The sequence below is a fragment of the Pezoporus occidentalis genome, unplaced genomic scaffold (assembly GCF_034315485.1).
Source record: "Pezoporus occidentalis ecotype Australia unplaced genomic scaffold, CSIRO_AGI_Poc_V1 ctg53, whole genome shotgun sequence".
In the NCBI taxonomy this organism is placed as follows: domain Eukaryota; kingdom Metazoa; phylum Chordata; class Aves; order Psittaciformes; family Psittacidae; genus Pezoporus; species Pezoporus occidentalis.
In genome coordinates this window covers 2,697,175-2,841,353 of record NW_026915866.1, presented here as the reverse complement: position 1 = coordinate 2,841,353, position 144,179 = coordinate 2,697,175, and the positions used below count along the sequence as shown (strand labels likewise).

General features: G+C 40.4%; 2 protein-coding genes across 3 annotated transcripts in view; one reads left to right on the top strand and one right to left on the bottom strand.

Moving 5' to 3' along the window:
- MMRN1 (multimerin 1) overlaps positions 1–46,487 on the bottom strand; it is a 47,083-nt gene extending 596 nt beyond the window's left edge. The window contains exons 1-8 of the mRNA XM_062637608.1: positions 45,832–46,487; positions 29,539–29,658; positions 27,661–27,767; positions 19,519–19,611; positions 15,664–15,837; positions 8,794–10,770; positions 2,225–2,371; positions 1–1,101 (exon numbers count right to left, since the gene is read on the bottom strand). The exon at positions 1–1,101 is cut by the window's left edge and continues 596 nt beyond it. Of these exons, the coding sequence (XP_062493592.1) occupies positions 680–1,101; positions 2,225–2,371; positions 8,794–10,770; positions 15,664–15,837; positions 19,519–19,611; positions 27,661–27,767; positions 29,539–29,658; positions 45,832–46,355 (3,564 nt within the window). The 5' untranslated portion in view covers positions 46,356–46,487 and the 3' untranslated portion in view covers positions 1–679. The remainder of the gene's footprint in view (positions 1,102–2,224; positions 2,372–8,793; positions 10,771–15,663; positions 15,838–19,518; positions 19,612–27,660; positions 27,768–29,538; positions 29,659–45,831) is intronic.
- A 26,520-nt stretch (positions 46,488–73,007) lies between these two features.
- Positions 73,008–142,024, top strand: SNCA (synuclein alpha). 2 transcript variants are annotated; one of them, XM_062637605.1, is made up of 6 exons: positions 73,028–73,315; positions 75,175–75,320; positions 81,146–81,187; positions 90,609–90,754; positions 140,335–140,424; positions 141,399–142,024. In XM_062637605.1, exons 2-6 carry the CDS (start codon positions 75,200–75,202, stop codon positions 141,429–141,431), a joined length of 432 nt encoding a protein of 143 aa, XP_062493589.1. In that variant the 5' UTR covers positions 73,028–73,315; positions 75,175–75,199; the 3' UTR covers positions 141,432–142,024. The 2 variants fall into 2 exon arrangements, with proteins under 2 accessions (XP_062493591.1, XP_062493589.1); XM_062637607.1 differs by lacking the exons at positions 140,335–140,424; positions 141,399–142,024 and adding an exon at positions 92,187–92,421 and having other exon boundaries at positions 73,008–73,315.
- Positions 142,025–144,179: the final 2,155 nt, after the last annotated feature.

The following is a 144,179-nucleotide window of genomic DNA, read 5'->3' as shown; positions in this document are numbered from 1 at the left end:
TAATCTGTATCAACACACAGCTTCTAAGTGTTCCCTCTTGTTTTTTCTGCTAGATAAAAAAACAGTTTGTTATTATACATTAAAATTACATTAAAAATCATGAATCAATTAAACACTAACATCTCAGGGTATGAATTCTGTATTATATTCAATCTATGATTCTATGTGGTAAATAGTGTCAGGCAAAATGAAAAATGAATATATTTTTTCCAAACAGAATATATATATATATGATTATCACTTGATACAATGAGCTAAGCAGTTAACCAGCATCACAGCCACCAGAATCTACCCATCATCTTTGGTATGCACTCAGGTTAAAAAGGAATAATCAAAACCAGCTATGATTTGTCTTGAGAACTGATTCTCAGCAACCTTGTGTTGTTTTTTTTTTTTTTATGCAATGTGAATGTAGAACATTGTCCTGGGTTAGATTAGTGCTTCCCAGCCACGTTTTTATAAAGAAAATGCTTATTTTTTAAACCCGTCTCCAACCTGTGGACTCCCTAGATGTGAAAATGACCACAACCAAGCAACTTCTTGGACAATTAGCACTTTAAACATCATCACATTGGTTACTTTGAGAAACTTATGGCTGTTAAAGAACAAAGTATTTAAAGGCAAAGGTAAATTCACATGCAGGTTGTTTCATTTGATGGTGTTTACATTTATGGCAGACTTAGGTACGATACAACAAGTAACCACTAAAGGTAGTCACGGGTGGATACTTGGCTGGTATAGAGCCAGTTGCCAGTCTGAGCCAGACTTCTTGACCATAATTTAACTCTAATAAAGCATTTCCAGTAATTACTCTGTCAGTGTACTTGTTACTATTAACATTTTCAGCCTGAAAAGTGAGTTTGTCTATTCCATCAATGACCAGGTAGCCAGAGGCACGTGGACTAAATGATTCAATGGTATATTCAAAAACATAGACCCCCAGATATGGAACGTGGAACTTCCCAGTTGCTGGGGCAAATGAGGCTCCATAGTTGACATCCAGATTGTTAAATCTGATGGGTCCTGGAGTCGTCATTCCATATGTATGAGAGGCAAAAAAAGCCACCATAGGTGCGTATCTGTATGATCCTTTTGAAAAATCTGGAAAAGAATAAAGAAAAATTTCAAGTAATGTATAAAGGTAACTTGGACCAGCCAGAAGATCAAAAGCAGCTTTTCTGAAGTCACATCACCCAGTAGCTTGAGCAACTGAAACATCATATTTCTGCATAAACACAAAGTTGCTCTGTATTGTATAAAAAGTAGTTTTCTTCACAATTAGTGCTAGGTGGATCGACAAAAGAATAATTTTAGCAACAGCAAGGGAACTTTATGTTTGTCTATACTATGTTATCATTAAGGAAGCTACTATTTTTCTTTACTTTCTTTCCTCCACCCCTTCCTCCTGAAGTTTTTCCCACCCCAGGATCTCTTTCATTGTTCCTATGTGTGCTGAAGCCAAGAATTTTCTCCACAAATCATATGTAGACACTAAAGAGGTTTAGCACTCCTGATGTTAAATGAGGAAATAAGTATAAGCTTTTCTCCTCAAGCTGAGCCTGCACACTATGATTCCCTGCCAGTGTACAAATGATTTTATTCACTATTCATATGCTGTCATGAGTAAGAATCAGTCAAATAGCTGCTAAAAGCTGCATAAAATTCACATTCCACGTGGCCTGGATGTAAATTATTTATTTGTTTTCTAGATTGAATAAGCACAGTTTCCACTTTTCTTTTTTGAAATATCTTTCAAAGGCTGCACCCTTGGCTGATGAAAATCAGAGGCATGCCTAAAATGACTTCTTGAGGCCATAGTCCCATGCATCATCGTAGCTACATGTATTTATACAGCATTTATGGCCGTACTGAAGCTAGTATGCCCCAGTGATGTGATTTTACCTCCCCCTTTGAATTTCATGATACCATGTTCAAATACATCTATTGCACACTCTCCCACTCTGTGCAATTCACCAGGGAGCTTTCCAGGTATTATGACTGGTCCCAGTCCAATTTAATCCCATCATCTGGTCATATTAAAGAAAGAGATCACAAGTCACCCATGGGGATTGATGTCTTCAGCACCAAAACACAGGACACTACTACTTGAGTTGGTACTCATTAAAGTGAAATTGAGACCTTTGACCAGCAAATGCTCTCTAATTAGGCCCTGAGGCAGAGGCCTGTACTGCTAGCATATTGTGCTACTAAATTCTGTACTTGCCGACACTCAGAGAATTGTCGTTCACCAGCTTCATGCTGCAGTTGGCTCCTCCAAAGGGGTGGCGACAAGCACAAATAAAGCTCTGTCTGTCATTGATACAGGTTCCTCCATTCTGGCATGGGGAGCTGACACAAGCTGAGTACTGCCCTGTGATAGAGAGGGAGGAAAAGCAACAACCTCAGCTGCAATGTCATTACAGTGACACTTCCCAAGATTTCAGCATTTTGGAAAGCCTCTTTGTCAACTCATAAAACCAGTGGGATTTTTGCTCTGTGAAGGCCAACTTCACAGCTTGTCCAGGCACTTCAGATCATTTGCTAGCCTCCCTCTTTGCCTGAACACAGGGTACCCTCAGACAGCCTCCAGGACATAGCTATATAATTACATACCTATCTAATCATATACCTGGATATACCTTCAAGATATACCTATAGCCTCTAAGAATTACCTAGAAATGCTGAGGTCTGCTCATCTCAGAAGGTCAAGTACACATAATAAGATGAAAGATATTACGTATACAGATCACACCCAGCTGATACGGAGAAATGTCAGTCCAGTGCTGCTAAGCTCTGAGACAGTGACTACTGAGTGTAATTGCACAATGTGTTGTCATAGCAGTTGGAGGGGAAGAACATTCAAGCCATGTTAAAAATTAAACATTCCTATGAAAAATTCTGAGCATAGAGCATTCCCATATATTTTAGAAAGTCATATATTTTTGAAAACAAACCTTTTCTTTCTCAGGAACTACCATCAGACCTCTGGAAATAATACTCCACACAGATTTACCAGTGATGGTAAATCTAGATTGGTAGGTGGGAACTGAAAAGCCTTTTATAAAAGGGTCTACTTATTGCCAGGGAAATGTTGACATGGATCTTCACATAGATACCTCAGTAATGCCTATAGTTATCTTCAGATTCCCTTCCAGACATTTCACAGAATCCTGCATTAAAGCAAACTATGTCTATGAGAAATTTCATTTCAGCAAGCAGAATGCTAAAGCACATTGTACAGTGACACTTAAATTTGCACTGATGGAGCATATGGACTTAAAGAAATCCAATAATTTTTTTCACAGAAAATAATATCCATCCCATAATGCCTGAAATAAAGCAATTTAGGACTGTGATGACTGGGGTCACAGTAGAGGCAACTGGACATGAAGAAATAATGTTTTTCTTCTCAGATAATAGTTTCACTGCACACTTAATTGACCTTATTTTTCACTCATGTTTACCAAGCATCCACAACATTTCTGTCATATTTACCAAGCATCCACATGTTTACCAAGTGTGAAAGGAAAGCATAAATGGCAGGAAAACAGCTGATTTTGCTGACTGTATCATATTCCCAAAATACAAAAGCTTTGTCTAAGAACAGGGCAGACTGTTGGCTAATTGGCCTAGGCTTATCATAACAAGAAGTAAACCTAAGAAACAGGAAAAAGACCACAAAAAGGAAACGATAACGAGATTGAGACTAGTGTTTTAACAGTCTGCTGAGGGATAAGTTTGGCTGAACTCAATCTCGGAGTTAAATCAAATTCAGACATAGCTTTACCTACAAGAAATTAACCCTTCCATTGCAGCATTGCTTAACAGCAGCTGGGGAGTGTTCTCCATTTGCTAAAACTAGGAGAAGCTGGAAGGGGGTTTGTACAAGAGTTTTCAGAGTTAAGAGGCAAATGCCTTTGCTCTCCACTGAGAAGGTAATCTCTGTGTAACTTCCATGTAATCTTACAATAGTATGTTCTTGCTGTCATTTCTGGCTATGGTTGCCCCTCTGCCCAGTATTTTTGTTTTCCTTCTCCGTCCTGAAGGGCATCCTGAGACACTATGTGCTTATTTTCTGCTTGGGGTAAAGATGCCAAGAGGTTCAGATTAGGAAAGAATTTCCTACTATAGTGCATATCCTATTTTCAATTAATCTTCACAACTTAGTATTGTAGATGAGTAAAAGAGAGATACTTTATAAATTAAATTTGCTTAAATTGCAGCTATTAATAGCACAGAATAAACTGAATGCAGCTGCTATTTATTCTCTGTATGGCAGGACTGAGCAGAGCCAGTTAATGCTGAGTTTTGCTACTCCTTGAGAGGGCAAGCAGCCAGAAGCTCTTTTGGGAAATACACTGCTGTACAAATAGATCTTCAACCAAATAAAGAAGCTCTGTCAGTATCTACAGGGGTGTTGTTTAGAAGCAAATCAAATATTCAGAAATTTAATGGTCTCTTTATGGAAAGAAGTGATTCCAGTGGCTCAATTTGGAAATGTCTGAACAGGAAGTAACTTGCCAACATTTTTCAATATTTAGTTATCTGTAACCATCTTTCAGGAAGCCCTGGGAGACTGGAGTAGCCTGGAAGCCTGCTAACCATAGGCTCACACAGGGTCAGACGGGTTGTCAGCCTACAATTATTAATCACCTCTGGCTTCGTGCTCTCAAGTCTGACAGTGATGAAAGTGATGTGCTTCCCCAATAGCCTAGATGCAAGGAGTGCCAGGGAGCAGTGGGAGAGAGGCAGCCCCACTGGGGCTGGTGCCTGGGAACTGAGGGTGACAGTAGTGCTGGTGCCTCACCTGGAGTGGTGACAAGCAAAGCATAGCAGATCGATTGTGGTAACCAGGGTTAGTCACAGTCCAGCAAGAATGAAAAGGCCTGGGAGACTGGCTTGAGCTGATCCCAGGCCCATAGGCAGGGTGTGCAGTCTCAGGGCTAGGTCAGTATGCCCAGGGCAAGTAAGGCTGTCAGTACATTTGGGACTCTGAGAGGGAATTCAGTTATAAGTGCTGTGCAGGGTGTTTACGGTACAAAAAAGTGCCACATGGATAGTGGCTGAGCCATGTCATTTGCCAGTTCCCACAGGACCTCTCATCCTATAGACACATCTCATAAGGACTCATGGACCTTCATGTGCACCTTCAGGTTCCTTAGATAGTCTTAAACCTGATCTCCTACAGGTGGTGCTGCATTCTCCCATTCCCCAGCTTTGCCTTTTCAGTGTGCCTAGAGCATTTGCCAGTGAAGACCAAGGCAAATGTCCTGGGTAACCAGGTCTTCTGTTTCCTTCTGGAGAGAGCCCGCATTTTCTCTGGTCTTCTTTTTATCCACATACCTACAGAAGCTTTTCTTGTTGCCCTTGATATCCCTGGGCAGATACCCAGGACTTTGGGTTTTCTAACCTGACCTCTGGCTGCTCAATTTCTCCATATTCCTCCTAGGCTACCTGCCCTTGCTTCCACCAACTGTAGGCTTCCATTTTGTATTTGAGCTTGCCCAGGAGCTCCTTATTCATCCATAAAGGCCTCCTGGCATTCTTGCCTGACCTCCTCTGTCACATAGAGCTTGCAAGAGGTGATCCTTGAATATTAACCAGCTTTCTTGGGTTCCTCTTCTTTCAGGTCTTTATCCCATGGTACTGTACCAAGCAGATCCCTGAAGAGGCCAAAGTCCACTCTCCCAAAGCTTGCTACACACCCTTCTCACTGCCCTAAGGACCTTGAACTCCACCATTTCATGGTCATCACCAGCCCCCCCATGTTGGTGAGAACCAGTATAGCCCCTCTTCTTGCTGGCTCTTTTGTCATACCACCAACACTTTCCAGGAACTTCCTGGATTACTTATGCCCTGCTGTGTTGTCCCTCCAACAGATATCGATGTGGTTCAAGTCCACCATGAGGACCAGGGCTTGTGAGTGTGAGGCTGCTCCTATCTGTCTCTACAGTGCCTCATCTACTCTTGTCTTCCTGGTCAGGCAGCCTGTAACAGACCCCCACTATAATGTCACCTTTCCCTGCACATCCGTTAATCCTGTCCCATACACTCTTAGGCAGTTCCTCATCCATCCCCAGGTGGAGCTTCATGAACATAACATGTTATTACATACTACATACATAAATATAACATAGCTGCAACGGCAGTTATTCATGTTGATGGGAAATCTGAATAAAAGCAAACCACAACTAGTACAAGACAGGCAACAAGAGACTGCATTCACCTTTGCATGGCAGCCTCTAGATTCTCTTGAGAACAGGCACAGCACTAAATGGCAATGTGAAAATGGAACTGAGCAAAGCTGCCCTCATGCTGCATCACACATTTCTGCAGCAGAACAGTTCACTGGAAGGTAAGAACAGACATAATCCATATCCAAGACTAATAAAAATCTTACTGTATATTGTTTCTTTAAAAGCTGTCACCTCCCCCTTTTCAAATGCTTGAATCTGTCTTAAGACCATCATTTTCTTATTCACCCCAGGTTGCAAATACAGCTCAGTATCAGGAAAAGTGTTAGATTTTCTGTCCCTCACACACATATTGTAGCCTTCAGCTGATACACACCTTTTTTTTTAATCCATTCCACAATATGGGAAGTCTCCAAACCTGTATGTCCCTTCATATGGAATGCAAACTTGCATTCTTTCCCCTTGATTTCAAATAACTACTAAGTATTACTTCAGGGCCAAATCCTGAACACATTAAAGCCAAAGCAAATCCCAATCTATTACATCAGGATCAAATATTGAACATACTGGAATCAATGAGAATTTTCATTCACCTTTTTCTAGAATTTTGTTCTAATTGTTTTTAATTGAAAAAGACAATCTAAGATCAAATACATTTTATAATTAGCCAGTTACGCCTTGGGGCTTCTTCTAGAAACTTTAGTAGAATAAGCACATATCTCCGGATGAGCTCCTGGAACTTGAGAGAAAAAGCTTTCCTTGAGAAGTAAAATATATCCAGGCTGATGATTGATACTTGTTAATTAGAATAATGATCTTTCTTACTTCTTTAACTTACAGTAATGTAACGTATGAATTTGCTAGGCGTGAAATATCACTGAGTGCAAAAGCTCATTACTGATGAAAAAGTCTGCATAAACATTGCTATGTAGAAATGTTGCTTAAAAACAGGGCTTTTCAACATCTGCACTTTCTGTAAGAGTAAGCATACTTCCAGTGTTATCAAGTGGGTATTTATTAAAATTCAGCATGAAATAAATAATAAATAGGAAATATATTAATTCAATAATGTGGAGTAAAAGAACAGAGCAGGTGGCAGCTTCCTGTGCTCCAGGCAGGTAGCACTAGTGACATTTTCCAATAAAGTAGAAGACTCCGGAAAGATTAAAGGCATCATATTTCATTTCCCCTTAATTTTAATTGTGATCAAGGGTTTTGAATTTCCATCCTGTGCAGTGGCACAAACAGGCAGAAAACAGAAATGACTGAAAAATAATTGCTATTTCTAATATCAAAATATTCAAGTTAATTTATAATAAGAATTTGGGAAATCTTGGTGTGACTGCCTGTTGGAATAGCTGTCTGTCCTCTGTTAACTGAAATGAGAACCAAGGACTGAAATCCTTCAATAGGGATGGCTTTCAGCAGAAGTCAAGCTACTCACGGGACTGGGACTTCATAAAGGATCCTTTCAACTGATCACTGAAAAGTGCCTGTACCTAAGACAGAAGGAGATGAGGGAAGAAAATGGGGAGAAGAGGCGTGAAGAGGGAAAAGGAGATTGCCCATGGTCTTATCATATGAACAACAGTGGTAGCTCTTACTGCTCCTACATCTGCTCATAACATGGTGCAAATATAGTTCCAGAAATGTTTGTAAGTTTAAGAATACTTTACAGAAAATAGTTAGATACAGGTCTTCAAAAGTATCTGGACATCTCTCTACCATTTAGGATCTGTCTCACTTATTCTAATGTGAATTAGAGTCCTTCGAGGATTTCTAGAAACTTAATCACTCATCATTTTCTGTATTTTTCCAGAAATTATATTTCTATAAAATATTAGCTTACATTACTGGTTTTCACTCATCTGATTCCAAAATTCATAATTCCATTACTATTTCTGTGAATTCACCCACATGAATTCATTTCATATGATGTTTGAATTGAAGTTCAGAAGCAAATCTCACTCAAAACATCTTTTTTTAAGAATGGCAGCTCCTACTCAGCTGAGATGTTCTCTGGATGGACTTGAGTCAAACCTACTTTATTGTCTGGCCTCCTGATTCTGCAAGAACACACTGTTGTAACTGCACTAGTAATCTCAATGGATTACTGAAGGAGTCGTCAAAAGCCTCATTTCAGTGATTTGGTGTATTCACTTGCCTCAGGTTTTTTATATGCTTCGTCCCCACTGACACTGCAAAGTACTGACACAACTCCAGATTACTCTCCCAGCTTGCATGTTTTTTTACTGAAATTGCTAATTGAGATGCAGGCACAAAATTCTTGTAGTTTAGAGTTTGTCTAAATTGACAGTTATGTTTGAAAGGTCAGGTACTCAGCTGAGTGTGTGTGCATGCACATGTATCTTAAACTGATCAGATGTGAATTTCTTAAGGAAAATTAAATGGAGCTTCTAGATGTCTTAGTGCATCATCTTTTATAAGCAAGAGACTAGAGTAACCTCAAGTTCCTCTGAAACTCTCTTTTGCACTTTTTATTCACCTTCAGTCAAGATCTGCCACTTCAGTTCATCACAACGGTTACATAGGCCTTTATTACAAAGACTCTAATTTTTAGTACAGTAAAATGCATTACCTGGATCTATAGTATTATCCGTATTTCTCTGACTTCGGCTTGCCAGGCTCATGGTAACATTTGTTGCTCCTTTTTTCACTGGGACTGGTTTCTTCATAACTGGTTTCACCTGCTTCTGAAGTTTGGTGATGTTGTTCATAGCATTTGCAACTGATATGTCAACATGCTGGGTTAAATTTGTCAAAATAGCTCCTGCTCTTATTTCAAGCACAGATTCAATGAGCTCTCTGAGGCCTCTATGCAGGAGGGGGATATCTGGCTGAGCAAGTTTAATTAGCACAGGTATACTCGCATTCACTTTATGGATGCTGCTGTTAGTATCATGACACAGCCCCCAGGCCTCGTGAGCAGTCTTGTTCAGAAGTGGAATGATGTTTGAGAAGCGGATTGACTTGGCTTCCAGGGCCTTGATCCTGGAACTCAGTGTCTGGAGCTGAAGTGAGACCACTTGCTCTTTCTCTGTTGAGGCTGCTTTGGGTTTTTTCAGCAACGCACAGTTGTTTGACAAAAACTTGGAAATTTTTGACTCTACATTCAGAAGGCGAACCTCATGGTCCTTTGATTCCTCCACAGAATCAAGCAGCTTTTCTTCCAGGTGGCTGATATCTTGTTGTTGATTGTCCACTTTTAATGATGTATCATTTAAAATATAGAAAAGTCTTCTGAAATTGTGGAGGATAACTTTGTCAGACTCCTCATATGGAAGATCAGAAAGGGATGGTGCTACTTGTAAAGAAAATTCATACTTCTTGCCAACAAGCAGCATCCGGAGGGATTCATTCAACTGTTGAAATTGGGGAATGAAAGCCAGGAGGCTGTCCAGTTTCTCAGCTCTGCCACAGCAGACTTCAGTCTCATTTCTTAGAGCATGTAGCGTATCTTTCAGTACATAGTTATCTTGAATAGAATCAATAGCACTGTTTATCACTATCATGGTCTTGTTTAATCCTTCTTCTATTTCCATGGAGCATTCATTAATATGACTTTCAAACAGTTCCTGATAAGCCTGAGATTCATTTTTAAGTCCTTCCTGAGTTTTGGAAAGCTCCTTAATTGCAGAACTCATTCTGTTAACAACAGCAGTGAGGTTTTCAAGCTTCTTGTTGATTTCTTCAGCTTGAATTTGTTGTTCATACTCTGAAGTCAGACTAAAAGGTATCCCTTGTTCAATCAAAGGTTGGAGAATCTCCATATCATAACACAAATCATTAATTTGCTCATTCATTTTGTCCATCTTATTGTCCAATGGAAGAACCAGGTCAGAGAGACTTTTGTTTAGGATAAGCACATTCTCTTGAGCTGCTGTCAGCTGCATTTGGAAATCCCTCCTGCTCTCTGACAACATGTCATCACAGACCCCCAGAACAGAGTCTTTCTGATTTTGTAGTGCAACACTGAGATTGCTGATCTTGCTATCTTGGACTCTTAAGTCATCATAGATCTGCAGCACCATCATTCCTTGTTTCTTTACTTTCTCATGCAAAGTGAACATGTACTCTGTAACATTGTACTCCATGACTTTATCTGAAGGGATGTTTTGGCTTGAAAACTGTTCAACTGATAACAGTTGTTCATGAGCATCTTTCATTTCAGTAAGAGTCCTATTTAAAGATTCATAATAAATGACACTTCTTGACTGTTGATGCTCCAAGTTATCCTCCAAGGTTTTCTGCTTTTCCTGTAAAGCTTTTATAGGTTTGTCACAAGTGAGGGTCAGTTCCTCTTTCATCTGCACTATATGATTCTTTAGCTCCAGAATATCAAGCTTTGTTGGCCCATTTTCTTTCTCCTGAACAAATTTTTGCTGGGTTTCATTCAGATGCTTGGCTAATCCCTTTGTGTTTTCAAGATCATCTGACAAACTAGATATCGTCTTGAAAATCTGAGCCATGCTTTCTTGCATTTCACCTTGAATTCCTTTAAAGTGCTCTCTGACAATGTCTTTGACTAATTCATTAATATTTCTGGATTTGAAACCTTTGGGAAAAAGAAGAAATAGGGAAACAATCAAACCAATTATAGTAATATCTAAATTTTTTTCTACAATGTGAGTAAGCACAGTGCTTTACTGAAGAGATACACACACATCCCTGCCCCTATTTACCGATCCATAGAGCAAAATTTAAAGCTGACAAATGCAGAGAATGGATAACAGTATTCAAAGACTCATCCCTGTTTCTCCAAGATCAATGGCAGTTTTGCTATTATTTTGAAAGGGCAAACTCAGACTCTGCATGTGGTATCTCCTAGTTGAGCTGTTTCTGAACACTGAAATGGGGAGTTCTGTGTGCTTTTGTGGCTTGCTCATGAGAAAATGATGTATCTTTTCTCCACTGGGAAAGTAAGGAAAAAACCACTTGCTTTATCAAGGTTATGGTCAAGAAGTGAAAGAAGAGATTACCTTCCTAATGTATGTGCTAAGTGGTCATACAACATGCTATAGTAAGAAAGAAGCAAATAAAAAGAATAGCCTTACTAAATATCTAAAGTTAGCAACAAGACAACTGCTGCAAAAGGCAGACATTTTGAAGGTACACATCTTTAGTTAGTCTTGCATACTAACTCTTTAACTAGGAATACTCCTAGGAATACCGATCCTGAAAAGCACTGGGCAGAGGTGAACATGTGGAAATTCTGCTCCTGTGAATAACAACCCATCTAAGGCTATATAGGAGATGTATTTTGATAAGACAGTCATAAAACAGTGTTCATCAAGAGTGTTGCCACACTTCTCAGTTAATTAGAGCAGTAGTTCCTCTCTGGTATGAAATTAGACGTGTGGTTTTGATTTGTTTTTCAAAGGTAGCCCCTATGTCCAGCTAAAACATTTTTTTCATGTTTTTTCTAAAGCCTATGAACACTTTCAGCCAGATCTTGTTATAACGGCTAAACCCTTCAGCCTCTACAATGCCTCCATGACCACCTGTTCTCCAATTAAAGCTGTATTGGTAAAGGTAGAAATTCTCTGTTGCCCTCCTCTATTTTCCTCTCAATTACATCCATACCCTGGATTTTATTGTTTCATCTCTAAAACACCAAGGCATGTTTTGAAACCTTATTTTAAAATACATTCTCAGGAAGAGCTGCAAAACGGAAGGAAATCAGACCCATGAAACCCAGCACAACTTTGGGCTCCAAGGGTGCAAAAGGATTCCAAATAAAACTGGTTTTGTTCAGGAAGCTACAGAGAAGCCCAGTCCTACTTCTGCTCAGGAGATCCATGTGAATTGTGTGTTTCCAGCTGGAAACAGATAAACTAGTTGATTATAATTGCTTTTTATGAATTATGAGTCTCAGTCTTCATTATTTCTGGTAAAACGGACAGTAAACCCCCATGATCCCTGAGGGGTAAATCTGTCACTTTTTCAGATGGTGGTGTTTTTTTTTCAAGGCAGGATTTAACAGGCAGGTGCAGTAAGTTTGCTAGCCTAGAAAAGAGCCACTTCAGAAATATAGCATGAAGTTTCCTAAGCAATAAACTCAACTACTGTCAACTGTGGTCACAGATGCCACAGCAATTTTTGCACAAAATATAAACAAAATAAAGAAGAGATAATAATGAGATTGCCTTTATTTCACTTTTTACAACCTCAACAGCAAGCGAATACCTGGACAGATGTATACGCATGAACATGCACACTTTGCACAAAGAGCTTTGTCAGTGAACTTCAGTGAAGGAAAAACAGTAAGAAAAGATACCTGAGAATAACGATGTCCTGGCAGCTGAAAGGAAGAACCAAGATATGAATGCAGAGTAAAATAACTGACATGTAGAGAAACCATTGTAACTGATGACTATGACTTGGTCGGGTTGCTTTATGATGCTGAAAAATGTTCTGTGCTTTAAAAGACACTAACAGCTGTGAAGAAAAGTTCAATGGCTTTGGAAAGAAACAACGTTACTCTACACCTTCTGTGGGGAATTAATTAAATTTTTCCATCTCAGCAACACATCTTGATAACAGACCATCCTGCTGCAAGAGGTCTTTCACAGGATCTATATTAGTATTTTCTTCCTGTGACAGTCAAGAAACTGCCATTCTTGCTCTCTCACATTCCTACTCTATTTAGTAGATTCACATCTGGAACATAGCTCAGCTTTGTTTTTTTGGTTTTGTTATCAAGAGAGTGGAACTTGATAAAACAGACAGATTTGGGTTTCTCTCCCTTACTTACTGGCTAGGACTCTAGGTATGTGGTAAGCAAGTGGTATTCCAAAGTTCACTAGGGCCTGTGGGAGCATGCCCTTCCACAGAACGACCTGATCCAAACTTCTGCTGTAGGTGACAATTGGGTATATTCTTAAGCTTGAGCTGAGAATTTGTGAATGTAACTCAATTTCTCTGTTGCTCATTTTGAAATAGAAAGGTCCAAATTACCTATGAACATTACAGATCTCTTGCACTTTCTATTAGATTATAAATTTTAATTTTAACTCTCTGGCTGAAATCCAAAGTGTGTAATTACTCTGTGTCAACATATACTCCCTTTGTAGATTCAATTATTTGAAGAATAATGTGCAAAATAAATGTATGTACACAGGAGACTGAGTTAAGGTCATATATCCAGCCGTAAATGACATTTCTGACTTGGGAGTGATTAACACTCCATTGTTGAGTTCATTTTCAAAGGAGTGTATATTTTAATAATGAAGGGGAAAGAAGTCTATAAAAGGGCTTGATGTGGAGTGAAAGGAGGAAGAAAGACTAGAGAGAAGTAAGCAGAGTTTACTAAATTAAAAGGAAACATCAAACTATTTTCTCTAAGTAAAAAGTAGGAACAGTCTCCGGAGTACCGAAGACCATTTTTAAAAATGCAGGTTTCACTAATCCAATTAGGGGATCATATCAGTTACTTCATTGAGTGTGGCTCTGTATAAACAGTTGACAGGTTTGTAGGACCGAAGTCTATTTACAGAAGAAACCAAGAAATAAAAACTTTGTAAATGGTACTGAATTTTTTGTTCAGAAAAACAGACCTCACTCCTAACAAACCCTGATACAAAGCTGGGCAGCCATAAGAATTTCTGTGGTAAGAAAACTGATTAAAGGATATGAGTAAAGGACCTGGGCACCATGGTAAGAAAATGGAAAAGCAGGGGAGGTAGGAAGAAGTCTGAATAGTATGAAGCAACTACAGACTTAACTGTGATTCAAAAACATGTTGCTTCAGGATGGCAGTGGTAGTGGGGAAAGTTGTTTTTTCCTTCAGGTGAACTCCTAAGAGTAATTTTTAGCAAGTCTGATATTCCTATACTGCACATCTGTACCAGGTTAGAGGACACCATGAAAACTTTGTCCAGCTCCTGCTACTATAGGATGCTCTTTGCCCACTTGGAGTATGACTGACTGATATTCCCTGGACAGAAACTGCAGTTGCCCTTTGACATTACACATACAAGCCAAGAGAAACTCTAACCTTGCTCTCTCTCTCCTCCTCACCTCATTCCTGCTGTTTACCTGTATACAAGCCAAGAATACCTTCTATTGGAGGACTCACAATTTGAGTCAAGGAAAGTACTTGATAGCTGTATTTTCATTAGTAATTTGATTAGGAGATAGATGGAGAACATAAATCAAAAAAGGGCCAGCAGCTGGAGATTTCATCTAAGCAGGTATAATATATATCGTTGTAAATAAAACCAATAAAAGCTTGAAACACATTTGCAGAGAACTGAAATAACAGGGTCTTTTGTACTGCATGTTTTAATTAGAACTTGGACCCTTAAAAATAGAAAGGCAATGAAGAAGCAGAAGTACAGGATGCAGCAAAAGAATGGTCTTGGAACAGAATGGAAATGACAGCTAGAACAAGTGGAATATAAAAAAGAATGAAGAGAAAGCAGAAGGGAAATGTGAAATATTCAAAGACAAATTAAGTGTATGCCCAAGGGTCAAGAATGCCATCTAGCAATATGTGGAGAGGTGAAAGCAGGTCATCTACGTGAGAAATGGGATCAATTTGATCCAGGGTACAAGAGGGCCATCTAGCATGTGGCACAAGCAACTCAGAGGACTGAACATAGAAGAAATAGGACCACACTTGGTAAATTTGAGGGATATACAAAAGCACTTAATGTTTGATTTATTTTTATTTCAATGTAAGAAGCTCCAGTTCCCTCATTTCATTCTCAAACAATAGGAAGTTTTCTGGATTCTAAAGTGCATAATACAAACAGTTTGGGGAAAAATTCTGAAACATGAGAAAAATACTGTATATTAAGGAAATGAAAGCATCAGTCTCAATCTGATTGTTAAGCACCATTTGTAATTGGGAAACAAACAGCTGCAGGATTCACAAAGAATGAATGTATAATTCTAATAGTGAGAGTTTGCCCAGCCTCCTGATCCCTGTCCATGTCTCTCATCTACCACAGAAGAGTACAGATGTTTATCAAAGGTAGCTTAATATGATCAGAGGCAAATTATTCAGCTGGATGTTTACAATGTTATAGATACAACAACCACAGAATCCCTTATACATTTCCCCTGCATATGTGAATTATGTATTAGAGAATATTACTTAGACTTGATAGCAAAGCAAATAGTACATCCTTTAGCAGCTGCCATATAAACAAAAAACAAAGATAAGAATATTTGCAGAAGCTCTAAGTAAATGAAAATGTCTCGATTGTGGCTTAAGTTATCACGTAGATGATGCAGTGCCCAAGAATGTAAATTCTTTGTTACTACAAAAGACACCATAACAAATGTCAAAATAAACAAATCCCTCCACCATGGTATGAAACTAAGAGAATTCTTCCCATAAATGTTGAGCAATAGAACAGGATAGTTTATGAATATTTTTAGCATTTGTTTTTTCCTGACACCTTTAACTTCGTGAATTATTACATTAATTTATTTTTCTTACCTTTCAGAAAAGACTGCAAGTCTCTGCCCTTATCTTCATTGATTTTGCCTTCCAGAGAAGAAAGCATTTTGCTCACATCATTCATCGCAGCAGCAATGCTGTCAACCTTCTTCTGTAGAAAAGTCAGTTTCATCTCCTGGCTGCTAATCCTCTCATTCATTTTTTGTGTAAGTGCTTGGTCAGAGAACAAGATGAGAATAAAAAAATCCCAAACCTTTAAAACACTTGCAGGGAGAAAGTATAATTGACTTGACACACATTAGCTGGAAGTGGGGTGAAAAGTCTCTGAATTTTTAGTCTTGAGTGAATAATCTTGATTTTTGTCATGTATCGTACATTAGTGACATTCAGAAGCACAGCAGTAACTAATTACTGAAGCATCTGTATCCATTATAAAGTATTTGTAATTCTCCAAGAGCATTTTGAATGGTTAGCATATTTTAATCAGCATAATGCCATTTTTCCTCCACCTAGTACCCTACAGTATATTCAGTTAGTCTATCTCCTTTAGCACAATCACAAAAACCTTGATTTTTACTTACAATTTATAACATAACTTGATGAATTTGTAAGGCTTGTGTTTGAAGGAAAACATATTTTCAGCATAGGGGTCACAATAAGGGCTTGTTCAACACAGGAACAAAACAGCTAAGAGATAAATGACTAGAATAATCATTCGTTTGCCATTCAGAAAAGATGCTCAACCTGTGAAGTCAAGTTTGTTTTAAAACCTGCCCAAATTGATCCTGACACTTGTAGTCCCTTCAGGTACAAAAAGGTCTGGTTTTAAGACAGGCACCCTTTTAAGATAGGTAGTGATGATGATGGCCTTGGTCCTGCAAATTAGGACTCCATATGACTTCAGGTAGCCATCTGAGTTTGACAGCTGACAGGAATGGGACTTAGTCTGTGATTTTCAGAAGATGCTGGATCAAAATAAAATGCTTCAATTACTGTAAGCAAAATTACAAAATCTCTTTACTTCCTAAAAATTCAGCCTAAGTGGCTTACCTTAGACACATGATATATTACCCTACATGATCAAGGACATACTATTGCTTAATAAACTGCTAGGCAAGATATTCTTTAGCAGTGCATACAAAAAATTTACAGTATATTTACAATAAAACAGCAATAGTATTGCTATTGATCTTGTGTCATTTTTGATTATGGCATCAGTGTCTATTCCCACGGCAGTGAACAGTTTTAACCAGGACTCATGTGCAAGCACAGGAGTGTAAAAACTACAAAAAAAAAAAAAAGAAAAGAAAAAGAAAAAGCAAGTTATATGTAAAAGAAGATATTCTTCTGACCTGACTTTTATTCTTCAGAATTCTAGTATGTAACAAATACATGTATCATATCTAACTCAACACATTTGGGAAAACCCTGAAAATTTACTGAATGCACGGCTCAGTGCAGATGAAGCATGCTGAACACCAGTGAGAATGCCCTCCTGTAAAGGCATGTTGAAATTCATACGTGGTAAAAGCTGGCGAATAAGGCTGGCTGGTTTAGATTAGAATATTAGTACCTTCAGCTGTTTACTTTGCCCATCATGTCTACTTATACAGATACAAAATTGTGTTCGTAACTCAACCGCCTAGTTTAAAGTGTGGCAATTCTCCCCAGTGGCAATGTGGAGACAAGCCATTGTAATATCTTTTTTGTCTGAATACTCTTCATCATAATACTGCTCTGTCACAAGCAGACACACCTGGACACTTCTGCTCCTGTTTGAATTGTTTTTATGAGAAAGTGATTTGAATTCTTTACTGGCTCATGCATAGTCACCCAAACTGATAACCAACCTGCCAGGTGCAATGCTTTCTTCAGTTCAGTTTCTGTCAGTCAAACTACACAGATGAACCTGAAAGTGAGGTTTATAAGTAGCATAGCTGCATAGTAGGAGCTGGAATTTGGCTTTTAGAGTCCTGGTAGCTGCTGATAGAATGACAGACCAGGGCTGTCAGTCCTGACACTGGGCTCAAGTCGTGTTCACAGGGTTCACAGCCAGAACAGGTATTTTTCCTTCTGAACTGACCCCATTTGATTTAAAAAGAACTGAAAAGCAATTAACATGGAGCTCTCCTCCTCCCTCCCCACATATATGGACATAAACAGATAAATGTGTACTGTCTCCATAAAACCCTGTGGCAGTCTCAATTCTGACATCCTGTTCTCCCAGCATGTGTGAATATCCCAGCACCAGAACACTATATTGACAACTGTAACACACATACCTAGGAACATAACTCTTCTTATTATATGGTTCCATAAAATGTTTTTGAATATAGGCCAACTGCATGAGTGACAATTACACCATGGTGTGTAACAGCTGATGATTACACAAAAAGCCAGTGTAGACATTCATAATCGAAACATCGACAGATTCAAGAGAAAAGAGAAGTATTAAGAAAGTTCAAGGAACATGCTTCCTTTACACTATCTTTCACATCTTGTCCAGCTGCTGGCTCCTTTCCCATGTAAACTACAGGCTCAATCAACAGGGTATACAGAATCCTGTCAAATAACTTGCATTTAATTTGCCACCAAAAATATACCTGACAAATGCAGCTCACTCTCTGTTGGGGGTTATATCACTGTTGGCAGTTCACCAAGTACAGACTTTCCAAATAATTCTGCATTACCAATATTTCTATACCCTCAAAGGCATACACATCTCCAGGTGGTACAAACTGGAACATAGTATAGGTTGACAACTACTTGCCTACCTCTAAATCATGGATACCTTTTCATAGTTCCTTTTAGTGAACACTTAATATTTAAATTCATGGTTAATTGGAATGGTCTGATAAACCATGATTGTTTCTGCTCCCAGTTTAGTGAGTGTGCAGACACACCTGGCATTAATAAAATTCCATTTCCATGAATACTTATGCAGACAACTATGAAATTAATTTTCTGGAACATTTGTGCCAGTAAACTTTAAATCATACAAATGGTAATGGAAAATAAATACAAAGGGAAGTGAGCACACTCAACAGTTCTAGAGACTAAGAGGTGAAGAAGCTTTTCATGCAGCAGCCACCTAAGGTAACTTCTCAACACAGATCACTGTTTGAATAAAAGCATTATTGTTACCAACCAGATCTTACAATGCTGAGGTCTGTACATACCCTTGCAAGAAAACACTGATGTGTTCCAAATCCTCACAGTCTAGATAGGCTGAAGTAAACACAATAGTGAGCAAATAAAAAGTGTAATAAGAAACAGTCCCAAACATCTGTATAAAGCTATAATCTGCCCTTGTGCTGTTTAGCTATTTGATCATCCTAGATAGAGTAGCTTAAAACACACCTAAGCTGCCCTTGCTAATGTTTGAAGCACAACTGTAATAGCTCTGAATAAAGCACCACTTTTTGTAATATGTAAACAACAATCACATATTCAGATAATATAGTTAATGTCACTACATTTACTTTTATGCCTAATGCTGGTCTATGCTACTCCTAGATTTGATTTGGGTTTGGTTTGGGTTTTTTTCTGTTTGGTTTTGGGTTTTTTTGTTTGGTTATTTTGGTTTTTTTTTTCCAGTATTCTCTCTTTTACTCTAATATAATAGTTTAAATATTTCTATGCAGAATGACTTTCCTGGGTTTTCATTAGTCACAAGACACTCTATAAATGCTAAGTTACTGGTACCTTTACATTCAGTTTCTTCTGCCTGTCTTTACCAGAGAAACATACCACTGAACCATGACTAGAAATTCTAACAGTTCATTCAGGTCCCTTCAGCACACAGGGATTTTTCCCAAATTGTTTTTGCAGTGACCTTAGTGAGTCATGTGGTCAGTGATTGGGTTAGATGTGATAGTAATTATAACAGCTGACCTGGCCCATTGGGGTCCTGAGGAGGTCCTGGTGTTCTCTCACTGACAGTTCTGCTGCTTTCAGCCTGGTTGCTGTGTATAAGTGATTGTTGTTCTTGAGCCAAAAGAGGGAAAAAAAGGAAAGGATGTGAGTGAAACACTGAACATGACAATCACGATTCCACAACAGTTGCTTTCTCTCTCTATTCTGTAACAACTTTATCAAAGCCTAATAATTTGCAGTGATTCTTATTATCTGCTTAGTCCGTCTATAAGAGAGGGTTGGTATTAACATTAAAGTGTCAAAACTTGCTCTATAATGAACAGAATTTTGCAATATCCAGGGCTAAAAAATCCTACAGAAGTATTTTAGATCAATATAACAATAGTACAAAAGCAAAACAGTGATTGCCAGCTGTAAAATTAATTATTACTTTTTTATAGCAACAGAATTAGGTGTATTGAAACTGCTGATTTTTTTAACAGATTACACAAATCTTTGACCATATATATCTTCCTACAAAGGCAACGGGGATATTACATTGTTTCAGCACCTAGAAAACAGAAACATTTCAAAACCTCACCAAATTCCAACAAATATCACCTGAGATTTGCAACTGGTACATGCATTTAAAAACTTTATAAGGGGAGTAAGTTTTTAAATATTTCCTCTGGTTGTAACAGAAGGGATTTGCTGAGCTTACTTTACATCTCAGCCCAAAGATTCCAAGGCAATTTGCAAAAAGGTACAGTACCATTATTATTATTTCAATATAACAGTTGGGAAAACTGAGGCTCAGAAAAATACCTTCACTCACAAAAAGTAGGGAACAATTGATAGGATAGCTGGAACTGAACTGAGATTTCCACCTTCCTGACTTACTTTTCCAGCCATTAGGCTTAATTGCATTGCCTTTGATTTCATTATTGTTAAAGGAAAAAAAAAAGCACCCCCCAAAAAAACACAAAAAAAAACCATATGCACAAAGTAGACTGTACATTTTCTACTGTAAATTCAGACCAATTTTTATATGCTTGCTCAGTTCATGAAGCATTTTGAAGTGAATGTTGTTCCAGTTGGAACACATCTAAGGAAATGCCATTCGTGTGATTTTCAGTCTTTAGTACAGTACAAGCAGAATAACTTTGGTATGGTGACATTATTTTCCAATTCAAATATTAAGACTAGTTTGGCCATAATGTGAGTTTCCAAGGAAACAGAATGAAACACTGAATCAAGAAATTCCCTTTGTTTCATCAGCTTCTTAGCAGTATATATGGAGATCAATAGATTACACTTAAAGGTGCTGTAAGGTGGTTTATGTTGCAAATTAAGGGGGGGGGGGGGAGTAACAGCACACAAACTCAAAGGAAAGGTCACTAAATTTATGGACTGAAAATTTCACAGAATTTATTTAAATCAACTGATAAATATAAAATCCTCAAATAGCTATTATTTCAGTAGCTTCAGTTATCCTTCTGTGGCATGGTTATTGACAGGAGTTAAATACTTGCATTCAGCCCAATTCATTACACAGGATTTATCAGATGGTGATGTGATGATATAATCTATGACAAGGGAGTCAGTTACTTGCATGTGATAAGGACCAGCAAATCGATGTTCTTTTATTCTTTCATTTACCGATCTTTCTGTTGCTCTAAATGTATTCACTACCACTGTTAGTGCTACAGGCATCAGGGTTTTTTATACTATCCATCTTATCTCTCATCCTCCCTATTAAATCAATTGCCCCACTCACAACTTCACCTTGTGGAATACCTGAAAACCTTAGTTTTAGTCACTTAAGGATTTTCAATGATATATATATTTATGGCTGTGTGCTTGTTTTACTAATGGTTTAAACTGTTCAGATAACTTAATCTCTGCAAGATCCAGGATACAGTATCACTCTGTTGGAGCACACCAGTAATGGAGCAAGCCAAGAGTGCATTATGCCACTTCTAAAAGAGGCAAGAAGAGTAACCAGTGATACATACACACAGAATTCCTACAAGACAATAAAGCATATTGTACAGTTATTAAATGTCATCACTGTAAAGGAAAGGTACTTAGGCAGCATTAGAAATTCAGGGGTTTCATTTGTGAAGCAAATTCAGGAGAGTCACCAGCAATATAGCTTCTACTATATCATTCTTCTAGTGTGCCTCAGTCTGTTTCCAAAGGAAGTGCTCTGACACATCATATGGTGATTAAGTCTTAGGTACTGCTTGGTCCCTCAGCTGAGATTCCCCATCCTAGATGCTGAAGAGCAGCAGATGTGATGGGAGCACCAGACTGAAACTCTAATATATGTATGCTTTAGGGTAGCAATAGTCATAAAATTATTTGCATGAGACCTTTTAAAAACTGGATATTCTATGTTCATTTTAAGCTAATAAGAAAATATAAAACAAAAATTAGACTACTAGACCCACCTTATAGGTGCCATTTACAGTAACAAAGCAACATCATCAACAACAAAAAGAAGCAGCAATTCAAAGTGCTGAGCAATGAGTTCTCCCAGTTTTACCACGAGCTTTGGGGTCTTCAGCACTTCTGGGTATCAGGTAATTCACACAGGAATTTAATATTAGGCTCCTATTACTGAATATATTGGCCTAGATGTATAATTTATTGACCCATGTATTTTTAAACATAGAATGCAAAATGATTTCAGAAAATATAAAAAAAAAAAAATGGAAATTGGATCTTTTTTTCTCAATATATTTTTGATGAAGCAGGAGTAGTTGAAGGGGGATGCCTGTGGGGGATTTGGTAGTTTCCTACCGTTCCCTGTGTTTCAAGGGGTACTGCTACATTTTGTGTCTGCGGCTCACCCCAAGCAGAGGGTAGTACTCACTCCTGTGTGGAATATTTTACAGCCATCTGCTGGAGAAATGACATCACTACCATGAGAGAGAATTCAGTGCTAGCAATGGCTATGGCATTGTCAGCAACTGAGAACCAGCTGTTTGCTCTAAACCACAGCCAAGGCAGATGGAAATGAATTCATACACGTTAAGTCACCTCAGCCTCAGTCTACAGAAAAGCTGAATTCGAATACAGCATGATCTATATTTGAAGATGCATCTTCCAGTTCTTGAAATCATTTTTAACATGATATAGTGTTAAGAGAACACATGTAGATGAGCAGACTGGATTTCTTACCTTCAGACATTACTACATGCACATTATTTTAATTTTTCATCCTTAAGATGGAGAAAATGAAGCTGTGTTTAATAAAAATGACATAATGAACTTTTCAACTCAGAAATTATAAACCCTTTCATCTTAGCAGTTTTGCTCCCATTTAGGCATTTGGTATTCCCAAATCAAAACAATGATGTTTTATTTGTTAAATAATCCATACTGCGCTGCTTCATGAGACCTGTAAGAAATTATGTCTGTATTTTTCCCTTCTTAAAAAGTTTCATTGTCCATGCTGGACTAGGATCCATTTCTTATCTAATTTGGTCATGTGTTGCTGCATAGGAGGTAAAGTTAGAAACAGTGATCTGAACATGTGTCTTCCCAGAGGCTCCTTTGTCTCACTCACTACTACATTACCTTGAGAAGCATCTATAGCCAAGCAGTTACAATGAGGCTACCCAATATAGTTTACAGATGTCTTGTAATAACTATCAGATGGTGACAAGTGTTTCTTCCTGCCTAGACTGTCAGACTGAAATAGTTATGTATGATTTCACTTGGTTTGAGAGAGAAGTTCAACCAAAAGGCATTTCGAACTAGCATTTCCTACAAGCAAACAACATCACACTCAAAGTGCCTTCCCAGGGTCTAAACCATATTGTCAGAATTCCCCAGTTCTCTTGGCACCCTTCGATAAGAGTTCTGTTGTTGAGAAGATGAAGTGCAGAGAGGCCAAGTGGAGAGCACAGAGCCTCTGGAGAGCCCCAGACAGAGCTTACAACGTCTCTCCCCCTGTGTCGTGGTTTAAACCCAGTCAGGTAATTCGTTCGCTCACTTCCCCCCCTTTCTTGCCCTCCCCCTGCTCCCGGAGGGACGGAGAGGAGAATCGAAAAGAATGCAACTCCCACGGGTTGAGATAAGAACAGTTTAGTAACTAAGGTATAACACAAATCACTACTGCTACCACCAATGATAATAATGATAAAGGAAATAACAAGGGAAGAGAATACATCATCTCACCACCAGCCGACCAATAACTCGCCCCCCAGGCCCAACCAAGCTCCGACCGATACCTCCTCCAACCCTGCAGTCTCCCAGCCCTTCCGGCTAACTCCCAGTTACATCCTGGGCATGACGTGCTGTGGTATGGAATACCTCTTTGGTCAGTTTGGGTCAGGTGTCCTGTCTCTGCTTCCTCCTGGCTTCCCCTCCTCCCTGGCAGAGCATAAGTCTCACAAAGTCCTTGGCCAAACCAAAACATCGCTATCAGCTCTGTTCCCGAGCTGAAAGTCAAAACACTGCACTGCACCAGCTACCAAGAAGGGGAAAAAATGACTGCTACTGCTGAACCCAGGACATTATCCACCCCTTATTCCATACCATTCACGTCATGCTCAGATCCCACATTTTCAATATACCATCACTCTTATCTCGGTGCACTCTTATCTTAGTGCATGGACCAGTCCCTATAAAGCTGCTGTGTCCATCTGGTCCATGATGTCAGGCTCCATCTCTTGTAACAGTCTTTCAGAGCAGGAGAGACTGTGTGCAGTGTTCACACTCGTGAATAACCTGGGCAATAGTGTCCATTGCTAAGTCCACCCCTCGATCATGAGTCCATCTCTATGTTGCACCTCTGCTCTGATGGCCTGAAGTGCCATGGGCCCACCAGGCTCAAAATAATTCACTGTCCCCTTCAGCAGTTTCTGCAGCTTGCTGCTGGGGACTCCATACAGCTGCCTTCCATCTCCGATGCTTCCAAAGCACTGGAGGGGCCCAGTGGACTAGATACTTGCCCATACTGTCCCACACACCCTGCCACTCCTGGCTGTCCAGCCTTGGAGAAAACCTTTTGGTCCCCCTATATCCTTGTCTAACCCCAGACAATGACTCTGCTTAACTTTTGAGATCAGACAAAATGGTTGTGGGTAGAACACAGCCTGTGTGTGTGCCAACATGCTGATCCCCATCACAATCAGCAGGCAGGTCCCAAGGATACCCAAAGGCCATTCAAAACCTTCAGAACTCTCAGTTGATGCTGCTGTACTTGTCACTGGGGCTGCTGTAGCTGCTGTACTTGTCGGCTCTCCCACCGCCACCTTGTCTTTTCCCGAGTCCAGCTCTTCCTCCTCTGCCTTGCTGGGAAATGCTGCGTGGTCTCCTGCATCCTCCTGGGGGTCGGCGGGCGGCTTCCGGGAAACGCTCTCGGCCGTCGCGGGGCTGGGCTCGGCCGCGGGGCTCGGCTCGGCCGCGAGGCTCGGCTCGGCCGCGGGGCTCGGCTCGGCCGCGGGGCTGGGCTCGGCCGCGGGGCTGGGCTCGGCCGCGGGGCTCGGCTCCTCCGCGGGGCTCGGCTCCTCCGCCGCCTTCTCCCGCTGCTCGGCAGCCGCCTCCTTCCTCTCCTCGACCGCCCCGACCTCCTCCACCGGCAGCCGTCCCCTCGCGGCCTCCGGCCCCGCTCCCGCCGCCGCTTGGTCCCCGGGGCCGGTCTCCCGGGCCGCTTCGGCTGCCGCCGGCTGCCGGGGCCGCTCCCCCTCGGCTCCCCGCAGCCTCACGAAGATGGAGAGTAGGGTGAGGGCCAGGACGGTGAAGAGCAGCCGGACGGCCAGGTACAAGTCCACGGCCACGTCCGTCCCGCCCTGCTGCTGGAGCCCGCCCGTATTACAAGCCATTGCCATAAAGCACAGTGAGACAAGAACCTTAGCCCAGGCCCCATACTTGATAAACACTATCACAGCAAATACCGGCTCTACGTAAGTTACAACATTCTGAAGCTGTGAGATCAAGCGAAACAACTCTGAGAGCCAATAAATCGTCATTGTGGTGAGTGACTATTAATCCAGTCAAATCTGTCGTTATCTCAACCCTTCGTGCCCCACGTTGGGCGCCAAAAATAACTGTCGTGGTTTAAACCCAGTCAGGTAATTCGTTCGCTCACTTCCCCCCCTTTCTTGCCCTCCCCCTGCTCCCGGAGGGACGGAGAGGAGAATCGAAAAGAATGCAACTCCCACGGGTTGAGATAAGAACAGTTTAGTAACTAAGGTATAACACAAATCACTACTGCTACCACCAATGATAATAATGATAAAGGAAATAACAAGGGAAGAGAATACATCATCTCACCACCAGCCGACCAATAACTCGCCCCCCAGGCCCAACCAAGCTCCGACCGATACCTCCTCCAACCCTGCAGTCTCCCAGCCCTTCCGGCTAACTCCCAGTTACATCCTGGGCATGACGTGCTGTGGTATGGAATACCTCTTTGGTCAGTTTGGGTCAGGTGTCCTGTCTCTGCTTCCTCCTGGCTTCCCCTCCTCCCTGGCAGAGCATGAGGCTCACAAAGTCCTTGGCCAAACCAAAACATCGCTATCAGCTCTGTTCCCGAGCTGAAAGTCAAAACACTGCACTGCACCAGCTACCAAGAAGGGGAAAAAATGACTGCTACTGCTGAACCCAGGACACCCTGTTGTTCTAGAAATGAAGTGCCTGAAGACAAGACTAGGGCTCCCAGCTGCTCAAGTCCATTAGCTGATGTCCCTTCATGGGAATTGAATAATACAGCAGGGCTTGTGCTGGTGGTCTGCTCCTCATGGGAGGCATGATTCCAGAAGCAGGGAAGAAGAGCCTTTCTGACATAACACCTTTCATCCCAATCTTTTTAAGCACTTCTACAAGCATTAATTAATTAAATATCCCAGTGCCCCTGTGAGATAAGTGTCATCTCAATTTTCTAGATGGGTAAACTTGCGTATGCAGATTATAAGTGGCTTTCCCAAATTATTCAGCAAGACAGAAGAGGTTTGAAAACAGAACCCAGGAGATGTAATTTCAAGCCTGCTTCTGTAACACTTGACAACATTTTCCTTTATTCTTATTTTTATGCAGATGCCACTACAAATCGAGTTATACAGCTTTTTTTCCTGGTCAATGCTTCCCTGTTTTGATGCCATTTCAATTTTATCAGCTGTAGCCTCCCCCTTCAATAAGCATTTTTAAATCTATTTTTGCTAATGTTTACATTTTTTAAAAGCAAACCTTTAAAACACCTGATCCATGCTCACTGGACGGCCTTGCTGACTGTGTCCTGCGTTAATATCTGACTCCACGCTCAGCTGCACAGAAGAGAATTCTGTGCCTGCTGTGGTTCTGGCTCTTCAGTATTGAAATTTCTCTCCTGGACGTGAATAACAGTGATTTCTCTTCATTCCTCTACATTAATTTTTAATCACAGCCTCTACTTTACCACTGCTGATTGAATTCCCTACCACATCTAATGGCCTTTCTTGTAATATTCATTCATTTAAAATATATATGCTGAAGCCATATCTTATTTTTCAAGGCCTGCTTGTTTAAGGCCAGCAGCAAAGAAATAGCTATTATACAGACATTAAACTACAGTACACTGCCATACGTTTGATCACCAGGGCAGACGTAAAACGCTCTGTCAAAAAAGGGCACAATTTTACAGGGATTGTGTAATACCTAGTAAAATTCAGTTACTGTTAAAATGAACAAAGAAAGTCCTACTCGATTCAGAGGGAAACAATGTTGATATGTTATCATACTGAAAATATATTCTTAGAACCTGAAAGCCAAAAGAGTCACAGTGCTGAAGATGAATTTTACAGCAAGCATTCAATAGAGGACCTGGATTTAATATCTCCATCACTGCAATATTCAGTAACTAAAAGGTCAAAAGTAGAAACACCAAACACACTGTATGCAAGTTCCATATTAGCAAAACAGAATAGGACTGAAGATTTTGAGAAAAACTTATTTAGAGTTGTATTTAGAGTGGAAGAAAGGAAAGGACATTCTGCTTAGCTACTCTGGAAATTCATGTGCAGGGAAGAGTCAAAATCCCAAGCATTTTAATTTACTGTGCATCTCTCCTGATTTTAAATTAACAGGAGAGACTGTAATGATTTTCAGCAGAGATATTTGCTCACAAGTCAGACTGCACTCTTTTTTCTTTTGTTGAAGTAACAAGTTTCAAATTCTTATAGCTCTACATACCTTTGGATTGGCAGCTTTGCCCACTATACCCAGGACAGCACTTCCACTCTAGTGATGTTACTATTTTATGTTTGATTCTGTAGGCTTGGTGTGTTGTTGTCTGGGACCTGCAGAACAAGAACATTTTAAACCTACTTTAGGTGACCAAACTTAAACTTTAGGTGACTACAAGGAGTTGTAGGATACCTGTATCAATTGCATTATGTTATCTTACATGTCAAGCATATCCTTTTGCTAACTGCTTGAAACTAAAAGTGAAGCCTGACTAGGGTTTGGTGTTTCAACAGCAATCACAATTTTAATATTGCAGCCTTCAGACCATCTGCATAGATGTAAAAGGAACCTGATGTCTTTCTAGTGCTGTCAGACTTCTTTCCTGAATATCTGATTCAGGAATCAAATAACGCTTTTTATGGAAGATATTACAATTAATATCTGCTAAACTGGACAGAATGAGTCAAAATACAGTTGTGATATATTGTTTTCTTTGAAATCACTGAAAAAAAAACAATCACAATGAATTTATACCACGCCAGTTAACATTTAGTGTACACTGGAAGCCTTCCATTTTGATTATTTTAACCAAGATTATACAAACATTAATCCAATAAAGCGTGTTTCCACTCAAAGCTGAAAGCACTCAAAGCACTAGCTTTGCCTCTGAGAAATGGCTTTTTCAGCAGCAAGAACTCAAAAAACATTAAGATGAACTAAAATCAACAGAGTTCTCAGTTATTTTGCTGTATGCATGGTCTTATTTTATGATCAAACTATCTTATTCTGCATTAGCATAATCCATTCCTGAATGCATTTATAAGAACAAATAAGTGACCATGAAAGGAGTTAATCAGGAATAATGATTTCAAAAATAACTCTCCATGCAGAGAAGACTCAGAAATTTATATAGGAGAAATGTATTTACAGGAACAGTACAAGGAGCTAATTTTCATACAAAAAAAAAAAAAACAAGAACTTGGAGTTATTGCAAATCTTCTGGATCAAATCAGAAAATAAAAAAAAAAAGGCAAACTTTCAACCATAGGGTCCATTCCATAGTTTTGAAATACAACTGATTTTATTTCAGAGTTACCAAATCCTAAGGATACTCTATTCCCAGTTTCACCTCAAAACTTTAGGCATGTGCTACCATACCATCTAGAGGACAATTCTTAGAATAGTCAAACTGATTTGTAAGAGGTTTTTGAAATATTTCAAGGGCAAAACATACTAGAATCTCTGTTCTGTTGTGCTGGTTTGGATTGCCATTTTCTAGGCACAGGCACTGAAACCCAATTTCACTTACTACTGAAATGTGAAGTTTGAAGTATACAATGGGGCACCCAAACCACAAAGGACAATCTGAATATGTTTAGTAGAGACATTATTTACAACTTGTATCCAGGCCAATTACTTTTTCTAGGTTCACTGCGTAACCAAATCTGTGACAGAAATAAGCATCCAGCACAAAGATAATAAAAATACTTATGCCTCTTAGGGGAAGCCTTTTGCTCCAACAGAGCAGAAGCTTGGAAAACTGCACAGAAAGGATTTCCTTGCCTATATGCACTTTAAAGCTTTGTACATGTGCACCTTCCTTTGCAGTACTCTGAAAGAGTGGAGCAGGCTTACTTGAAAACTTTGAACTGATCAGAGGGTGACAGAGTAAAGGCATGCCATGTCATGAGCTTTTACACTTGCTATAGGGACAATTCATGAGCTTTTATACTTGCTATAAGGACATGTGAAGATGAGTCCTGGAAACATGCTAATATGATCCCATCTGTTTTCATTTTCATTTCTGAAGTTATGGCTGAATTCTGCATTATGCAGCTGGCAATAACAAACTTGCAAGTTCTACTTCTTCCTAGTTCTACACACCTTTGAGCACACGATCCAATACACCAAGTCCAAGGCTTTGCTCTGCCTGATGAGAAGGTTTCCAGGTTGTCCACTACCACTGTAGGTACGAGTCTGGTATGGACATAAGCACACCAGTTTCTGAAAGACAGAGAAGACAAATATAATTAAAAGTACAAACAACATTTTCCACACTAAGATGAGATGTAATACTTACAGGGGAAATTTAAACCCGTAATTTAGGGATCAGTCCAAGTTCCAAACATTAAGTTCGGTTTCATGCTGCCAACATAGTCTTGGGCCATTAGTCTTTGTGCTTCAGCTACCTCTTAACAACAAAGGAAATAGACAATCTTTTCTCCATCTCTACATATATTTATATCGCAATCTAATTTTTTCTTGGAGCACCAAGTACAAAGAAGCTCTTCTAGACTGCAGCAATGACAAGCCTCAAAACACATCTATATTTCAGGTTACAGAAACTGTTTATCTAGAATTCAAAGGATTGTTTAGTAACTTTTTTAGCCACCCATAACTTTCACTTCATGGACAGACACTTCTACTTTTCCTCCCTTTGCTCAGCATGAGAACAGGTAGACTGTGTTTTGCAGTGCACTTTGAGATCAAAGCCACACATGGCAATAATGTGCCATAGTTCACGCTGGCTGTGCCACTGGCTATTGATTCAGAGAAGGAAGTCATATATTAAAGCATCAAACTTTTGACCACTGCAACACAGGATGTAGGAGCTGGTGACTGCAAGGCCAGGTTTGCAAGAAAGGACTCTACGGAGGTTGCAAGAAATGGCAAACTGCTAAACTGTATTTTGAAACCAGAGAACTTATTAAAAGCTACAGTAGAGAACAGAAATCAAGTACAGATTATAAACTGAATAATGGCTCAGGAGAGATTTGTACAGAGAAATTATGCCACAGAAATCTATTAGCATTCTCTGAATCAGAAGCAGGTAGATAGAGGGGTGATTTTCAGAGGTTTTTGGCTAGGTCACTCAGCAAATGCTATTAGAGGGAAAAAAAGCAATATGTCACATAGCAAGAGGATAGACCTGGTATAGGTAAATAAGGCATAAATCAGAGAGGTGAAAGACCAGCTAGCTTTCTCAAGAAAGAGTTTATCAGCAGAATCCCATATGTATATGTGATAGACATTATATTAAGACATTAATGAGTAAGTGAATAGGGAGATAACAATCATTTTGTGTACTCAACCAAAAGCTGATCTTGAAGAATTGCAAAAATCTCATGATGCTGAATTTCCACTTTTTTTTTTTTCTGTCAGAACAGGGTCTTATAATGCAGAGTCAGACACAAACAAAGCCTTATACATACAGTATGACTACCTAAATTAACTATAATCAGGAAAAAGAGCTTGGAATCATTGTGATTAGCTCTTTGAATATGCCAATTTAGTAGCAAGCATGAACTAAACAAGTGAATCAACTGCATGAAATTATTAGGCAAGGACTAGAGGACAAACAGAAATCACCACCGTTTCAGTACATTGACTCCTTGTTGCTGTATATGAGTTTATGATTAGTCTACAGTTTAAGTACAGAATTCAGTTTCATTACTACATCCTAAAGAGGTGAAAAGAAAAGTGAAAATAGAAGATGAAGAACAGGAGGTATGGTAAGTCATTCATTATTTGGTCTATATTACTATGACAAAAAGGCATCAAACCAAAGTAGATTTAAAGGGAAAAAAAAAAAAAAAGACTCAGGGTAGTGCTTCCACCAACATAAATTGTGCCATATTTGGAAGTTTGGGAAGCCAAAGTGGATTTTTAAAAGCAGTTAAAGGATTTCATGAAAGAGCATGCAATTAAGGTGCTATTGGTTTGCTGATGTTTTAAAAATATAAAGTTGTATCTATAACCACTGTCTCAGGAAGTCCCCCCATGCAGACTGGATGGCATCCTGAAGAAATTATTGCATTTCTGCTGGTGGAACAAATGTCTGTTTGGTCTAGTAGTGATTTTCTTTTCCTATCTTAGTACAGCCTTTCTTAGGGTCATACATTATTCTCTTGTCAATGCTGAAACAGATTTCATTTTTCACTTGGCAAGTTAGTGACAAAACATTTCAGTTACAGAGACAGTAAACTCTGAAGTATTTCCACGCCAATATTAGCGTATGAGAACTTCACGTTCTTCTTCTCAGGTCACGTTTTGCTGCTAAACTTTGCTTCCAGTTGTAGTAGTTTTGTTAGTGTTCCATAATCCAGTAAGGAAACAGACATTCACCTCTGAAATCAGTAACTTACTATGGGCTCCTTACAGTAGAAATCAAAATACAATTAATACCAGATTAGTTCCACTTACTTATGTGGCATTAATACAGATTTACACTGCTTCAAACAAGAACAGTACAAAACACAAAATAGTACCAGCATCTATCCTTAAGTGATTGGTTTTGTCTACTGCGATCTTACCAGTGCACTCACATTAAATTCAGCTATGCCTTACTTGGAGAATGATGCCTGAGAAAACAGCAGGATAAGCTAGGAAGATGCTAAGACCAACAAGTTGAACCTCTCAGTATTTCTGCTGCTAGCACTGTGCTGCTCCCTCACACAACACGTATCTTTTAATTGATTAATAACATGTTCCATATAAAATAGGATTTTGTTGAGTCTCTTTGATCTGATTTTCCCCATTCAGTCTCCACTTCCTTGAGAGTTTTCATAAGGACAATATTTCTTTTTTAATTGGGTATAAAAAGGCTGTGCTTTTGCTTGACATTTCCTCTGTGTTTGGTCTCTAGCTATAGGCTTTTGTCTGTGTCTACAAATTAGAGACTCCATGAACAAATATTTGCCAAAAATTAAACGCAACTCTCAAGCATAAGATTAAAGATTAATCACTCTTCTCACTACCTCTCTTGAAGCCAAAAGCAACTCTGTGCAAGTCTGAGACACATAAAATTGGCAGAATAAAAAGACTTAAGACTTCTGAGTTTTGCAGACAAATAGCAAAGTTACTTACACCATCCCCCTAGTTGGGACACATAGATTGTTGACAGTCTTATGTGTCATACAGAGACTAGCAGGGGTAACTAAGTAAGAGTGGTATTTACAGCTAAACTGTAAACAGTCAGAGGGTGAGAAAGAGATTGTAACTCCATCCTTTCCAGCACACCTCTGCAGCACCAAGTGAGACAGGCATCCCCTCTTGCCAAGCATTCAGTAGGTGCAAGACATAGCAGGACACTTAACTCCCTCACAAGCACAACCAGAAAGATAGTGCTCCCATGGAGCTTCCTCTCTGAGGATCAGGGAACAGAAAGACCAGGGTTTCTCTCTAATAGAAGGAGCAACACAACCAACCACATGAGCTAACACTGACCTCATCAGCAACATACAGTACAGCATCAAAGACAGGCAAGCAGCTGTAAATGACAGAAGCAGATCAAGTAGCAGTCCAGCAATTACCAAACAAAGACTAGCTAACAAACCAACTCCAAGAGGACTGCTAGTGACAAAGGCCTTATATAAAGAGAACATTCTTAAGCCTGTGCTTAAATGAAGCCCTGGCCCAAGAGCATGTGTGGAGGTTTCAGGCAAGGTTGTTTAGGATTAGGAGGACTTGTTGGTTTGCTCAGGGCATTATCACTGAGCTTGCTCAGTGCATGAGGGTTCTGTATATTCACATCCAAGATTAAAAACTACTTTTTTCTTGGAAATGCAGCACAAGGATTAAAATAAATAATCTTTTAGCCTGTAAATGGGATGCTAAATGTTTCTTAGCAAATGCAGGAAGTGATGCTGGGCTAGACTGGCAGCGGTCTATTAAGGAGTAGCTCTAAGCTTGGTGGTTTGCTAATGGTTTAAACTCAGGACAAATAAATTCCTGAATAACTCCTAGCAATTAACTCATGGCATATCAGGTCTGATCAGAAGACATCTGAAGTGATAATACCACCTCAGGCAGTTTGCAGTACCACACCTCTTTTACTGCTGCACATTATCTGAAAAGAGAAGACCTGAGGGCTAACACCTTGGGCAGCTGAGTGCTAAGCTTACCACCCCTGCAAATAAAGAATGCAAATACAGGAGTCAGATTTTAAAATCTGGGCTACAACAAGCAGAAATTAGGTTAGGACTTGAGTTTGTGGCTCCCTAGCCTGCATTCTACCCTCGCGTGCAGGCCTGACAGCTCGCTGGAGAAAGGGGCAAAGCAGAAGACATATAACAGTGCTGTCAGTGACAACCTGCTCTGCAGCACACATTGTCGGGGTAGAACTTTTGGTAATTGAAGGACATTTTACATCTGAGCAAATGTGGTCAATGTGAAGATAAAACAGTGAAAACAGGCATAAAATGCAGTCGTAAAATACATGAAAGCCCTGGAATTGAGAGTCCAGTAAATAAATAAATAAATAAATCACTCTTTAATATTGACAATACCAATCCACTATTTATCATTATTATTCAGGGTGGCTAGCTTCAAGGAAACAGCTGCTGGAACTTGCACCTTCGGACATGCCCTTCAAAGGAAAACAGGGTACAATACATCCCAAATGTATCCATTAAGGACTGCTCTTAGTTTTTAAAGGTAGTCTGAACTCAACCGCTAGTCTCTATCAAAAATTTAACTCAGCTTTAGCAGACTGTTTCTATTTAAAGTATTTAACTCATTCTTAAGCTGCATGAGTGCAATGTCTGAAGCTGTGGTTTTTGCATGGCCCAACAATCTTTGATCAGGTTAAATTGGAGGAAATATTCATAGCAAAAGTGCCCCTGGTGTGACTCACAATTAGGTTTATGCCACCAATGAAATAAGCTCATTAAGAGATGTTAAGAATGTAAACATAATTTTGAAATCAAATTGTCTGAAAAAAATGTAGATTTGAAAATAGAAGATGAAGCATGGCAGAAGAACCATGACAGGCTGTGTTAATGCAAAGGCAGAACAGAAGACAATTGATTTGCATAACAGGACTTTAAACCTGAAAATCCTCTTTACCCTCCATGGTATCATATATTCCAGAGCAGCAACACAGGCTTTTAACATGCAGGTTTTGTTGAGAGCTGCAGGAGCAGGCATTTCTTTTCCATTGAAACTGATTTCAATCAGAAAAGCCGTATTTAAAAACAAAACAAAATCCTCACAACATACAACAGGAATGCAGCCTGGAGAGAATGGTGCAAGACCACAACTGGCACAAAGCCCATGTGACAGATTTCATCCTCCTCTTGCATATGTTGGCCAGGAAAACTCACTGGTAGCAAGGTGTGGGAGAGTACACTGAGTCCTGAGGCTTTTGAAACAGCTTTTTTGAAACAGCTTTTTTGAAACAGCAAACTGCATTTGCAGCAGTGTTTCCAGCTCAAACCAAAACACCGCTATCCAAACTCTCCATCAAGTGTGGCTGGACCATATCTGAGAAGTAGGGCAGAGTACGAAGAACAGCATTTTTTTCTTTCACAGCCAATAAGCATGTCTAGTCTGCAGCTTTGGCAGGCCTGAGTCCTCTGGGGTTTAAAGCCATTGTAAATTCAAAGTGCTGAGCAGCTAATGGGCCACAGAGCCTGCCCACACACCTGGAGCCAAGCACCCACATCTGGCACGGTATTAGTGGGACCCAGACAGTGACCTTAAGCCTGTCTTTAGCTTTTGGGAACCTACATGTCACATACGGCTTATGCAGATTTTACGTCAATACCCTCTCCAATAGGGTCCTTTCCAACCCCAGCTATCCTACGATTCTATGATTCTTCTCATACTGGAGTGTTTTTTTTTTTCACAGAGGAAACATTCCCATGAGCATTTCTTCATTTCCACAGTTGCCCAGGAAAATAGAAAGGATGCAGCCTGGAGGTAACTGTGAAACAGAAGTAGCTTTGGGGCAATTTTAAGTAAGGACTGCCTGCACTGGGTCCATGGCAGAAAACCAGTGCCCAGTCTACGTGAGTATGCACCAATAATACGTGTGTTTCCCTCAACTGGAAAAAAACCCACCTTATTTCTGATATGGTAAGGCAGATTACTGTAGTTTTTCCCTGTGCTCAGCTGAATCATCCTCAGTGATTTCCACCAGCCTCATGATATGGAAATACATATACATGTATATATATATGGAATATGGTGTTAATTACTGTGCAACATCTTGCAACTTCAAAGGATGTGATTCCCTGCAAAATGCAACTTCCCATCAACAAAATGAAATCATGTGGCCTACAGAAACCTGTCCCGTGGCGTACAGCTATTAGATGAATAGTAGGCAATGCCTCAAGCAGTAGTTACTGACTTATTTTTGTTTAAGATATTGTAAGAAGCAAATCTGTTTCTTAATTTACTGTGCAGCTTTCTGAAGACAGGCCTGACTTTATATGGTGAAAAATAATGCCACTTTCATTAGCTGTATGAGCACGTGCTCTTAGGTGTATCCCTGCCTCATGATTCCCTAACAGCTGAGAGCCCTTAAACTCATATTCCATCTTTGCTTCGCTGGCATGTTGCCGGCACTCCTAAACCCCTCGCCTAATTCGCAATTAGCAGGGCAATTAACAGAACTAATGCTGTCTTTGGTGGCGGCCTGGGTGCCTTGTCTGAGCCGCCCGCCCCACCCACACAGCTGGCAGCGGGTCGTTCCCTCCCGCCCCGCGGGCTGCCAGCACCATGCGGGAACCACCGCCACTACCCGCTGCTGCTGGTGCCGGCAGCTGGCGCCTGGTTAAGACCACCCATGGACCCACAGCGGTACGGGGCAACGCCGGCTGCCAAGAGGAGACGGCGGCGGGCGGCGCGGTGAGGGCTGAGGCGGAGCGCTGCCAAGTAGAGCCAGCAGGTGGCGGTCGTGGCCCGCTGAGGTGGAAAGCTGCTGGAGGCTGTTTACGCGCCTCTAACTCCGCGGCGACGGTGGGTCGTGGGGCGTCCACGGTTCTGTCACGACAGCCGCCCCGCTCACGGCTGCTGAGGGGGCCGGTCTGTGTAAATTCGGGTACAGGTACATCGATTCGTGTGGCTCACCAGCACCAGCGCTCGGGGAGAGCCCCGCTGCCTTCGGGGCTCCCAGGGGGTGCTAAGGGAGAACAGGAGGCATGCAGGAAGGAGGGCAGCAAAATATAACCATAAATTCGTTTTACTCCGAAGAAACAGCGCTGTGGCTGCTTGCTGGGCAAGTTGTCTGGTCTGTGACAGGACTGTTACGAATACATTTGTGGTCAGTGGAAATACTTCTGTTTAACTGCAGCAGGCTTTGAACCAGTCCTCTTGCCGCTGCGGTACCCAATGCTGCTGAAAAGCAAAGTGCAATTTACACTAGCACCAAAAAATTATAACTTCCTTAGGGTGAGAGGGTGAGTGAGACTGCAAGGACTCCTTCCACAGCACATTCCCACTGTAAACTGTTTGGATATATCACAGACTCATAGGATGGTTTGGGTTGGAAGGGATCTTACAAATCATCCAGTTCCAACCCTCTCTGCCATGGGCAGGGACACCTTCCACTAGACCAGGTTGCTCCAAGCCCCATCCATCCTGGCCTTGAACACTGCCAGGGATGGGGCATCCACAGCTTCTCTGGGCAACCTGTGCCAGCACCTCACCACCCTCACAGGGAATTAAAATACATTGCCAAAGAAAAAAAAACACAAAGCAACCCTGACAAAAACTGCCAGCTGCAGATTATCAGGTATACATGTACACACTTGCTTCCACTTGCTTGTAGGAGGTCCTCAGACCACTTCACAGGAACACCAGTGGCAGTCAGACCACAAAGGGTGTAGATTTTGTTTCACCCCTTTCATATTATATCTGAAAATCAGTTAGTTTTATCCATGAGTAAATTAAATTACCTGGCTTTTAATAGAAATGCTATTGAATCAGCGCAGCTGAACATCACTGAATCATGAAAATGAAATTACTGTGTTGCTGAAGGAGTACAAAAGGACCCAGAGCTGCACCTGTTGCTGAAGTCCATGCACAGCTTACTGGTTGTGCCTCTTCACATTGTATGCAGTTTGTTCATACTTCACAGAATAGTTTCTGAAATACCAATCTCAATTCTACGCCCATTTACATTTTGTATTGTCCTTTACACCTCAGCAGAGGTTGTGTAGAAAGATGCTACAAGCAGCTGAATCCTTTTGAGGAGAGGCTGAGAGGCTTATTCAGGCTGGAGAAGGGAGGACACCTAACATCAGTTCCCCAAAGGCTATGAAGAAGTTGGAGCTAGGCTATTCCCAGCAGTACACGGCAGGAGGATGAGACAACAGACCCATATTGAAACAAGAGAGGCTCAGCCTAAGTATGAGAAACTTCTTCCCCATGGGGACACCCAGGCACTGGAGCAGGGCCCAGACAACCAGCCCAGAGCATGGAGCTCAGTACCTGGCTGCATCAAACACCAAGCAACCTGGTCTGATCTTGGACTTGGACTTGCAGTGAGTAGGAGGTTGGACCAGTGACCTCCAGAGGTCCCTTGCAACCTGAGTGATTCTATGGTTCTGTGAACCTATGATCTGTGCTTGTATTTCTGTCTCCTTTGGGTGATATGGTTGTTCTTCTGAATACAGTCAGTTACATGCATTCAAATGTAAAAACATATAACGACATGGTATGGAAGCAATCCATTTTTTTCTTTCTTATGAAGTTAGGATCTTTCCCAGTCTGAAACACCATTACACAAGGATCAGAGTATCAGCCCTGAATTTTGTTTGTATAAAAGTACATTGCTGTGATATATTTTCAATTTTCTTTAAAGCACGTGCCAAGTTTGGATAATGAAAGATAATATTAGTTGACATAATGTAAACACTTAGATTATAAGGATAGCAAGAACCTTCACAGGGTTTTATTGCTACTGCAAGGGAGACGTTGTGGTTTCAACAACTTCCTTTGAACTCCACTAGGTGACTACAGAGACCTCACCTTTTTGATACTAGTGATATAGTAAATTCTGTATCTTTAATTGAACATCAGTCATCTTTCAAAAAAAAAAGCTCTAGTTCAAAGAGAAATTATAAACCTGAACCAAAATCAGTTAATTTTTTTAGGTTCACTGCCTAAATCTCAGCTGAAATAATTCAGTACTCACTAGGGACAGACCACAAACCAATCAGATTGGAAAACCTGTTCTGCATGCTGTTTGGAATGGAAAACCCAGACAGGCTCTGAAAAATACTTTTGATACGTAATACAGTATGTGATTGTAAAATATGTTATAGGATATGTTTTTTAGCCCTGAGAAACAGCTGACTTGTTGACACTGAAGTATCAGATGGAGGGAATTGTACTATTTGTTTAATTGTTTTTTTTTCAGGACTCAGGGTCCTGACATTTTGTCCTGACCATTACAAAACACAAATTCTGTTCTTGTTGTTCATTTCCTTTTTTTGTACATACAGTGCTGAAGTCTTGGACTGTGAACAGCCTCTTTGTCTCAAGTTTTTACTTACTGTTGTGATCAGTTGTATATCCTATCTTGAGCTGCAAAAACTAATTCACAATTTCCACTTACCTAACACTTCACCAATCTATTTTAACATATAAGAAGTTGTCTTGTTTTGAACCAGATCAGCTCTTTCAGACCTTATCTCCCTGTCTGTGTTGAGAGCCCTCCAAAATAATCAAACTTGCCTACAGCTGGAAGTTAGACTTTTGAGAAGATATGCATAATCTGCTTTGAGAATCATCCAGTAAAACACATTTGAAAACCCAGACAAACTGCTCTTTAAAAGGGTAATAATTCTGCATTTTTCCCTTTGGAATATACATTTATTTTCCATCACCTGACTGACCCAGAGTAGAAAATGCATCAAGGTAATTCTGGGCTAGCTTACTGGCAGTGCTTCTCAGATGACCTTCAGTGGTACTTGTTTTCACTGGTTTCTTATTCCTTTAAGTAATCTACAGATAAGGATATTGTACTATGTTAGTGATGGCTTCTCTACTTTGAGAAATAACAAAAAAGAAAGCCTTTATAAGTGACAAAAGGAAAGTGTCAGTTTTCTAAAATGTCAGTTATATTAAGATTTGTAAGAATGCATATTTTCTGGGCAGACTTGAGCTGATGGTTCTGGTGTACTTTAAATGAAAGGCTGTAAAGGGTTGAATGCAGTGGCTGGGAGGCAAATCCTAACACTGTCCAGTTACGGTAATCCTAAACTATGCAGAGGGCTGAAGAGACATTAATAGGGATGGAAAACACTCTGTTCCTATTCCTTGTTCCCATGGCAGATGAAAAAAAAAGCGCAAGAGCAAAGGTGTGAACATCAATGCAATATTTAGTGTGATGAGAGATGAATGGAAGCCTTTATTACCATCATTAAAAAAATTCAGAAGTCATCCGTACGGTAGTGCCTGATCACAGAAAACCTAAATGACCAGAATCTGAGGAGGCTAAGAGGAAAAGATGTTGGGCTTTTTACCTTTTATGAGTACTTTGTGAGTGTCTCAGAAGCAGCCTGGGTGGTGATGTGATTTTTCTTTTCTTTGCATTGCTGTTTCCTGTGCTACTGAAAAGAGTCGGTCATGACTCTGCCAAGCATCAGTGCTGAAAGGTAGTCTCAGACAACCAGAACTTTGGATTTTGCTATTTCCTGAATTTTTGCCTGGTTTTCAGAAATTATTAGTTTATCACCTACAGTACAGTATTGTAGGACATTTTTTTACCTTTCTTCTCCCCCTGAAAGACAAAACATCCTACCCATCCCTCTGGGAGGCAGCTCAAGCTGGGTAAAGCATCTCCAGCAATGACTCCTTCCCACCTCAGTACTGGAACCTCTTGAAAAGTGACCACCGCCTTGGAGCAAACATATCCTTTAATTCATTCTGTGCATGGGACAACAGCAGTGGAAAAGATTTCTGCAATACATAGGGTATAATAGCACTAATATAAACAAAAAGTATGAATTGCATGGACCTTTTTTCAGCTCTTGCCCTATACCAGTACTGCTGCTGTACAGTGTGCTGTAGTACCTCATGTGTATGATGCAATAAGGTGTTTTGCTACTTCACACCAGCAGTCTCAGATGTTAATTGTTTCACTTCTGTGCTCAGCAAAAGACAGCGACAATCTCTAAATACTTGCATTAAAATTCTCTTTACAGTAAAATTTTCTTGATACTGGGCCACATGCATCATTATGGAACTGCATAATTATGTCCATTGCCCCATTTATTCTGTGAATGAAATAGTAATAAAGTAGTGAATACCAGCACTTGGCTGAATGATTTGTTTTTTTTAGGACTGCAGCGGGAGTAATGTTGCATTCAGCATGTGTAGGAAAACTAGATTATGGACTTGCAGCCCACATCATAACTTCATTCAAGATGCTGCTGGATAAGAGGGGTTCATTTCAGAGGTCTTCTGCGTGGCTGGAATACAACATTGTGAGGGTAAAGCAAGCACTGCTTGTCAAACATCCTCTGACACTTAGCCACCAAGGCAACCTAAGTACCAGTATAAGAGGTTCCTCCTTCCAGGTCATAGTGAACATACCTAATGAGGCAGAAACCTAAGCCATGTATGATTGTATTTATTGTAAATGCACAGTGATGCAAAAATCTTAAGAAATCAATTCAAGAATTGTTCTCCGCTCCATTAAAAAGTGACATGATGAAAAGAGAATGTGAACCTTGCATTAACTAGGCAGTTAAATCAGGTTTCTATGTATGTTGTGCATTTGAGCCATCTACTGAGCTTGCCCATTCATTTTAATTTGTCAGTACAATAGAAATTCTACCAAGCTGATATAAGGAAAAGCAATTTCTAGGGAGAAATGCAGAGGTCTTGTCATAAGAATGAAATATTTCAGCACTCCTAGCACATGTGACAGCTGAGGAAATCTGTCCCTGGTGCTGGCTTTAGCGAACCTTTCTGTGCTTAGTGATAAAATACCATCACTTCACCACTACCCAAAGTAATGGCAGAGGAAGTCTATGAAGACCCTCAGTGGATTCATGATAACTGGAGAATGTGCAGTATACACATACTAAGAGAAAAGACTAATGCAGAGCCATCCAACAATGCAGAAATAGTGTGGGTAATTTACAGCCTGAATGAATGTGTCACGCATTCAGGAGCTGCCTTGAATAGTAATTAATAACATTGGGTTCAATGAAAGGATGAGTGTGCTAGTCTCAGGACTCTGCCTCAGACTTCCACCATATCACCACTGTTATTTAAGATGCTTTATACAGTGAAATACTGCAATTGCCTCTCTCCACAGGCAAAAAGCCCCATATCTCACATAAAGTCAATTGAAAAGAATGTATCACCTGTTCTCTTATTCGACACCAATTGGTGCTCACATTTAATGTCTCTGGAACTTTGGAAAATCTCTTTCTCTACTGCTGAAGCACAGCTCTGTTTTTTCAGCATTTCTTCATTCATTGATATGGATAGCATGAAAATTTGAAGATTGGCAGAAATGAAAGGAGAAAGATACTTGTTTGTGGAGACATAAGCTTACATTTCAAAGCTTAAGTCAAAGTCATTACTAGAGGTGAAGAAAGGAGTTTTCCTTCAGCTGAGGCCATTCCACATATGCTTCCTATAAAGTTTCCTTACCATTTTGAAAGCTTGGGTACCGGACCTCCCAGAAGTGGGGATGCCTCACCAGTGAAACTACTCTTCTGAAATACTTAGAGAGCAGGAAACTACAGAACCTATAAATTGTGTCCTCCTGTACCTATTCTAAGGATAAGTATAAACTTGTTCCACTTCACTGCAAAAGAACAGGATTTCATTGTGTTTTCATTCCAGCAAAGAATAAGGAAGAGTTTAGTGGTTTTAGAGATAAGGATATGCCCAATATTTTAGCACTTAAAATATGACACTGGGATGTGATACAGAGAGGCTCAAAGTTAAGTTTTATTAACAGCAGAATTTTTAATCTGCCTTTAGCCCTACTGACTGTACTCCTGCCTGTTGCAGTATGCCTCTGCCCTCAGAAGTTCTGCTGGAATCTGAAAAGCCAGCCTGAGATGGGTTTTTAAAATAAAGTCATAGTCTTTTGCAAATATGGTTCTGTTTCAGTAGGGAAAAAAAATATTAATTTATTCTGGCAGTCCTAATAGTGCATTTCTTTCAATAGAATTAAATGGAATCTTGTCAGGACCCTGATGGCACTTGTGGGTTTTATTCAACCTGACCAGCCTGACCTGAGGTCTCCACACATATACCCTGCCCATGGGCTCAAAGGCCTCACTAAAGTTCACCCCAGGACTGCATTCTCCCTGTGCCAGTCCTGACCTGCAGGCTGACATCCTGGACTAACTTTGACCTTGCCCTATCACTATGGACTTGCCCAGTGATCACTGGAATGTGATATATCCTGGTCACCATCACCAGATGATCAGTGATCCTGACTCACTGATTTGCCTTCCCAGCTTGATCTTGGCACTGCAGCCCTACTGTGCCTGTCAATTTGGGCTCTGGGGTGATGCTAGCTCCCCTACCTTGCTGTGTCCTGCCTGCCACACTGGGTGGTTGTCAGAAATATTCTTCAGGTGCAGGCTTTGAAAATCCATTAAATCTTCCTAAATCATGCTCTTACGGCATTTTAACGGGGATTTTGCAAAAATAGAGTGAATCAGAACTTTTTTCCTACTCTGGTTCTAGTATGGACATGATATGTGTATATAATATTGTCCTCAGATAATCTAGGGTGGCAATAGCAAAAGAATTATCTTGTAATTAAGCCAGTAAGGCACACATCCTCCTTCAGAAAGGGGCATTTGTGTAGTTAAGCTTGTACAATGAGCACATACTGTATCTTGTGGGCAATCTCATAGCCCTGGAGACTGTCCAACAAAGTAGATTCATTGCTATTTTAAAAACTATAAATATATTGAAAAACAAATGCTCATTTTTATTTTGTTTTCCTTCCTCTTGTCTCTCCTTGACTTCTTCCTATTGTTCCTTTTATATGGAGCCTTGTAACATCACCATTTCTGCACATATGTTAACACAATGGGTTGCCATAAAGGTTTACAGAGTCATGCAGTTCCTAAAAGGTCATTCAAAAAATTCAGGTTGGAATACAAACTATAACCAAAGGGTTGCTCTAATTCAAAGTCAATTCAAAAAGCAAATTGTGTTTCCAAATTTCTTCAGAGGTAGTGCCCTTTACAACTACGAAATCTGCTATTGAGTCATTCATGCTCAGCTCAGGCATTAAATGAGTAAACCTTGAAGAAACCCGTATGTCTTTATTGGAAGTTTTACAGCATCTCTTTCAGTTTATTTGCAATCAAAATGCTTTTCTCTTTTTTTTTTTTATGAAAATCTATGCTAGAAATGGATTTAGGTTGTGGTCAATAACATCTGCACATAATAAATAAAAATGTTTGTGTTCTTCTGCATAGTTTTCAGCAGCAGCTTGCCAGGTGTTTCACAGCAGTGACTGGTAACACTGAGCACACTAGTCTTGGTGATTTTTCATGAGTTCACTGAAAAAAAAATCAGTCACAAGCATCTGTATTATTAATCCAGGTCTAATTCATAGGGAAGGTGGGACAGAATAGTTAAATGACTTATATCACAGTCTAGGTCAATGGCAAAACTGGAAGAAAAGCTCAAAACACCTTAGATGATTGTATAAGCACTTTTATGCAGTAGGAAGACAAGACTTGCAACAGAAGAATCTTGATGTGTAAAGGATCAAGCCACACCTAGAACTGTAGGCATTTGCTACAGAGAGGCTACGTGGCCCAGCAGTTTGTGAAAGGACTGGGGGTTCAGCATTCTGTTCTATGCTGGGGTTTCATGTAGCTAGACATTCCTGTAACTTTGATGAAAAAGAAGTCTTTATGTGTGTTGCACAGCAGGTTGCTCCTCATCCACTTATGAAGTACAGTGCTAGCCAATACAAGTTTTGCTTATTTTGCCTCTCTGCAGTTCCAACCACATCCTGTTATGATAAATAAAATATGAGACCTTGTTCACCAGAGACTAATTTTTTGCTTTCTTTATAGTTATATCTTATGTAAAAGGTGGAAACAATATCTGCCTATTCGCAGAGTTTTCTGAAGATTAATTTCACTGAAACACTATTCTTGAAAAAAGCTGAGAAAGCCAAAGGCTCTAAGGTTGACATATGTTAGGACCTATTTTAATGGAGATGCAGTTATCAGCTCCCACATGCAAAGACAACTCATTTAACTCAGGTTAACTAAGACACTCTGCCAAACACCATAGTAAGGTGTGGTAACAGGTAACATTTACAGCTGGAGGAGCGTGCTAGGAAAGCCCTCTGGGAAACACAGCTCCTTGCTGGTGTATCTCTTCCAAGCAGTGTCAAAGGACTCCTTTCCTTTGGGTCTTTGTGCATTATTTCACATACGCATGATCCAAACCATGCTCAGGCCAAGGGGAATATTTTCTTTGAGTTGAAGGAACATTAGCTCTCGGCCACACACAGCAAGATAATTGTAGGAGTATTTCAAGGGGGTGATTTATTCTCTTGTGTGAATTTAGGCAGAAGTGTTTTTCCTCCTTTGGATGCTAGCATTTGGACAAATACCATCAAAATAAGAAATCTATAATCTGAAAGCCCACTCTCTGTAAATACTATGGAAAACAACCAGTCTTTTGTATCTTCAATTTTCTACCGGTATCTGAATATGCATCAGCAATTAAGTGAACCTTGCAACATCTCCAAAGACATATCAACGTCCCCATTGAGAATTGAAGACACTGGGGAACAAAGAAAATAAATGAGTGTTCCAGAGCTATAAAACTAGACAGTACAATCTGATACACTCTGTTACATATAGCTATTATGTACTAAGTTACACAATTCTGAATGCACATCCACCTGCAACTCCACTTTTCATAAGCTTTTATCACAGAATAAGATGTTTCAAATTGTCAGACATGGATGCATTTAGTACACTTATTTGCTTGTATTTTTAATTTGGTGGGAAGGTTTACAAACACCATAATTTTTAACAGATTTAAAATGAAAAAGTGCATTTGTAATTTTTTGCTCACAAGAAATTACAAAAAAAACCCGCCACCAAACAACAAAAGTTTACTGTGCATAAAACAGGGAGGCATCTATTGTCGTCCTTTCCTACCCATATATGATAATGACTTTCCTGTTGGTTTTGAGATAACTACCCTGAGGAATAAAATATTGCAGCACTTATTCTGTTACAAAGATATGTTTTTGACTGAGTAAATACTGCAGGTCTAGTCCCTTGCTTGTTTCAGATGGTCTTTGATTCAGAAAACAATTTTGCTGAAATTACTAGGACTCCTGCCAGTTATCTCACAGGGGACAGGAAAATAACCATTCCTAAGCAGTATATAAGAGAAAAGAAAAAAACATGAAAATTCCCTTACTTTCCCCTGGTAGTTTCAAAGCCGGATGCTTTGGAGTTGACGTCCCGCTGAGTGCTGGTGATACCAGTGCTGTGGGATGACTGCTTGAGAGATCTTCTCCCCATAACTGTATCCTGGCTTGTAGTGACCTCTTGCTGAAAAGAGACCTCTCTAGCATTGCTTTGTAGAGATGTCCCTTTGCTGCTAGATGAGCTTCCCATCTTATCTTTGTCAGAGTCACCATCACTGTGTCCATTTAACAGGCTTTCAGGGGTAGAGGTTGAAGGATTAGATTTCTTCACTGCTTCCATTCCAAGAGTCTTGCCAGAAGATGCAAAAGGAGGTCCCTGTGAGGCACTCGCTTCAGCAGCTTGGATCTCAGAATGGTGTGACCCCACAGTTGTGGATGGAGAGGGAGTCAAGTCTGAGTGACTTGTCTGTGTTTCATGACTCTGGCCTGTTGTCCATACCTTTCCTGGAGTATTAAATCCAATGCTGCCACTCTGTAAGTGCAATAGCAGCAGCAAGAAGATTGTTGCCTTCATTCTGCTGGTTTGTAAAAGCTCTAAGTTATCTCACATTTATTTCCCCAGCAAGAAATCCTGTGGCTTCTCCCTCCTCCTAAGCTGCTGCTCATACAGTGAGCCTACCAAAAGGATGCTCTGACAGGCTTTATTTTTGTAGAAAGGAAACAGGTTTTGGTGTTTCAAACTGACTGAGGAAGCCTGGTTTCCTGTTTCTGTGGATTTCTCTGCAACCTGTGACCCTTTAGAGAGTGGGAGCCTGGCAGCCTTTGTGGGAGGAAAAAAAGAAGTTTCTGCAGAAGGCACAGGATAAAGATTAATGGTACAATAGAAATGTGGAAAAATAAGTACTGCAAAGTAATCCTGAGGGATAAAAACTGAAATTATTAGGTAATTTTCCTTTCATATGTTTGTGTACAGAGAACAGAAGTGACTTGTCACATGTGCCCTTTGGATAGTTTGTACTTAGGACCTTGTTATTGAAAAAGTTGGCAAGGCTGGTATGTTACATAAAGCTGAAAGTTTGCTGTGTCTTCTGTTTTTGTTTGAATGCTTAAGCACAGTTCTGCCAGAAGTGGGGAGATGATGTGGAAGAGGTTCATGCTGTATTCATCGTTGTACCACAAGCCTTTGAATGTAGTAATTTACCTACAGGCCATTGGTGATTTATGCCTCATCCTATTTCTATAATTCATGCTATGATGTGTATGAACTATTTCTGTAGCATTACCCACAGGTGCTTGGTGTCATTTCAGATTAGGGTACAGTAAACACCCATGTGAGTCCTGCTGAGGTGGCGTATGATCTATGGAAGGCACGTGCCCTTCTGGGGCAGGATACTTGAGGGCATTTCAAATGATGTTAAATGCTTACATAGGGGCAACTAAATCCCAGCCTATGTCCCAGTTGACTGTAACTGGAGTTTAAAACACCTAGTTCACATACAGATCTATATTTATGGACCACTACATTGATATCTTTAAATCTGCTAGGTGAATCACACCCATGGACAAGACTGAAAGGAATATCCTGAAACACTGAGTCCATTCCTTCCCTTCTGTTGCATACTTTGCCAATTAATTAATTACAATTATTATTATTCTAAAATAATATTAATTGCAGCCTAAACATAGTATTGGTAATTTTACATGCAGAAAAGATTTTAGGAGGTGAATACTCAGTATAAAGAGTAAAGACATTTTTTTACACCAGAAGGATAGATGAATACTGAAGCTGGTTACACAGAGAGGTTGTGGGATCTCCATGCCCGGATATTCAAAACTCAACTAGACAAAAACCTGAGAAATATGATCTAGACCCTTCTTTGAGTTGGGTTTTGGGCCAGATGACCTTTGGATGTCCTTTCCAATCTATAATACTCTATAATATGAAATTATGCTTAGTAGTTGCAAGGTTGAATACTGCAGTTGGAGATGAGGAGAAGGAATCTTTCCACCTCTACTGCCATTCTCCAGCTCTCTTGAGACTAAGAAAAGTTAGTTTCTTGTTGAAGGAAAAGAAAGGGAAAAGAAAATTGCTGAAGAAAATGTGTAGAGAAATGTAACATGACATTTTGAAGTAGGGACAAAGCAGTAACAGAATAGACCTGTCAGGAACTGGAAAGATCTGAGAGGGTATCACCAATCTGTTCAGAAAGCCTCTAGTCCCTGACAAGTGCTGTACTAAGGACTAGGGACAATGCATTTATGAAAGCAACCTCACACACCTGGAAACAGAACAGTATCTTCTGGGCATGCTTCATATTATTTGAGGAATAGAAAAGAAGAACCACCAACCAAACAAGCATGGAGATAAACCACTAGTTCTTATTACAGTCAAGTAAATCCCTGACATGTCTGTTCCTATTTTGAGAGATTTGGATAACAGCACCTTGTTTTCAGCTTCCAGGTGATAGTCTGGCCTTTAATACCATGCTAAAGGGTTAGGTTTTCCATTTGCTATGATTTTGTTTTTCTGTTTTATTGTCTCAGTAAAGTGTAGGTTTCTACTATGCAAGTAAAACAGATGCAATTTTGTGATACCTGTTAGAAAATAAATGCAGTTGTGCTTCCTTTTGGAGACCTTATTTCCCCTTTCTTTTTGTTATTCATTGAGAAAATCTGTAAATGTTCTTTAATTGTAGGACACAGGAGAAAGTCTGATGAGCAATCTCATTTAAAAGCTTTAATATAAGCTATTTCATGTGAGTGCTTCTCTTTTTGAGCTCTATACTTGAGATTTTGAATTAATACCTTTACCTGAATTAGCATTTGCCATCCTATATATTTAGAAATCACAAAGAAAAATGAGAGGTAAATTAGTGTTGACCATATTTGCAAATTAAATGAAAGATGGCTTTAAAAATGGAAAATTACAGCAGCTGGATACTGGGTTTATTTATGGAGTCAGAGTGCCTTATAACAAACAAAGCTTTGATTCTGCTTTGAATTTCTCCAGTGCAACTGTTAATTCTGTCCCTAAAGTCAGGGAAGCCACTGCCGATTTCCACCAGTGCAGAGAAAAGCAGTGTAAAAGAGTCTGGCTTTTGATGGTTGGTAGATTTCATTACAACAGTGTTTATTTCCCTGTCTGAATACTCCAAAATGAAAATTTAATCTTAATTGTTTATGATTTTATTACTACATGTCTGGGCTGTTGATTAAAAGATAAAATGTTTTGAAGCTGTTTTTATCTAGCAAAACAATTTTGGGACTGTAAGAAACTCAGGATATCCATTTTCAGATTGCTCCTTGCTGCATCTGAATCCGAAGCTCAATCTAGATCATGTTTCAGCATTAGCTCATATCCAAGTGCTGCTTGTCTCAGGGCAAATTATACCTAGGGAAAGATAAGCACTTGGATGCATTTAGTGAAACTTAGGTAGAAGTGGGTTGAAAATTATCCTGAAAACTCCCGCTTAACATGCTGTTTACTCCCTTATGCATACATCCATAGGTGCCACATTTTTTGTATTACTGTGCCTCAGTGTTACTGAAATCCCTGCATGTTGGGCTGGCCACATGGGCTTTTATTGTAAAATTTAAAAGTTGACCGTGAAGCAGAAGCTGAATCTCAAGTTCCCAGTCTAGTGCCCATCCTGGAGTCTACACTCATGCTTGCTGTTACACACATGTTCTTTCACCCAGTGAGTCTTAAGTTTTATGTATGGTGGCACATTCAGCAGGGGGCATGGAGAGTCTCCCATGAGAGCACAGAATGGTAAAAGAAGCAGTTTCCTGGGAGGTGGAAGTGGAGTCTTCAAGATGCAACTGCACCCTTGGGGGGCATTGAAATCAGGCTACATTGCATAAAAGAGCTGTACCCTTCTCCTCGCATAAAAGTTATCCTATTTGGTACAGTGGAGGAAAGAGCAGTATTTATTTTCAGGGTCACAGCTGTGGCTCTCCAAATCGGGAAAGCACCTTACTGAAGCCTAAGTAAGCTGACTAAAGGCTGGGATTTTAGAAACTCTTGTATATTTAACATCTGCTAATGGCACACATGCAACACTTTTGACTTCAGACAAATTCCTGCTCATCCCATTGAACAACTTGAACAATCTTCGGGGACTTTCAGCTTTCCCTAAGCACTGTAAAGGGAGCATCTGGTTTGATCTCTTCTGCAGTTATCTGGCTGCACAGCTACTTTGGCAGGGCTACTGTTGATTCTCCAGATTATTTAATAGCTTTTATAACCTCACCTTGGCTACACAGCCATAGTCTGTGTCACAGCCCTCTATCATCCTCACTCTTTGGGGTTTACCGGTAGTAAAGCTTTCCCCAGTCTTAGAGAGTTCAAATCCATAGGGATTAGACACCCCAGAACTATCCATGCAAGGACTGCACAGACAGATCATCTTCTCTACCTATGCCAGCGGCTACAACAACAGCTGTAAAATGCTGCCTAGATCATGGGCTGTGTGCCTGCTGAGCACCTACTGTCACAAGTGGTATGATAAAAAAATAAGAGTTATTGAATAGCATTTTATGCCACTGGCATGCCTACTGCTGGGAGAGTTTGGCTTTCCCTTGCCCCAGATGAAATAAATTTGTATTTGTGGTAAGTTCTCACATTGCTTGCAGTGCCTCTTGGTACCAGCTAAGTTGGTGCAGTGAAAAAGCCACTTTGCTTTCTTCTGTCAGGTGTGATAGGGCAGCACTAAAGAAATGAAAGTAAGCACATCAGGATTGGGAAGAAAAAATCACTTCTGTAGTCACTCTGCAATAATGCAGAAAATTCTCATCAGGTTATATGAAGAGCTGTAATACCCCATTGTATCTCTTGTTCTTGTCATAATGTTTCTCCTGTAAGCTCCAAGAGCATATTGAAGGTTTCTGAGCAATTCTGAAATACCATATTTTTTAATTTTGATTTATTTTTATTTTTTTTTACTTAGCAGCTCATATCCAATGTATATGGCTGGTTAGCATGAATTAAAAGCACGCAATAGGTACAGGTTATATCCATTGTGTACTTAGACAAAATTATTTCTCCAGAAAAGTCATTCCTGGAAATTCAAACTGTATATCTAAATTAAGATTCAGTGAATCAATCAGATTTCTTTAGGTTTGCTTTGATTGCATAATACAGACCACTCTGTCCATCTCAAAAAATAACTCCCCTGAATCTCACTTTACTTAGAACAGTAGTAACAAGAAAAATCATTACCTTTTGTAGAAGGGACATAGCAGCAGAGGGATTTTCTTGTTAAAGGCCACTATGTGAAGTTTGCATGGGTACAGCATGAATTCTTAGTAGTTTTTATGAATCAGCTGCAGTCTGGATCCAGCTAAAGCAGAGAGTCATGTTTCTTCATCAGCATCACTCTTGATCAAACAAAGAAAACCAAATGCCCTACAGTGTTTGAATATACCTTAGCTGAAATATCATGTAATAACTGTGATTTTAGTGTGTTCCAGTATATTATTTTCCTTTGCCTGAGTGCAAGATTTTAGCCTTCAGCGACATTTATGTGTTAGGAACATCTTTTATGTGGGAACTGTGGCAGCTGATGAAGGAGGTTGCTCTCTGCTTTGCTCTGACTTCAGCCTATCCATTAGACAAAGCTGACATCAAGTAAGTGGGAACTGGCAATGGTCTGGGTTACTTTCAAATAAACACCTATAAGTATTTCCTCTCTAGAAATGATTTTCATATGCAAATATACCAAAGAACACTAGGATTTTCCTAAAACAAAATAAATTACCTGTTGGTGCAGCGCTCTAACTTTGGCCATTTCCTTCCCTGTACTGCCTCCCAAGTGTGATGGAGGCACTGATTTTGGGTAAGCACTGTGACCTCTTTCAGCAGCCTGTAGGGGATGATGCTAAAAGACAGTTTAGCTTTGGAATGCTTACACTATTCTGGAGACCAAACCATTTCCAAATGCCAAGAAATCAGCAAAAGACAGGAAAGCGACAGTTCCTTATATAGGCTTTAAATTCAACATTAAGAAAAGCTTAGCTAGCCCCAGAAGTCTTCTTTAATGAGAAGGTGGCAAGCTGGGGACTAATAAATCATTTCTGAAGGACAGGAACTTCCTGGATGCACTTTTCATCTGTCTGATAGTGTGAAATTCCCATGGATATCTGCTAGTGACAAAGCTTTTTTGGCAACACCCTGTGAAAAACAAACTTATGCTACTAGAGATAAGCACCAAAAAGCTCCCATGCTAGCTCATTCCCTACTATATTGATCAATAACATTCTGTGAAAACAAGAAGGAAGCCAGGGCTGTGACAACAGCAACATTTTTCTCTATTTGTAGCAACCATTCATATCTGTGCTTGGCTGCTTTCTCCCATATGAAGGTGGCTCCACAAGGAGTGATCAACCCGCCTGAACAGCAGTGCTGCAAGTGACTGGAAGAGCAGCACTTACCTCAACTCTGGAAGCAGTCAGCTTCTGGAAGCTCTTTGATTTCTTGCTATGGTCAGGCCATCAAGTGCTGCTGAGTGTCAGTCATCTGGTTTGCAGAGTCTAATGCTAACAGATGGCATTCACCATGCGCATCTCTTTCCTTTGGCAAAAATGGCTGCTTGGTTTGGCTGGGGTTTTGTTCACATTAGTAGGGGGGAGAAGGAAGATTGTGATGTTTCCACCACAGCTTTGATAGCAAAAAGAAGGGAGTAATGAAAGGAGAGATAGGTGACTGAAGAGGAGCAGGGCATCAAAGCAAGGAAACTAGTAAGAGGCAAAGAACAGAGTTGACAGAAACAGTGACAGTTCTGTAAACGGAACCCTATACTATAATTTGGATTTGCAACTTTGATTAAGCTTTCTTAGAGCTTGGAGGTGCTTTTAATTTCAAGCTTTCTTAGATACAGATGAAACAGAAAACCTCCAAAAGTAGACCTGCGCAGCTTTGTGTCCAGGGGGTCTCCAAAGAAATCCCTTTACTTCCTTATAATGTCCTCCCATGCCAGGATGTAAAGAAACAAGTATGGGTAAATTAAATATACATTAGGGTTACTGTTGGCCTCACAAAAATGAGGTCAGAACCCAGAGTGCAGTAAGAGCCCTTTACACCATCGCTTTCTCCTTTCCATTTCATTCCTTGTATTTCCTGAATACACTAAAGTATACCTAGGACATTTCAAAAGTAGCAGCCAGAAATGAGCCACAATTACCAAGATAATAAGTGGTGAGTCTATCAAGTTGCATGAGGAGCAGCCTACAGTTTGGTATGTCTGCATGCTGGAAAATTCAGACTCAAATGATAGTTGATATTCCTCCCATCACTATGTTTCTTATAACTGCTGTTTCCATGGCAAATATACAGACTTGGCTTTCTACAACCACATTTTTATCACTTTTCTTGTAGATACATGTTTCATGGGAAAATAGATTTCTTCCCCCTCCCAAGCAGCTCAGTCTGGAGTGAGAGTCACACCTCCTTTAAGGGACAGTGAGAAGCCATTTCCTTTTTTTTAAGCAGAACGAAAATTGTGCAAGGTATGCAAAGAGCAAGTTCTAATGGATACAATCAAGATAAAAATCTGCTATAAAAGTCTGCATGTGGTATCCTAAGACCACAGGAGTTCTGTTCATGATGTTTTGTTTTTCTGCATTTTGCTCAACTAAGGTGTTGTCCTGGGTTCAGCAGTAGCAGTCATTTTTCCCCTTCTTGGTAGCTGGTGCAGTGCAATGTTTTGACTTTCAGCTCGGGAACAGAGCTGATAACAAGCGATGTTTTGGTTTGGCCAAGGACTTTGTGAGCCTCATGCTCTGCCAGGGAGGAGGGTAAGCGGGGAGGAAGCAGAGACAGGACACCTGACCCAAACTGACCAAAGAAGTATTCCATACCACAGCACGTCATGCCCAGGATGTAACTGGGAGTTACCCGGAAGGGCTGGGAGACGGCAGGGTTGGAGGAGGTATCGGTCAGAGCTTGGTCGGGCTGGGGGGGCAAGTTATCGGTCGGCTGGTGCTGAGGTGTTGTATTCTCTTCCCTTGTTATTTCCTTTATCATTATTATAATTGGTGGTAGCAGTAGTGATTTGTGTTATACCTTAGTTACTAAACTGTTCTTATCTCAACCCGTGGGAGTTGCATTCTTTTCGATTCTCCTCTCCGTCCCTCCGGGAGTAGGGGGAGGGCAAGAAAGGGGGGGAAGTGAGTGAACAAGTTACCGGACTGGGTTTTAAACCACGACAGTTCTTTTTGGCGCCCAACATGGGGCACAAAGGGTTGAAATAAGGACAGATCTGACTGGATTAATAGTCACTCATCACAATGCTGATTTATTGGCTCTCAGAGTTGTTCTTGTTGATCTCACAGCTTCAGACGGTTGTAACGTACGTAGAGCCGGTATTTGCTGTGATAGTGTTTATCAAGTGTGGGGCCTGGGCTAAGGTTCTTGTCTCACTGTGCTTTATGGCAATGGCTTGTAATACGGGCGGGCTCCAGCAGCAGGGCGGGACGGACGTGGCCGTGGACTTGTACCTGGCCGTCCGGCTGCTCTTCACCGTCCTGGCCCTCACCCTACTCTCCATCTTCGTGAGGCTGCGGGGAGCCGAGGGGGAGCGGCCCCGGGAGCCGGCGGCAGCCGAACCGGCCCGGGAGAGCGGCCCCGGGGACCAAGCGGCGGCGGGAGTGGGGCCGGAGGCCGCGAGGGGACGGCTGAAGGTGGAGGAGGTCGGGGCGGTCGAGGAGAGGAAGGAGGCGGCTGCCGAGCAGCGGGAGAAGGCGGCGGAGGAGCCCAGCCCCGCGGAGGAGCCGAGCCTCGCGGCCGAGCCGAGCCCCGCGGAGGAGCCCAGCCCCGCGACGGCCGAGAGCGTTTCCCGGAAGCCGCCCGCCGACCCCCAGGAGGATGCAGGAGACCACGCAGCATTTCCCAGCAAGGCAGAGGAGGAAGAGCTGGACTCAGGAAAAGAGAAGCTGGCGGTGGGAGAGCCGGCAAGCACAGCAGCTGCACCAGCCCCAGTGACAAGTACAGCAGCATCGTTTGAGAGTTCTGAAGGTTTTGAATGGCCTTTGGGTATCCTTGGGACCTGCCTGCTGATTGTGATGGGGATCAGCATGTTGGCACACACACAGACTGTGTTCTACCCACAACCATTTTGTCTGATCTCAAAAGTTAAGCAGAGTCGGGTTTGGGTCTTGTCTGGGGTTAGACGACGACGCAGGGGGACCAAGAGGTTTTCCCCAAGGCTGCACAGCCAGGAGTGGCAGGGTGTGTGTGACAGTATGGGCAAGTATCTAGTCCACTGGGCCCCTCCAGTGCTTTGGAAGCATCGGAGATGGAAGGCAGCTGTATGGAGTCCCCAGCAACAAGCTGCAGAAACTGCTTAAGGGGACAGTGAATTATTTTAAGCCTGGTGGGCCCATGGCACTTCAGGCCATCAGAGCAGAGATGCAACACAGAGATGGACTCATGATCGAGGGGTGGACTTAGCAATGGACACTATTGCCCAGGTTATTCACGAGTGTGAACACTGCACACAGTCTCTCCTGCTCTGGAAGACTGTTACAAGAGATGGAGCCTGACATCATGGACCAGATGGACTCAGCAGCTTTATAGGGACTGGTCTATGCACTAAGATAAGAGTATATTGAAAATATGGGATCTGAGCATGACGTGAATGGTATGGAATAAGGGGTGGATAATGTCCTGGGTTCAGCAGTAGCAGTCATTTTTCCCCTTCTTGGTAGCTGGTGCAGTGCAATGTTTTGACTTTCAGCTCGGGAACGGAGCTGATAACAAGCGATGTTTTGGTTTGGCCAAGGACTTTGTGAGCCTCATGCTCTGCCAGGGAGGAGGGTAAGCGGGGAGGAAGCAGAGACAGGACACCTGACCCAAACTGACCAAAGAGGTATTCCATACCACAGCACGTCATGCCCAGGATGTAACTGGGAGTTACCCGGAAGGGCTGGGAGACGGCAGGGTTGGAGGAGGTATCGGTCAGAGCTTGGTCGGGCTGGGGGGGCAAGTTATCGGTCGGCTGGTGCTGAGGTGTTGTATTCTCTTCCCTTGTTATTTCCTTTATCATTATTATAATTGGTGGTAGCAGTAGTGATTTGTGTTATACCTTAGTTACTAAACTGTTCTTATCTCAACCCGTGGGAGTTGCATTCTTTTCGATTCTCCTCTCCGTCCCTCCGGGAGTAGGGGGAGGGCAAGAAAGGGGGGGAAGTGAGTGAACAAGTTACCGGACTGGGTTTTAAACCACGACAGGTGTCTATGGGTCAATTTAGTTTTCATCATTTTATATGCAGAATTGCGGTTTCTGTTTTCCAGCTCTGAGGCCCCAGTGTTGCAACTGGTAGCACGCAGATGACCATGATGTTCTTCCATTACACATCAGCTGTGGTCTGATGACAGACTCTGCCTGGGGGATTTGAAAATCTAGAAGGGGAAGTGATAATACAGTTGTAAACATTTCAGTATACATAAATCTAAATTTATCCATAATTCTGTCTCTGGATTTTTGCTCCTGTGCTTGAAATTCGTCCAGGTTTAGTTGGATACATGACTAGAACTTGTCACTGTTCGTAGGGTGGGTGTATGAATTGCACAGGAATAAATGTGTCAGTCTCTAGGTTTCTTGTAGTGCTCTTTGGTTTGATAATGAGGTTCTAGTTCAGTAGGGAAAGAAATTTATTTGCCTGGTGTTTCCCAACTGGCATCTCTGTGGCTTGAGATATATTCTGTCAGGATATGGTAGTGTCTTAATTTCCTTCTGTATGTGACCCAGGGATAAACTGAGTCCCAGAACTGAACCAGTTAGCTGCACATTGCAGGGGGATCTGTAAAAGTAGCTCCCTCTAGAGAGGAGCAGTCCTGTGGCAGAGAGATGTTCTGTCTGTCTGGATCTGTAAGCAGGTTTTTATACGAATAGTCTTGGTAGAGGAGCTGAGGATGCGGAATGCCTTTAGAAGAGATTAATCTTATTTGCAATGACTGGCTGAAGCCAATTTCCACACTGATTTTGATTTAATGTGCTCAGTTTCTTTTATAAGATTTGTTTGATCACATTATTCTCCTGTTTCCTTTACTTATAAAGATTCTTGGGGATCTATATTCCTTAAGATTAGACATTTGAAGGTAGGGCAAATTATCTCCAGGTATGTCCACTGATGATTCACCAGTCAGAAAATGGTGAATAGCTAAGGGGAAAGACATGGATTTGGCAGAAAATATATCCCAAACCAGCTGAAACTTACTCTTCATTGTAGCCTTTGACACAAGAGTTTCAAAAATATCATTTCCACCCAGACTTAAAGACTCACATTCAGCTACTGTGTGGATTGCTACTATCTGGGGCCATGCTTTGTTTTCCTGGAAACCTTGATGTGAAACTTGTCTATATTGAAGGCTTCTCAAAGTCCCCTGATCCTGCCACAGAACATTTTTTTTTCCAGACTCTAGAATGAGCTTTCTGCTGTTTACAGAGAAGCTTTCCCCATCATATGAAAAATAGGTTTGAGAGATTTTTCTCTGGCCCATGTGATGAGTTCTATTCCTAGAAAACTGTTTAGCAGTCTTGACATGGCCTGGGAGAAAAACAAAAGGAGGGCATCAGGAACCTCTGTGTGTAATCTCCAATTTGAGCAATTGTAGATTTTTTGTAGTGTCTAATTTTTCCCTTGGAACCAAAAAGTGAAGGAGGGCTGACTAATGTGTTATGCAAAGGCTGCTGCCGCTTAGAATTTAGAGCTGGGCTGGAGCCTGAAGAAGCCTAATTTAGAAAATAATGAGCTTTGGGAGTGACTACTAAATCTAAATATAAGTATGTATACTCATTTATAGTAGCCATGGCACAATCAGAGCTACCTGAGGGCTTGGATTTGAATGGTGTCTCTTAGCTGTATTGGTTACAGAAAATCTGGAGGTTAAGAGAGGGTCAGAGAAGGTAACACTAAGAAGTAATGGCCACTAACAACTGATTTCAAATGGAAGAGGTGGGAAACTTTGTACCAAGTGTATAAGGATGGTTTCTTACTTCTTACCCTGGCTTCTTTTTTTTTGTTCACATTTCAAATTGAACATCGAGGAGTATGCCAGTAAATCTACACAAGAGGTTTCTTTCTTAAAAAAAAAACAACCAAACAAAACAACCCAAACAAACAAACAAACAAAAAACCCCAAACTAATAATAAAGTCTTATTTCATCAAAATGTTTGGGGGTTTGTTATTTTTAGGAAATCCCCAAATTAATAAAGTGCATTTTTCATCACCATGCCAGTTACTAGTGGTGAAAAGATGAAAGCGAAATAAAGAGAAACAAGTTGAATAACTGAGAAAAAGCTTTCAAAATAAAAATCCCTCATAAACCAAACCAAAGTAAAGCAAACAAATACTGAATGTAAAATTGCTCCACTTTGTAAGGATTGGCTTTCTAAGTATTTTGAATTTCAATACTTTCAGTGCAACCTTTTTCCTTTCTTCTGTCAGCTCTGCTACAGAGCTGTAATGGCAGTGCATTGAACCTGGTATGTGTTATGTGTAGCTGAAAGATAGGGCCTGCTACCAGCTCTTTTAGCAACTGAGGAATGTAAGAACCAGTATGACACCTAGTACATTGTTCTTAGAGGAAGTACAGCAATATGGGCCTGTCTGATCTATTTTCTGGAGTGCCTTCAACTGCTTATGAAAAGATCAGGCAGTCTCTCCAAGCATTGCGAGGAAGGCACTGAGATTTGCTGAAGCCCTCTACATAATATCCAGATGCCACAAAAGAAAAGGGAAAGATAGATACTTTCCAAGCATCAAGCAACTGCACTGTTCAAACTTGGTGCAGGAGCAGCAAAAGGGCTTTGGGAACACAGGCCCTTGGAGTGCCCACATGAATCTGTTTTGGACTGGATCACTGGAAGAATCTGGAGCGAGCAAGGCCTGATCTTACCTTCAAGATTAAACTCTAATCCACCTAGGATTTCCCTTCCTAGTGGGAACAAGAGCAATCTATTATGGAAAGCCCTGGGGTTTCATTGAAAGTCATGTTGCTGGGCCATAGGCACCAGTATCTTTGAGAGACCTAGAAATAACAGAGAAGCCACCAGCTCCTTCCTGGCCTTGGAGAAGAGTGACCTGGACATCATATATTGCATTGCAGTGAATATCCCGGGTGAGAAAGGCACTGTAACTTTTCCACATAATTTTAAGCTCTTCCAATCTAATTTTAGTCGAGAGAGAAATCCTGTCTTGCTCTTTCAACATCTGCAAAATTACTTTCTCTGATCCTACAGCACGTGCAAATGTCTTCACACCTCTGGGGAGCACCAGTGTTCTAAGCCCTTTAGGACTGATTTTTGTCTAATTCTTTTATCTTCCATTCAGAGGAAGGGTGTGAGGTAGATGCTTCTCTTCCTTTCTCTATTGGTACTAAAAGGTATTTATAGAAGGTTTGGACTTGTTTTGGTTTTGTTAAAGTTTTGTTTTAACTTGCAACTAATTGGTTAATGACCAGGTAACTATTACTGACCTTGGTTTAGTGTTTGCTTAGCTTTGTACAGTTCTGTGATGTAACACTTATTGTTATCTGTATTTAACATACAGTGACAGCAAACAGTTATTATGTGTAGAATGACCCTTAAATAAAATGCAGTGTAGAGGACCACAGGCATGGGATCAAAGCAGGAGCTTTAAAGTACAGGCAAGGATCGTATCACTGGACCCATGACTGTGAACAGCTCAGCACTGGTCAGTTGTTATAAATAGGTTATAAATAGATTATCAAAGGAAAGCAACCTTGGCAGCTGGGTAAAACCAGTTCTAGTGATAAGGGAAGAGAACAAAGAATTAGTATATGGCATATGTTAAACACTTAAATGTGGCTGTGACATGGTATCACAGGCCAAGGAAGAAAGAGCAGCTGTAGGTGCTTCTACATAAAACATAAAAATTACTCTAGCTACTGGCCCTGGATTGAGAAGGAAAAACCAACATCCCACTCCTCCCAGAGGAGGTACTGACTGTGCTGTAATTCCCTGAATAAACCCTCATACCCAAAGGGGCAGTGCAAGAGTGAGCACAACACCAGAGAATGGGGTAGGTTCTAGGAAGTTTGTGTATATGTAATTTTAACAGTATTTTATTTGAACTGTGTATCATTTTTACTAGACTAAAATTAGTTATTTCACTAAATTGCTTAGAGATCAGTCGAACTAAAAATAAGTTCTTGGTTTTGCATATAACTTGTGTTCGCCTTTTGTTCATGGATTTGGAGTATAATGATGAATTCATGTAATCTAGCCTTTAATGTGGATGCAACAAACTGGTAACACAGTGCAGAGCAGAGTCTGTACTGTGAGTAGCAGGCTGGATCTAGCAGTGGTAAAAAACAACGTGTGGTGTGGTCCAGCACAAGCCTTGCCAGTAAGCAGGGCCACTAATCAGGAGTGTTTCCAGCTACTGGAGGCAGGGGGATTTAGTGGAATAATTTGTTGTAAAAGGACTCACTGTCCAGTGACATGCGTTGTTGGTGAAAATCCCAAGAAAATGTAGCAGAACAGGACAAGACAAGCTTTGCCTAGCTTCCTGGGAAGCCCCAGGGTTCTATAAAATATGTTGTGTGGTCTGCTGGGAAATACAGGCTTTCAAATTTACAACGCATAGTAAAATGAAATGACGACGTCTTATTCCTGGCTTTTCAAACTGCTTGAACTAAGCAGCGTGTTTTACTGTCATGTGGCAGGTTGGGGTCTAAGATGCTTAGTTACAATTGTGTGTGAGCTATGCTCACCCTCTGCAATAATATGATTTCCTCTATGAGCCTTGTTTCAGTTTCTACATGTTCTCTGCTGGATTGCCACTGCCAGCTGCATTTGCTGAGTTTCAGTCAGTCCTATCTGAGAAATCTGTGGGACAGAGGGGTGGAAAAAATAGCTGTACTTTGGGATGGTAGCTGTTGCTGTGCAACAAAATACGCATATCTAAGCCAGCAGTCTACAGCCTTCCTAAAGCCCCTCAGGCAGACACTGTAGGGTATATAAAAGAATATAAAAGAATATGGGAACACCAGACTGAAGGTGCATCATGATGTTGAGTAACCCACAGTGGCAGGCACATAATAAATTTAGTTAATACACAGAACCTGTGTTTAATCTCATTGGTGTGCCCCAGCATTCAGCCTCACCATTGTCTATGTCAGGTGTGGGGTGGCAGTGCATAGAACCATAGAATGATGTGGGTTGGAAAGGACCCCAAGATCATCTGCTTCCAACCCCCCTGCCATGGGCAGGGACATCTCACACTAGACCATGTCACCCAAGGCTCTGTCCAACCTGGCCTTGAACACTGCCAGGGATGGAGCATTTACCACTCCTTTGGGCAACCCATTCCACTGCCTCACCACCCTCACAGGAAAGAATTTCCTCCTTATATCTAATCTAAACTTCCCCTGTTTAAGTTTTAACCCATTACCCCTTGTCCTATCGCTACAGTCCCTAATGAAGAGACCCTGCCCAGCATCTTTGTAGGCCCCCTTCAGATACTGGAAGGCTGCTATGAGGTCTCCATGCAGCAAAGCATCACAGCTTTCCCTAGTCTGAATGCTGGGTCTCTTTCTTAGGGCCACTGGCAAACTGGTGGAGAGGCTGAGAGGTGGATGGAGATCTCTAATTTGACCAGGTTATATTTCAATGCTTTTATTCCCTACTTTCTATGGTGAACTTTGTGTTGGTAAAAGAGGAATGAACCATCTCTTTACTCAAAGAGAAGCTGGGGGAACCTCACAAGTACAAGCTGCTCTGTTTTAATAGTATGTTTCCTGAGGGTTTTTGAACTCTTACCCTTCCTAAGTTGTAGAAAGTAATTAAAATTGAAGTGTGGTTATTCTTGTAGGACTGGATGAAAAATATAGGGGTCTTGTAGGCATGGAAGTGAGGGAAGTATTCACTAAATATATTTCTATATAAAATAAATTACAGTGATCGGTGGTGTCTCCTGTTACTGTTATTTTCATTACTCATTTAATTTCATCAGGTAGAATTGCTCTGTTCAAAATTGCTTGTGTTTCTAAAACATCCAGATCATGACAGCTCCCTCTCCTCTAACCCTAGCCTGCTTAACTTGGGCTGTGATCAGTCTCCTGTATACAAAATAAATGAGACTTTTGACATTAGAACAGTCATTATGCTAATGCAATAATATTCCTTCAGATTGCTCTAGCTTGAGTTGTAAATTCAGTGTAAAGAAAATCTTACTCCCTGTCAGTATGTAGTTATTCCTTTTGAGTTTCCTAGAGAGGTAACGCTATTTCAGTTCTGTTTCACAGAGATTTACACTTCTTCCCCCATAAAATTACCAAGTCTATACATTGTATCATACATTATGATGTCTTAACTTTAAAGTCCACAACTCCCCCCCTGGAATTTCTGCTTATTTTTGTGAGATAGGATATGGGTTTAAACAGCCTCACCTGACCCCACTGAGCATCTCTGCCCAGCCCTGACCCCAGGCCCTTGCTGGAGTGATCCAGGCCACCCTTGTCCCTTTGTGCTCTTCTGGTTGTCCCCAGGCTGGCAGGAGCCTGTTGCTGCCACCAGCCCTAATCTGCCTGTCAGCAAGATCTCTGTCATGGGGGAGCCACCCTGCACCTCATCCCTGATGTGTGGGGCAGCCTTTGTTCTGCTGCTCCCTCTTCATGAGCTCAGGCAAGGCTTTGGGGTATGGAGCCAAGCTTAAATAGGACTCCTAGGCCCCTGCACACAGGGTATGGGAGGTGCTGTGAACAGGTGGAGACCCCAGATGGGGTTACTCTAGGTAGTTAAGGCTACTGGTGCCCTTAGACTCATGAAGCTATTCTCATTAACTGTGCAAACATTCATACAGCCTCTTTATACTACCCTGAGATCCAAAATGTTTGTTCATTTAAATATCACACCCTGTTCAGAAAGAGCTTTGTTCCAGAGAAGCAGCTGTGTCATGGGCACCCTTGTAAATCTGGAGATATTACAGAGCTCAGATATTGAACCGAAATCCCACACTGAAGATTGTGATGGTCTGAGAATGCACAAAGAAAATTACATAGGAACATTGACCCAGGTGCTAATGGCATAATCTGTCTAATCTTAACACCTGTTTTTTTTGTCATCTGCTATTGTGATTACAGATTTCATGCAGACAGCCTTGTATCACAGAGGGAGAAAACTGTGAGAACCAAACCTGCTTGAGAGAGTAGGGCTTCATAAGAAAAGAATGCACTTAGCATTCATGGTAGAAACAATAGAGTAGAATTGAGCAATAGGACAGCAGGATCTTGTCACAGTATTCCTTTGTAATTGTAAGGTGAGAGAAAGATATTTCTGGCTATAAAACCCTGTCTGAGTCCACAACCCTATTTGTATAAGTCCACTAAGATAAGCTTATTTTTTTCTAGCTGAGAGTCTGGTGAAGATCATATGGGTTTTTCTCACCAACATGTCTGCACAGGCACATGCATTGACAGGCTGGTGTTCTGCCATCTTCAGGAAGGAAGGGGTCCATCACACATAACGGGAAGACCTTCGGGAAGACCTTCTGGAAGACCTTCTAGAAGGCAGAAAGAGATTGCAACCTCTTCTGTGGAGCTGCTGAGTGTCTAGAGAGAGAAGGTCCTGTGGCAGGGCCATACAGCACTACCTGCAGCCAGGAGCCTGCAGCTCACACAGCAGGTGGAATTGCACTGAAGAGCAGCGAGCAGCTGGCTGGCCTCAGGTGGGGATGAACAGCTTTCAAAGGACCAAAGAGGGAATGTGCAGTTTTTGCTTGCTGCAGCTGAGAAGGTCAATGAGTTAATATCAAAGCAATTCTGGAAGCAAAACTTGCTGCCAAGACAGGGCAATTACACAAAAAGTCAAGTATAAGCTATTATTTTCTGTTGCATTAATTTGTTGGGCTAATCTAATTGGGCTTCAGTAGTAAATTGTGTTTATTTGCCTAGATTTTACTCAGATCATACCTGGGTTTTTGGACATTTTGATCTTCTTTAGGGAGCTTTAGATCCACCTCAAAGCTTTGGCTTTAAGTTAGTTCTATAGTCCCTGCGAGGAATCAGTCTTCAACTGAGCTGGACTAAATGATAGCTCAAGTCAGACAGGTAAAGGGAAATCACTGAAGTCAAGAACAAGAGGGTGGTTTTCCATTAACTGCACACCAGATGTGTCAAAACTGCAAAATTATAACATTGGATTGAGAAGATGCTGTATGAGAGCAATACAGATGACTTGTGGAAAATGTTAAAAGGCACTGGAAATCCTCTTGTCAGATAGATGCCTTAAGGAAGTGTCAAGGTCTTATTTTCTCATTGCTGATGTTAGTACTTCACTGCACAGATGAACCCCACTGAGTGAATGCTGTATTATTCACAATAGACAAAAGCAGCAGTGACTGAAACACAATCTTTTAAAATCACTCAATGGAAATACAATACCATTTCTTGAAGGTGTTCAGCATGCTGATTTTGAGTGAAGAACATTAAAGTTCACTTAGGAAGCTGATGTTCAGTTTAAAAGTATGCCATCAGACACATTTCAAATTGAAACACAAGCTTGCTGATGCAGGGAATGCCTTCAACAGAGCATTCAAGCTATTCATAGAATAATGAAAGCTGCATTTGGCTTATGAATAGCTAGAGGAAATACTTTACCATTCCAGTTTATGCATATTTCAAGTAGTTCTGAAAGAGTTTAATATTCGGAGGGAATTCATTAAGTACCTGGTAACATGGTTATGAGGATGCCACCAAAAGATAATGCTGATGACCATATGCCACAGGCACAAATAATCTACTGCTTGGTTAGATATTAGCAGTAAATAATAATAATTAACAATTGATTGAAACATTTTAAAACACATTAGCACTTTATTAGCAGTTTATATACAAAAGCTTAAAGTAGATTGTAGCCAAAACATAAACTGTTACCTGTGAGAGGGCTCTGATTATGGACAATAGCAGTTAGCTTCTGCTGCTCCTAAACAGAACAGCACCATGCATGACAGCATGGAAAAGAAGAAGATATCGAATGTGTTTGTGTGTATATACCAAAAGATGAATCAAATTCAATGCATCTTGACACAGACATTTTTGAGCAATGACACAACCAGGAATCTTTTAATTGTACAACAAATAAGATCAGTATCTTTCAGAGAAGCTTGGAATTGCAGCAACAAAGGCAGAACGTTGTGATGTGTAAGCCAAGGGTTGAACACAAGAGGACCTTGGCTGCAAATAGCTGAGAAGATTGCAGTAAAAGATGAAGAGAAACAAGCCTCTCCATATTGAAGTTCACTGCTTAAACAAGCTACAGGGATGCTAAACTCTCATTTCACAGGGCAGTTGGTACCTAGAAAGGCAGTGATCTGTGCTTATCGGTGCACTGTGCATGGTTCACCAATTTCATTCTCCCTACTCCTTCTCACATCCTTAATCTGTGCTTTATTACCCTCTTTGAATCTTTTCATGAAACCAAGATAATAAACCCTTTTGAGCAAAGAATATTGTCTGATCATGGCTGTAAAACATCAAGCACAATGGGACATTCATCAGCAGTTGTGAGTGCTAATAGGAAATGAATGCAAAAACATATTGATAGGGAAAACAAATTTAACACTGAAAAGATTTTTAATATCTCCTGTAGATTAGGACCATAAGGGGCAGATAAACTCCTCAGACACTGACTCCACGCAAGTTCTGCATCTGTATTTCAAAACACAAAAGGAAATCTGTATTTTGGCCTATGGGAAAAAGCAGATGCCCGATATGAAAGCCAGTCTTTTAGGATGTTCTTCATGGAGATAAAGGGAACTGACTACTTCTTTTTTAAAAGGAGATTCAGCTGTTTCAGGCAAGATCATTTGGATTTCTTACACAGAGCATAAAGCAAGAGAAGGACTACTGCAGGGTCTGAGCCACAACAGTGGGTATCAAATGTGCCTTCAAGATAGTGCAAAGCCTAAACTGTTTAAATGAAAAAAAAAACTATTTAGATAAACCAAATCAGTAGCCCTGTTGGGGGGGTGGGGGTGGGCAACTCATTTTGGACTGTTGCAGGCAACAATGATGAAAATCTGGCCACTTGTTCAGCTGCTTTTTGCGATTGATTTCACTCAGCCAAGCATTACGATCTGAATATCTCTGTCTGACAGTTAGTTGCCCTACAGTTACTGATGGAACTAACAGCCTGGGAAGCAAGCCCTCCTACATCTGGAACTTACAAACATTTATCCTAGTAGAGGTAGGATGCGATTACTGTAACTCTAGTCTTGCTGGCTTGGGGCATTGAAAATGATCTGATCATCTGACAGTTTATAGGTTTTGGGAAACAACAGCTTGTATTCTGACTTTGACAAATACAATCTTTTTCCAGTATCCCTTCAATAAACTGTTGGAGAAATAATTTCCCTAGCACATGGCTTCCACCATGTCTCCTCTCTTTTTTGTGTCGCCACTGTTCCATCTTTTTCCTGGACAGCACAACTCAAGGCTCCTATCCTTTGGTAACTGATCACCTTCCATCTGCTGCCAGCGTGCCAGTTCTTGCTTTCCTTCTGCCAGGTGCCTGTGGCATTTGACCATTGGTGATTAAAAATGTTTCATGCCCTCTCCCCCATCAGTCTTCATCCATGAAAAGACACTTTCAGAACTCTCTGCTTAGCCCACTGACCACTTACATTTCCTTTTTGGGCAACCATTGAGATGCCTATGCAAATTTGACTTGAGTTTGACTGTGGCCTGTTTGACTGTGACTACTGTCATGTTTGCTGCTTTTTCCTCCCTTTGTCCCCTACCTAACTTGTCCCTTACTTAAGTGATCTTTCAGTCTTTTTCTACTGCCTCCTGGGCATCTCTGCAAATGTTAATGCTTCAAACTGCTTGTGAATTGAAACAAATTGGAAAGCCTAGCAGAAATTGAATGTTTCTAAGGTAGTTTTGTTGGGCTTTTTTACCAAGATCTGTGCTTGAGGCTGTAACTGGAATGGCAATTTAGATTAAATTAAATGTACAGGTACATTTATTCTGTGCATGAATATGAGGAAAAATAATTTCTCTTTTTTAGTATCGATTGCCTACATTGCCCAAGCCTGAGTATACATCCGCTCGTGAAGAAATCTGAAATGGCTCCCTGCAGTTACTCTGTGCCCTGCTTAGTGTTGCATGTAGTTAAATCTTAATATCCCAGGTGTTGCCTTAAAATTAAGAATTTTAAATCAAGACAAGTGCCTAAATGATTTGTGGCAATAAAACATAAACAAAAATATACAGGCCTGTGGGTTGGAGATTGCACTAGGATAAGATTCCAGTAAGGGATTATGTGTAATAAATGGAGCTAAAGAAACCAGAACAGGTAATTTTCTTATATAGATATTTCCTTTGTAATTCTTGGTTCCCCTGAGTGAATGGCTGATTTAATGCCAACATGAATCGGAGCTGAACTGGACCTGTAGTTGGTGTTACAAAAACAGTGCTAGCAACTGATGACCATGTCATGACTTTCAGATGATTGAAGTGGCACCAGCAAAGAGTATATAAGCTGGGAAGCTTGCATGTTGAAATCAGAGAAATTATAAGAGAATGATATGTTGCCTTTTCCAGAGAAGACTTTAGTTTCTTCTTGTGGGTTAATATGGCAAAACATAATACCAGCAAGCTATGTAGTCTTTATCTACTTGTTCTATATACCAGTGCTTATACGTATTTTTTCCACATGCCAAATGTTCAAAAAGGGAATCTCCTATTTGTGTAGCATATGTTGGTGAACTTCAGATACATAGAACGTCTGTTTACTAAATATATTGGATAGCAGACATCTAGCAAGAAAGCAAACTTGTTCACAAGCAACATGACAAAAATTTGTGTGAAGATGCAGTCATGTGTTTGGATTGCTAATAAGCTTATCACCTCTGGATTATTAATAACTCTGATGGCAAAAGTGTCGTCTGTATGAAAACTGTCACTTTTCTTTTGTGTGGTATCTACTTTCCCTTAGAAATTCTAGAAAGAAGACAGTTTGATAGAAGTATGCTCCTGTCTGGGTTTTGCACTTGTTTGAACAGTTTGCTGGTGACTAACTTTAGTATCTAATTAAAGCTGCTGCCTTCCTGGTGCATCTCTTGAGAAATGCTGCCATCCAGGTAATTAATGTGCTGTGCCTGCACATTATGGCTCAGATACCTGTAAGTGCAGCAGGCTATGTTAGAGCATGCAGTCTTACCATTGACCTTGGAGACAGCTGGTGCTGGCCTCTCACTCCAACATGATTTGGGACAAGACAGGTGTCAGACCTGACCCTGTATGATGATTCCCACTTTTCCAGTGCTAGCATTTTCAGTTATATGAGATACTGCTAACGTGTTGCATCACACGTGAGGAAGATGTTTCTGTCTTTTAGTTCCAGACAGCCCACTGGTACAGTGTAACAGGAAACATTTTAAAGAAAAATCAGCACTGATTTTGCCAGGCACCCTTAGGTCAGCCTCATCAGATGTACTGGGTGTCTCTGAGTAGAAACGTGCTGCCATATGGCTTCCTTTGTCACTTAAGCTTTTGCTTTTTGGAGCACAGCTTCGCTTAAGGTCCCAAGTGCAACACAGAGAATTGCTTTGCCCTTCAGCACTGGATTTCTACCCCAGATAAATTAATTCAAGAAACATTATCATTGCCTATAAAAGATGTGATGTGTCTGTAACTTCAGCTTTGGCTGCAAATAAAGGAGGTGAAGGTCTGGCAGGTTTTGCTTCTAACAAAGGTGGTATAAAGCTGTGGGAGAACCTTCTTTAGAATGTTAGAGTTATATCAACATTGCTGTAGTTGGGCTGATATTTACCATGTCAGTGACATACATCAAACTTCTTTAAATCTATGTAGACATACACGTGTATGTGTGTGCATAACTCCAACATCATATTTTGGCACATATGCCTGTCTCAATTAAGACATTTTTAATACTTACACCTTGTAAATATTCTCTCACGTATACACATACATGTACGTGTGCTTATATACGTATACTAAATCACCCAAAATAGCAGAGCTATGCCTGAGTAGCTTTTGAGGAGAAATCTTATGTTTTACGTATGCTAAAATATTCTGGGGAACTTTTCTTTTGGGAAAGTTTATACTGTTCATGTTTGGAAGGAGGAATTTGAGGTTTAGGAACCTCCTTTGAGATATACGTGTGGGGGTTTTTTGCAGTATGTTTTCAGTTCCAGCTTAATTCATTCAAATCTTCAGACTTAGGGAAGAAGCCCCCCTTCTTCCATAGTCCACCTCCACTGGACATGTTCTGGCCTGAAGCTGATCATGGATTGGCCTGTAGTTTGCAGACAGAACATGGTACATACTGTGCTGTGTGCACCTGAGCTGAGAGCAGGAAGGACTAGACGGGTTATCTGATCTATGTCAAATACAAGGGCTGGAACTGCAGAGAAATAAGATATCTGAGAAAGAACCTCATGCCAGAGAGGAGCAGGTAAATCAGAAGCAGAGGAGAAGCCTCAAGAATAAAGGCTAGAGCTAGGTCTGGTCACAAAGGTCTATCTCTATGAAGTGTTCTGTCCGTGCTCTCATTTTGATCTGAGATGAAGGATTCTGTGCACAAAGACATCAAGAATGTCAATCTGAATTTCAAACAAACCTGTTTCAGCTCTATTTGTGTCTCTCGCCAATGGTTGCATAGCAGGACAGTGGATCCAGTGACCCAGCCCACGGTAAGCATCAGATATATCTACCAAAACAGTTCACAAGCAGAAATCTTTTCAATAGGAATGATTTGAAACTGTCAACTGGTGCATAATAGTGGACATGAATTTTAAATAAATAAAGAGAATGCTTCACAGAAAAACTAACTCTGAAATGATAACTTGCAATTTGATTGTAAGAAGGCTTTAACACATGGGGTTCATTTTCAGTTGAGTAAGCATCACTGGAGACACCATGCACATGAGGTGCTGTGGGGTGTTACATTATAACACTTACAAACATGCTAAGTGTTAAGATAATGATATGCTAAATCTCAGTTTACCTGTAAGCAAATGAGAGATCATATTTAACTTTTTTTGAAACAGAACTTGGTTTTGCATTCTCAGAAATTGCTCATGCACACAGGTAGTTACAGCATGGTCAGTGATGGACAGCCATGGCCCACGGAGAGACCTGGGTGGGAATAGAAATGGAAACATTGTGATGGAAGAGTTGATGAAAATGGTCTGAACTCCCAGTTGCCTCTAAAGCAATGCACATAGTAAACTATTCTATGGGAAATACAAAGACTGAAGTATATTTGCACAAAAATCACACTGTTTTACAAAGTCAATGGATTTATCAAATTAAGGCCATTTTCAGATTATCTGCATTCAACAGAAAGACACTGCAGTGGAATAATCAATGTTACCTGTAAATAGACTGCCCTAAGATAGATTCCTTTCACACTGCAGCTCTTCAGGCTTTCAAAGGTATCTTCTGAGTAACATCACCTACCAGTTCTGTGTTAACACAGAGAGCCTGCGTGAATCACTCCTTGAATAAGCAGGGGAAAGCTTTCCATTTAGTAGGTAGTGTTGAAGGGAGCACCTTTCCAGTGTTTCCACATGAAGAGTTTTACATTTCAACTTTTTAACCTGAAGACAGCAAATTCTCATCAGTTTTACCCTGCAACATTGTTCAGTTACCAGTAATTGTTCTTTTCATAGTGATAAAGTATATGTACTTGTTCGCTAGCAAATAATCCAATCAGCTTGCAATGCAAGATGGATTGAACAAGTTTTTATTACTGCTCAATGGATTTTCGCTCTAGATGTTCACGCAGAGTAAACAGTGTCATTAAATAAAGATTTGTTTTACATGTGATCACTGGGCAATCCGCTTGCTACTATCCTTTCTTCTGACAGAAAGGGCTTCAGGGGAGAACTTACTGTGATATCAATAGTACTGAGGAGACAACATAAAAAACCCCACCCAGCTGTTGTAGGCAATGTGGTTTAAATAGAAAATACCTTGGAGATGCAATGCTAATTCACTACCATACTTAATTCTGTTTTCTGTTTAAGTCACATCTGTTTTCAGAATGAAACATTTCTTGTGTCAACAATCATATTCTATTTCTTTTTCCTTCTGTGCCTTTTACCCTCTGATTTAGAATTTAACAGCTGCCTATTTTGAATACTACAGCTGAAATCTTAAGCTCTATTTCTGCTGTGGCAACTGATCCTTCTTGCTTTTACCTCTGTATTTCTAGCTGCATGATTTTATTAACCAACAAGCTGTTACTTTGTTTAACAGCACAACATAATGCCTGCCTTTGATAAACACAAGGCAAAAAAAAAAAAAAAGAATCCTTGCAAAAGCTAGGAGTTGCAAACATTTGAGCTCCTCTTTGTAAAGTTTTCAGAAATAGAGCCACCAATATACAAGGATATTTATCATAGTAGATTCTCTGTTATTGCTAACATAATTAAATAAAATAAGCCTATCCGGATTTATGCCAGCATAATAAAAAGCAACATTTCATGCTCATAGTAGCTTACATGCTAGAGAAACAAAAGGTGGGGCAGGGGGAAGTAAGCGAGCAGCTCCGTGATTCTGAGTTACTGGCTGGGCTTAAACCACAACAATCTAAAAGATAATACTTACATAAGGACTGCAATATTCACTTTAATTCTAATTTGGGATCCAAGTTTATAGGCCTAGGTGGTAGAGAATGACTGAGGGAATGGCTTTCAATGAGACAATTTAACTACTAAGTTATATAAATTGCTGGGTCAGTTAACAACAAGGTCAAAGAATATGATTCACTTTGATTTGCTGTCTGAAAGTGTACCTATTTTCCTCTCTCCCAAATTGGGAGGAAATAGAGATACCATATCTCGTTCTTGCATTGGTAATGAATGTGCTGCATGGGATGAATGAGGTGAAGCACCTTATGTAATTTAATTCCTGGGCTTTTCTTGAGGGCAGAATTATAAGGTCATGATTTGTATTCTCAGTCTGCACCTACTTGCAGAAAGAAATAAAATATATTGCTGAATGCTTGGTTGATTAAAACTAGTAGTGGAATGAAGCAAAAGAAAGTTTACTGAACAGTATAGAAATATTAAGGCTTATGAAGAAATCTGACAAGAGGAAGACTCTGCACTACTTGTTCAGAATGCAAACAAAACCAGGGATGCAACATCTGTCTGCATGGGATGATGGATGCAAGATGCTCCTTGCAGCTCACATGATTGTATCTCATCTATACCGTGTTCTATTTCTCCTTCTGGAGTGCAATAAAACCAAAACTGTTTGTGTAGGTCTTGCGGGATTTTATACAGCACAGGAACTGATGTACTTAAGCTGAAGGTCCATCTGCTCTAATGCCTTGTCTCCTGCTGGTCTTGGCTTTTCATGCCGAAATTCTGTTACCAAAATAGAGAAGTTTGCTGGCTCACCCTTTCTGCAGAAAAAGTGACTTCTGTGCATCAGATTAAGACTTTAATAGCAGTGGCTATGGAGTGTGTGGTGGAGGATGCTAGTTGAGGTGTAGGGGTTGGGCACATCTGGCAGGAGTGAGGTGGAGTTTCTCGTAGTATTCCTGATTTGGGATGAAATTCCTTTTGTGAGTGCAATAGGGTTAAGACTAAAATTACAGGTGCAGGAGAGTCTCCCATCCTTAAAAATGAGCTGGGATCATGAACTGAAAGATGGTAGAATTTAGATTACCTATTAGGAAATTCTTTACTGTGGTTGTGGTGAGACAGTGGCACAGGTTGCCCAGAGAAGCTGTGGCTGCCCTATCCCTGGCATTGTTCAAGGACAGGTTGGATGAGGCTTTGAGCAACCTGGTCTAGGGGAAGGTGTCCCTGCCCATGGCAGGGGGGTTAGAACTAGATGATCTTTAAGGTACCTTCCAATCCAAACCATTCTATGAGTCTATGAATTTTGTGAGAACAGTCACACTGAACTCCAGTCACTTAGGGCTGAAGATTTGGAAGTAGAAGAAAAACAGTTAGATGCTTGGGGAGATTTTCTAAGAATCTGGTAAAGTGAAAAGTGAAGTGAAACACAGGTGTGCTGCTGCCACCACCACCTCCCTCAACACTTCTAAGATGCGGTGCTCCAGCCCTTTGAGGGAGTGGTGGGTGCGCACAGTCGCAGGACTAAGTCGCCCGGTCTCCCTTTCACTCTTGTTCCTCTCCTGGTATGAGTGGATGGAACAAGTGTCCCCCATTTACCACACCTCCTCCCGCGCTCCCGAGCGGGACGTGACTGGTGGGCTGCTCAAAGCCCGGCAGCGGGTGGGCCGGGAGAAGGTGGGGAGCGTGGCGGGATCCTCCCTATCTCCCTCCGCCCCTCCCTCCCGTGGCGCATCCTCTCTCCACCCCTCTTCCATTCCTCTGCTTCACACTCGCCGCCTGCGGGGCTGCCGCGGGGGGAGGCATCGGCAGACCCGGTCCATTCACCCCCTTGGGGATGTGCTGAGAAGGGACATCTCCCCTCGGGCCCTCCGCGCCTCGCCCTCCGCCTCCCGCCGTCCCACGCCCGCTCCGAACGGCTCGGTAGCCGGTGGCGGACGAGCTCGGCGGTAAGTGCGGGGCCGGGCGGGGCAGGTGCTGTCTCCGGTAGTGCCGGGGGAGTGGGGACTGGTCCGCTGCGGTAGCGGGGTGAAGAGGCGGTGGTGGCCCCTCGGGGAGCTCCGGGCTCGGAGGGGAGCGGTGCGGCGGAGGGGAACGGCTCCGCTCCGTGTCGGTGCTGCCAGGGGCTGGGTTTTCTGTGCCTGTGTAGCCCAAGGGGATGCATGTGTGTGTGTATGTGTGTGTATATATATATATGTATGTATATATAATATATATAATTAAATGTATATATAAAATATAAGTATTTCTTGTTGAACGTTCTCTTGTGGGCACGAGGGAGGCAGGGAGGGGAAGCCGGGCGCTGTGGCCGCCTTGTGCCGACGGCGTGTGAGCTGGAGCCCGCGGGTGCCCAGACGGCCGCCTCACCCGCCCTCCCCGGTAGGTGCCCTTCTCTATGCATGTGCATATATGTGGTCACGCCGCCCTGCACGCTCCCTCCCTCCTTATGCGGGTGCCTGTGTGTTAGATGATGCACATCCACGGCGCCCGCCCGCGGCCCCCGGGTGTCCCCGCCCAGGGCTGGGGACGGGGCTGAGGACCCTCTCTGTGGAGGAGCCGGAGGGTCCCGCGGGATGGAGGGCCTGCCCCCTCTTCCCTATGTGGGTGAGACACCTCCCCAGCCGCAGGGTGACAGGTACCGTGGGCAGTTTGGCTAGAGCACAAACTGCTTTTCTTCACACGCTCGTCATGAGTTAGTAGAAAGCTGCGGCAGCCCAGATGCCTTCCTAGATATCCATTCCTCCTACTCAGCCTCCAGCAGAGAACATAAAATAACAGGCAGCGCTCCTTTCTGTGTAGGTGGAGGGGGAGAAAGGACTATCGATAATGGACTTGTTGAAGGGGCACCGACTTCTTTGTTTTAATCACTAATTTAGTAGTTTCAGTGTAGCGCTGGGTTGTATAGCTGTCACAGAGCTCACCTGGTAGCTTCAGTGCAGTGCTTCTAAAATCCTGCATTCTTGCTCTTGCTTTTTAGTAAAACCTCTTCTCAGACCAGATCCCATTTGGGAAAACTCGATTTCTAGAAGAGTAGTGTGGACTGTGAACAAAATGCTGGACTACCGGAAAAGCAGCATTCTCTATTTGCTCCAGTTCTTCTGCATAGTAATGGCAGTTTCTTAAAACAAGTGAACATCTGTCATTTAGGAGGGTGTGGGTGTATTGTACTTTTATTTGTTTGGGGATTTTTGTGGGTTGGTTGGGGTTTTTTCTTAATTTAAGTTGCTGGTATTTCTTTAAGCTGGCATTTTCTTCTGGACGAGAGGTGGAGTATCATCAAATCACAGGGCTAAATCTTGCAATCACCACACGAACAGAACTGTTCTTTGGAGGAAATGATGCCCTTGTAGGCAAGGAAGGGACTTGTATCAATGACTCCATTTCCCAACCAGAACTGTGCTATTGGCAACCTCTCTGTAGGATTCTGTGGAAATAGGATCCTCAGGCTTTGCTTGGATTGGAGGAACTGCTCTGGCAATGGTGTTTAACTTGCTTGTGTACAGCAGCATGTGAGAAAATGTGAAGGTGATCACATAATCATACTCCTTTCTACTTATTTAACTATTCTTTCTATCTGAATGAAGTACTGAGTGCAGCCTCACATACAGAGAGGTGCTTGTGTATTGGTAATAGAGATGAGGATGAAAGCTACATAATATAGGGGTAGAAGTAATACAGTGTTAAAGTAATTGTGATCCCATTTGTTTTGAATAGAATTTTCTTCCCTTTCAGGGATAAAAAGCTGAAAAAAACCAAGCAGACAAACCTCACTGAAAGTGTCCTGTCTTTTTTTCTTTTTTTTTCCTAGAGCTGTGTGAAGAAATTCTTCAGCCATGGATGTGTTCATGAAAGGACTATCCAAGGCAAAGGAGGGAGTTGTAGCAGCAGCAGAAAAGACCAAGCAGGGTGTGGCAGAGGCGGCAGGGAAGACGAAAGAGGGTGTCCTCTATGTGGGTAGGTGGGCAGCAGGGATCATGCTGCTACTTGGTGTGCCTTGACATTCACAGCTGGATCCTCATCAGATCAATTCTTCTGCAACCCCCCATATATAATGGCTCATAGGAGACCATTGCAAAACAAACAAAAGGAGGCTTGAGACTTCCTGAGCTCCAGTTCTTTGAAGCCACATGTTGATTCTTCCATCACTGCATTGTGCTGGCTGTGCATTAGTTCTCTGTGGAGTGAAGCCACATCTGTAAAGCCATACAGAACAAGGTCATGTCTTAGGAGGTACCTTGCAGTACAGGTTGCTAGCTGGCACTTTTTCAAGAGGTTTCCTAAGTTAAGGCTGAAGGGGTTGATGGTGCCGTAAAATTAAATGGAGAAAAAAACAAACATGTAAAAGCTGAAGTGGAAGATAGCTTCATAGCATCCCATAGAACATGTGGGGTTTAAGTCAGATTTTGAGAGAAGAAACTTGAGAGGTTCAGGAACTGAGCATAAGCCATCCTGACTGCTTGGCATGTTGACAGTAACATTTTGTATGGCAAAGTGTCATCTCCTCATCTTTGGAAATTAAATCCATGTTCTGCATTTATTGTTGCGTATCCCTAGCAGATATTTTCCATGACTTCTCAAGGAAGAGCCACTACAGTTAATGAGGTAGGGCAATCAGACCCCAAGGTAGCAAAGCAGTTGTTAAGTGACTTATCTAGGACAGACAAGAGTCTTGCACAGAACCGGGGATAAAATTACTTTCAAATCCCAAATTGGTACTTTGATCACACGATAATCATCTTTGCTTGGCAAATATCAGGCTTTAGAGGACTATCCTGAAAATGCTGCCATGAAAAATTTACAGGAAAAATAATCTGCCAAGTTTATATGAACAAGTAGTCATTAAAAAAAATAATTATGGATCAATTTCTCCTATTAATCAAATAAAGTATGTCTGTAAAAGAATGAAGGGAAAAAGATACTCTTTTCTGTAGGTTCTTTCTTTTTTGATGATTTTGTAACAGGTCAGTTCTGTAATGGAAGCTGTGGTGTATCTGGGGAGATGTGCACAAATACCAAGAGAAGTTAAACTGAGCTGAAGACCAGAGGCATTGCTTTTAAATGGGAGTACTAAGTCTGCAATTCTAATGTCTTTTCAGGATTCCCTCTGCTCATGCAGGCTAGTGTCAGTCTGTAACAAATTATTTCTGCTCCAGATAGGTTGGACTACTCATTTGGAATACACTTTTCTCCTGCTGAGCCATAGCAAAGCTTGGTGCTCTTGCCAACAGAGATGGCAGTCATTTTGAAAACTAATTGTAAGATGAGGCTATTTTAAAATGAGCATCTGCTCATTTTCAGTGTATCAAAATAGATGTTCTTTCACTGTACATTGTGCTTGATGTTATTTTTTTTTAGAGGTAGGGCTTTTTTTTTTAAAAAAAAAAAAATTGGTTTATTGTAGTTCCTGGCCATGCTTCTGGGGTCACTGATATCTTTGTATTAGAAACTTACATTGTGTGCTGAATTAATCTTTGTGGGAGACCCATTCTCCAGACTGTAATAATATTTGAACCTGATTCTGCTCCCAGAGGCAACAGATTTCCTTGTTGTCTTCAGAGATGATTTTGCTGAGGTTGATCTTTGGAGGGCAGGCTTGCTATTTATTTCAAGAATAAATAGGAAGGACAACAGAATCCCGAGCCATGATAGGAAGCCGTGCAGATAACTAGTAATGGTGTAGGATCCTTCCCACAGCAGATGCCTGCTTTTCAGGAGGAAAGAACTGTATGCACAGTTTCAGTCATACAAGTTGGAAGCCTTTGTGTCTCCAGGAGCTCATGTGTCTGGGTGTGTGACTGCCTGCAGGGAGTCCCAGTTTTCTCAGCTGAAGTTTCAACAGGGTCAAGTAGGGTAAGGGAGAAAATGAGGAGCTGACTATCTTTCTCTCTAATTCCCAAATACACAGCAGGGGTGGCTCTTCCGCAGAGCAGTGTTAGCAAAGGCTGGTGGGATGGTCTCTTGGTTCTGCAGACTGATAATTGTTGCAGTGCAAAAGGTGGTGAAATCCCTTAATGAGCAGAGGAGAGGAGCATTAATGCTCCTGAAAGTTTCTCCCTTCCTGTCTCTATAGTTGGGTTTTCAAATGCAAGTTTCACAGCCAGATGTGAAAGCTGCCTGACATCTTGCAAAATAGAGCCTAACAACAGTGGGCTGAGAGCAACCAGTCCACCATTTTTGGTTTCAACAATCAGCTCCATAACATTCAGCCTTCCACTGCTACTGGTGAATTAATAATATTCAAAGTCATTGGTCCAGTTTCCTTTTGTGATAAAGGTCTCCCACTGAAATCAGTGGAATTTAAGGAAATATGTAAAACATCTGGACCTTTCTGTCCAGGCTGCTCTTACCTATTACGTGAAAGATTGTAACATAATTCTACCTGGTAAGAGTTCTATTAACAAAAGCTGCTGCTTGGGAGGGATGGAAAGTGGTTGTTCTAACTAGTCTATTCTTTCTCCCTCAGTCCACTGCCTTTGTCCTGCTTTTTAATACCCAAGATACTGTTCAATATAGTCTATAGTGTGTTTGTATGCTTTCAAGTCTGTTTTTTTTTTTTTTTTTTCCCCTGAATTCTTCTGATGATGTATTTCAGCATTGGCCAGCTGAAATCAGTAGCTCTGTCTCAATTCATACAAGAGCAGCATCAAGTCCTTTCTTTCAAGCAATGTCCTGATCATTGATTAGAAAGGAGGACTGAGGCTCAGCACTCCTATGCTGCATCATGTAGCATTAATTTTAAAATGGTGTCTCTATGTATTCTTCAAGAGCTGTGAGGAAATGAGTGGTCATACTTACCCCAAGCCATTTTGAAACCAGGACCTGAGAGTAAGAGTGAGAAGCTCTTGCTTGCTCTTAGTGATGTACTTCTCAAGAGCTCCTCTGAGGTCTGTGTGTACTACCAAGGAGTTGAACTTTTTGGTCAGTTGACTCTTGAATGCATGTTCAGTGCTCAGGAATGGGAGTTTCCAGCCATTTTTTATGTGTTACACCCTAGCAGAACAAAAGAATAGTTTACCAGGAGCAGGGTGACTAGCAGGTGAGTTGTTTACTACTCCTTGTGCTTAGCTGGCACATGGCCTTAGAGTAGAACAGTGCAGTCATGACCTATTTGGCAAGACCTTCCAAATTCCTCTGCTGCTGTCTTTTCATAAGGTTTCTTATTTTCCTTCGGTAGTAGAAAAGCCAGTGAAGTAGTCAAGGGACTCTTGGGTCCATCTGGTGGAATAATGGGCTTCAGCACATGGGAGAAGTGTTTTCCTTAGACAGTGGTTTCTCCTTCCCCTAATTTCTGCTTATGTTTCCTTGTCTTAACCCAGCTCTGACTAAGCAAATGGAATCTCAGAGATGGCTTGAGTGGAATAGTCTGTTCATCTCTCAAAACCCCCAGAAATGAATGTATTGCCAAAATGTTGAGATTTTTGGCATAGTAAGAATGATGAAGATAAAAAATGAAATTAAGAGAGTCTATTTTATTTTTTTCTCAGAAAGGCAAAAAATCTGGTTTTGGCTTCTCCCTCCCCTCACACAAATGTGTATTATAGCTTGGAAAAGTAGCATTATCATGTACTACTATTGCTCCTGCATCACCCAGTTAGTGTATCAGTGTCAGGTTCCTTAGTCTTTATATTATCCCTACTCTGATTGTTCTGTTCCCCTTGTTATGTAGGGTACAATAAGCAAGATATAATCTGATGTTTTGGGAATGCCAGAATGCCAGACAGCTAGTTTCTCTCAACAGCAGTGTGGATGACCAGCTTTTCTTCATTGCCAGCCAGAAGTCGTCCTACTAAATTCAACTGGTTTTATTTATAGGCCTGTTCTGGCAGATCCTAATGTACTTACGGGTCCTGTTGTAGCTGTGACTGCAGAAACTGCTACTTCCATGCAAGTGTGCAGTATCAGGGCAAATAGTATTGAGCTCTAACATATGCTGTAAGGTCTGGACCACCGCTTTGCTGGTTGTTTGCCAATTAATGGATTTAGCTATACATATCTCTGTTCTGTATGGGTCTGCAAGCCAACCTTTCATTGAAGAGAAACCCATCTTTCATTAACAGAAAGAGATGAGCATTTCTGTATTAGTTGTGGTTATAGCATAGAACCAAAGTCCTAAACCAAGTGCTTTGACATTAACACCTTGGATTTAACAAAATGGATTATTCTTTCAATGGTAAGTATTTTGAGTGAGAGAAAACAAGATTTTTTTTTAAAAGAGAAAATCAGAATAAATGGAGGAGAAGACTTCTCAGCTGTTTTATTTCTTCATTAAAGGGTTAGTTAAAGTTAAAATCTCATTTTACTTGATGCAGCATTTTTCCCCTCTTATTTATCATGGATTGGCATTCTGCTCTTGCTCATGGATAACAGAGCCTTTTCAGTGCTGTAATCAATCAGATGGTGCTATAAATACTTGGCTTAAGTTCCATAAATTGTCACGAGTAGCAAGTAGGACATATTGATGAATGAATTTATATTCTATTTCAGAGCTTAATTGTATTATTGTAAAGAATTGTGGGTAGGGTTGTTTTCTTCTGATATATTTCTGCTCATACATTTTCTTCTAATATATTTCTGCCTCTGTGAGTTTGTATATGAATTTACATGTAATCTAAAATGATATAGATGTTTGAAGTGTAACATCAGAAATATATATTACAATGTCTCAAATACTGAATAACATTCAGAAAAAAAAATTGAATTAGAAATAAGGTAATCTCTGTGTTGGCAATAAAAAAAAGGAGTCATCCTCTCTCTGGCATACTAAGGCATAAACTCTGTCTCTGTAATGCTCAATTGCACATTGTTAGGCATCATAGTCCACAGATGGTTACTAATCCCTGAAATGTAGCCAAATTATAAAACCCGGTGAGGACAAGTAGAATTCTGGTTAAGGAAAAAGACATGGAGTTATGTTTTCATCAGCAGTATGTGCTAATTTGTTTCTTCTCCCATTGAAGACATGAGAGATTGTTCCCTTTCATGCAGTGTGGTAAAAAGTCATGGTATTTTTACAGGGGTGTTCCAGAAATCAGTTTGGTCTTCAGGGTGTTGGGGTTACATTGCTTACACAGGTCTCAGTCTGGTACCAGCTCTAGATTGCTGTGTGCAGTATCTTTACGTAAGTTGTCACACGTGCCTCTGACAAGAAGGATGCTGGATGAAGCAGATCTTGTGTTTGACCCTGGTGGCATTTTTATGTTTGAATCCTTACCTACTGTTGAATGGTTCAGATTAAATTTGGTCTGAATCTGGCTATCACTACCAGCTCCCCATGATTTTAACCTCTAGGCTTTTCTGTAGTTCGGTAACAGTTGTTAACCCTTACAAATGGAGATCTGGAGAAGAGTTGTAAGATGAAATTGAAAGGATCTTCTGGAAAGTTTGCTCTGATCTTATACAAAGGCATGTGTGAGCCTCCTTAGGATGTGAACTTTAACATGGTTTCTGTCCAGAATCATCCATGTGAGTGTGCAAAGTGGGAGGTTTAATTAACACAGCTATCAAGAAAATGTCAAGGAAGTCAGTACATATAGGAAATAAACTGCAGAAGTGTTTCCAGTATTATTCACCTTTCCACAGTCAATAAACATTCATACAGTTGCTCTTTATTGATGGTTTTGCCCTTTCCCTTAAATTGAATTTCTCTATCATTTTTAACAGTCTTAGAAAATACTGTATGTAACTGTATCTAATCTATATATCCATCCCTCTTCATCATCCATCTAGTCTGTACCAGTACTTAATAATGTCTTTTCAACCTAATATTGTTCTTTGTTTAGGTTCCAGGACCAAGGAAGGAGTTGTTCATGGTGTCACAACAGGTAAGACAATTACCTCTTAATTTCAACTGCTTCACTATGTTTGATTAACCAACCATTTAGCTATTAAAAAGTCTGTGGTGTGTTTTGTTGTGTTTTTGTTTTTTTTGAGAGCACTCCAATTTATGAAAGATAGAAAAACACAGGAAATGGAGTGGCAGAAAGCAACATTCATTTTGTCAAAATGCATAAACTGTTCTGTAGTCAATTATGTTAATTTAATATACTCGTTTCTGTGTGAGGAGGTTTTTTTGAGGGATACTCTGAATCAGTCAAGTTGTACTGGTATGACCCAGGAGACTGATGAAACCAGATGCCTCAACAGAAGGAAATAACTTGGGGTCTTTCTGTTGTTTGTTCATTGCCAAAGATGAAATATTCTGTGCTGGAAAGTTATTAATTAGTTGGCATTAAAAAAGTGAAGTCTTTCTTACCTATTTTTTTTTCCTATGTGGAACTTTGACCTATAGACACTGAAAGGCTGGTTTGAGTGCCTGTGTTTGTCTCCTTATGATCTGAGGCAGAAAAGTGGGATCTGGAGCAGAGGCATGCCACTAGAGGACGACTGTGGAAGGCAAAGTGGGGAGGGATTTGGGCATATGAGAAGGACTTTCAATCTCCTGATTTAGGAGCCCATAGGTGGACAGGGCCAGTGCTGGTGGAAGAGGCTGCAGGAATCACTGCAGCCAGCTGAAAGAGAAAAACTCAAAGAGGGGAAAATAATGGAGAAGGAGCCTCCTTCTTACAGTAGGGACCATGCTTGAGTCGTCTAGGCTGTCCCCGGTGAAGTTGGGATGCAAGGTGGGAGTCTGACCTCCACAGCCGTTAATGCACAGCTGCACAATCACTGCTGAGAGCTGCAGCCCCTGTGGCAATACCCAAGCTACTGATACATTGACTGCTGTGTAGCTATGATGTTAAGAGAGCTATGGTGTAGAGTCTTAGGGGATCGAGGGGACCGCACACGGGCAGGGAGGGACTGCGCGCCGGCAGGGGACGTTCCCCGCGGGGCTGAGCCCGGGCCCGCTGATTGGACGAGGCAGTGAGGGGCGGAGCCTGCACTCGGCTGCGCGGGTAATTTACACGTGCTGACGCTGTCACGCCGTCTGGCGGCCGCAGCTGCGGGTCTGTCCGTGCCCTCGGCGGGTGTGCGCAGGCCAGCTCAGCAGGACGGCAACGGAGGGGCGTCCAGGATCTGTTTTGTGCCAGGAGGAAGGCAGTGTTCTGGGGACAGGGAGGGATGGAGGCAGGTCATCGAACTGAGCTGTATGAGGAGCCCTCTCAGGTATCATTACAGAGTAGGTAGCTGGACAAAACACATGGGAAGATAGAAGCCTATGTAACCACCTTCACCAAGGGCACATCAACCAAATCCTTGTGCGAGACCAGCACCAAGATGAAACAGTGGTGAGTTATTGTAGTCATCGGTTATTCTTCTGAGCAGAATGAAGGCACGCGTTTGAAGATTAGACCCTCTTTCAGGGGAGTTTCTGCCCCTCTAGAGCCCCAACTGGGTATGTCACCAGGTGACTGATGAGCATAGTACAACCTTCAGACCCACCCTTAATCTTTCATGTGAGTGCTAATGATGTTGCAACCAGAATGCAAGGTTGATCAGAAGAAATTTCAGGCCCCAGGGCTGGTGCCTCTGCCAGAGCTTTGAGTTTTATAATTACACTAGAGTCTTTGAAACATAAGGTGTGCTAGGGCCTGATGGGGTCCACCTGTCCCACCGAGGGAAATGTGTCTTTGCTCATAAGCTGGCAGCACTGATCGAGAGGGCTTTAAACTAGTACATCTGTGCCTGCAGAGAATTCAATGTGAACTTAATACCCAAGTATCACCTGTGCTTTTAATGGTTGTTCATCGTAGTCTGAGGTCTGTTTCCAGCAGCAAACAGATAGTGCAGTTTTATGTAAGATGTGCTTGCTGCATCCACAGTCATGTTGCTACTGCAGTGTGACCGTGCTATATCATCCTCTCCATTCGTAGAATATTCTTGTGAGTCATCAGTGTGTCCCACTGGAGCTGGTTAGGTGGGAAAATATAAGGGAAGTGGATTATAGGAGAGAAACAGATTTCAGTTTTAGATAAACCTATTTGAATTGTCACAGTTATGAGGGTTTTGAAATGTTTTTCAGAATTGCTTAATCTCTCAGAAGCACCAGCACTTTCCAACTTGCAAGTTGATGCTGGGCATGTATGTTCACGTTAGCAATTCTACACTGAGGAAGATTTAATTTGCATTTTAAATTGATTTGCAGGGATCATTTTAGGTATGAACTGAAACCAGTAACCAATAATTTGTGGTAAGTGGCAAAACGAATATAAGTCTTTGATCTCCAGTGTGCAGGAAAGCCTCAACTGACCATAGTGCATTGAACAGAACATGCCATTTTCTGCTGTAGAATATGGGACTTCTGGGATGTCAAGAAAATGCATGCTCAGGAAACTTCAGGTGGTTTTCCTCCAAGAAATTAGAAGGAAAGTAAGGGAGGAGAAAAGGATATCTTCTTTCTGTTTCTCCTGTGTACAGCCAGTGTATCATTCACCTGTGCTCACGTAAGTCTGTGCAAAGGATAAACAGCTGTACGTAAAAAAATGGCAATACTTAATATCACAACCCAAATAAATGGTTGAGAGGTCAGTTAAGAGTTTTTAGTAACAAAACTGAACAGAGCATCTATGATAGTCCTTCAGAGTTTAACCTCAGGCTGAACTTGCATGCTATTGTTACAGGGTTTGAGATCTCAGCTTGTTAGATTTCAATTAAGAGAAATATTCAGAGGGATCATTACTATAACCAGTAGAGGATTGCAGTAGAATGAGATTTGAGGCACGTATATCTAACGCTATCACAGTTTTGGAAACGGCAACTGACAGCGCTAGTGAGCAGGTTAATAGAGGCGATATTCACCAAGCTGGGCTGTGGTAGGATAAGTCAAGGACATTTGCACATCTATGAAACTTGCTGAAGCACTGTGGCTGTATAGTAGGCTACCTTAGTGGGGAACTTCTTCCCCTTCTCCTGAGAGAAGAATTGATCTCAAAGGCTGTGATTATTCATCTTTATGCGATTGCAACATGTGTAATGAGACAAGAAATTCTAAGTTGATGAATAGAATTTTTGACAGGTTTGAAAACATGCTAGATTTTGTTCTGTAAGATACAAAACGGGCTGCAAAGTCAAACATAAGAAGCACACATCTGTTATGTGCTGCACCACCTATGAAAATTGAGAGTAGCTACTGTGAATTTTAGGCAGAACAGTGGTTGCTCCTCACCCACTTTAAGAAATGGGTGACACAAAGTGAAACACCTGAAACTTGGGAATAACAGGTTCAGTGCCACAGTTTGCTTCCTTCTGGCCTGTTAAACTGTTTGAAAGATGTTTGGCTGTTGGAGGAAAATGTAAAATGGATAGAGGCCATGCTGGTTGAAATGCAGCAATGAGGAGACTTAGTGCAAAATCCAGAGAGCATGGTTTCTAAAGAGAAGCTTGGTGGTATAAGAACAGAGATTAAAAACGAATGTAAGTCTATGAAAAGTTGTTATGGCAAGCAGGGCCAAACCAGATTTGGGCTCATTATAGTGATCTAAAAGATATGAAGACACTGATAAATGCTAGTGAAGTTGCCTTAGAAATCAAACCCATTTAAATTAACTCTGTTAAAGATCCTGTGACAAAGGTGCCTTTTAGAGTGCTTGTAAAGACCTACCTGTCTCATAGGAGTAGGACTTCACCAGATTTAGTGGTTTTACGATGCACTAGGCTGTTAAAATCAGATGAAATCTGAGGCATAATAACACATTTCATGTCAATAAAAATGACTCAAGGTTGAAGACAGTGAAATGAGAACTAGAATTGCAAATCAAAATGTGTGTGCGTTGACAGCTGTGCATTCAGTCCTTTCTTGCTGTCAGAGTTCTAAGGTCTTGCTATTTTTGCTATTCTTTAATAGTTTACCTTTTAAAACCCTTTGCTGGTGAGGGGTCTGGGAGGTGACATGCCTCAAAGTGCTGAACAGCTAATACACTTTTCAGTCAGGTGCTTTGCAAAGCTGGAAATAATAGATAAAGATGTTTCTTGCTTTAAACAAAGCATGACCAGATTGTACCAAGTTTAGTGGCATCAAGACACTGTAAAACGAGGTTACCAGTCTGTGGTTCACAGGAATATGGTGAGCATGTTATTTGTCAGGTCACCCTTTCTCAGAACTCCCAAAGATGAAGTTTTGGTTATTGGTTTTATAGGGTGTTAGCTTGTCTATCTGACTTGCCTGCTTACTTGATGTGTCTACTGCCCTTTGATTGTAAGTATATAATTCATTCATCTTGCTTATCTCCAAGGGATAAGTGTTCAGAAATGTACAGTATCAAAGATGAAAAAATTACAGTCCATCTCCTGATAATCAAAGTAAAGCACTGGTTTGTACAAAAGATCAGGGCCAAAAAGCCCTTGATACTTCAGCCATTCCTGAAGCCAAGTCAAGACACAGTATCAACAGCCATGAACTATAGTCAAGGGGTTTACTCAATTCTTTGATCATTCTAGTAATGGTTAACATTCTTAGTCACTGGTATCCCTTTTGTGTTTTGACTTCATCAAGTTTCTCACTGTAAACTGTATGAATTAAATAACCCCCAATGTATTTATGGTCTCTTTGTAAATGAATTCAAGTACCTAAAGCAGCCTCATTGTCTTAAATACATATTCAAAAGTATATTTAATGCAATAAGGACAATTTCATTAATTCAGAGAAATCCTGTGGTTTTCACCTACTTTTATTGTTCAAAATTGAAAGCAAATAGTTTTCATCTTGAATTGCTCTGAAGGTTTCACATTGGTATCATTGACCCATTTGTCTATAGGCAGTAGGGAAAAGAAAGCTAATAATTTTTACACAGTGCTATAGTCAGCATTAGAACTTTGATTTCAAAGTTAGCCTTGGCATGGTCATTGTACACCATCCCAGGATCACTTCCTGGAACGGACAGTGTCTGTGTAGGTGGACAGCACAGCAGAGCTCTGCACAAGCTGATTTACTCTGTTTCTCAGGTCTTGATGCAAAGCAGACATCAACTTTTTAAAGGCTTAATGGTTTAAGATCATTAAACAGCCTGGCATTCAGAATAATTTAATTAGTTTGTATCAACCCCCTGTGTTCTGAACTGATTTGTTTGTACATGCTTAATGCTTTTCCCCTGTTACTATAAAGTGTAACCAATAAAATACATGAGACTGGGAACCTATTTTATTTTTTCTTCTCCTGTCACTAGGTTTTCAGAGCTGAAGGGTCACCAGGCTGGAGCTTATTTACAGAATCACTTGGGTAATAGGGACTGTGATGGTGTTCAGCTGTTCCTTAGAGACAGGAAAGAAGACACTCACTGGTAGAGTGCTTTTGAAAATCTGTGATATGTATATAGTTGGCTGGGTTTATCTCCATGGGCTCTGATTCCTGAAGCAGTGTATGACAGATCTTCTATGGTACCTCCTGTGTCGGCTTTCTTACGCTGTGTCTGCATGCTGCCTTTGGTTGGGGTAGAGTTAATTTTCTTTGTAGTAGCTATCGGGAGCTGTGTTTTGGATTTGTGCTGGAAACAGTGCTGATAGCACAGGTAGTTATTTCTGAGCAGTGCTTGCACAGTCAAGCGTACACAAAAGGGTACTGGTGGGCTTTTGGAATAGCTGCTTTCAGTACAGAGATTAACCAGCTGTCTGGCTTGCCTGGTCTCTCAGAGGATCTGTCTGTGGTGGGGTTGCTGTGGATGGAAGACCAGCAGGTGCCAGCTGCTACTGTGATAATGCACTGGTGACAGTGTCTTGCCAGTTGATACTCCTCCTTCCTATCCATAAGTTGATCACAACTGGAGAGTCAAGGAGTGGTCAGTAAGCCTCATTCACCCAGTCCAAAAATATCTAATGGAGAGTACAGGCTAACAGTGGACTATTGAAGCCTGAATAAAGTCACAGTGCCATTCAGTGCTGCTGTACTAGATGTGCTAGAACTCCAACAGAAGCTGGAGTCAAAGGCTACCAAATGGTATGCAACAACTGAGATTGTCAGTGAGTTTTTCTTGATCCCTTTGGCAGCAGAGTGCAGGATTCAGTTTATCTTCTTGTAGAGGGCCTTCCAGTACACTTGGAATCAACTGCTGCAAGGATGGAAACACAGCCCTCCCATCTGCCATGAATTGATCCAGACTGCACTGGAACAGGATGAAACTCCAGAACACCTGCAGTATAATGATGACATGAGGAAGCGTTTGAAAAGGGGAGAAGAATAATCCAGGTTCTTATGAAAGCTGTTTTTGCCATAAAACAAAGTAAGGACAAAGGATCTGCACAGGATGTCCAGGTTTTGGGAATAAAATAGCAAGATGGATGCCATCAGGTCCCCAGAGATGTGATCAACAACATAACAACACCTCCACCAACTAATAAAAAAGGAAGTTTTTTTAGGTGTTGTGGTTGGTTTTTGTGTTTTGAGAATGCATATTGCAGGTAATTGTCTGATCATAAACCCTATCAAGTGACCTGAAAGAGCAATGACTTTGACTGGGGGCCCTGAGTGGCAGTAAGCTTTAGAACAAATTAAATGGGAGGTGGTTCATGCAGTAGCACTTGAGCGAGCTTGGGCAGGACAAGATGTGAAAAATGTGCTTTATGTCTCAGCCCCACCTGGAGCCTCTCTTTGTAACCCACCCCAGAAAGCGCTGCCTGGGATTAAACCATGACAGTCTGAAATAGAAGTAGTCTTAAATATACTGCTTTTGTTGCTGCTTTTTTTTGGGTATCTTCTTGTTGTGCCAGTGTACAGTGTTAGCCACCTGATTCTTTGCTTTTTTGTTTTGCTTACATGTACTGAGCCTTTTCTAGGGTAATGTATTTTTGGGAGGAGAAAACACACTTCAGGCAGACTTCCCAAAACGTTCTAATAGTGAGAATGGCAGCTACTGGGTAGTTGCTCTTAGTAGATGGTTATACTTGCAGTGACAAGATAGTCTGAGGAATGTGAGTTTAATAAGGGTTTCAGGAATTTTAATAATGGTTTCAGGAATTAGGTGTTTTATATTGCAGCATCCACAGTGCACTCAGTTTCACTTTATTTCTTGGTATTTTGCTTTTGAGATGCAGTTTAAGATCTTGAGGTGATGAGACTGTGACTGTTGACAATGAACACAGCAGCCATGCTTTATCATTTTATGAGAAGGGAAGAGTCTGCTTAAGAGCAGCTAAGCCTTTGTCAGCATCAAGCATGCTAAATTTATCTCTTAACTGTTCTGACATTCAGTGTACTTTAGAAAAAGGAGTTTTCAAAACAGTGTATGTACAAGAAAATTAAGAGAAAAAAATTATATAAAAAGGATTGTGATTTATATATCTTCTGTTGGTTTTGTCTTCTCTGCCAGAAAGGGAAAGAGATGACAGAAAATAAAAAGCAATACTGAAACTTACCCAAACCACATCTCTCGTTATTTCTCTTTATTCTCTTTATTTTTTCCTTTTTTTCCCGTAGATTTCTTATAGAATACAAGTTTAAAATGTATTTTTGCAAGATGCTACTTTTATTACATAGCTCTGAGATTTTTGTCTTACCATGCTAAATAACATGAGAATGTTAACAAGTTTGTCTCATAATGTTACTGAGTTTGTTTCTGAAAGACTGTACACAATTAGATCTTAACACTTTTTGGAAGACATGATGTGTTACACCTTAAGATACATGTTTGCAAGAACTAGTGAAAAGCTTCCTACATAAACTTCATGTCTACAGTCCAGAGCTTTTCATGGTCTGTAGCTGATAGTAATCAAATGGGGCATCTTGACTGATATTTTTCTGCACTTGCTAGCATTATGTCAAACCTTCCCTGAGGGCAGCATTTGCTTTTCAGCAAAACCTACTTTTGATTATTCTTTTTTTTTCTTTTTTCTGGAAAAAGCATGCAATAGAATACTGAATGGATACAATGACTTTTCATGTGAATTTGTATCTTACTATCATGCAGGATATTCAGAACGAACTTTCTGTTTCTAATTTAAGACAATGTATGTAGTCTGTTGTTGTCCCACTCTATAACAAAAGCTCCTGGTTTTGGTCATATTAGAGATAATTGTTTACTAACTTTTTATTTTAAGTTAGAATGAGTGTTAAATGATCTGCCTGCATTTTCAGTCAGGGGATACTTATTATTTGCGTCTTTAATGAAAATCACATAGTAGGCACATTGCTTACCTTTCTAGCTTTTTCCTAATTGTTGTTATTTAATATCAGTCATAGCAATCTGTGCTGCATGCCCTGTGATATGGACAGCTGATACTATTTATGTAAGGAATTAATGAAATATAACTTACCTGAGAAAGACTTGTTTTCATATGTCACAAAAAAGTCTCTAAAAGGGTGACCTATCTGCCAAGCAGCATCTTATCAAGTGCTCATTAAAGGGTGTAAATAGAGCTATGAATACATTTTATGGATCAGATGGGATTTGGGCTGAAGGAAAGTATGGGATTAGTTAAAATTACAAAATTATATGCTGTATATTTTTGAAGAACAGCCCCTTGTTTACATGAGTAAATGTGCTTTATGCCAGAAATTTGCCTGTGTAACTTTAAGGCATGTAGTCATACCATCTCTTTTCATAGAGTGGTTTCACTATAGTGCAGGCTGCTGTCAGAAGGAGCCCTTGGGGATGAATTAGCAGAAAGAACCCCGTGATATTCTGAAAGGTAAAATGGCAACTGCTGATGTATATGTAGGCTAAATGAGGTGTTTCCCTGGGGCTTAGAAGTTAGCTATTAATCCAGTTTGCTTTGACATCTTTGGCATTCAATCTTTTTGTAGATTAACGTGTTATAGATGGACACATCAGCAATGGGACAAAATAACAGAGAAATGAATAAAAGGCTGTATTTGAAATTCTCTGAACAACAGCAGCTCTGCTTATTAATCAAGTATATTTTAAGAAAATAATAATCAATGGCTTTTGAGTAATGTAAAAAAATCTTCTTCTGTGCTCTGTAACATGCAGTAAGTGTTTGGTGGTCTAATCGGAATGCATTTCCAAACTGGGATATATTGAAGGCACTTCTTGTATGTTGCACAGTGAGTTGGGCATAATAAAGGCCCTTAAGTAATGACTTCTGTTCCCTGAAGTACAGCTAGATATGAATAAAAGTGTCAAATGTCTTTCACATGAAATAAATTGAGCCACAAATAAGGCTTATTTTTACTTCTGTTGTTCTAGTGTTACCTGATGGATAGTCTCATTTCTTTAAGATCCACTTGGGGTACACAAATTGTAATGGCCTTACAGCTCTTCATGCTGGGCTGTCAGTGATAGATACAATTCTCTGAAAAACTTACAGCTGCCAGAGCTATAATAATAATGTGTTCTTCCATCTTCTGCTTCTCCTTAGTGGCTGAGAAGACCAAAGAGCAAGTGTCAAATGTTGGGGGAGCTGTGGTAACAGGAGTGACGGCGGTGGCCCAGAAGACAGTGGAAGGAGCAGGGAACATTGCTGCAGCCACTGGCTTGGTAAAGAAGGATCAGTTGGCCAAACAGGTTTGTTAATTTACAGTCTTTTCCAGGTGAAGAAGTGGAAGATAATTCATCTTCCTGAACTGAAGGGCAGATGGAGTGTTTTCTTTTGTGTCTGTCAGTGGTATGACTGCAGGATGATTTGTGTAATGCTAGACAAATGAGCCACAAAGAAAACACTTGCTGTTTATTGCTTGTCTTTTGAGTGACTTGCAGGATTTGAGAACTTGAGTAGGATTAAGCATGGACCTTTACTATCCTAAAAAGTCTTACTGAATCTGGATCATGTTTTACAGTGTAATCTAGTGGTGATTCTGGACTCAGTCTCTGGTAGGGGCCAGCAGCTGTAGGATTGCTGTACAGTTGAATGGGAAGATAATTATTTTCCCCAATAATTGAAAAGCAAGCCACTACAGCTGAAAGGTCAAACAGAAAATCTCAGGTTTAACAGCAGAATTTGTATCCTCTGTAGACGAAGAGCAGAAGGGTTTGTGTACCAATCCAGTCAGTAGTTAGATACATTGCATCTAAAGTCAAGATCCATCTTCAGAGTCACTATCTTCCATTAATATAGTGACATGAAGCTCAAATATGCCTCCAAACTATTCCGAACTCTTCAGATTAAATTTGCTCTAGTTCATCCTATAAAACATTCTGTGGATATTTTTATTCCAGCACCAAAGTGAATATTAAGTATTTGCACAATAAAAAGCATTACTACATTTTTTGGTTGCTTATATGCTGCGGTTATGTTCTTGCACTTATGCTAGGTGAAAAGTGACCCCACATAGCTGGTGGAAATGATGCTTTCCAAAATGTGTACAGTGCTGTTTGAGACAAAAATGGCCCAGAAGAGACAAATAACCCCCTCCTGTACTGTTTTCTGCATGATCATTTAAGTGTTAAAGAAAAAAATAAATTATGAAGAATACTAGTATTTGTACAAGAATATGGGTGTCATATGGATTTAGCATGAAGAAGTTCTATCATGTTCTTTTATTTCCAGTTAATGTCCAGAGGAGTTGTTAAAATTGAATCCTTAAGAACTCTTCTTTCTCTCTTATTGAAGTGCATTTCTGTCTGTCTGACAAATCCTATCTGTGCTTCAGTTTGGGGGGAAAACTTTTTATGACATTGTGGTAGGCATTCTCTGCACTGTGGTGGATTGGTCTTGAAAACATCTCACAAGCAGTTTTATTCTCTTTGAAAGCAGTTTTGCAGTTTTCCTGCAGTCTTTTTAGTCTCTTTTTTGTTCAGTTGTAAGTAAAATGTTGCTTTTGATGAGGCCATGGTCCCTTATAAAAGCAATGTTGCAGATCTACAAAATCGAGTATCTAATGAACTTCCAGGGAATACATGAGTATGGTGACAAGCATGGTCACAGCAGTCTATACCCTTAGTTTCTGCTAAAGCTTCTCTATAGTTTGATGCTAAGAATATTCTTTTCTGTTCATAGCTCTTCAAACAGTGTCATAAGGATCATCACTGCTGTAACAGGCAATTACCTGCTTTAGTATGGACCATACCTAGTCTTTTTTAATGTTAATATATATATATAGATACTTATAATTATAAAGTATGAAGTAAATCTCTGATGACTTTCACTTAATTCTGTTCTGTATATTGTGTAGCTTCAATATGAGTCATGATAGCTGTAACAGAATAAAAATCACATCTGTGAAATTAAAGAACATCCATAATGTACATGCATACTGTTCCAGAGCCTTATAAATAGAATAATTATTTTGCAATGGTGCTTTGTTCTTTGGATATGCAAAGCCATTTATTTGATTCTTGATACTGGTATTTTTAGACTGATACTCTGTCATCTATGCATTCTGGCTGTCTAGTTGACTGTATCTATAGCTTCTAGCAGACTGCTCTGAATCTGTGTCCCTCACTGGTTTTGCAGATGAGTAGCCATTTCAGAAATTTAAAATCAAAATCGAACCATGTAAAGGTACTCTAGAACCAGGTATTTTTGTCTTCCTGTGCAGTTCAGAGGCATAGGAGACAGATTTTCGTTCTTTTTTATTTTTTGCTTGGATTTTCTTGTAAAACTGACAGCTGTGTGAGGACCAGGTATGATCATTCTGAATACCAGTGGGACAACAGGTATTCTGCCTTGTAAGAAATGGAGTGAGTCTTTCTTAACTAGGGGAAGGTGTCAGTGAGGCATACTGTCAAAGTATCAATGTAACTATATATTTTATTGCTGTAAGGTTATGTCTCTTAAGGCTGTGATATCTCTAGCCTAGCATAAGCTGGGAATAAGAGACTGTGACTAGCAAATTCATTCCTTGTGCTTCTGCATGGCTAGCCAGTGTCTTTGACAGGTTATTCTTCCTATGAACATCTATTTGGAGTTGTTACAAAGCAAATGGCTGTGTATCCCATATGCACAAGGAGCACTTACCTTGTTTACGCAGTGTAAGCAAGTCATGGGATTTGACAGGGTATTGCAAGTGAAGCATATTTAGTGAAAGTGGATAGAAGCACGGTTACAGGCTATCTGTGCATGGAAGGCTGAAAAGCATTAGCCAGTAATCTGTTATTTTAGTTGACTTCTAAACTTGTGACAAATTATTTCTTCCAGTTGATACAGACTTCTTATTTGAACATAATCAAGTCCAAATCCTGCAACTGACAGTAGTGAACAGTGACCTCCTGAGGCACCTTCCAACCTGAATTATTCTGTGAACTGCTTAAACTCAACCTCCATGCAACTGGAGGAGTTTTCTTACTTGCCATTAATTACAGGATCAGGAACTGTGGCATAAATATAGAATCATAGAATACCTCAAGTTGGAAGTGACTGTAAGGACAGAGTCCAACTCCTTGCTTCTTGCTGGGATTGGCTGCTTTCAAACATGTGTCTGAAAGCCTGTCTAAACTGATGGTCATTGCTGGAGTCTGCTGTTAGTGATCTGCTTGCCTTTGTGAAAGCCTGCAATCTTGTGGTATGACTGGTTTTGACTTTCAACTACTTGAAAGCAGTCGTAGTGTTTCTTTACCTGAGGATACAACAGTATTTATGCAAAGGAAACGCTAAGCTGATTCTTGGTAAAATGCTTTCTTGAGAAGCTTGCCTGAGGTTGTAGCCTTTAATACCAGCATGTTTTGGACCATGAAGCACAGGTTTAACCACCCAACTGAGAGCAGGCTAGAGGGCTCCCTCCATGCCAGACTGTCACCTACCCACTCCACAAGCTGCGTAAAAAGGCAGTGCAGTGTGATAGTTTAGAGACCAGCAGGGCTGACTTGATAGTGCCCATCAGAGGACTGCCCAGGGCATTTACGCTTTTGCAGAAACTCACTGCTTGACACAGCAAGGGTAGTGGCAGTTGGTAGGCTTGAGTTAAATATAAAAGGGTTTAACAAACTGCAAATAGCATGTCAATAAACAACAAAACAATTCTTAAGATTATTTGGGTTCCAGAAATTTTTATGCACTGGCAGCATGCATCTACTTATGAAGTATTTCGAATGCGCACTACTGTTTATCATGCAGCCTATTAAAAATTAATAGCATTTAATAAACTAGTTGTAAAATTGGGTCTAATTTTAAAACCTGCTCATAATAATACTGTTATTTGTGATAATTGAGACTCTTCCTGGAAGCAGAGAAGCTGCTTCTCTTTTTCATGCTTTCTTCTCTCTGTTAAGATGATAAGCTGATGTGTTGAATTATACAGATAAAACATTTGTTTTAAATATATTCTGTACCTATGCATGTTTTATTTCTGCGTACACTGTAAGTGTGCTTCAAAATGAATTGAGTTTTTTTTAAAGGAAGATTAATGATATTTGTGCTAACATATAAAACTTTTTTCCCAAGTTAAGAAAGCTGTGAAATCCTTTGAATATTCTGTTTTCAGCCCAGCATAAACATATAGATACAGCTAGTATGGAGGGGTATGAGCTAGTGAATATCTAGTGTATAATATTTCCTGAGAACAAAATATGCATTACAAAGTTTATTATTTTCAGGTAGGTAATTAAGTAATTGAAGTTCTTAATCTCAGCAAATTAATGCCATTTGGTTCTGTAGCATCTCACGAATTAATCAAGTGGTAAATTCTATGATTTTATTTATACTGTTACAGCACCAAAATCCCCAGTCAAGTTGAAAGCTCAAGATACTTTGAGCTTCAATGCAAAGATATAGTTAGCCATGTTTTGTGTGCTGTAGACCTTACTAAACAGAGGAGCAGGCCTTGTCCTTACCATGTTTGGGATCTATACGGGTTATGTTTGGCATCTATGGTGCTAAATCCTTTTCCTTTCTAAACTGTCTTAGCTTAACACGTTTACAGTAAGTAGCAATTTAAACACAGACATAAAATAAACAGTAGTAGCTAACATGCAGATAGGTAATATACTTAGAGAGCAGGTAATACAGCTCATTGGTTTAATTACCAAGCTTTCAGAGGAAAAGATGAGTGGAAGTGGAAGGACTCAATTTAGGCATTAAGCGTTTTTTTTTTGCTAACTGCATTTAATGTGAAAGTTAACATAGAATGAAAGCAAGGCAACTTTGCTGTATCTTCTTCCCTCCCTCCCAGCTTGTACTTCATGGGAATCCTTAGGGTTTAAATGCTATCCTAGTATAAACATCCAGTGCAGTGGACCCCACAGGTGTAGAGTATTTCTTGTCTTACTGCTTTTCTTGGTCAGAATCAGTTTTAACATGCGACATTATACATTGCTTGGAATCACCATAATCAAATATACCAATATGTGGAAGCCTTTTCATCCTTTTTACAGGGAAGATCCATGAGACATTGTGCACTGCTGAGAATTAAGACATGATGAAACACCTTTTAATTTTGGTGAAAGCAGCTCAGTTTTGATTAAGACACAAAGCATCACAGTGTGCTCCAGCCAGCAGCTATTTGTTCATTTGGACAGTCTTACTGGGAGAAGGGATGCAAGCCCTGTAAGTGCCTCTGAAAATGTGTCTCTCTTTCAGCGGTGGCATGGAGGTTTCTTTTCTGCTTTATTAGACACCCATTTTTGAAATGCAAGTGACATCACATCTTTCAAAGATTTCTGGTTTGTCTTGTTGCAGACTAAGATTCCTGAGCGTTCCCAAAGAAGTTTTAATTATCACAGGTAGCTAAAAACCCCAAACCAAAAAAAAACCCAAATGAATATTGAAATCTTTTGTTCCTTTCCCTTTACACTTTGATTTTTTTCTAAACTGCTGTCTGCATGTAAAATCTTTCTATAGAAATCAAATGCCGAAATAACCAGAAACTTAAGATTGACATTCGACTTGTATGGAAGTTATCTTGGGTAGCAGTTCCCGAAGTTTAAATGCCAGCATTAAAGTCCCCATCACTATTTTAATAGTCCCCTTGCTACTTTCATACAATATAAATGCCTTGCTTAGTACTTGAAAAAGCTCAAAGAGGCATTTTCTCATTTTGTATCTTTTTATCTTTTTGAGATATATATTACATATTTTATTTCCCACTCTGCTATAATGCTGACATGCCACATGGAAAATTCTTTAAAATATTAAAACTTCATTTTAATGTACTTTTTTATGAATAAGGTTTCACAAATAGGTCTAATCATGGCAGAATCTGAATTTAGGTGCATTTTGATAGAATACGAAGTTTTCTGGCTATAGTTGTGCTTAGTATTCTGTACAGGATGCTTGCCTTGTTGAAGCATCACTATTCCCCATCTTGGTTCCTGTAGATGAGTCAATTAAGATTGAAAAGTTTAGCTCACAAGAACACAAAGGAAAAGCTGTGGAGCAGAGATATCCAATTTCCTCCTTCAGAAGGGGAATTAGAGAGGTTTTTCCACCTTTCCGTTACATTTTCTGCCATTAGCCATCTGGTGTCTGACAAGGCTAATAGACCCCAACAAAAAAAAAAAAAAACAGGACAGTAAGTGTGAGTTACATGAGGCTTGTATTCTTGTTCTTTTGTTGAAATAAGAAAGTTTATTCATTTTCTTTAGAGTTTACCACAAGGAAAAAGTCAAGCCTTGAATTAAGCAAAGAAATTTTAGTAAGATTTTGGCATGGCAGGTGCTGAAATAGCCTTCACTGAAGTTGATGCTTTTCTTCTAGACACAAGTAGCAAGTAGGCTGCTGGGGTGCAGCAACATCTAATTGCCCTCTTCAACTACTTCTTACTATTGATAGCTGTAATAAAAGGTCACAGTAGGTAATGGAGAAATTTATGATTAAATATGTGTAGTCTAGATCCCTAGCAAGCCTCCCAAGCAACTAGAGGTCTAACCCTCTATATTTGAGCCAAGCAGTGCCAGTCCTGCTGTGTGGTGCAGTGCACAGGGATGAGATTTTTGGTTGTTTCAGGGTGAGCCCAGCCATGATTCTGATGTGACACTCGTGCTTGTTTGATCTGTAGGAACAATTACAGCAGTGGCTTAGAAAGCTTGCATACTGTGGTTTCTGGTAAGATAAACAGCAGACAGTAAACTTTCCACAAGAGTTCTGGATTATGTATAGGAGAAGGCCTAATCAGGTAGTCACAACTGAACATCAACCAGAAAATAAATGCTTTCAAATTTCTATTTAAATACTAATATGTGAAGAGCATGTAGTTTGAGATAGGTTTTACTTTTTGTCTTACGATTTTATTTCTTGATCTATGCATAATATATGAGTGACTGCTGCAGAGCACAACAAACATTCAGCGGCAGTTAGCACTGTTTCCTTTTTTTTTAATGTATGTAGATGGATTGAGAGTGGAAGAATGGGGAGGGAGATTCTCCATTAGCGGATCCACATTGCTCAGGTGCTGAATAACTGATGTCCCCGTCTTAAGAGAAAGCATTTGTTAGCTGTTTCTTCGAATTCACCGACGAAGTGGGACTGTCAGTGAAGTGATGTGTCTCTTTGATTGTAGCATAGCTGGACTGATTTATTTTGCCAGGGCTTTTCTTACTAGTCTCAGAATTAATGATGGTGTGGTATTAAAATGTCTGTAAAAAAATCACTTCTGTAAAACTAATCCATATTCTTAAAACAGCAAACACTGATTCATTCTAAATCATAAGGCATCCTTAGGCAAGCAATATTAAGGATTTGAATCTGCTTTATGTACACAGTCAAATCGCTCCTTCATGACAGTGCACATAATTTTTGGATGGGAAAGCTTAGGAATCGTCTAGGTTGTACAGAGGTATGAATGTCAGTAGACTTGTGAAACTGCATTACAATCCTGTATGAATGCTCTGTATTAGAATGCAAGTGGCTTTGGTTTGTTTCCAAAATAAATTCAATAATTGCAGTGGAGGCAGTTCCATTAATACGGTTCTGTTTTCCTTTCGTGTTTCACATGGACAAGTCCCATTTATGTAGCTTAGTATATGTTGATACTGCATAATGTCACTCAGATTCTAATGTTTACAAGCAATTTTATTTGGTAAAATAGGCTAATGATGCCTGCAGAAAATAGATTGATAAATGGGAAGGCCACAGAAGTCACAAAGCCAGCAAGGACATACTGTGGTTCTACCTTTCTTTTGCTTTATGATAAGATCTTACCTGTCACTTCTTCTTGGCAGGTATGTGCACATTCTGGTAGCACTTCTGGACATGAGTAGCTTAACTTTATTTCACTCTAACCACCACTTTTTGAAATATTTAAGATTTGGCTGGAGAAGATAGAGATGAATATTCACAGAAAATAACAATACTTGGGGGAAAAAACAGACTGTGAAAGATGGATGACTCCAGGTAGTAGTGCTAGCATTTCTGTGTTTGTTGAAAATAGTGTTGAAGTGATGGGGGGATTTTGAATTGCAGCCTGTGTTTCCTGGCCTTCCTGGTTAGCAGAGAAAATGCTGCAGGGCATGTTTCAGTTTTTTTTTCTTGGAGGGCAAAACAGCAGTATTTAAAGGACGACCATGTTCTCTGTGTCAAAGCATTTCCATACATTGACATCTGTATTCTAACAGGACTTGAGTTGCAAGGGAAGAAAACTTGTGTTGTGTTACCCAAGTATCCTGGCAGTTATTGCTCTTCATTAATTAAGGAACAAATATGAGTTTAATGTAAAGGTCTTGTGAAATATCCTGGTTTCTTAGTAACACTCATGCTGTGCGATAACATTTTAGCTTGGACTGATGTTCCGGATCTACCTGCTGCCTTCCAAACTTCTGACCATAATGTATTCCTAATTAACTGTGGAGGAATTAAGTTAAGGAGCTTTTGGGTGGCATCGTATTGCTCTTTGTTTTCTAGCAATTGATCAACCACAGATTCCACTTTGACCTTGGAGAAATGAATTAGCCCTATCCTTAAATTGAAGAATAAGGATTGTTTGCTAGATGATGGAAAGGTGAACACGTTCTCCACTCGGAATTGTTCTTATATCACGATAATCAGATAATATTTGTAATATCTACAAATAGCAGAACATATTTTTTCATTTCTTTTTCTTTAACTTGTGAGAGAGAATCAAAAGAACCTCCCCATCCTTTTACTAGGAAACCAACTTTTGCATTTATTGTAAGGGTTTGCTTATCTGCAGTCTATGCTCTACTTTCCTCCCTCTTCTGCTCTTTACTTCAGTTTCTCTTCTACCTATTATATCCTCCATTTCCAATTTCCTAACTGACCTAATATGCCCCAGTAGTATGTTCCAGGCAGCTGTGTTTGTCTCCCCTGTGTATGTATGTCTCTGCATTATTGCTCCAAAAGAAACATGACCAGCAGGCCAAGGAAGGTGATTCTCCCCATCTATTTGGCTGTCTTGAGACCTCACCTGGAGTACTATGTTCAGTTTAGAGCAGCTTTCCAGTACCTAGAGGGGGCCTACAAGAAATCTAGAAAGGGACTTTTTACAAGGACATGGAGTGACAGGACAAGGGGGAATGGCTTTAAGCTGACAGAGGGGAGATTTAGATTAGATATTAGGAAAAAATTCTTTACTGTGAAGGTGGTGAGGCACTGGAGTAGGTTGCACAGAGAAGTGGTAAATGATTCATCCCTGGCAGTGTTCAAGGCCAGGTTGGACAGAGCCTTGGGTGACATGGTTTAGTGGGAGGTGTCCCTGCCCATGGCAGGGGGGTTGGAACTGGCTGATCTTCAGGTCCTTTTGCAACCCTAACCATTCTATGAGTGTATTATTATGCAAGTCCCTAGGCTAACATGGGACCAGTTCCATTTCACCATGTTCCAGTCTTTTCTACGCATCCATCTGTGGAATTTCATGCAGTACTCAGGAATGTATTTCATTTTTCCTTACTCTAAATAGTTGCCAATCTCATGCTAAATATTCAGGAAGGTGCTGCTTGCTGAGAGGAATATGTTTAAGTTCAGTTAGGAATGATTCATATTCATGCCAACTATTCTTGTTCTTGCCCACTGTTGTGTGAAAGTTTTGGCTATTTCAGATGGAAAATAGTTTTACGTAATCCATGGTAGTTGAGCAAACTTGATAGTAGCATTTTTGTGGAACTTAAGGTACAGGTTTCGTAAGTTTGCAAACATTACTGGGTTACAATAATGGTGTCCTTAGCATCTTCTGCTATGGTTCAGTGTTCCTTTCCTCTGCTGGGCAAGATGAAGTGTATAAGCCTTGGAAAGTAAGGATCTTAAGTGTGATTCATTCAGTGCCTATCTAGAAATCATAGTCTTTTAAGGGTTTGTCGTGATAGCTGGTGCCATTTGCTGATACTGTCAAAGCCAAAGATTGCAGCTGGGAGGTTTTTAGCCAGCAATTAAAGTTTGTGGTGCTGAAGTGACAATTTGGCAAACCACTGTAATGTGTGTTTGTGTCTGCCAGTCTCTGTTCAGCAATGCACTGCAATGGGATGCTTAATAGGTATGAGTGGCAAATTGAGGTCCTGGATTGATAGGGTGATGAGGGTTATACAAACTTCAAAATGATTCAGGACTGTAGATTAATCTGCATTTTCAGAATATCAATCCAATGTCATCTCCTAAGAAAACAAATCCTACCTGTAGGTTAAGAGAAGAGGGAGGAAGTAAAGAAGAAGGCAAAATGCTTTTATTAGGATCACCTAATTACTGGCTGTGGTAGGCTGACCCTGGCTGGAGACCAGATGCCCACCAAAGCTGCTCTGTCACTCCCTTCCTTAGCTGGACAGCGGGGAGAAAACATAACAAAAGGCTCATGGGTTGAGATAAGAACAAGGAGAGGTCATTCACCAATTGCTGTCTGTTACGGGCAAACAGACTTGGGGAAGTTAGCTTATTACCAATCAAATCAGAGAAGGATAATGAGAAATAAACCCAAATCTTAAAACCATTTCCCCCCCATGCCTCCCTGGGCTTAACTTCATTCCCAAATTCTCTGTTTCCTCCCGTCAGCAGTGCAGGGGGATGGAGAATGCAGGTTTGGTCAGTTCATCACATGTTGCCTCTGCTGCTCCTTTCTTCCCAGAGAGAAGACTCCTCACACTCTTACCCTGCTTCAGTATAGGGTCCCTCACACAGGAGACAGTCCTCCCTGAACTTCTCCAGCTTCTCCATGGGTGCTTCCTATGAGCTGCAGTTCTTTGCAAACTGCTCTATCATGGGTCCCTTCCATGGGGTGCATCCTTCAAAAACAGGCTGCTCCAGCGTGGCTCCCTTCCATGGCGTGCACTGCTTCAGGAACAGACTGCTCCAACATGGATCCCTTCCATGTGTGCAGTCCTTTAGGAACAGACTATTCCAGCATGGGTCCCTCACAGGTCACAAGTCCTGAACCAAACCTGCTCTCACGCGGGCTCTTCTTTCCATGAGGACACAGATCCTGCCATGAGCCTGCTCCAGCACAGGCTTCCCATTTGGTCAGACTTCTTCGGATATCCATTTGCTCTGGCATGAGGTCCTCCATGAGCTGCAGGTGGATATCTGCTCCACTGTGGACGTCCACAGCCTGCCTTACCATGGAGTTCCAGGGGAACCTCTGCTCCAGCACTTGCAGCACCTCTTGCCCTCCTTCTGAGTGACCTTGGTGTCTACTGGGCTGTTTCTCTCACATATCCTCACTCCTCTCTGCAGCTGCAGTTTCTCCTCTGCAGCAGGTTTTCCCCCTTCTTAAATATGTTGTTCCAGAGGCACTTCCACCATCACTGCTGGACTTGGCCTTGGCCAGCAGTGGGGTCCATCTTGGAGCCAGCTGACATTGGATGTCTTGGACAGAGAGGAAACTTAGAGCAGCTTCTTGCAGAAGTCACCTCTGTAGCCCCCTTGCTACCAAAACCTTGCCATGTAAACCCAATACATTGGCAGTGTATTCTACTGTTCCTTTCTACTAACAGTAGAAAGGAAGTGACAAAATGGCAAATACCAGTGGCATGTGGTATACATCATTTTGGTGGCTATTTTGACCACTGACACAGCTCCTAAAGAATCTGTGAGTTAATAGATAAAAGCTTGTAAATCGCTGTGGATTGCCCGGGACTCCTTCAACGCTGGTAGCACATAACGGAAGAGATGACCTATGTTTTTGACAGTAAATAGTCATTGAAGTGTCTGGCTCTCACCTGCTTTCAGCTGTGTTAAATATGTCCCTTAGAAAAAGTCAAGTGTAAGGATTATTGGTAATAATTTTTCAATTCTGAAGTACTTGTCTCAAAGAGTTTCAAAAGCTCCCATGGTATATCTGGAGACTGGAATTTGTTACAGGAGAAAGCTATGTTGAATGTCTCAGAAAGACTGAAAATTTAGATTGCAAACCTTTTTTTTTTTCTTTGCCAGTGACTTATCTAATGTAAAATATTCCCTGTGAGGAAACTGGAGGTGTAAGCTGTTAAAATTGTCCTCTAAAAATCCATGCTTTTTGCAAGACTGAAGCAGGCAGAGAACCTGGTTTTGAAATGTGTTGGACATATTGATTGCCCTCCGAGCTTCTGGTGTTTGCATTCAGAGCTGTTTGCTTGTGCTCTATTAACATGTGCCCAGGAGATTTGCTGAGCTCAGGTCGGAAAAGTCCAAATGAAGCTCAAGGTGAAGAGACACAGCCAATAAAGAGCTTCTTCTGCCCTGCTTAGTAGGTTAGCTGCAAGCAGAACAAGTAGCAGTCTGTAACAGTGCTTCCTTCAGAAGCACATAAAACAGGATTGTGCCTTTGAAGCTGTTTAATCCCTTTGTCCTACCTCCCACTCCATCCTGGAAGGAGCATCACTTACTGCAGCCGATACCCTGCCGGTATTATGTCAGCCACGCATAGTTCTTCTCTGGGTCTGTGGGACAAAGCAAAGGCTCTGGGCTTTTTCTGTTTTGGTAGACCTTTGCTATATTTTTTCATTGTGTAATGTAACAATTTCTTCATGTGCTACTATATGTAAAGATGTATGGATGTTTTTTTTCTTGTTGATTCCCTGTGATGGTTTCATGGCCCAAAGGTTGCACTCTGGTCTAAACAGACATGCGTTGCCCTGGAGTGGTGTGAAAAAATTCATTTAGGCTGTCAGGGTGAGTGTCACTCATGAGAAATGTGTTCTTATCCATAGAAACAGTATTTCTAACAGGAGTTAGAAACTCAGGCTGAAGAAGGGAAGATGCCAGGGGTTGAAACAAACTACCGCATCCAAAGAAAGTTGTTTTTACAGCTAGAAATGCAAAATGTGCTTGGGGAAGGAAATTACAAAGGCAACTGAGCTAGGGTAGAGAATGCTTTTAAGACTTGGAGATTCTCTTAATTTTGTGAGCCTTTAGGAAGGAGGCTGGAAGCTGTAAAACGTGTTAGCAGTTCTAGTATTGAGAACTGACTGCAAGCTTTTGATTGCTTCTAATGCAAAGTATAATTAATTAAGCTAATAACTTATAATCAGTTAATACTTTAAAGGTGTTGAAATGTGTGGTTTAATTCTAAGCAGGTATGCAGTCTCTGGCCAGTTTGGTAGAATTTATATCCCTAATGCAGTTTGTAGATGATAATGTGCGTATGAAACCCTTATGCTTTGCCTAATGAATACACTTATGTCAATTAAAAATAATAACATTACACTGTGGCATTGAAGACTTCGTTACTTAACACTCAGCATATCTCAGCCATGTAAGAATTGTATTCCAGGATGCTTGTTTAACCCTTGTCTGACTTAGCTGATGCTTTATGTAATTCATCTGAACAAATGCTTCTTTTCAGATTCCTGGTAACACCAGTTTTAATGGTTGGGTCACTTTTGGTTTTGTGCATGCAATATTTTATCTTACAAATGCCTAGAGACAGTAGGTGACAGAGTTCAGCTAGACATACTGTATGTAAATGATTTTGTAGAGAAAGATCAGAGATCAAACAGCTCTGGGGGCAGAATTAATTTCCCTCTTTGGAGAAAATTATTCTAGCAGGTCAAGAGAAAAGTCACTGGAAAGTTGATGTAACTATGAATGTGTTTCATATGGATCCTTAGATGGAAGAAAGATTTCCCCTTGTCCTTCATGCCGTGATCTTAGAAGTTTGTTGGAAGTGCATTTGCTGTGTGCATCTAGCAGCTAAACACTCTTCCTTGTTCACAGCATGGAGACGGGCTATGTACTGCCCCATTAGAAGCACGTATTTGCAGGGCAGAAATTAAAGAGCAACGGCAGGAGGAATAGGCGATGGCTGTTGTGGTAGAGCGTAGCACAGGGTTGTCAGACAAACAGGTGGAAGATGGAAACTTCTACTAGGAGCTTTGTGTCAGTTGTTTCCTTTTGTTAGCTTAGAATTTATAAAACTGCTTCAGGAAATCAGGATTTTTTTTGTTTCCAAATCATCATTATTTCCAGTTAATGTCATGTGCTTGCTTTAAAAAAAAAAAAGTAATAGCTATTCCAGTAGGCTGAAGAAGGGTATGTGTTCACATACAGCTGACCTGCTGTCTAAACCAGAGTAGTGAACTTGCTTTTCACAGTCATCAGTGTAACGTTTCCTTCATAGCCTATTTTTGGAAGGAGTGGTGTGCTTGTCATTCACAGGAAAGGTAACAGATTTAGCAATGCTTCTTTCCACCTCCTACACACCATCTATGCATCTATGAGATGGGGATTTTAAGTCTTGGTTCTCTCTGCAGATTTTTCCCTGAGCTTCATTTCAGATGTATGCTTTAAAACACGGCTGGTTGGACTGCTGTAAATGTCTGCTGTTGTCCAAACTGGGAAACAGGGGAGGCTGGGAGAAGTGATGGAATGGATTTAAAAAGGAAAGCTTAGGCCTTGCTTTGGAATCTGTTTGGAGTTGTATAAATGCCTTGATGACTGTTAAGATGAGGATAGTGGATTTGCTTATTCATCTTTTCCTGGCTTCTTTGTTCCTTGGCTCAGTTTTATGCCTCTAGTTTCTGTGTGGTACCTAATGGGAAGGGAAGCATCTAAACAGAAGCCTTTGCTGGCCTCCTGAAGGGGAATCACATTTGGCAATTGATACTAGTGTGCAGGCTATGAGAAGAGAACATAGAGAATTATCAGTCATACTTGAAATAAAATGGATGAGTGCATCTCTTCAAGGTGTCATCTCCACCTTAGCATGTTATACAGACTGTTAAGGACGTTCAGTTACTGCAAGTTTTGTCTGTGCTTCTAGGATTTAAAGTTGGCCTGAGAAAAAGGTAACTGGTTTGACCAGCACAGATGGTGCTAAACCTGACCTGGCAGTGTTCATTGACAAAATGTTATTGAAGGCTGCTTGTTTCTGCTGGTAAATCTTGTTAGTCAGGTAGTGTATTCTTTGTGCTAATTGTTACAAAGCCAACTACATACTCTGTTACTTCAGGTAGATTACAAGGTTAGTTGGCAGGTAAAGTTTTCTTTTTACTGCTTCTCCCTGCAGCTCTGAAATTTGCACTGCCCTTGTATCACCGACATCTCTGTGCAACCCTGATCAGTTCCATAATGATCTTTGTCCTCTACAGGGAGACATCAGAAAGCAATTTAATCTTCATCCTATATCAGGATCTGTTCCTGTTTTAGAAATTTACCAGTTTAGACAAAGACTAATCATAGCTATGGATGCTCTGTCAAATGTACTCTTGATTTCAGGAGGAAGATGCACAGAGGTGTAGGACCCAGTCAGAGGTGTCTGTGGAATTACAGTGCTTCAAGTCTTTAGGTTTTTAAATACTGACTTGGGTTTTTAACCTGAGAGAGAAAGAGATAATGCTAGCACTCTTCCTTTGTTTTGAAAGTACCTGAACCATTTAGGTGAATGTGAGCAAGTCTGCTCAACGGTGTTTACAGTAACTCTTTCTAGAGAGAGCTTGGCATTCATGGTCGTATGCTTCTTAGTACCCCTGCCACCCGTTATCCATATTAGCCTGTGGTAGGGAAAGAGTTATTACCAAGCTATCCTTTAGGGGCAGAAGAGGGAGGACAGAAGTAGTTTTAAATCTAGCAGTGTGCCTTGATGTTCTAGGACATGTAAAAGCCAGCAGCAAGGCTTCTGTCTCACCTACTGTTGACATCTCTGAAATGCTCTGAGGTTTTCTCTCTATCCTCTAAGCAAAAGTCTCTTTTGTGTAGACAAAGCAGATGGTGGGGATGAGTTGGGTTCAGAAAGGATGGAAAGACTGGGTGGAGGAGATCTGATGGCGAGGGAATGAGGAAAAGGGGGGAGGGAGTGACTGTGCATGAGAGATGGCAGCCTTTTTATTCCCCTGATATTCAAGCACTAGGAGGCATCCTCTTAATCCTGTTTCCTTGGGGTATGGGTGCTGTCATATAACTCCCCCTCCAAAAACCTCTGCTTCTGCTTCTGTGCTCCTGGAACATGGAAGAAAACAGGTTCAGCCTGTGATAAGGGGTATGCAATGCTTCTACCTTACTCTGACACCCTTTTGCTTTTTGGTGAACATCAGTCATGAACATTAAGCCTATGGGACAAAGAGATTACATTTCAAATTCTTTTTTATAAACACTCTGCATCAATCCTAATGCTGATCCCATTGATAATTACTTACTTGGAGCAGAACTTGGACTTATTTGGAGCGGAACTTGATCAGTGCTGACTGCCTTTGAATGTCACATCTTAACACTTAAAACTGGAGGTTTTGCATGTTCTGACTTAGTTTACAAAAGCGGGGTGTTTGAGTGTTGCTAGATTTCTTGTTGCTGACATATCACTTGCTCACCTAATTAGTACCCCTTATGTGAAGGAGAAAGAAAGTGCTATCTTATGTTCAGTGGAGTCACATTCTGAGCATCTAGTATTTGAATGGGTTTGTATGCATGAAGGAAAGAGAAAACAATTTTCAAAGATTAAAGAGCTTAAAAATCTACAGCAATGTGTTTTGTTAGGTGTTCATTAATTATCCAAGTTAAAGAACTGAATACCTTCTAAAATTACCAGTGATTTAAAACCTGTTCATACTGGGCCTTAGGTGAGTCTGTCTTGCAGACTGCTGCCCAGTGGAAGAGAGCTGTCCTTTGGTTTGCATGGGTGCATACTGTTTGACTAGCTATTTCATCAGTCTAGTGCAACATCATATTGCACCACTATATTCCCCCTCTCTGTTGTCATGATCTCTGTAGCCATCCTGAGAAAATAAGGATGACCACTTTGTGAAGGGCAGATTAGTGTCTACCAATACTAGGATGGCAAAGGGAATGACTGCCCGTCACTGGGCAAAATGCTGTCAACAAAAGGATATGCCAACAATTTCAGGAAAGTATAAAGAATTTCCTTCTAAATGTTGTCTCTCACCCGTTTTCACTGTTTCAGGGGTGTTTAATGTGTATACACCAGTTTTTATCACTTCCTGCCCCTGACCTTCCAGGTAGACTGCTGGGAGACTAGAATGGGATTAATGCTTGCCTGCTTTTCTTATAAATCATCAGTGTACAAGTCAAACTAGGCTTTTTATTGTACTAATGTTCAGTTTCACTAATTTAAATCTATGAAAAGCTACCTTGCTTGCCTAGTTTTAAACAGGGACATGATTTTTATCCAGAGCAGCTAAGCAGGAAAAATGAAGATGCAGTTTGGCTAGAAATATCTCTATTAAAATACAGCAGTGGTCCAAATGAAGTAAGAGCTTAGGTTGAATTTTTATTTTGGGTTTGTTGTTGTTTTACATTTAGCTGAACATATCTGGCATTCAGGGAGAAAACCACACCTGTCATAGCATTTACTTAAGATTCTTTAGAGGGAAGAAAACTTGAAATGATTTGTAATTTTTGTTTTGACATGAACTGTCCATTGCTTGCAAAAATCACTTCAACAGAGCTATTAAAATCATGTTTCAAGCTACTGTATGTAGTATATTAATGAAGAGCTTCTGTGTTGCAATATCTCATCTGTTAAGTCCCTTATTTTAAGACTGTTATTTAATATTGTGATATCTGAGATGCATTGGATTGTGGGTTTTTTAGCTTGCTCTGTTTGTTTGTTTGTTAAAACTCTTCTGGAGGGGAGGAACACATTTCGCTGGCTCATCTCCAGACATTGTGGCCTGTCTTTCAAAACACTCAACTTGTCTGTTGATCACTGGCTCTCTGTTAAAAGAATACATTGTGCCTTGACAAAATGTCATTCTGCGTGTGCCACAGTCTCAAGACTGATCTGAGAGGTGGGAGCAAAGAAGTGCAAGGATCCCATTTATCTTCCCATTGTGAGGAAGAGCTGTCTTCCTCACAATGAGGCATGAAGTTTCCTCACTTGTTTCAGAGTAGCTAACAGAAGTTTGGAATGTCTGCTAGTAGGATCCAAGCTACACAACTTCAGGAGTGAGGGAGCCTGACCAAGATTTGAACTGTGGCTCTCAAGAAGCATAGCCCACTTCAGTCCCAAAATCAAAGGGCAGGAGACCAGAGTCCGACAATTGCATGCCCTGTGGACTAGCACTGGGAAGCCTTGGAACACAGATTTGGTGTGACAGATTGGAGTGTGAGTGAGAAAGAATTGTTCACTGAAAAACAACATACTTATGCTTGAGTGTATGTTTCTCATGATCACCTCTGTCCAGGAGTGTTCGGCTTGAATGCATTAATATATTATTGTTAAAACTAGAAGTGCTTCAAGGGTAAGAATCTTCTGTTCTCCAGCCACTCGGTAGTGCTTTTGGTGCACAGGTAAACTGAATTGCAGTCACTGGGGCTGCTCAGGAAGCAAGGGAGAATGTCAGTATTTGACAGGTGATTGCAGAATAAACAAGCAAAAGTGTATAAGCATATTGATAATATAAAGTAAACTACATACACAGGTATGTATGTAACTGTTGAAGTGGATCCGGAGTATTTAGCAATGGCATGGCACTGTGGTTGGAACTAGATGATCTTAAGGTCCTTTGCAACCGTATGTTATGACTCTATGATAGTACATTGTTTTGTAGTTGTTCTGATTAATAGTATTCTTTTACAGTCATGTCTCTAGACTGGCTATAAGAAGTGCTTAAGAGATTTCTCATAGAGATTTTTTTTTTTTTTTTTTTGGGACACTGTGCTCAGAGGAGTTGTGACTCATTTCTGCCTTTACTGTTGAAGCAATGCATGCTGCAGTGTTCAAATTTTCGTTAATCATCTTCTACAACTTTTCCAGATGATGGTTATGAGAGAGAAATTATAGTAATTGTCCTTGACAAAGAAAAAACCTGGGAGTTATGCCACTAGACGTTACTGAGTAACGGTTAGAAAGAAGTCTCTAGAGGGCAGAAATAAATGGATGTGTAACTTTTCTGGCTTTAAAATATGACATGAAAATATTTTCTTGTTCTTTTTATTGTTCTTGCATAGCATGTTTAGTGTAGTCTTGCTCTCCTTTACCGTGGGAGTGAACATTAGTCATCTGGGCAGGTGATCTTCCAGAGACATCAAGCAATAGGTGGATAACATCCAAGTAGTACAGAGCAACACATAACATCATATTCTTACCATGCAAGAATGATGTTGAGGTCTGTTAAATTAATCCCCTGATCCCATTTGGTTAGTGTCATTGGCTGCATGAAGAAGGGCTGTTTTGAGCCTGTCAACTGTCCATTCAATCTACCATTGTTTCTTTGACCTGGTATGTCTTCCAGATTGGCAAGATTTTAAAGAAGCCAGAATTTATTAGGGACATGAGAATAAGGTTGGTATGGTGGCAGCTGGACAGAGGTGGCAATTGAGTTTTCTTACTTCCTTTGACAGTAAGTTTTTATCTTGCTGTTTTCTCAGCCACCTCAGCATGGACTGACACTGTGAGGGTAAGTACAGCAAGGAAGGATGTGGCAAGACGGGAAGGGATGATGTTGTCAGTCCAACCTGCTCAATGGAAAACTTGTGTTCCATTTACTTGGTGTTCGCTTTATATTCTGCTTTTTATTCAAGATTGTTCTGGTCTTTGAGCACTTAATTATGCCATATAAACAGTTTTTGTTTTTCAAGACTGTGTGGAAACTGAACATCTGAGAATCTGAGATAATTTGGTGCATGGCCAAATTTCTTACTGAATATTCCACTTCTTGGTAATCAGAACTAATAGGATTATATTAGTAAAAAGATTAAGTAGTACAAAAGCTAAGGAGTAGTATGTTCTTGTCAGAGGGAAACTGGTTCTTCAGCTGTGAATGTACAAAATAATAGTCAAGCACTGAATAGAAGTGTTTCACAAAAAGAAAAATGAATAAGAATAACACAGTTGCTATTAGTTGGGCTATTGGACAGATCGTTCATTGTCACATGTTTACTTTCCTGACCTCCTACTCTATCAATATGCATTTAGTCTATTGTATGTGCTATAGTCAGTGATGGCATGTGCTGCCTTTTATCATATTTTCCCTTATGAAAGACCAGCATATTTACTGCTGTGTACACAGACTTTTTAGCTCTATAGCAAGTAATAAAAATTTAGAACTATACTATCTTTTTGCTTCCCTTCTTTCCCCCTCTTGCGGAGGGTGAATCACTTTACCTCTCATGTGGCTGGGGAGGAGGATGCTTTGTGCCTTAATGGGTCACATTGAGGGAAGGATGCACACAGGCCAGTGTTGGCCTGATGCTGATACATTGATACTTCTCTTTCTGTATCTCTGACATGGACCAGACCCATCAAAATGGCATTGCCTAATCACATGGGATTGTCTTCCAAGCACTCACAGTGCTCCTCTCCAAGCCAGTATGAACTGAAGTAAAATCTTGTATGTAGAATCCAGCATGGTTTTATCTGTCAGAAATCATACTGTATCCTGAAGTGTGGTTTGGAGGGATGGAGGAATCAAGTTCTTCAGGCTCTGGAGGTGCACTACTTTTTTGATTTGGGAATTTTTCATATTTTAGCAAATAAAAAAATGCAATGAAAATGTAGCTCCTGGAATAAGATCTTCAAACTAACAAAAATCATTATTCCTCACACGCTGAAGCGCATGCAGATTGTTTCAAAGAACTTAAAAGCCAAATGTCACTTTTCATCTTCAGAACAGATGCTTCTAGTCTGTTGGAAATGCAAAGCAGGAAGCTTGTAATTCTCTTGCTGTTTGGGAGAAAATTATAAGCTACATTAATTAGTTCAATTAGTAATGTTGATGTCAGAGGAAGGAACATGAACTGGCCAATTGTCTGCAAAACATAGGCATATATGTAAGTTTAGATTCACTGCCTTGAGACACCTATAGGTAGTGTTATGATGTCTTCTTTTTAACATTTGCTGGGGCTTTACCAGCAATATTTACACTGGTTAAAATTCGCCAGCCCTCCTAAAGCATTTTAAAAGCTGTGCTGTCAGTTTCTGAACACTGAAAGCAGTCTTGATGCCATCTGTCTAGTCAAGCACAGCCCAACCCTGATGAATCGCTTGGCCCCTTAAGTTTAAACTAATTAAAATTGTATTTGGGTGATGATTGTTTGTCTACAGCTTTTTAAAGATGAAGTTTCTTACAGTAACAGGAAAACAAAGCTTGGTAGCAATCTCCTTGAACAGCATGCCTGTTTAAAAGCTTCTGATACACAGGCAAGGGGAAGTCTCACAGACCAGAATGAAGTTCAAGCGTGACATTGGGATGAGTTGTTCAGACTCAGAGCTGCTTCTTTTGTTAATGCTGCTTCAGAGTGTTCAGCATCAGGCTAGATCTGCAGTGTAGATTCAAATTGTTCATCGTGCTGCTTGAAATTATAACCACCCCTGAAATGTCTGAAGTTTCTTATGATGCTAATATTTTTGTGGATTTTGGAAGGAAAAAAAAAAACAGAAGTTTTGGACTTCTATGCTGTCTGCTGAATTTGAAGGAAATGTTTGTTAAGTTCTGTTTGAGGCAAACCAGACCCAAATGGCTGGAATTTCATGTGTTGATATAGCCTTACCTGTTTCTAGGTTTCAAAATGTCTAAAAATGAATGTGTAAGAATATCAGCTGTGGTTTGGAAACTATTCTGTGTAGCTGCTGTTGGGTTTGGGGGTTGTTTGGGTAGGGGTTTTTTGTCTTTGCTAGGATAAACCAGGTGAGAGCAAAGGTATAGTCAGTTTGGAATGTGATAGGGTGAGAAATCCCTCTGTCTAGAATTGATGCTTTATAACAAGAGGCATGTTTCATACTCAACAGGCAACATGTGTTGCTATATAAGAGCAAACAATTTCACTCCTGATTATAAATACCTAAATAGTCCCTGGGAATGCCAGCAGTGAGCCTTCAGTATTAAAGACAGAAATAATTTTCCTCCTTGGAGGGCAAGTGGAAGAATTTTGAAAGAAAAACAAAGCCTGGTGATGGGTGTCCTGTAACTTCTCTGCCCCCAGTGAGGGTGCTTTTTTTACTTGGTGGTTGCACTATTTGTAATTTCAATTGCCATTAGCTTGAGTAGACAATGATCTTAAAGTAAAAAATTAGAAAAGCACTTAAGGACACTTATATAATTGTTATTGACTCTCAGGTAAATTAACAGTATGAACATTTACAGGGATATTCACCTTCAAAGAGATATGGTAAGTACCAGGAAACATAACAGCCAAAGCATTCCCTACCTTCTTGAGAACTTCCCTCCAATATGTTGGAATCAGTCATATACTGGGGATAATGTACAAGCCATAAGAATATTAATCATCATATCTGTTTTCATATTCACAGAGGACAGAAATGACCTTTGACACGTTCTGAGTTCCTTTACTTTACATTTCACACATGTAAGCTATACGAACACATTGCCTTGTAAAAGTGAGCCGTTACTGGACACTTTGGGTTTTTTTCCTTCCTGATGTCTTCTGACTGCAAGAAAACTTTTCCTTATGGAGTCACATTATTTCCTAGGGGCAGGAGTGGTTGCTACAATAACTATCCACCCTCCCCCACCTTGGGAATTAGCATTAAATGGTTTAGTCCTTTTGCTTATAAATGCATCAGATATAAGAACCTAAGAAGAGCTATCAGTGTCAGCATGGCATGGGAAACTCGTCGCACAGATGCAGGACATGCATGGCATGGTCTAACTCCACAATGTTCTCCCCTTGCCAACAGGGATTTATAATTGAGTGTGCCAGTAGACTTCTTGAAAGGTGCTGTGTTTTTCTGTGATACCCCTCAACTTGCTCGGCAGTTATTTGATGGCACATAACCCTCTGCAGCCACCATATCCTACAGCCTACAGTAAGGTTTTTATTATGGCACTGGTGATTTTATTTAATGTCCTTTAGTTTTCATCTGTGAAGATATCTGACCTATCATTCCTTACTGTCTCTATGCTGTTTAACAGGTAAAGGTCAAGTTGATGATAAAAAATGAAATCTGAGCTCATACTGATATTTTTGATTTTAGCTGGGTTTCAGTTTGTATTTATACTTCTTGTAAAATGCTCACATTGTAATAAAATGGGGGAGAAAGGGAAATCCTCCATTTTTATGTAACTTATTCAGTAGAGAGGTATTTTTGTTGTCATAGATTGAATGTTTATAAGAACCTGGGTAGGGGAGAGGAGGATAACCCCGGTAATCTATCCATCTTTGTCCTAGTAGCCCTCTTTTTCCAAAAGTGCATTTTCTTATGCTTATCTTGAAATTTTGTTATGCAGAAAAGAAATTTCGGCTGTTGTGTCCACAAATGATGTGTGAACAGATTTAAATTTCCATGAATTTGTCTATTATTCAAAATTATTTGGCTGTTCCAGCCTATTCATTGCTCTGTCTGTTCTTTGCAATTTGTTATTTGTACTCTGCGTTTAGTCACTGATTGTGCGTAATGTTCCTGCTCTTGGATAGAAAGTCTTCCAAGCTCACAAAGCCTTTCTGAAGGGACTCTGCAAATACTCTGGCAAATATATTACTGCATGCATATTTGCAGTGGTTTTTCATTTATGATAATAGAATGTAAATAAATGGTGAGTGCAGTTGAAATGGTTATGAGAATTGTGTTTCTACAAGTGTTCTGGAGTATTTTGTGATGGATTAGTGTTACTGAAGCTTCTCCTGGATACTTTTAAAATAGGCATTGTAAAGATAAAGAATAAAATCTAAAGATAGAAATTCATACTGGCTATTTATGCATGATAAGCCTGGAGTTATTCGATACTTTATTTAAAAAGGCAAATAAATCCATAAGCAGATGTACCACTTTGTCCAAGATAAATTGTATGCAACTGCTACTGTCTCAGGAACGCTGTGGTGCAATAATTTGGACATCTGCTTATTTAAAGAGTAGAAAAAGACTAAGTAGTGTCTCTCTATGGAGATCATTATCACAGCTGATGCTGGAAATTTTGGTGGGAAAGGGAATCTGCCATTGTGAGTATGTGCGGGCATTAGCTGGATTCTTTTGTAGGCAGACGTACTGAGATAACTAATCATGCTGACCTTTAAACTGTTGTCATAAAATTTCAGATTTAACAGCCAGAAGTGGAGAGGTGGCATCTCTGAGCTGTTTGGGTCTTTCTGCGTTTTTGAGCACATGTGTATGTAATAGTTACACTTGGCTCATGTTTTCAAGATTACCTGCTAGAAATAGTACTTTTTTAAAAACCAAAACTTTAGGCTTGTGAACAAATGAAGGCTTAGCTTCTGGGATGAATTCTGGAGGTTTTGTGCTTGAGATTTGATTTCTAGGCTTCTGTATTCCTTTTCTGCTGCCCAGTATTCGGAATTATTTACACTCCATTACCACTTCTAAATTTCTGACTAGGATGCTGTGTTTGCTGTTAGGGATCTTTAAGGAAGATGTGTAAAAAAAATTCCTTTAGTAACTGATAAGGCGCCTTCCTTCAAACTGAAATTCATTTATCATTGTTTTTTCTTTTCAGCCTTTCAGTTTTAATTCACAAGGCCTTGTTTTATTCAAATAAATTTCAATTAATTTTTAATTAAGACACTGAGGTACAACACCATCTGCTTCATTAAAGTCTAATGGTATTAATTCCACTGTGACCCCTTCATCCACTAATTTTGCAGTTTTGTGCAGATGAAGCAACCTTGTCAGACAAGACTTAATCTAAATGTTTTTCTGCTTGTGATTCTGTTTCCATCCAGGCCCGCGATTTTCAGCTGTGTAGTGTTGGCCTACGTCACTTACCAGTTCAGTCAGTGGGAGACTTACTGATCTCTCCCATGAGACCAGCTTTAGGGCCCATGTGATGTGGTTCTCAGATCTCCACCTTAGATGTCTAATTTATTGTTTATGAAGTGCCAGCACACCATGCGACTGTCTGTGGTTGGCTTTCATTGATGTTTGTTCTAGACCACCTGAAGATCTGGTCAAGAATTCAATAGAAAATTTGGTAGGAGGATAACCAGACTTTCAGAAAGAACCATAGTATTTTGCTCCTAGGTGAGGTGATGTTTTTGTTATTTTGGGGTGTTGGGTTTTCCTAGTTTGTTCATATAAGCTTGTCTTGGTTATTTTACTCCCTTCTCTGAAGTAACCGGAGGGAAGGTAGCCTTTAAATGCGATGTTCTTATTCTATCTCTAAGGCTATGGAAGTGGAGAAGCAGTGTTTGCTTGAGACCATAACCATTTTAGCTTTTTAACAACGCAATTCTGCAGTTCTCTCTCATCAGCTCTCTGTGTAGTGGGAGCCCATCCTTGGCAGTGGAGAAAGCAATTCAATGAAGCCTTATTTGCTTATAACTCTAATTTTGGTTATTTCCAGGTAAAGGAACCTTAAATTGCTGGTTGTCCTGTTGTGTTTTAAAGAGCACCAACTAATTACTTTGTTTCCTTCTCAGCAGCAATAGGTGATGTCATTTTAGCATTAAAAACTGGAACGCTGTCCAAGGCAATTGTTGAGTGACCCATAATTAGGATTCTATCGTCAGGTTTCAGATTAATTAGAAGTGCCCTCAAATAGGTATTTCTGAAGTGCTTCCAATTGGACTCCTCAGTGTTACTAATTCTGAACCACTCTTAAACGAACACAGACTTGGCTGAGAAGTCCAACAAAAATTCCTCAAGCTGGGGATTAAAACCCCACACTCCACCCAAATGCGTGCCATAAATAAATGACATACTCCTACTACGACAAAATTAGTTGACGAGAAAAAAGGCTGATGGTAAAACTTGTAAATGTCATCTTTGTTAGCATGGTGCATGTAGGAGACTTCTCTAAAAAGAAGGATTCAGTACTATGTGAATAGATGAGTACAGTATGTTAAGACTTGTGAATAACATAGTAAATCTCAGAGTCTTGCATTATGTAATATGTTGTTGGGAATGCTGCTTCTCAGTGTTTAAATTTGTAAGACATGCTGTTCTACCAACTACAATACAGCACTGATGATATTGCTCCTTTGGCGAAAATGAAATGAAATAAGGGCACTGGTTTCATTTGAGCCTCTGAGAAAGACACAGTTGTGTTGTGTTCAAGCTTGATACAGAGTTGTTGGAGAGCCTGGGGCTTCCAAGTGCATAACCACGCAAGTACAAATTAGGACAGGTCAGACAGAAGCTTTATTTACTGTGGTCGCTCACAGTGAGAGAGCGTTGGGCATCTCCTCTGCATCCCCGTCCTCTGACAAGTGATTGCAGAGACCGAACCTATAGACTGTTACACAAAAATAGAGGTGAGGAAAAACTATTATTTCAGTGTTAACAAAGCCAGGTACCCATCCCTGAGAGGAATGGAGTCCTCAAAGTTATCAAACAATATATAGCATGATGATGCAGGGAGATGGCTCTTGCTGGAGCCCATAAGAGAGGTACACCAAAGTATTACCCTAGCTCAGAAGTGGGGAGTTCGAAACCACCGCAGACTGTTTGCTTTTAGTCTAAAGGAATGTTTTTTGGGGTAGGATGAACTTCTTAGCCTGATCCATGAAATATTAAATACTAATAATCTTACCATCATGGTGACTGAGAGAAAGCAGAGAGGATTTAAAAATATGAGGTTTTTCTCAAGTTTGTAGCTATAGTCACTAAACCAAAAGGAATTATCTCTATTTGGGAAATTCAGGAGATGTCTTCTTCACTATGTTGGCTTAATTTTTCTGTACCTTTACTGAGAGGTCAGCAGCTTTTATGTTTCAATTAAGTTCTTCTCCATTAAAATAAGTAATGATACATAATTCTGCAAGAAAGTGGTTTTATTATGGTTCTTGGTGATTTCTTTGAATAACATGAGAAACACTAAGGATTCTGACTAAAAAAGACTCAAAAGAAAACTTGAGTGTTAGAATGGGGATAGCAGGGAAGTGAAAATTTGCTATAATGTGTGTTAGAAAACTCTTCTCTGAATATCATAGTGAGTTGTAATCCCTGCTGGAAACTGATGGAGAAATCACTGCACCACTAAAATCTGCCAGCATGTTCTGCCAGCATAACCCTGCTGTGAATCACTTGAACTTGGCATCAGCTACCTAGTGAGGTCTCGCCCTGGAACTTTGCTTTGATGGAATGCTTACCTAATCTCCCAAGAAGAAGTTCACAAATGGCAGTTGATATGCTTAACTACACTTTGAGGACTCAGCTTCAGATTTTCCTGCAGGAAAAGAAAATAAACCCTCTTAGTTCTTTGAGGAGAAGAGATACCAGCACTGTCGTGTGCTCTCCGCCTTATCTGTTTCTTTTCTGTTAAGGGCGATGAACAGAGGTGCCAGGGATTACTAAGAATGATAGATAGCATACTTCCTGCAATGAAAGACTGAAGATATTTGGGAGCTATGTTTCTGTGTTTGAAAGATCAGCATGGGGGCTGGATGAATAGCAGAGCTTATTACCTACACTAAATAATGAGGAGATGCAGCCAAAACAGTTGTACACAACCTGTGGCTAAGGTAGTGATGGGAGCAGCATACACTGGGGAAACAACCTGCATTATTCTAAAGAAGGACAGCATGTGAAAACAAATCAAAAATGTATGTTCAACAAGCAAAAAACAGTGGCAGCATACAAACTGATCAACAAACACCCAGCAAGGTATCCAGCGTGGAGAATGTGGCTGAAAAACAGTTTAAGGCTTCCTTTATGTTCTGTTGGAAAAAAATTTAAAAAACCCATCCTGAACGGCATTATTTGGATGATACACAAACCTTCATATGGCTCCCACTGAAAACCTGTTTAAATGAGGGGATTTTTGCTTGGTTGGGGTTTTTGTCCCTCTATATAAGAGTCATGTCCATTTTCCCTGCTGAGGACTGGGACAGTGCTTTGTATGCGAAGCACACACAGGTAGGTTTGCTCTGTAGAAAGGAGTTCAAAGGACAATTATTCATAGGATGAAACTGGGAAAGACTCAACATGTGAAGGCTTCTTCAAGGCATCTTTAGATGAATTGTGGTTATGACGCTGGTGAATTTTGGGGATGTAATCATTAACAATTAGATGTTTTGCCCTTGTAAACAAGCAGTCAGAGAAACTGACAATAATGCATGATAAATCTCCTGGTTGCAGACAAGCGCATGGTCAAGAGAAGCTCCACAAATCTATGGTAAGTGATATTGGCAGTTGGTGACCCCCACAGTGAAGACTCTGCATCCTCCCAGGATGTCAAGAGAAAATCAGAAATTAACATATTGTACTGTAAACACTAAGTCATGTGCATGAATTGTTGTTCTGGTAGAAAGGGGAAGAGTGACCTTCAGTTAAGGATTAGTGTAGGAAGCAGGCAAGAAAATTCATGGTTGAATGGATCAAGTGAAGCTTTTTCCAGGTTCTCCCAGTACGAATTGTGAATGACATGGCTGATACTAAACAGAAGCTCTTTCTATAATGAAAAGAATCCCTGTGAAACAACTTCCATGGAAGTAAGATACCTTAAGGGCATGTTGCTAAGCAAAATTAATTTTTAACTCTTGAGCTTAAAATGCCTGGGGTGCATTTTAGAGCTCTTTGAAATGTGGAACCATGGACAGAGGCTGCTAGAGAAGTAGGTGAATGGTTCTGCTAGGTCATAAACTTCCTGTGGCTTTGCACTGACTAATAAAGATTTTACAAGCCCCACTGCCCTACCTCTGGAACTTGTATAGTATGTTTCTGCCTTTTCTATGTAAAAATATAAGAGCTTGTCATGCTGTTGTAAGAAAGTTGAAGACTCCTGCAGAGGTGAACATCAGCACAGCATTCAGAACACTAAAATTCATGGATGTGGTTGACAAAAGTGTATAGGCTGTGTTTGACCTCACTTTAATTCCATGGCAGAGTGAGCACCACTCTTCCCAAAAGTCACTCCTGTCCTGGATATTTTATGCTGAGTGATCTGTTTGCTGGATGGTGATTAAGTGAAGATGGAGTCCCCCAATAATTAGGACTCAAAGGTAGCATAGCTGTTACTGGCAATGTTAATGGTAACACTAAAAAAGAAAACAAATAAGCATCACATGGGAGTGATGGGAGGAGGACTTGAATGTAGGAAGGTGTCCGAAGCTGTCCTGTTAGCTTTTTGTATTTGGGTTTTGGGTTTTTTACCTCTTCTTTCCTTAATCGTTTTGAGTTGTTGAGAGGTCTGTTTCCTCACTTAGTTCATGTGTTTCCCATCAAAAACTCTAGAAGAACAGAGCAATCAAAAAAACAAGAACTTAACAGTTTCACCAATGCTACCACGAGACATTTCCTTTCGTTACACCATGGAAGTAGGACTGGTAATGACAGCTTTTTCTAGTTCATTCCTTTCATGTCTGTTTTACATAGTAAGATCTTGAGAGTGTTTCAACTGCTGCCTTTGTATTTTGTTTATATGTGCTGTTCTTAGATGTCAAATAACAGAAAATAATATTTTTCCATATTTAAATATTGTTTTAATGAAGGAAAAGAGAAATAAATTCACACTACTGTTTTGAGCATTACTGTAGATGTGTGAATGCCAGGATAAATTTCTTCTAGTAATTTTTTGAGGCTGACAGGAGAAAAGAAGGATATTCTTCATCTTCATACAGGTATTTCTGGGAAATGGCTGTAGAGGGTCCATAATATTCTCACTTTGCAGGCAAGAGCAGGACACCTGGCTTGATTTTTGGTCTCAGAAAAAGTTACTATGAAGAACCAGGACCATATTTATTTATTTTTTTTTTTTTGGGCCCTGGCAGTGACTCATTCTTGGTTTTTCTTACACTTCTTCTGTAGCTATTTTCAAATAATTTGTGAACTCTGCTTACATGGAGTAGTGGGTTGACCTTGGCTAGGCACCAGCTGCCCACCGGGCTGCTCTATCACTGCACTTCTCAGCAGGATGCAGGGAGAAATTAAGATGGAAAAAAACTCATGGGTCAAGATAACGGCAGTTTAATAAAGCGAAAGCAAACGTCCCATGCAGAAGCCAAGAAAAGGAAAAGATTTTATTTTGTATTTCCCATCAGCAGGCAGTGTCCAGATTTCCCAGGAAGCAGGGCTTCAGGACTCACAGTGATTGATTAAGAAGACAAATGTTGTAAATAATACTGCAGATTTTATTGCTGAGCAGATGTCATGTAGTGTGAAATATTTCTTTGGTCAGTTTGCATCAGCTGTTCTGGCTGTGTTGTCTCCTAAGATCTTGCCCGTCCCCAGCCTGCTGGAGAGGGGGCAGTGCTGGACAGTTCAGCAGTAGCCAAAACACTGGTGTCTTACCAACCCCTTTCTACCTACCGCTACACAGCACAGCACTATGAGGGCTGCTGTGGGGAAATTAGCTCCATCTTAGCTAGACCCAGTACACATGGTTACTCTTAAAACCTGCTTCCTCAGCTCCTCCTCCCTGTATACCCACCTCTCCTCTCCCTCCTAGAACAAAGGATAAGGTTTCCCCATGGTTCACTCCAGGCTAATTGAAGTCTTGGGGATGTGGAGAAAGATGCTGCCAGTGGCTCTGTCTACAGGTGCTGTAGGACTGTTTTCTGAAATGATGACCTTTTTCAATATCACTGCTTCCAATAAAACTACTTTCTCCTGCGCTTTCTGTGGCCTTGCAAGTTAAGAGTTTCGGTAATGCTGGAGAAGTCCACATGATGCAGATCAGATGTGATAAGGCTGATAGACTTACGCTCTTGGATGCTTAAAAATTATAATAAAAAGCAAAATATGGCGATAAGAGGCAAGTGATGGCGCTCCAGTCCTGAAAAACTTGAAACCACAAAGCTCAATCCAAAACTGAGTGGGCTTTTGGAAATGCCAGTAGCTTTGGAGCCGGGCCTATTGCTTAAAGCCAAGCATGCTAGCCTTCTATGAATTTCATAAGGTAAAATAGAAACTTGAGAAAGTGACAGTGTAATAGATGATTGTTTTCTTCTTAGGAAGCTTATTGCATTGTGAGAGCTCACTAATTGTTCAAAGGTGCCTTCTGATCATGTATTGGTGACCACTATCAATAGCAGCTGCTGAATGCTGCCCAGGTGGTCATTTGATCTGATTTGTAGTAACTTAAAAAGATGGATTCCTGCATGTGTCAGTCATATGCCTGCTCTTCCCCTAAGAGCTGTACTGGCAGTAGCAGCCAGCAATCGACTAAGCAGATAAGCTTGTGGGCTTTTTCTTCTCATTGTTAATAATCTTTCATAACCTAGTGTAATATAATTAGGAACTTCTGGGTTTGGTGCTGTAAGGTTTATTCGACATATCAAATAAATGTTTTAATTTTAATACTGCTGTTCTATCAGTTTCTTTATTTCCCACAGTGAAAAACATGGCTTGGTCCACACGGCACCCAGGAAATCTCCGTGCACAAAACTGGGTAATAAAAATTACAACAAAAAAAAGTTGATACATGGAAAATAGGCTGAGGCTTGCAGCTTGTGCAGCAGGAAAGCACAAAATTCATTAAGTAGTTAATGAGCTCAGTGGTTTTAAATGCAGGCAATGGCTTTGTTTTATTGAGGCCAGAATCTCAGCAGGAAAGGAGGAAGTGAGATAACTTTATGAGAAACCTTCAAATGTTCTGAAATCCTGTTTTCTATGAGAAAAACCTGGGGGGAAGGGGAGACAGGACTTGTAACAATTGTAAGGAAACTACAAACTTCATTAGTTAATATTAGAAAATATAGAAAGCAAAAGACACGCAACTCTGAAAACTGCCTCCCACAGGTAACACTACAAGAAGCACCAGGACTTGATTTCTGTAAAGGGCCATGTGTGTGCTTGAGTTCATTCTTCTTGAGTTCATGTGAGGTGGGGGGACATGAACTCAAGCAGGCAAAGCACTCAAGCATACGAAGTATGCAGGTATGCAAAAAATCCTGAATGGGATTAGGTCATAGGGGTGCTGTTGTTAGAATACCTTGAGCTGGTGGGTATCATTAGTTTAAATTTCCTTGTGCTTGGGCTGAGTGAGGGTCATGGTTATGATGGTCACATTGTGTTCCTTCAAGCCTGGTTACACCAACTACCTAGGTGTCCTGGGTTCAGCAGTAGCAGTCATTTTTCTCCTGGTAGCTGGTGCAGTGCTGTGTTTTTGACTCTCAGCCTGAGAACAACACTGATAACACTGATGTTTTAGTTGTTGCTCAGTAATGTTTACTCTGACCAAAGACTTTCTGAGTCTCATGCTCTGCCAGGGAGGAGGGGAAGGTGGGAGGAAGCAGAGACAGGACACCTGACCCAAACTAACCAAAGAGGTATTCCATACCACAGGATGTCGTGACCTCTGTATAAACTGGGGGCAGTTACCTGGAAGCGCTAGATCACTGCTCGGGTCGGGCTGGCTATTGGTCATCAGGTGGTGAGCGGTTGTATTCTCTCTCCTTGTTATTTCCCTTATTATTATTACTGGTGGCAGGAGTAGTGGTTTGTGTTATACCTTAGTTACTGGACTGCTCTTATCTCAACCCGTGGGAGTTACGTTCTTTTGACTCTCCTCCCCATCCCTCCAGGAGCAGGTGGAGGAAGGGGGGAAGTGAGCGAGCGGCTGCATGGTTCTGGGTTGCCGGCTGGGCTTGTGTCTATTTCTTCCTTAACATTTGGGGCATCAAAATAGCTTCCAACCTGAGGGCAAGTACTCTGATTTCTGGCTGTGATAAATGTTCTTGGTGATACAGGCGTTACATGAGTCAGATATTAGTCATGGAGTATTCTGCAAAGATGCAGGCTATAACTTGGCATGCACAGAATGGAGTAATTTTATGTATTACAGCCCCCAGTTTCCACTTAAAACAGACAAGCAGGATGACAAAGTTAAAGATTTTGAATCTTCTTAAAGGCTAAGGCTGGGGCTGAGCTATTAGTTGGCACTTGTGCCGGGGATGCGATGGAGAATTTCCCAGGTGCTTGGCTACACCTAAAGTGACCCAAATCACTCAGGTCCCATCTCAGCCTTGCTGAGTCAGATGAAAAGCCCCTGTGAGTATCACTGCCTTGTGCTGCCCTTCCCCTGCCAGCCAAGTGTGGGCTGGTACCTCTCCAGAGCCTACAGTGCTTGTCGTGAGCTGCACCCTGGTGTCAGCAAGCAGTGGCGGTGACATACTTTCTGTTTCAGAATAGCAAAAACCTTCCTCACTTTACATAAAAATAAAAACTGTGTGAAGCAGCTGAGTAGCATGTAAAGTTGTGTAAAGTTGGCAGGAGAGGCAGAGCTTTCACTCCTTTCTCCTGGACACTAATGCGAGCTGTGCTTGGGTGAGGAGGGAATGAGACTTGTGATCAATGTGCGGTTCAGTGTTTGAGCATTGCCTGGCTTCCAAAGGTAGAGAGTTCAATTGATTTCTCTGTCAAGAGCTAGGCCAATATAAAAATGGGCCTCGCAACAGGATTTTTTCCAATATTCTGTGGTCATAGTTAAAAACAGATTTTTTGAGAGATTCAGTACACCACTGTGGATCTTAAGTCAGGCTATCGCTTTGGTACCCCTGTGAAAGCTGAGCTACTTTGAAAAGTAGTCCCTGAAGTGTACTTACTATCATAATAAATGTTACCAGTCCAAATCTGTCTAAATAGTTTTAACTTGCTTTTTTGATCTTCTGGCTTGCGCTGGTTTTCTCAGGCATCAGGTGTTTGGATTTTTGTTTATGTGTGTTAAATAAAATGCAGTTGTGTAATTTTGATTATGGGAGCTGATAGCATAATAAAAACACCCAATATCATGAGGAGGGTGACTAATGTTGGCAACACTGTCAACGCTGATAGACGTTAGAGGATAAAGGAGAGCAGATGGCGCTGCATGTTTTTTTTTGAATGCTTTGCTTATCTTGGTATCTCTAATGTAGCCCTTTGAAGAGCGTTACCTGAATTTTAATCTTTTTCTTCTCTCACAAAAAAAAAGAAAAATCTTTTTTTTTCAAAGCAGAGGGTGTGTTATGGTCACATCTGCTAATGTCACAACATGGTACCTGAAGTACCTCTGCATGTGTGCAAAGATTTGTTTGTGCTTGTAAGGCACTGCTTTGTGCACTTAATTTTCAGCTTTTGCCTCCAAAGCTTCCTCTAGAAACCAGAAATTGTAAGTAAACATGGCATGCCCTTGACTTCATGCCCATGGCAAGCCTCTGGGATTATTTGGCTTTGTAGCAGTGCAAAGCTCATCGCTCTGTACTTCAAGTGAACCTCAAGAGGCTGTCTGGGAAGCAGAGAGGTTGTCCACTGGAAGGACTGGGAGCCGGCTCCTTCAGGGCAGTTTGTAAAGAGCAGGTATCAAAGGGTGGATTTTACTTGTGAACTTTACAAACTTCAAAATGGGCTCTTTCTCAAGTCATGTGGCACTGGGAGAAAACAACTATCTACGCAGTTTAATAATTGATGGAAAAGGAAAGAAATGTTATCCGAGAAGTGCTGGCACATCTATACTATCCCCAACCTGGGAAACACAAAGTTAAATCTATCACTGAATGTATGGAAAGCTTGAACAGATTCTGTGTGTACCACAAGAAGTTATGGTAGATGTCTGAAGAAAGATTATATTTAGAAGGCAGACAGATACTGGTATAGCTCTCTGAGGAGCTTTATCCCAAATGTCATCGCAGCTTTTATAGCAATAAATAAATACATAAAAAAGTAGTTTTAGTTAACAGGAGTTTTTCAGAGTACACTATACTGGTGGAAGAACTGAATTACAAGATTTGATGCTGGTCTAGATACATCAATAATGGCACACTGATTTCATGATCCCAATATTTACAACTAATCCAGCAAAAATTTCAACTGGATGCTCCATCTTGGATTTCTGCAGGGTGACTTCACTGAACATTTTGGCAAGCTTAGCAGCTAGAGTTCATTACTTTGTTAAACTCCCATTTGGAAAGACAACTTTTAATTTGCAATTGCTTAAATATGGGCTATTGAGCAGCATCAGATTGCTGTGACTAAAACAAAAAAATGTATTGTGGAAGGGGATAAAAAGTTGTTTTATTTGAACTGGAAAGCTCCTTTAGTATTTTGGTAAGCACTCTTAACCATGCTGGGACACTTAAACACCTACTGGACAGTTCACTGACATTTCAAGTCTGAAGATCAGGATCAAAGTGGTGGAGCAACAGCACTGATGTTCCCTAAGCTAGAGTGTCGAGTGATACTGCAGGTCTGGTCAGTACTGCATTTTGGTAGTCTTCAACTAGCAGGCCAGCATGCCAGAGGTGTTGCACTGACAGACCCCCGGCGGTGACCATAGGACTTGGAGCAGAGTAGGTGGTCCTTTAGGGATGTGAAGGAGAGAAGCTTCATCACTTCCTGTGTAATGGCAGGGGAATGTTCATTGCAACAAGTCTGGCCAGGGAAGACTGTTCTTACCCAAGGTGAAAACCACAGTGAGATGGGGACAGTGTGTCCTTGCTGAGAGGCCATCCACTGGAGCAGCTGTGACTTTGAGGGGTGGGCAACAGCACATGGCTGCTGGCTTTGCAGTTTGTGATCCTAAAGTGTTAAAAACCAAAAGCAGAAGGGAAAACAAAACATATTTCGAGCCCAAAAGCAAAGCTGCCCGAGATGTGAGCTCAGCTGGGCTGGGAGTTTTGTCAGCTCTGGCCTGCCCCTTGCTGCGATTAGCTCAGGTCTCAGGTGGTTGTCTGAGAGCAAGATGTATTGCTCATGTGTATCATGTATGAAGGTAGATTGTTCTCTATGCTCAGCCACATCTGTGGCAGAAAGGTATTTATTTAGGCAGGAAAAAGAAGGAATGAATGCTTCCTTTAGACTAGCTGTAGACAGCTGAAGAATGAAGAATGGTGTTTCCAAGACATGAGTGCTAGGGAATTACCTGTTTAGCCTGGGATGTCCAGTCTCAGTGGTGTTAGAGGCTTTTGTGGGCTCAGTCTGGCAGCCACAGTCAGGGCAGAAGCTTTCCCGTTCCTTTGTGGAAAGAGCCATTTATGAAAATCTATGCCTTTGGCTTGGCTGAAGCAGACCATTTGAGCTGAAGTTAACCAACTTCCTGGGAATCAGTGCCCCAAAAGATACAAACAAGCTTTTTCAGCTGATGTCTGGGTTACTGTGCTGATATTTTTTAATATGTTCTTACTAATTTTATATATTCAGAAGGTAAGTTACTCCCATTTTTCTTCCCTGTCACACTGCAGGGAAATATTCCTAAAATTAAACCTTGCTAGCTGCTCATTGCAGAGTGACAACTGAATTACCAGATCAGTTGGTGCTGAAAAGCTTTTGGATAAAGCTGCAAACATTTTGCCTTGGTGGTAGGAAGCAAAAGGAGTATTAATGGAAGTCAGATATATCTGAGAAAGTCTTTATGGGTCAAGAATATTTTTCTGCAAGGTTTTGAACACGTGTTTTCCTGGCCCGTTGTTATCAAATCTGCATCCTCCCAGAGAGGTGTAGATCTGAAACTCCTCAAACACTAGCACTTTGAAAGCTCTGTTTTATAATATTAGGTGGAAATTTCTCACCAGATTTTAAACAAAATAAAATAAAATAAAACCATTTAGAAAATGAAAAGCAGTTATGGTGGATGTGACACAAGAATTGTTACTAGGCCACCCAAGCCCAAAACCTACTATTGAAAGAACTGTTTCAGCTGTGGTTGCTGAGAAGGGAGAGACTAGATTTCCACATGATTATTATTTTTCACTGAGTAAAGCCCAGGAAGTGATGAACAGCTGCAGCATGCGCCCTCACAGATGGAAAAAATAAGCATGTTTCCTCTCCTAGGATCACTGTCATCATTAACTTGAAGTTACTTTTCCTTCAACACTGGAGCGGTTCATCAGATTTGTAATAGTAAGAAAATATTTACCTGTGGGTTGGTTTGGGTTTGTTTTCTTTTTTCTTTTTATTGGCCTCTGTCTGCATATTCATTAATGCGAACTTTGTTTTTTATGTTAATATTGTTCCTGGGGGTTTGTGTCATTTTCCACTGGTATGTTCACTGTAGAAACCAGCTAATACATTTAATTTTGCTTTGGGTACAGCCAAATCTCCATCAGCTGCTGTGGAACAGCTTCTATCTTTCAGAAAAACAAGTGAGATCATTCAGAATTGAGTCCCTGTCAGAATTATCTGCCTTCACATAACGTAGTTCAACTGTTATGCCTAATCAGAACCATTTCTACTCTTTAATGTGTATGTACTAGGAGAATTCAAATGGCACTGTGACTGTATAATTGACCCATCTTCCTCTGAAATATTATCAGTGTTTTATATTCCAATTAATTAAATCCTACAGCTGAGTGTTCAGTTAGAAATGTGTAAAAGCTTCTCCAAGATTTGTAGCCCTGATGAATGTTGCTTCTGGAGTTGCAATATTGGGGGTAAATTACAGTCTTGGTAGATAAGTGATCTCTCAGGGAGATAAATGATCAGACATGGAATCTGAAGACAGTGTGACTGCTCTGATATATACCCATTAAAAATGTGGTTCTAGATACCTAGAAAATGCGTGTTTTAAAAAAGTGGTATGTCAAGGACTGGTACACCCTTGACGCATCACTTAAGTATCTATCAGGTTTCTTGTGCTACTGTGCCTGAGCTCTAATCTCTATATCAAATGATATGCTTATCTGTGTTAAGAAGTTAGAAGGGAGAGTTATTCTTTTAGTGTCTGTGATAAAGCCTCTTTGGTTGTCTGCATGATTGACAGCAGTTTTGATGTTTTATCAGAGAACAAACTGATGGGGTTAACAGATGTGTGGACAGTGGACATAAATCAGTTACACATTGCTAATTTTTCACTGAGAGTGCACTTTGCCCTGGTTAATTTGTGTGAAACCTGTTTCGATCTAGAGTATGAGGCCCAGTTACTTTGTAGTTAGTGTTAATAAAAATGTTTGAATGTTGTAGGAATAATTAAGAAACAGTTAATTGAAAGGGATGTAAAGAAGGAGCTATGAATCTAATCTAGTTGTGGCAGGGATGGGGGAGGAAGTGTCAATAGTCCATCAGAAATCCACGCTCCTCCCCATGACCTATAGCTTTTCTCAGTGGCTTTCTCATTCCTGTAAAACATATATAGTGCCTTGTGCAGAATATTTTGAATGAGATTTTTTTTCTTCCTCTGAAGGGAAAAAGAAAAAAAAACAGTTTGCAGTACAGTGCATTCATATTTACTCTGGGTTTTTCATTCTGTTGAACAAGGTAGTCAGTGCTTTTTCTACAGGAAAGGCAGACCAGTCTGTGCTACAGGACTAATTGTCCGTACAAGCATATCGCTGGGAATGCACCAGAGGTGATTGCCTGGCCACCCATATGATATAACAACTACTCTTTGAATTTTGATTTTGGCTGGTAACAAATATCCATAAGATACCTTCTGTGATGTCACAAATTCATTGCTGAAGTGCAAAGCCTGACCTACAAACTTCTTCCCAGTGTTTGTAATGCTGAAGCCTGAATTATTCATAGAGCAGGGACTCTGAGCAAACTGCAGTGGCCAGCGTGCTTCAGGTGATTAATGAAAAGCCTGAACTAGTGATTTACAATGTAGATGAGTCACTAATATCAAGTATCACAGACAGGCTAACAAGCACGGGAGAAGGTTTGTGTGAGAGAGTGAAGGAGCGATCTTTCCTAGGCTGGTGACAGAGGCAAGCCTAAGCACCAGGGCTGGTTACATCTCAGTGCTCCCAGGTGTTTAATTTCAGGTCATTGGTTAACCATACATATCCCCAGTGTGTGATTAATCTTATGATGAAAAACAATCACATGCACTTCAATGGGATGAACATGTTCAAGTGCTTTAGGTTACTGGGGCCTACAGGACTTGCATCCTATGCCTTTGAAGAGGATAGTCTTAATTCTCATTCAATGAGTTGAGTGTCTCCAGCTGCTATTTGCAAGGCACTTGGCTTTGAAAGGGGACACAGTAATTAAAATTTATTTCATAGAAGCCCCCAAGATGTACATATGTTTTGTGCATACAGATTGTGTAGCTCATGGGGTTCACAACCGCATCTTCTGCCTATTATTAATCCTGTCTTCTCTTTTCTTTAAAGTTTTGGAGACAGACCAATTTTTAATTTGATTTTTTTTCCCCCTGGAGAAATGGGCAAATGGTGATACATTGTATTCACATGAAGGAATTAGGATTAGATTTGAAACCAGTTAAACAATCATGGACGAGGAAAACTTTTCTTCCTGACTGCTAAATGCTTAACAGGGTGCTGAGTGGTCAAAGGTCCCTTTTAGGATTTTAAAATGACAAGATAAAAATGAATTTAAATTCTCTAACATTTGCATTTGTGACAGAAAGAATTATGAGATGCAACATTAAATACTTGAAGTCCTCCCACTTGTGCAGTGATCACTGAGTCATTGTACCAATACAAGCCAATTTAGAAAACTTCGCCCCTGATATAAATGTTGGGCCTAATTCAGTTGGGAAATGGGAGCATCACCCACACAACACAAAGCACCGGAGCATTTTTCTTTTGCACAGGGTAATCAGCAGCAATGTATAAAAAAAATTATTTCAGTGCTGAAGGGGTTCTGTTTCTTCAGTGAATAGTCATTGTGAGAATGTTGTCTCCAAAGTTTGCTTTGCTTTACATAAATCTTGGTTTCCATGGGGCTATTGGAACATGTATTAGGAACACACTTTGCTTGAATGCTTTCCCTTTATATGTGAATCTTAATGCTCCTATTGCATTGATGGTACAATAAAAGAGCTCTCTTGTCACTGATTTAATTTGGTAAATTACAGATGGTTAAATGCTGAGACTGTCTGCCTTGCTGGATAAAAAGAGTTTGCATCAGGTTTCAAAAATGTTATACCTTATCAAATTAAATAGTTTGGCACTTGAAACACTTTGGGTTTCTGAAGTTAGTTCTTGATTCACTACAATGTTATTTTAATATTAAACCTATGTAAAAGCTTTGACTTCCAATGAACTAACTATGTGCTTCAGTGTATGCTTGAAAATCATTTGCTGAATCAAGGCTTATCTGAATCTAAATGTGTAAAAATAATTCAAGTTCAAGTAGATCAGCTTTTAAGCTTTCATTAGTAATGTTATTTTAAGCTTCTCTTATCAGATTGCTTACATATGGTACGCATTTGTTGTCCTTGTTGCAAAGAATGTGTTGAATTCCTTTTCTGCAAGAATCCATTCAGAAAAGTTTCTGAATAGTTGTGGTAGCAGCTATTACTCTGTAAATGGCTTTTTGAGGATGCTAGATGGTCCAGGGCACATCCCAGCAAAAGTGTCTCCTGTTTAGGTAAACATATCCCACTAAGCATCCACATTTCCCATATGTGTTTGGAATGTTTCAAGTGTAAAAAGAGATTAGTAACATTAGAGCAGTTTCGGTTGCAATTTCTAATGCCACTGCCTTTCTTGGATAATTCTTGGCAAATGAACAACTAAACCAGTGAATACGAAGCAGTTGGTTGTTGCCTGCTCTTACAGAAATTGCACACATGTACAGAAATCCCTGCTATTTTCAGTAGTATGGTTTCCTCATTGAATCTGCTTGTTAAACAATGCTTATTGTGAAATAGTAAACACGTCAACTGGGTTTATGCTAAACCACTACAAAAAATATCATAGTTTAATGACAGACATTGAAGTATTCCTGTGGTGGGAATGCACAAATACTTATCATCAGATAACTGAAATAAAATGATTTGGAAATGGTGATTAAAAGATGATAATACAGCATACTGCTGAATTTCATTCAGTTCATTTGTTCATGGCAAACTACATTTACTTTTAGCCTTGTATTCCACATAAGTATTTTCTAGTATGGCTCATTTCTGAAATGGCATTTGCAAATAAATTCACCAGCTGGGTGTCTAACTGATACTGCTTGAGCATTTGTAAACACTTGGGCACCCAGCTGTGGCAGTCATGCAAGTGAATTGTGTTCAGATCTGCATGGGTGATTTCAAGATCTGGCTCTTATTCTTATCTAAATGTTCAGCAAGTAGCACGTGTAGAGAAACATCTTTACGGCTGGTAGCAGATAGGCTTTTGTGTTGTTTTCAAACTACAGGGAGTCATATCATAAATGCACATCTCTTTCTGAAGGATGGACTTGTCCTGACAGTCTTTTTGCATCATCCTCAATGCTGAAAATATGAAAAACCTCCATCCTAGTGAGAACATAAATGCTTAAGATGTTGTATTGCTCTGGGCAGCATATCAATGTTTATTGCAGGAACTGTGAATGTGGCTTGTAGGAGAAAGAACTGTAGCAACTGTAATTGATTTCCCATGTGTGTACTTTTAATTCCGCCTCTGTTTTAACTGAACACCCTCATGTCTATAGAACAAATTTTGATAATCAGTCTCACTGGCATGGCATGCTTGGAATTATTCTTCCACAACTTGATCTGCACATCTGTAAATCACATGTAGCTGACCGTTATGCCAGGAATTCGAAAAGTAGGTTTGGTTTATTTTTTTCTATTTATCCCCAAAGTAGAGGGTATAATAAGCGCAAATGCTAAGCAGTATTTCACTCAAAACTTACTGACAGAAATGTAGTTTCACTTGCCCTTGCGGATTTAGTGAACAGAATGAATGTTTTACCTCAACTATATTTTTTGTTTGTGTGTGCTACCTCTATGGTCTTGTGTGCATCTTTTTTTTCCGTCATATGCTTAAATATTAACGGGGTGATACTTGGAGTATGATTAGAGTCCCCTCTGTCAAGTCAAAAACATATGTGAAGAAGAGGGTATTTCCCTTTTGTTATGCTCCTTGTGGCTGAGGGCCAGCACTTTCTTGTGAACTGTAGCAGTTCACGTTGATTGCTTTGCTGTGACTCCACTGTATTCCCAGTTGCAGAGGGGATACCCCGGCTTAGCTGGTGAAGTTTTGGGAGCTACTGTGATTAATACTAAGAAAGTACCAGAAGGAAAGTGCCATTCTGACAATTCTGTCAACTATCATTCTATGCTGCTTTGATCCTTTAAAAGCAGCTCTGCATTTTAATTTCAGGTGGTTTGACAGAGTTTATTAGTAGAAGACTCTTTCTGGTTAAAATGGTGCAGTAACAACTCCCTTTTGAAGCTTAATCAGTGGCTGAGGAGACTGTGAGCCAACACTGGTTCAGGTAGTTTTCTCACGTTAGACACCACTGGGGCTTGCCCTCCTTTTCCTCCACCAGCCTGATGAGCAAGCAGTCTCTGCCCTACTTGACTTCTTCAAACACCAAGCAGCCACATCCCAACTGTAGCTAAGACTTAAATGAGATACAGGTTAGTGGTTGCTCAGGAGATTTTTTTGTTACTGCATTTTGTGGACAGAACAAGCTGGGTTAGTCCACAGAAGACTGGAATGAGTTAGCATAACGGTTTCTTCCAATATCAAACCCTTTCTACAGAGAGAAAGGGGACTGTGTCCACTGGGAACAGGACTAGAGATACTGGTGCTAAATGATACTGAGGAATGTCAAGGTTAGACACCAAGAAAGATGCTAATGGTAACAGTATGTGCAGGATTTAGATTGCCTGGGTATGCTGTGGATTTTTTGTCATTGGAGGCTTTTAAGGTGTCTTTTCCCCAGACATCTGTTGCGAATGACTTAGGGAAAGCTGAACCTGCCTAAAGCAGAGGTGACTCCTCGAGGTCATCCAAACTTGCACTTTTACCATTTTCTATATATGAAGTAGTAAAGATTTTTATGGTACTTTTATGCTGTTTTGGAGCAGCAGCAGATGTCTGAAAAGAGACAGGCTGTTCAGTGGTACAGGTATGAGTACAAAGATGGCTTAGTAAAGTGAAAAGTTATACCAGGCTTATTTTAACACATAGATAAGAGCAGAATTTGGCCTGGGAAAGGTGGTTTTGCTTTGAACTCCACTCTCATGCAGTATAGAGGACAGCAGACTTCAGTCTGGCGCTTTACTTCATCTAAGTCAGAAATGAAAAGCAAAAATAATGGTAACATTGCCAGAGGAGAAAGGAAAGAAAACACACGTACTCAAGTACTGTGTATTTAGGTACTAGTCCTTTAGGAGTCTCCTCTCCTGCACCTTACTAAGCAAACTTTATTAAATATTTCTTTCCACTTACTTCAAAAGAATCATTTCTTCTTTTACGGGAGAAGAATAAGCTGAAGAGATGTTTGTGTTTCGTGCTAATCTTTTCCAATGCAAGAGAAAGCTCTGTGTAGTTGTATACTTGTTCTGGGTGAAAAGGGATAGCTCAGGAATATAAATTTTAAAATGCAGTCTGACTTTCTAGTCTTTTGTAGTATTTGATCTGCTGAATAGATCACAATTGCAGGAAATACTCCTGAAACCTTTATATAGTTTAAAAAAATATATAAGAACTTCAAAAAATTGTTTCAGGTGTTTCTCAGAGGAAGTGCTGATTTCTTCCTTGAAAGAAGCATGTTTTAAAGTTCCCCAGCTAAGTAGTGTTGTAATAGGTTGGAATTGAAGGAATGCTTTAAAGAGATCAGTCAAGATCACAAGATACTTGCGTTCTAGTTTTATTTAATAGATGCAAATCTCAGGTATCATCCTTGGAGTTTGTTCTTGGTGATAGGTTCATACAGATTGGAGAATCCTCCATTGCTGCAGGGGGACAGATGGGTTTAGCTAATCGCATGTTGCTCCTGACACATGTAGGGCCAGGCTGTTCTTCAAGACTTCTAGTTCAGGTGATTCCTCTGTGATTATATGAACCTAGTTCAGTTGTGCTTTCCTAACAGGTTCCTTCATCTTTCCTCTCTGTTTTAGGATGTGATCACTCCTGCTGTTGATCTTTGGGATCTCCCAACATCCCTAGCAAAGTGCATTGTGTAGGCTGAATTCTGTATTCAGGAGAAGGCACCCTTGGGCTGGATTAGACCAGCAGATTGATTACTCTAAAATATACCTTGCTCAGGAGAATATCAAGTGAGGAACGGGTGTGACATCTCTCTGATACGAAGTTTACTTACCATAGAATCATTACCACTGTTTTTCAATTAGCAGCTACGGAAATTTTTCTAAAGCTCCAGCTTTTTCTTTCCCTACCTGTGGAGTTATCAATGTCACTGTAGATTTTGGAAGCTGAAAAGCATGAAGCTGACTGTGTTCTGGGTGCATTTACATGTGTTACTGCTGGCACCTTGACTCAGCCCCTAGGCAGCCTGTTCTTTTCAGTCACCTGTAATTAATGCAGATGTCCATCATTTTAGAACTTGTATGACCTGCTGGTCTGACCTGGGCAATGGGAAGGTTCTTCATATAAATCACAGCCATTTATCAGCAAATAACCTATCAGCAGCTCTAATTAGGTACTTTACCAGCCTGGTTAATGCAAAAAATTAATCTGAGTTTGAGGAAAGTTGATTGCTCACAGAAATGTTCCTGTTCTACTCTGAACTGAGTTGAGTCTCATCTTTACAGGTAATACTAAACAGGGAATTTCAAAGGAAGAGAACAAAAATATCACACAATCTGTGTTGTATTGAAATTTGGTTTTCTAGGCTTTTACAACACTTCATAAATTGTTGTAAGCAGCAAGTCTTTCCAGCTATTTATAGACACCAAGATGGACCTATAACCACAAATATGTAGACAGTCTTCACATTTTTTGTCTTTTCATAGGCCCTAGGCTTTATCTGCTTCACTTTTATTATTGCCAACTGACTGGCATAAAAACATGAACCAAAATGCAGCCTGCAGCACTTGGAGGCACTGTGTTGGCCTTTCATTGAAATTGTGCTATCATGCTGATACTTATTTGTTTAATTAAATGTTTCTTTTTCACTTCCACTGTCCATTTACAGAGAATGAGGGCTCTAGTCCCATTTTATTATTGGTATTCTAAATGAGTTGTGCACTGGAACAGCTAGTTTCCTTCACACATAATGATTTCTCATCATTTCATTCACTTAGGTGTTCAGTTTAGTGACAATTAAAACAGTTTACTTCTTTCTAGCTAGTGAATAGATATGTCTCCTGTCTGTATCTTTGGAGTAAAACCACTAGACTGATGCTCATGCTTTGTCATTTGCACCTGAGGCTTGGAGCCACTGACTATTGTATTAAGTGAGCAAACCTTTAGACCATCCTAAGCTGACCTGGCAGTCAACTCCATGTGTTTTGTACCTTAGGACTAGAAAAGTAAATAAACTGAGGCCTTTTAGCATATCTTTGTTTTGCATATTGTTGAGAGTTTGCTGTTCTGTTCAAGTGATTTGCTCCCACCTGGTAAATTGGACTTTATGGTCAACATACCTGTAAAAAATAAATTACCAAATTAGAAAGACAAGTATTTGTTCACTTAGGTCCAATATCCAGACCCTAAGTATTGTGATACTTGGTGGATAAAAAGAATAGCAATTATTTTCCTTTCAAAGGTGAATTTTGATTCCATTGGCATGGAAAATTGCTATTCAGCTTGTATCAAGAGGTGAATTTAGATAGTATGCATAACAACTGTCCTTGAGGCTATACAACACAAATCCCAAAGTTTTTCTTCAAGCTTGCTGTATAATGACAGTCCCTGAAGAAAGTTCTTTTACAGGGTTTTTACATACCAAAATGAAATGGGTTTAGTCGGGCTAGATATTCAGTTACCAGTTGTAAGGGCTTAAGGCATCCCTGATGAATTATAGGTTTAGGATGCAGTAACAGGCATGAGACCAACAGCTTTAGGGATAATCAGTTTCTCTAAATGATGGTGTGGCAATAAAGGCAGATTAGTAGCACAATTATCTAGACTGTAACAACAACAAATTCAATAATTCACTAGAAGTTGTCTAGACTTAACATATGAGCTTGCAAAGATGTACATGACCACGCCTCACAGGCAGGCAGGAGGCGGGCATGGCTTCTTCTCCAGATGAGCTACTCAGAACAATTGATGAGCTTGGGAAACATCAAATTCCCTGATGGGATTGTCCTTTCTCCTGTTAAATTGAGAAAGCACTATTTGGGCTTGTTCACCAAGCATTGCATCCCACCTCTCTGCCAGTTCTGTTCTTGGTATGCGACAGGGCTTGGAAGTAGAGTCCAAGGCAATACTACCCTTACTGTAATCTGTTAGCACATGGTAATTTTGCAAGGTACTAATGCTATTGGATGCATGTCTTTGATTTTATTTTTTACTTCAAGCTCCCCCAGGTACCAGCTGGTATCCACGTACAACTGGACTAAGTTAAAAATGCTTTGCATGAAATACTTTGTTAAGGGTCTCAAGGGACTTTAAAGGTCTTTACAAAAGAGGTGTACCAAAATTATCTTGTGAACCAGCTTTTTTCCTTTTCTAGTTCACTGCTTTTCCCATAGTGCCTCTTATCTTGTTTTGCAGCTAGTCAATAATTACAAAACACTCAATACAGACTGGCAAGTGGTGTAGTGCAAACAGTGTTCATTGAGTTTATAATTATTTTGTTGAAATTAACTGTTATTTCTCATGTTACATTTTTATGTGTTAGAGGCATGTGTTAGCTTATTTTTGTGTGTAGAATTCATTGTGGACATAGAGCTTTCTGCTAGATAAAAAAGTCCTCCCGCAATATCTGCATGAGAAATTGAGGGCACAGGACTCTCTGGAGATGTATAAAATACAAGTCGTACCCAGAGTGATCATGCTCCAAACTGAGATAGAGGTGGGTATTTGGTTTTTCTGAGGGGAATCTTCAGGGTACAAGCAGACATCCTCAACTTGCCATTTTTCTAACACCTTGTTTATTGTGTGAGTTATAGTTTTCCCTTTTTAAAGTGTTTTCCCTGCAATAGAGCTCATTCTCCTCAATGAAGAACTGACTTAATCGCTGAGAATCTTATGTTTAGCTTTTCAGAACTAATAAAAAGCTTTCCCTCTGGAAATACCCTCCTAAATGGTTTAAGAATAGAGGTGATAGCTTCAAGAGAAAAACATGTCTTTCGTACTAAGAATTGGTCTATTGGGTGTTTTTTCTGTTCCATAACTGAGTTAGGTTATGGAGTTATGATCACGAGAATGTAAAATTGCATTTCTTTTTTTTTAAGGGGGAGATAAATAATGATACAAAGTGTACCTTTAATGGCTCTGTGTTACTGGGGGTGGGTGTTTACCTTTGTGATACTTCAAAGTGACAAGTACACCAGAAGCAGAAAGCGCTAGCATTTAAAGTGATGTGGTCACCTATGCTATACATTTAAATGTAACAAATGTGACCTTGAGTAATATCATTCTTATCTGAACTGCAGTGACATCAACATGAAAGGTGATGTTCGTGTTACTGTTACCAGCTAAACAATGGTGGTATGTCTTTCTCAGGAAAACAGTCCCCTTGATGATTTGATATGGCTTCTGGTTTGCTTCATTAGAAAAAATACTAGTGTTGTGGTTGAAAGCTGCAGAAGAATCTCCATCCTGAATTTGTTGAAGGAATTTGGGAAGATGATAAATTCAGCTTTTTAAAGGCATTGTGTCTCTGTAATGCCAATGGAGAGTCCAGACCCTTGGCAGAGATTCTTAACAAACAGTGTACGACCTTTGAAGCTCTTTGAAATCCGTCTGGCAAATCTTGTTCTTCATTGTAAATAATGGTCGTGGCAGTTTCACTTGCCATCTGTTCTCCTGCTACGGTTCACATTAAACTGCATGCTTTCTTCCTTGTGCAACCTCAAGACTGATTTTGGGTGCAGTTTTTCTTGATGTAGTGATTGTTGGCCAAAGCTGTTCCTTAACGATAGGGGGAAGCAGAAATTAAATTATATCTTAGATCAAACAGGAGAGCAGTAGACTGGAACTGTAGGTCCTCAGAGCAGATACGTTAGATTGAGTGCACAGTAACAGCTTTTAAATTTGCTTTGTACACATTATGTAGCTATTTCAGTCAAAGTTGATAAGGATTGATGTTACTCGTCATAAAAGTAAATCGGCATAAATACTCCTAAAAATTTGTTTAGAAGTTGGATATTAAATATTGCGCATCAAATAATCTTAGGAGCTTGAGTGTTTTGGTAAGCTGGGGGAGAATTGTAATTAAACCCTGTTTTTCTGATAATTTCGTGCTCGAAAAGTAACCTGTCATATTTAACACCCAAAATTACTAGTTCTTCTGGAAGACACAGGCCTAAGTAAGGGTGTTAGGAAGCTTATTCATTGGTGTCCCTGACTGCATTTTGGAATTTGTCTGTGTTATCTATGCCATAGAGCAAGGCAGAGTGTTAACTGTTAGCAGGCCCATGCATGGAGACAACTTGGCAGAATAGTAGGCATTAACTCCACAAGGATTATGCTGTTTGCATGTAGAGGAAAAAGCATATCTGGCGCCAGTGAGAAGCAATGGCACCAGAAAACTTCATACTGGACCTTTTACAGTCTGAAGTAAGAGATAGAAGAATTCACATTGTGGAAATGAATTTTGCACATTATGGACTTCGAGGGTGAAAAACGTGCACATGCACATTCATCAGTGCCAGGAGAGGTGACCAAACCAAGGAAGAACAGGATTTGTATCTTGCAGGTAAAGTCACAATTTGTGAGTGGAGAGATGCAGCAGGTGAGGAGCAGAGTATTACGACTAAGGTCACCTGGTTAAACCAAAGAGGGAGCTGATACACAGCAAACTGTGAGCAGCAGCAGCATGATAAACACTGTGTGAAGGTAAAGAGGGTTCAGTGCCACCTGTTGTGTGTATTATTTTCTATTTGGTGTTAAACTTGCGGAAGTGAGTTTCAGGTTTAGCTTCTCTTATCTTCAGCCTGTCTATATCCTAAATATAATTATCATCACAATCCTATCAATTGTATACTTTGAAGAATTACCTCGTTAGTCTAGTTTGTGACTTACTTAATTTTGTACTTACATCTATGCTACCAACCCGAAGGGATTTTTGAAGTGAATTTCTTCCTGAGTGTCTGTAATTTTTTTTAGTGCATTTTTGTCTAGATTGTCAACTCGTATAAATCAGCATGATCACAGTAGTTCCACTGAGCTACTCTGCATGTTTTCATACCAGTTTTCTTACAGTTCAGGATGGACTCCAGTGGTCATTATTCTGGGAAAGTTCATGTTTCTTCTCGGTGAACTTCTGTAGTAACAGCTACTATGGGAATTGGCCCATTTGGAATGGTTTGGGTTTGTTTGGGTTTTTTTAAATAATATCTGTAGTTCTAGGACAACACTTAAGTAAATTTACTCGGCAAGTTATTCCTTACACTGTTGCATGTCATTAATTCCCAGAAGCATTTATACAAATTTCTTAAAAATGGAAGTGCTTCTGTAATGGTCAGTAATGGAAGAAGGTGTAAAAAGCTGGGTATCGTGCGCTAATACTGCACACTGTATCGTATGCTAACACTGCAGAGTAACATGCCGGTTGACATAGTAATGCATATGGAAGTGTGACCCATTAAAGGAAAAAACCTTTTCCCAATACAGCTAGGTTCTAAAACTGAAGCTAAAAACCAGCCTGAGTTATAATAGTTCTCCCTTTTTTGGCTACTTTGAAATTGACTGTAAAAGGGCTAAAACTGTAAAATAAACAATGACTTATGAGACAATTGAAGTGTCTGTAACATTAAAAAATATATAATTGAATTACTAACATTAAAAATACCCAGTTGAATTACTATTTCATTTGTGTGTCTTGATACTACCCAAGTCGTCTGGCCTGCTTTTACAACTCCTTTTGCATACCTGTGACTGTATTCCCCCAAGTAGTCAAACAGAAATGAATGTGATAACCTACTTAAACAGTTTGTATGGGACTGTCTCTTAAGGAGCAAAAAAAACCTTGTTGTGGTTTGGTTCATGACTTGACCAAAGCATTTTATATGGGATTAAAATATTTTCCAAATCTATTCAGCAAGTTGGTGGTGGCACTGTGCTTGTGTTCATATTGACTTCTTGGCCTGTCCATGGCAACAGAGAAATGGGATATCAGCACTTCAGCTATTTGGAAAGATGATGGTAGTCATTCCCATGGATACCCCTGTGGAACATGGAGAAGATCTCTCTGGAGCTATTCACAACCCCTGGCAACATCCCGCAACCAAGGGACAGGCCAAGAAGTCAACCACTGGTGGGGAGGAATGACAAGACAAGCAGTTAGTTTATCACTTTTCTTTCCGTGTTTTAAATGTAGAATGAAGAAGGTTTCCTGCAGGAGGGAATGGTGAATAATACCAATGTTGCTGTGGATCCTGAGAATGAGGCCTATGAAATGCCTCCAGAGGTAAATAAGTTGTGGTATTTGCTGTGCATGCATGTAGGAGAAGGGGGATGCACACTTAAGTTATATTTGCCTGGCACAGGCTGATGCTGTGAGCTGCAAGGGCACAACAGAAGCACAGTCACTTTGGCCAAGATCTGGGAATCAGAAAATCCATTGCTTTCTTGATAGTGAGAAAGTTTACCAGAAAAATATTGCGTATGTTTTGAAATACCTGTGGCTGGGTTTCTGAGTAATCTGCAGTAAACTTGTATCTTTTTCTGAAGTTTGATAGGACATCTGGGAAAAACTGCATCTTATCTTCCTAGATTGTTTTAATGGCTTAGCCATTTATCAAAGCATCACACTTTGCAAAGACGATAATTCAGTATTATACTCTTAAATTCATGCAATTATATGAGTAAATTATCTTGTTGCTTTTTTCATGAAGCTGCTATCTAAAACCTTACTACAGTGTTTGGCATGATGCATTGGTAGTTGGAGTGGCAGTTTCACAGCAGTATAGATAATTAGGCTGCAAATCAGAGGTATAAAACATTTAGGCCATGATCCAGTAAAAGACTTGAAGGCATGCTTCATCGCTAACATTGAATGTCACTGAAATTAGGAGGGCTGATCATGTAACTGTAGTTAAACACATACTTAAATGATCTACTGGCTTATAGGAGTGTCTGCAGCACCTAGTGTGCTGTTCAGCTCAGAGTTAGTCCTCCCTCTCCAAGGGAATTGCCGTGAGTAGCCTTGCGAGTTCCTGGCAGCGTCAGCTGAATGACGTGTTAATCACTGTAAAAGCTTAATTCTCTTGCAAATACCACAACCACAGTATCTGAAACAAAACAATAAAAAATGGAAAGATCCTGATCACATGAAAATCCATAATATTCTGATATTGAATCCACTTGGACTAGAACAAATGGTGAAGGTAGGGTGCATTTATCTAAAGTACTAGTAGCACTGATTTCTGCTCTCCTCATTAGGAAGAGTATCAAGACTATGAACCTGAAGCATGAGAGTCCTTTCCTTCCTTTGTATCTCCTGAAATCTACTACTAAAGACATCCCATCCTGTACAAGTGCTGAGTTCCAATGTGCCCAGTCGTAAAATTTTTTTACAGTTTTTACAGTGTATTTTGAAGTCTTCCATCAGCAATGATTGGAGTATCTGTGACTGCATCCACCTCATTTCAGCATTTCCCTCCTGCTGAAATGAAAGCTGGTTGGCAGGGTTATTGTTGTGCTGTGGATATTGTGGCTTCAAGTTTAAAAGTTAACAAAGAAAATATTAAATAAAACCACCTAAGTGTCTACTGCTTATTTCTAACTCTGTACATGTTTTGTTGATAGGCTGTCAGTAATTTGATATTGTTTATGATACAATTTTTATTTGTTTCCTATGACTATTCTTTCTGTGCAGAGATGACTTATTGTGAGAGCTTTATATATATGTGTATGTATTATACATATTAAAAAGAAGTAATCAAGCATGAACTATGCACCTATAAATATTAGCTGTTGAAATTTTCTTGTTTTGTGATGTGTTTTATTAACCTGTGTCTGTAAATACTGTGACCAACTGAAGCGAATAAAATGTAACCCATTAAAAACAAACTCCTAAAATAGTGTTGATTTACAACACCACCTTTCCTCTCCAAAAACCCGTGTTAATGTATTCCCGTGAAGGAACGGGAGGAACAAAACCAGCAAGGGGAAGCCCACTCTATACAAAATCAGGGTGAAGAATTGAGAGTACCAGGGCCCTTTGAAGAATTATTATTTCATGGTTGTTAGAGCACTGGGCAATACAGAAGCGTGATGGATTAGTTGCAAACAGTTTGTCTTCTATAAAGATCCATTTAGCAAAAGTACAATCTACTGTCTGTTTTTAGACACTCTAATTTTAGTTATTATATTGCCTGGATATTTTTCCATCCAGGAAAATTTTCTTCCAATCCAGAAGACTTAAATGTGAGATACTTTTACTTCTCTCATGTTTTATTATCTGTTATTTTGAATCAAATGTTGCCTCTAACTGAATGATGCAGTATTTTTTTGTTTATCTAATCCTGAGCAGGATTTTGAACTTTGCATACCTCTAGTCTTCCCAGTGTTCTAGGGCATGGCTCTTAAAACAGGTAAATATCATTGTCTGGTTTTGTAAATGTGGAAACTTTAGCATAACCACATAATGTGTGACACTGGTATTTACAAAAAGAGACCCAAATCCCCAAAGGCTGAACTCTCCAACTTGTTCTTGAAATGAACTCCTTTCTGGCTTTCTGCAGCCTTCCTTGTATTGGCATGCCCAATGTGGAATAGATTTTTCCACGTATGTACCTATCCTAGCTGCATACAGTGGAAGCTGATGGTGTAGCACGGTGAGCCAAAATCACGTGAACATATTGGAGCTGGTGCTTCCAATTTCTCATGTCACCCCCCATTCCCAACCCCACAATTCTAAGGAATTTCATTTATTTCTGAAAAATCGCTGTCAAGCTCTTCTTTCAAAGCAACTAAAAATCCCCTTGTTCATTTCAAACAGCTAGCTGATATTTTCATCAAAGTCCACCACTCTTTTGCAGAAATGCTTCATGACAACCTGAAACAACCCACTAACAATTTGAAGTCTTCTTTACAGGTGATGTGTCAAAAGAATCTCTTGACCTGGACATCTCTACTGTTAAAATTCATCTTAATGCCTCAGCGGCAAATCTATTGATTGCATACATGGAAAATAAATATTAGGACAAGGCACAATGTCCAAATATTGTAAGATACTCCTTTTATAATTATTAACACTGTTTAAGGATCTTTCTGTTGTAGTAGAAGGTTTCAGGAAGAAAAGCCCAGCACTGCAGCATGATTTATTTTCCCAGCATGCTAGCAGGGACTCATCCACCAAAAGCAACAACTGAGGGCAGGCAGATGCCTGATGCTTCAAGAAATAGCACTTGAAATAGCAGCCTAAGTAGAACACATATTTCTGTTGTTCATCGTCTCTTCCACAGCCCACAGGTCTTGATCATTGTTGTTTTTCTATTAGGGAATCATATTAAACTGTTTGGTTGCTCACATGCTGCAGGTCAATTAGGTGCTTCTTAAATAAGCTGTGGGGAGCAGTATGACATAAAAAAAAAAAACAGTAATAAGAATAAATTGACTCCTGAGACTGGTCCATTGTCTGAACGTGTAGGAGATAATTGTTTTCTTTCATAGGTTAACATCAGCAAATCATTCAGAGTTTTCAGGTCATTTAAAATGTACCACAGGCAATCAGATTAGTTCTTGTGCCTCTTGCAAACATGCCCTCAGATGGCCCCAAAAGTCCATGGGACCCCTGGTTACTATGGCAGCACAGTAAGATGCACTGCTCTGGTAACAAGCTGCATTTTAATTAGATTCCTTAAGGGCTGTCTGACCATCCTTTCCAGGTAAACTAAATGGCATTTTGGCATATTTCCTGCAGTGCAATGAATACTGACACGTGGATTGCAAATGTCAGAATTATGTTGGAGAACTGTCAGCTAACTAAGTAGATACTGCTGTATTCAAATTTTTTAAGTGCCTGCCCTGGGTATTAAAAAATGCTTGTACTGTTGTGATCGCGTTTGCTTAAGCAATGCCTGCCAGAGAGGAATATAGCTCAGAGCACTTTTTTCCTTAATAGCCTAGATTTCAACTCAAACTAAAAGCAATCTTCTGGTCCTCAAATTACAAGTTAGTAGCAATTCTCACCATATCCCAGTCCTCCAGGGAATAAAA

What these genes read in the sequence shown, in the direction of transcription:
- SNCA (XM_062637605.1), top strand. Translation starts at nt 75,200, where the DNA reads ATGGATGTGTTCATGAAAGGACTATCCAAGGCAAAGGAGGGAGTTGTA. An exon ending in AGAGGGTGTCCTCTATGTGG is followed by an intron (nt 75,321 to 81,145) that starts GTAGGTGGGCAG and finishes TTCTTTGTTTAG; the next exon opens with GTTCCAGGACCAAGGAAGGA. An exon ending in AGGATCAGTTGGCCAAACAG is followed by an intron (nt 90,755 to 140,334) that starts GTTTGTTAATTT and finishes TTTTAAATGTAG; the next exon opens with AATGAAGAAGGTTTCCTGCA.